This window comes from Haemaphysalis longicornis, unplaced genomic scaffold (assembly GCF_048455015.1).
Source record: "Haemaphysalis longicornis isolate Haplotype H1 unplaced genomic scaffold, Haemaphysalis longicornis Haplotype H1 scaffold_1, whole genome shotgun sequence".
NCBI classification, from domain to species: domain Eukaryota; kingdom Metazoa; phylum Arthropoda; class Arachnida; order Ixodida; family Ixodidae; genus Haemaphysalis; species Haemaphysalis longicornis.
Genome location: NW_027526203.1, coordinates 268,491,743 through 268,621,489, shown reverse-complemented (window position 1 = coordinate 268,621,489; position 129,747 = coordinate 268,491,743). Strand labels below are relative to the sequence as shown.

At 48.9% G+C, this 129,747-nt stretch overlaps 1 protein-coding gene, 1 long non-coding RNA gene, 1 other non-coding gene and 1 pseudogene across 4 annotated transcripts; 3 read left to right on the top strand and 1 right to left on the bottom strand.

Moving 5' to 3' along the window:
• The first annotated feature begins 55,800 nt into the window (after positions 1-55,800).
• Positions 55,801-65,120, top strand: LOC144169617 (uncharacterized). The gene is made up of 3 exons (XR_013322480.1): positions 55,801-56,092; positions 57,702-57,952; positions 64,376-65,120. It is a non-coding gene; the product is annotated as an uncharacterized LOC144169617 (long non-coding RNA).
• Positions 65,121-72,852: 7,732 nt separating this feature from the next.
• Positions 72,853-72,924, top strand: Trnaw-cca (transfer RNA tryptophan (anticodon CCA)). The gene has a single exon. It is a non-coding gene; the product is annotated as a tRNA-Trp (tRNA).
• Positions 72,925-97,955: 25,031 nt separating this feature from the next.
• On the bottom strand, positions 97,956-114,544 carry LOC144169607 (baculoviral IAP repeat-containing protein 5-like). Of its 2 annotated transcripts, XR_013322477.1 has the most exons (4): positions 114,198-114,544; positions 105,271-105,668; positions 102,821-103,066; positions 97,956-98,416 (listed from the first exon to the last, which is right to left on the bottom strand). XR_013322477.1 is itself a non-coding variant. In XM_077698859.1 (2 exons), the coding sequence occupies exon 2, from the start codon at positions 105,640-105,642 to the stop codon at positions 105,193-105,195; it is 450 nt and encodes a 149-aa protein (XP_077554985.1). In that variant the 5' UTR covers positions 105,643-105,668; positions 114,198-114,544; the 3' UTR covers positions 105,004-105,192. The 2 variants fall into 2 exon arrangements, 1 of the variants encoding a protein (XP_077554985.1); XM_077698859.1 differs by lacking the exons at positions 97,956-98,416; positions 102,821-103,066 and having other exon boundaries at positions 105,004-105,668.
• A 1,379-nt stretch (positions 114,545-115,923) lies between these two features.
• Positions 115,924-121,041, top strand: LOC144158877 (uncharacterized; annotated as a pseudogene).
• Positions 121,042-129,747: the final 8,706 nt, after the last annotated feature.

The following is a 129,747-nucleotide window of genomic DNA, read 5'->3' as shown; positions in this document are numbered from 1 at the left end:
ATTGTTTTATGTTAATGTTCCGGAGGCTCGGGCTGAGCCCTCCACACTTCAATAATCAGACGAACAGACTCAGAAAAGTACTCTTTGGGCCGTTTGGAATCGATGTCGCGATGGCGGACGGCCATGCGCGATTTCCAAATGCCGTGCAGGGCCAGAACCATGACGATGTCATATGGTACCCCATCTTCGCTTTGAATGGGTAGAAACCTGATCCCGTAGGCATCCAGGGGGAAGTCCTTCTTTAATGTGCGCTGAAGCACATCCCAAAAGAAGACCCCATCCCAACACTCCAAGAAAACATGTTCACCCGTCTCGGGTTTTTTGCATGGGTAACAGTCAACCCCCCATGGAATGTATAGACCTTTCTCTTTTTGCCAGGTTTTTACTGGTAGGACGCCCACATGAAGTTTAAAAAAGAACGTTTTAACCCATGGCGGCACTGCCATTCTCTTGACTCGTTTAAGTACACCCTGCCCAGGCCCTGCACGGTACATGGATCTGTACATCGGCTCAGGCAAAACAATATCCGCAACGTCATGGTACAGTCTTTTGCGCGTCACGTTTGATAAGTATTCAAGCGTGAAGCGGGCCCGTAAAAACTTTGTTGCCAGTACCACCTCCCGAAAATATCCTCTGGGTGCACCAAAAGTAAAAAACGCAGAAGAAAAAACAAAATCTGGTAGCGCCCTAGCTAGCCTCATCTGACACACAGTGCGCAAGAAAGGATCATTCACGTCACGCAGAAACAAAAACCGATTGACAACTTGTCGCAAAAACAAATGCGAGAGAGAAAGACCCCCGACGCGCACCCGCCGAAACAAGTTCGATCGTCCGGCTCGTTTGTTCCCACGTGGACCCCCATATAAACACTGCAAACACACGATGCAGAGCCTGTACGTTCTTACGCGAACAGTGAAGTACCTGAAGAACGTACCAGAGTTTGCTCATAAAAAACACGTTACACACTGAGGCCTTGGCAAACATTGAAAGGCCAGTGCCTTTCCATTTCTCGGCCTTTTCTCGCAGTTCAGCAGCCTTCCTGTGCCAATAAGGATCACTATCAACATAATTTTCCAACGGCACTCCCAAATACTTCGCTGGCGTCGTCTGCCAGCTAATGCACTCAAACACACTCGGTGTAGTGTCCCAGTAGCCATGCCGAAAAGTAAAACCCAAGCATTTCTGCCAGCTTACGCCACTGCCACTGTACTTACAGAAAGTCTTTAGCGTGTTTACACCAACGCTTATGCTGCTCCTATCGACACAAAAGCGAGCAATATCGTCCGCATACGCCAAAACACGCACCTCGCATGACTCTAGTAGAAAACCATTGAACCTTTGACTCTTAATAATACTCAAACAAAAGGCTTCAATGTAGACACAAAAAAGCAATGGGGACAGCGGACAACCCTGGCGTATACAGACCGTTGAACTGGGATGGGTTTGCCAATTGTTTTGTTGACAACGAGCCTAGCTGTACACCCTGTATACGCCATGCGCACACCATCAAGAATAACAGACCCTACATTTACTTGCTCTAACATGTTTAAAAGAAGTTCGTGCGAAACCTGATCAAAGGTCATTGCCAGATCAATTTGAAGCATTGCTAAAGTTCCCTGGACGCTATCGCAACATTCCAAAACACTCCGGGCCGTGTGAACATTCGTTACAATCGACCTCCCTTTTATTCCGCAAGTTTGGTGCGGTCCAACAATGTCTTTGATCACAGTCTGCATGCGGGAAGCCAATATTTTCATCGAAATCTTGTAGTCGACATTAGTTAGGCTAATGGGGCGATACCCAGAGATTTCTCTGAGTTTAGCGTCATCCTCAGATTTCGGGATGAAAATGGTATGCGACTCTAAAAAAGAAGGCGGAAGCACGCCATTCTGATAAGACTCCAAATACACTCTACACAACACCGGACTAAGGTCTTCTTTAAACTTTTTATAAAAGGCTGCGGATAAACCATCGGGGCCTGGTGTCTTTCCAGTGTTCAGCTCGTCGATGGCTCTCCTCACCTCCTGTACGGTGATATCCCTTGCGAGATACTGTATGGTTTCTTCAGCCAACTTTGGCACTAAACATATAAACTCCTCCTTAAACTTAACCACATCGACAGGGTGACGCGCAAATAGCTTTTCATAATGCTCACAGAAACACCGCTCAATATTGGTCTGGTCATTGTACACTACACCATCGGACACAATTTCGGCTATCACATTCCTACGAGCGTATCTTTTTTCCGAACTAAGTGCTCTTTTTGTTGGCGCTTCGCCAAGCAAGAAACGTTCAGCCCTTGCCCGTACAATTGCACCGTGATAGCGTTCCCTGTCGATGACTTCAAGTTGCGCTTTTAGAGTTAGAATATCGTCTTTAAACATGCCAGGTGATTTACATTCTTCCTTTACAAAAACGTCCAGACTACTCCGCAGCCAGGCCTCTTTCCTTTTATCCTCATATTTCATTGCAGACGATCTTTCAAGGGCTTTCATTTTAACCCTCTGTATAAAATGTTCCCATTTAGAAGCATAGCTAACGTTGTCTTTACTGCAAAAATACTCCCGTCCACATACGACGACGGCCTCAACAAATTCTTCATCCTCAAGCAACTTGTTATTAAATTTCTACAACCCCCAACAGAACGCGTTTCTTCGCTTTCCGATCCTACCAAGTGATACCGACACGAGACAGTGGTCGCTAAACGACACCGGGAACACTTGGTAATCGTCGCACTCAGGCACATGCTCAAGCGACACAGTCTATCCAGACGAGCATGACTATTGCCCTGAAAATGAGTGTATTGTACTGTCCCAGCGCGACCAAGGCTATCGCCTACATCTTCCAGCGCGAAGTCTGTGACAATGTCGTTGAGCACCGCCGTACTTGCATCTCGGAAATTTGACAGGCTGCTTTTATCACGCGCAGAACCAACGCCGCCTGTATAAACAGTGCCTAACGTGTGAGCAAAAAATGGCCAAACAGCCACTCTCCTGTTGCTCTCTCCTACCCTTTCCCGCTCCGTAGCCTTCCTGCGTGCTCTCATGTCTAGAGTTCCTGTATATAGCTCCCGCAGGGAGCTAAGAGTTGCGCGACCCTTTTCCACGCGCCGCCGTGATTGCGACACTCCGGTTATCCATGCCGCGCAGAGAAGCCCCCACTACGGCTGCGCCGCAGCCGCCGACGCGGGCGGCACCGCAGGAATCCAGAGCTAAGAGTTGCGCGACCCTTTTCCACGCGCCGCCGTGATTGCGACACTCCGGTTATCCATGCCCATCCGGTTATCCATAACCGCAGCCGCCGACGCGGGCGGCACCGCAGGAATCCAGCGTAGCCGCCGTAAGGCGCCGCCGACCGAAGCGCCCCCACCACGCGTCGGCCGCCGTCGGAAGCGTGGCGGCGAGGCTCCTTCACTCGCGACGGGCGGCTTTCCCGCAGCAATCCGGATAACAAAGATGGCGGTCGGTCGCGCAACTCTTAGCTCCCTGCGGGAGCTATATACAGGAACTCTATTCATGTCCGCCAGCCAGCGACGCTTCTCGGAAACTATGCAAAATAGTTGAGTTTGTCTAGCATTCCCCAGGCGGCGCTGCGACGCTTTCGAGGCAAGCTGACAGACACACGCTGTAGAAGTGGGTGCAGTGTTCGCGACTCGCGAGCAGTGACGTAAGGCGGGGTGTCCGCCGGCGCGCGCCACATAGCGGTGGAGTGGCTGAACTAAGCGTTCCTACCCACGGCCTCCGCGATCGGCGTCCGGCGGCGCGCCGTTGCTCCGGCCGTCCCAATCGCCCGGAGAGAGCGTAAGTTGAAAAGGGGGCGTGGCGCGTCTTCCGCCGCACCGCGGCGCGCGCAGCCGATGGTTGGAACGAAAGCCGTGTACGCTGGGACGCTCCTCGAAATGGCTTTTCGTCAACTGGACTTGTCATTTGGTGCAAAATCCCGCCTCGATATAGCCTTTAACCACGCCTGCCGCCGGCTCTCATCGGACGGAAACTCATGGAAGCTGACTCCAAGCTTCTTCTTTTTATCCGACTTGCAGTATGGCACGCAGCAATAAGACATTTTGTCTGAAAAAAAAAAGTGTAAAAGGCAAGCGATGGTTTATGCCGAGATTACGGCAAAACAAAATTCCATATTTTGCACCAACGCCACTTGCATTGAATCCTTTACTAAAAGTCGGATGCAGCGCTTCAAGGAATGCTATTCGGGATAGGTGACAAGCGAAGCTTTCTCTCAGCCCATCGCTGTCGTTTTTCTAGATAACATAGACTCGTTGCTCGCAGGCTGGAGCGCCGAAAGCTAGACAATATTGCACGCCATTTCAGCAGTGCAACATTGAGGTCAGCCTTTAGAGCTGCTTACATGCGCGAATTCTTCAAATGAATTACAACACGCCGCAAATAGCTGCATGCCGCAAACAACGAATATCAAAAAATCTTGTCGTAAATTAAAAGGGCATGTGCGAAACCATATCATCAATAAGCTGCATACCACGACTTCCGTGAACGAGGCTTCAAACACGAAATATACAAAGGTTCACTTTCTAAAAATAACTGGCAAAAATCAAACACAGCAGCTGTATAAAAATGTAATCACTGCGCTCGATCACTGTCATAACCCACCCCACGCGGAAATAAAAAATTCCCCCGCATTTCCCCGAGGGGGAGAATGTGAAAGTGCGAATGCACGGTTGTCGGCCCGCTTGCGGCGCTTGCGCTCGGCCCCCGCAGCCCACCGCCTCGCCGCCTTCTCTTCCATCTCTTCCATCGGGTTTGTAGTATCACGTGTACACCACGCAGTTATCAAGCCGCTATAACGCCGCTGAGTCGCCAACGCACGCCGCTGACGACGTAGTTTGAATGCATTAAAGATATAAGGCGCGTTACTGACACCGATATCAGCGTCGCGTCCGTGGCTTATTCGGTAGAGCGTCGGGCTGCGGCCCGCAAAGTCCTCGGATCGAAACCTGGCGCCGGATGCTGTTTCTTTTTTAAATATACACCATTTTCCTTGCTAGAGGTGGGCGCCGCCATTTGCTTTTTCTGACCAGACGCTAGCGCCGTCTATGAAGCGACCGCCGAAACCTCCGCGCTGGGCTGTTAAGTGCTCCGTTCTTTCCGTGTGTCTGCTCGGTATCCGTGCATTACCGTGTGAACCTTAGTGGTTTGGCGTTAAGTTAGCGGTTGCAGTGCTTGTGTGTGTGTGTTCTGTTTTGATTTCATCATCTGTGGACGGATTTTAGGTCCTAATTTGCTGCCAGAGCGGAAAATGCCGACCCCGACTGTTGCGAGCAGCAGTAGCAGTGTGGTGGGGGTGCCGGTGGTGCTCCGCAGTTCCGCGATGCAAACGTACCGGTATGGCACCGACTGCCATTGAAATCGATATCGGGTAGTAAATACGTGTTTTCAATGCCACCGTGCTTGTTATGTTCACCGATTATTCATGTTTACGGAAGCGCGGACGTCGAATGCGGAGCGCGCACAGCATATGTGGGTCACGGTGATCCTTGCTCGCGATGGACTTTCGACGAGGCAATTGCTACGCTGTTGACATTGCAATGCAATATAATCATCTTTATTAACTAGACTTATGACGATTACTGACGAAACGAAATTACCTGGGCGGAAAAATAGCGCGACCGCACAACCAGTCCAATTACCATTCGAAGGTTGAGCAGAAGGGTCGACGTTCGGGCGAGTTAATTGATCATGATTGTGATCATGATTGACCTAACTCTGCGCACCGCATGTGGCCTGTCGCTCGAAGCCCACCTTTGTGAAACCACTGCTTGCACCACAAATGCTTTACGCGACCAGCAGTAACTGTTTTGTAATTGTAATACTTTAGATTCCGTGACAACGCAAAAGGATTAGAAGTTTTTCCTTTGACCGCGTTGTGAACAGGTTGAGCTATTTTCCAAATGCAGCGTTCACGCGTACCTCGAGCTGCGTTTCCAGAATTGGGCTGCCTGCTTATCCTGCTATCGACCAGCAGTGTGCGATGGAGAAAGTTATTCTTTCATATCGTTTAGCAGTGTAATGCGTTGGCCTGAAAAAAAGTAAACAAAACGCCGTGATTTTAAAGGTTAGATTAGATGGAAAGGGGATTGTTTAATGCCAGTCGGCTGTAATGACCAAACAATATATGGTATTTTAAATTGACTACAAGGAACCAGAAGTTATTGTAATGTTGTATTGTATCGGCGCTCGTGGAAGATCCCCAGGTGGTCAAAATTAACCCGGAGCCCTCCACTACGGCGCGCCTCACCACCCATGAAGCGTCGGGGCGTTAAACACCATAATGAATGAATCAATCAACCAACCAATCAATGCTGTATTGTAAAGGATAAAGTTGCTTCTAACATTTCAGGGGGTTCCGTTCCCTGTCGCAGCTTTGCGTGTGATAAATGGATTTTGCACCGTCTGCTTGCCGTCCAAGGGCACCCAACAAACCCTGGAGTTGGTCGTTGGTACAAAGTCGTTGCGATTTATCAACGGCATCCACCGATATCTCAACTCGGTGTGCGTTGGGAAGCGATGCAGCAAAAACACGCCGCAACCGCACTGCATTTTCTCCAGGCAGTGTGGGGCACATGCGTGCTGTCAGCGACTGTTTCTCGCTTTCTCTGGTTGTTCAATAACCCACCAACGCGCAGGGCTGACCAAGCGACGTTTGCGGCTTGAACGGCATCGCAGCATTGGCTAAAACAGTTGAAAGTTCCGCAAAAACTAAGCGCACGGTGCGAAATACTCCTGAACTACGCAGCGGAGCACACCGCGCCGAGCGATGTTAACAGCCCAGCGCGCACAGGCAACACTGGTCGGCCGCCGAGAGAACTGGTTTGAGAGTATTTTCCTCCTTTCCCGGCTGCTTATGGAAAATGGTGTATAGAGGAGCACTGCGGACGCCGCCGCCGCCGACGCCGCCGCCGCCGGCGGTGGATGGTTTGGGGTCGCTTATAAAGTGCATTCGCACTTAAAATATAGCGGCTGTTCCAGCAGGCAAGCGCATCGATGATTCGGTCACCGAAAACTTCTCGTCCCCCAATGTACCCGTACCAAAATGTCCTGCAACGATCACAGCGCAACAATCACAGCGCATACTTTTAATTGTGAGATACCTGGGTTTCAGTGCTGTTCCTCGAAGCTGATGACCTGTTCGTTCGGTTGGTCAGCTCAACAAAAATAAAGCTGCAACACAGTTCTGCGTGATCCCGTCAGCGAAGACACGCAGCAACAAGGCTCCGCAAAGCCGTCCAGGGGAGCCGGTGCAAGCTGCCGAACCATCGGCTAACACCGCCACCTCGCGGCGCGTTGCGGAGTTAGCCCAATTACATGTTTTGGCTGGGGGACGCGCCGAATGGGACGGCCGGAGCAACGGCGCGCCGCCGGCAGCCGATCACGGAGGCCATGTCCTACCCACGGCCGGACTGGAGGAGCGTCAGGCGCTCACTTTCATACATACAGCTAAAGCTCTTGATCATGCAATTGTAGGGCACAACGAGTCTTCTTTTTGGCGAGATATAGCAGTGAAGGTATTCATTTGTACCGGTGATATTCCGCGGCAGATCCAAAATACGCGCGGCAAGCGTCGTCGGCTCACTCGGCCAGAGGCGATGCTTCGACTAATAGAACACTCTTAAAAAAAAAGGTCGTAAAAAGGTAGTAACGGCCGTATTTACTAACTCCTTACGAACCTTACTACCCCGCGGTTTTGTACGTAGGCTATGGCACTAACAACTGCATGGTTAGTAAATTAACTGAGTGTAGGAAGTGGTAGCACTAGATTTAGGTCGTGCTTATGACTAGGTTGTGCATGGCCAGTTAGTAAACGCGTGTAGCTCAGAAAAGTGCTATCGCTGGGACCTTACTAGTTGGGGTAGTGGTGCTTACTGCCTGCTTCGGTTAGTAATTCTGACAAGTGCTACATTTACTACCTCCAGTTACTAAGTACCTAGTGTATACTGGGACAAGTAACTTGTTAGTATTCCATTAGTGAATGCTCCGACCTTTTTTTTAAGAGTGAAAGGAGCGTTGGAAGGATAGAGGGTTGGTTCGAAGCGCCCTCACTCTGTCAAGAATCTGCTGAATGGGTTCCTTCTTGGGTGCGCAGGCCGTATGAAAGTGCGCGCTCGCCGCTCCTCCAGTCCGGCCGTGTCCTACCCTTCCCATTGGAAAGCGGGCGACGCGTCAGGCAATGGTTATACAGGCGGCGTTGGCAGAACACGCGCAGTTAAAATCCTCCAACAAAATCAACAGCCGCTCAGTGTTACACCATGTTCGTAAATCCTCGGAAAAAGCCTTTCTTTCGGCGCCGTTGTTGGGCCCGTACACACAAATAACACGCCATTCTTTTAAACCCAAATCGAAGTCGCACACAACAAACCGGCCGCTTCCGACGCAGTGAGAGTCTTCAGAGTCGCACTTAAACTACGCCTTATTAAAAGCACGCAGACCGCAGACAATCCGACGGCATGATAAACACAGACATCGTAGCGAGTCATGAAGGGCCGTACCATACGGTCAGTCTGGTCCTCACTCTCAACCTTGGTCTCTTGCAAGGCCACAATGTCCAGGTCGCCGTCAGTCACGAGTCGATACAACTGGTTTTGACGCCTACGGTCAGCAAGTCCCCTGACATTTAGCGTGGCAATGCGCATAGGCTTGTTTAAAAAAAAAAACATGTTGAGAGGAGAGACAAACCTGTCGCTCAGCGGTTGCACTACGTTGCCTTCAACTTACATCAACCCTAAACACAAAACCAGTCTAAGAACTGGAACGCCACCCGCGTTCGCTTCTACCAAGCAATGCGACACGGCGGGCCAACACAAGAGCATAGTCCTCACCGACGCCAGCGTCCCTACGGGCTTCAGCACACATTCCTTTCGAAGCCCCGAAGTGGTGCTATGAGGGTAAACCCGGTGGCGCCCGTCGGTCAGGGGGCTCGTTAGGCTTCGACTTGAAGCCCGAACGACGCCCGGATACCGCTTTCGTTGGCGGCTCCTCAACGCTAGTAACCTCGGTGCCTTGGCTGGTGTCGTTGCCTTCGCGTTGCCGCTTTGCGACAGCACCACCGAGCTCCATGTCCATGACGTCCGCTACAGGAGCTGGCGGACGTCATGGACATGGAAGGCTAAGACAGGACACAGAGAAGGCGAGACGAGACTAGGCGCTGTTCCAGCTGCCGTCTCCTCTGCGTCCTCTTCGTCCATAAGGTTTTCACGGAGCTCTTCGTCCCTTACAGGCCCGGTGACAGTCGCGTAGGACTTCACGCACGCACTCGCCTCGTGTCCGAAACGACGGCACGACGAACACCGCTGCACCTTGCACTCACGCCTGATGTGCCCCTGAGAGCCCTGTCTCCCGCAAGACGAAGTTCGTGTGGCAGGTCGTCTACCGTCCCACCCGCCTTCAACTTCAGGGTCACCGAACGCAGCGTTGAACCTTTGTCTTGGATACCGTCGACGCGCCATCGCTACCTGCGCACCTCGCCGACGCGCCCGTAAGGTGCTAGCGCAACGCGGACGGCGTCATCAGGCACGTTATAGAGCAACCAACACAGAAGTTTTAGGCGAACCTCCTGGTTTCCCGGATCAACGACGATGCAGCGCCGGTCCTTTACCTTTACATCGTTCGCGGCCAAAATCTTCTTCACTCCTTCGGCCGACTTGAAAGTCACTGCCCATACGTGACTCAGCTGGTATGCCCCCAATGCGACAACATCGGGGAGCAATGACAGACGAGCCAAAGTGTCACGGAAGTCCTTGACGCGATAGGGGCGGGCACGCATATCAGCATGAAGAAACACCGTATTTAACACTGACTGACCTGTTGGTTGGATGGATGGATGGATGGATGGAAAGGACTTTATTGAGTAAATCCTGCAGTAGGTAAAGCCCGGTTGACGGGCCGACCTCAACGTGGCCGTGCGTTGCATCCTCTTGGGCAACCCTACTCGACAGGGACCCCTTTGCGGAGTCCGTGCCTTTCGAGCGCCTTGAGAACCTGCTGGATGGCCCACTCTTGATCCGACTTGTTGGTTGAGGCGATGGCGATTTGGAGATCTGCGGGGTATTCTGTGAAGCTGACGCCGTCTTCTATGGCTGCACAGTCCCATAGGATGTGCCAGCGATTCGCCGTACCTTGTTTGCAGATGTCGCACTGTGCGCTGGGATAATCGTCGGGGTACATGTGATGGAGGAGCGCCGGTGTGAGCACTGACGCAGTTTGGAGGCGTCGTAGATGTACCGCTTCTTCCCTGCTTAGAGATTTGTGGGGTGAGGGGTATAGCTGGCGAGCAGCCCTCATGTTCCTGAGGATTTCTCCGTATCCACTCGGTGAGTCTTCAGTCGCCTGCCACCATTCCCACTCCGGACGGGCACTTGCGGTGGGGGCGCGGTGTGTGAGAGCGCACGCTTCCCTGTGGGCCGTCTCATTGTGGTTCGGTGCATACGGTGAACAATCTCCCGCATGGGCGGGGATCCATCTTAATTCCTTGCGTGGGCCTGGCGAGATTGCTGTTCGCTCTATAATGCGGGCGGCTTGGGGGTTGATGCGTCCTCTTGCGAAGTTGCGGAGGGCTTGTTGAGAATCACTGGGGATAGTGTCGCAGTCCGGTTCGGTCATGGCGAGGGCGATAGCCAACTCTTCGGCCGCAGTGGCGTTGTTGCAGCATGCGCTGGCGGCTTGGGTAGCTTGGCCCGTGCAGGTGTTGATCGCAACCATCACGTATCGGCCGTTGCCGTACTCGGCCGCATCGACGTAGCGGGCGCGGACCTGTTGGGAACTGGGGCAAAAAAACTTGATAGTCATCGGTATCCTGGGCAGAAATCCTGTTACCGCGGGCCGAAACGCCCGCCGAAGCCGCTCCTTGGACGGAGCTCGCCATCCTGCGTCCGCTCGCTAGCGCTACCGGAAGCAGAATGACCACACCAAATCCCTGAACGAGAAACGGCGGCTAATCGGCTGGTTTTGATTTTGTTATATTGAGGGGGCCCCGTCACTGTAGTGCAGATTTTAAAGTGACGGGGCCCCGTCACTGTAGTGCAGATTTTAAAGCGACGGGCCCCGTCACTGTAGTCTGCACCTTCTTTTTTTCATGAGCGGGCTGCGGCAGGTAGCCGCTGATACTTCCATCCAGGGGTTTATCCAGAATTTCGATTTGAAGGGGGGGTGGGGGGGTTAAATCCTCTTGGAGGCTGTTGAGGGGTTGTGTAGAAATCCCTGGCCAGCAGGGACGTACCCAGAGGGGGGGCCCGGGCCCGCAATTTTTTGGGCCATACCCCCCTTCCCCGCGCCGCCTCTTTTCTCCCCTCGCACACATTCTAAAGCGCCGCCATATGAATCCTGGGTTGGATAGCTATTCGAGGCATTTTTTTTTCGAAGTGAACCGAATCCATTTCAGGAGAATTTGAGGGAAAAAACGAAAGTTTGGAACCGGGCCTAATTGCAATGCTGTCAAAAATATTAAATGACATGCTTCACATGTCACCTAGGGGAAATCTATAGCGACAAGTAATTAAGAATTACACGGACAATTTGACCAATATTAGGATAAGCCCTGATTTGGCTCGTACTCAGTTGAAACAGACAAGTTGGTGCGGCATTCTTATGAAAACTTTATTGTAATTGACTTTCAAGAATGGTACGATAGATTTTTAAGTAAAAAAGGCAATAAACATGCAACAGAGCTTCAAGAACAGTAAAACTATACATGAAGAGCCGGTGAGTCATCTTGGCAGCATTAGCAGCTATTTTCGAATGGTTCCATAGAGTACCTTTTTGGGCCCGCCTGAAGAACCTCATAAAGCTATTCATTGCCTTGCCATAAATTTCCAAAATGCTTCACAAGAAGCCTGCTCAAATAATTGATTGATTGATTGTGGGGTTTAACGCGCCGACGCAACGCAGGCGATGAGGCGCGCCGTAGTGGAGGGCTCCGGATTAATTTTGACCACCTGGGTATCTTTAACGTGCGCCGAAATCTCGTACACACGGGCGTTTTCGCTTTTCGCTTCCATCAGAAAAGCGGCCGCCGCGGCCGGGAATCGAACCCGCGACCTCGTGCTCAGCAGCGCAACGCCTTAGCCACTGAGGCCTGCTCAAATCATCTTCCATGGCTTGCCATGGCTTGTAAGCGGCAGCTAATTTGTTAGGTACGTAAATGGGAAATATGGGAATAATAACAACAATAATATTCAAATGTTCTTCGTAAGGACGACGGAGACGAGATAAAAAGATAGTATCACATCTCTCAATTTCATTTCATTCACTTCCGCTCGCGTTATGGTAGACGTGTGCCGGCAGATCATTGGCCGATCTCCTCATTGCTCTCTGAACTCATGATAAGCCAGCTCTCAAAAGCAAAAAAAAAAAAAAAAAATAAAGACGCAAAAGCGCACAAAACCGCCAGAACAGTCACACCAAAAGCTGAATGCCGTTGGGCAAATGAATTTGGCGCATTTTGATCCATGCCACATTAGGGTCTGGCTCATTTTCCAAACGAAGTAAGATCTGCGTACTCGTTTGCAGCGAATTGCCTAAACTATTTCCTTGCTACATTTATTCTAGGGGGAAGTTGCCGGGTTTTCTTGGCAGTGCAGTTTTATCTTACTCAGTTTTTGGTTTGTGGATAAGGTTCAATTCGAAAAAAGACGCCCCATGCCCCATTTGGTGGTCAACGTGGGATTAAAAAAAAAATAAACAGGCGAGGTTTGTTTGCTCCGTTTACACGGAAGCCAGTACCGCTGTACACTGACATTGTGCTCTGCTGCCGGCCTGCCACTTGCGATTCGCTGCAACCCCTTTACCCTGTTCGTCGGCAATTGGCGCTTCGGTTCTCTCGGACAGCAGTAACTTATCGCTTGTTTCGCCAGGGTGGCGGTTTCAGCGGGTCGGGTCGCAGATGCTTTGGTGGGGAAGAAACTTTTTGTGTTTAAACATTCAACAAATCCCTCCATCCTAGCGCGTCGTGGTCTCGGCGGATACTGTCGCCCATGCTTGGTGTTTGTGGCTCAATCGTTTCCTTCCCTGAGCCGAACTCACAGCGCGTTTTTCATTAGTTTTCGTGGAACTGGTGCTTTTGCGTTTGTCGGTGAGAAGTCTGCTTGCCGCAGAGAAACACGCTGTAGGGTTTCTCTACGGAATGCCTTCCAACGTCCGGCTCGCGCACGTGTGCAGCGTCCGCAGAACAAGCCAAGGCGACACAAAGGCTTTTAGCCGGATGGCGACGAGCGAAGTGGCGCGAGGGGAGGCTTGACCCCATCGCCCGGCGCCTCTGAAGACTGTTACGCCGTCTTAGGGAAAGCTACTGTGGGAGTACAAAAGCCCTGTTCCACAGTCGGCGCGTCCGTCCGGACAAGAAGGATCGTTTAAAAAGGTAGCGCAAGAACGTTACCAAACCCGACGACAGCAGGGTGTCAAAGTGAAGGCGTGCATCGCAGTTGTATGGCGGTAAGAGACGCCGGCGGCATTTCTTTGGACAACTAAAGCCAGTGACAGCGGCACTGTTGATTGACAGCCATTGTTGTTAATGGCTCTTATGCACAACGGCGGGTTTATGGATCCCGAGCTGCATTCCCACGAACAGACCTCGAGAAAACCGGACTTGAGCGGGGAAGGGTACGGAGTCAAGGTGGCCAATGGTCAACATGAGGAAGAGAGACGGGTGTGCAGCGGGTGCTGGGTGAAAATGAACCCGGGCAGGACATCTCGACGGGCACCAAGCAGACTTTAAGCCGAGAGAAATTTCGGCTTCAAAATTGGACTGCGAACAGTTTCTTTGTATTAGGGAGGTTATAACACCCCGGGTACATACGATGAAAATATGAGACGCATTAAACAGCGTATTCTCGTGATGTCGGAGTATTGTCAAGGTGTCGGCCGATAGCAACGAGTTTACTGAGAGGACGGAGGAGAAGCTCACTCCCGCATTGCATCCTGAGCCGTTGCTATCAGCAAAAACAGCAGAACAAGCCACGCTGCAAAACCGAGGAAGCGACAAGGCGCATCCCTGGAAATAACAAGGTTCTTTATAAAACTTCTATAGGTAAGCGCTGACGCGCTGCCGCTTGCCACCGTTTTTTTATCTACAAATACTGCATGCAGTCCAGTGCGTCTCGATACTGCAATTTCCGAGGCCTGAATCATTCGCGCTTTGAATGGCAGATCGTTAAACGTCGAACTCTGAGGGTGTTTTAGGGTAATAATATACGTAATTAGGCGTATGACATATCCGATTTACCTAGCATTTTGTTTCCTTCCTTCATAACTAGTAGCCACAGGTTTTTTTCGGAGAAAAAATATGGAAGGGCAAGAGGTTTGCCACGGAGATCTGAACTCTCGAGCGCCTACATGCACCTCCGTTTCTGCCGACTTCGGTTGCGTATAACGTGTGGGATGCTCCGGAAATATGCCTTAACATTAGCGGAGGGAATGTACAGTTACTGTGCAGTACGCGTATTTATTCTTGTAAATATTTGAATTACTGCTGTTTTTTTTTTAATTTTGCAAACTTCGTGTGGGGATCTTTAAACATCTAGAACATACGAGTGGTTTCGCTTTCTCCTCCAATTCCAAAAGTGGATACACTTAATTTCATTTCTCTATGCAGGTTTACGCGCCTTCATAGTAAATGATGGTAAATGCTGGGCGTTCATCGTGTTTGTACTAGTAACGGCGGGTACCAGCGCCCTCTCCCTTAATTTGCATAGATGCCCCCCCCCCAAAAAAAAAAAAAAAAAAAAATCCTGGGTACGTGCCTGCTGGGTAGGGTGCTCGGGGTTGTAGGAGCTTTTTTGTTGGGGGGGATGTTGGGGGGGGGGGGTGTTGGGGGGGGTGTAGAAATCCTTTCTTGCATACTTCCAGATGAACGTAAATAAATAAGTTTATTGCCCTAATTAATCCACTCCAATTGCTGAAGAGTCCGTGAACCCATTAGCGCACCCAAGACTTTTGTCTTGGGGGAAGGGGGAATTTTGGGACAAATTGCGGTGGTGTTTTTAATAAATTGAAAAAAAAAAGGTAGCATGCATTGATTTGATTACTAGAATATAAAAGGCATGTGTTACATACATTTCTGAATACAAAACCAATAAGCCAGGGTGGAGATGCTTCAAACGTAATTCGGAATACAAATATTGTGAGAACTGCTACGTTCGCTCCCCAGATTGTCTGCTTCACTTCTTGTGCACACTCATCATCATTATAGCAATTGGGAGATTCTTCTACTTTATCATCACCCTGTCATCGTCATCAGAGATTCGGACTGGGAGCTCGGTTGCGGTTGCTCTAATAAACCGTTCTCTGCCTCACTGTGCCTTCGCCTCACAAGTGATTGAGGTGCTGTTCGGCCCTGTACTCTGCCGCTTCGCCCTAAGACCAACGCCGCCTTGCAGATTTCGTAAAGAAATTTGTTAGAGGTGCTCTGAACTGAGGGTACCTAACCCGGCTCGTAGTTTCATAATAAAGCTTTATTCATTCATTCCCTGCAGCTGCTCTCTTCCACTTCCTCTGCTGCTTCGCGAACCCCTGCGATCGACCGAGAGAATGCTGACAAAGCCCGCAACGCGACCCTCCATTCTTCGCTGGCTTTCGTGGGGACGACGTGGAAGACTGGCTCGATCAGTTCACCCGGGTGAGCCCGTTTAAAGGGGCCCTAAATAGGGTTCCAAAGGTTGCGATTTTACGTGCGCAATCGTTGTAGTACTATCCAAAGACCGTCCTGTCGCAAAAATGGTTTAAAAGCGTTCAGTGTTAGCCGAGTTATCGTTCATTAAAAAGGGTCCGCAACAAGGCCCGGCGCATTTCCTCTTTCACCGCGCCTCCAAAGCACTGTGGAAGCGGAGCAGGCGTAAGACCACCTGACCAGGCGCAAGACCACCTAGAGCAGGGGTCTCAAACTCACATGAGTTAGCGGGCCGCAGTCACGAATTTTAGTCCCGCAAGGGCTGGGATAGTCAAGAAGGTTGACACGAAGGGGGGGGGGGGGTTAATAAAATGTGAGATAACGCTGCCATTTGAAAGAAACAAGTAGGTCTTTCCGTCTTCCCCATATGTTGTACATATACTTGGTTATTCCTGAATAGAATTGGCGTCAGAATTTGAGACACATATCGATACCGATCTACAGGATGACTAAAATGGGGACGCCGATTCTGAACTATACAATATTTGTTCCACAATTATGCTTTAACACATGGTGACCGCATTGGGTGCCTTAAAAAAAGGCTTGAAGGCAGTTGCGTCTGTGTATCTTACTAGAATAAAGCGTTATTGATAGTAATAGGCGAGAATATATTGCGAGTATCATTTAGGAAAGTCACAAAACTTTATTCCTTCAGAAGAACAATATAGCTGCTATTGTTCTAAACTTGCTGTCTTGATGCCTGGGAACGTTTAGCTGCGACTAGAGAAGAAATGTCCGCAAGAACTCCTTGCACGGACGATCCTCATGGTCGATCGCAGGTGCTCATCAGTCATCCTCGACCGTAGAGCTGACTTGTTCACCTTCAACAAGGAAAACAGGTGTTCGCACAAGTAGGTGCTTCCGAACATGGCAATGATCCTGGCAGCCTCTTTACGTAGCGCCGGGAAACTTGCGTCGTCAAGAAACCTGTAGAAATATGGTACAACCACGTCCTGAAATGTCTGCTTCAACGGGGTGTTAGCCTGCAGCTCAAGAAGTTCCATCTGTTGCTCCGGCGCGGCGTCATCCACCGGCACCGAAAACGGTAACGAAGAAATTCGGAATTCATCGGCGAGGCTGGTGATGTCTTGGAAGCGTCCCTCAAATTCTCTTTGGAAATCATGGAGGAGGTCAGCGAAGTTATCACAGGATTGTTTACCCACGTTTTCCAGCAACTACAGGGTTAGAAAATGATCAAACTTCTGAATTCTCAACTGTATCTAAGGCCTGAATGTCGTCATGCTTTTTTGTGATTAGTTTGGTTTTTCCCTGACGTTTAACGTTGAGGCAGTTCAAATGATCAGTGATATCAGTGAGGAACGCGAGGGAGAGAAGCCACGTTTCGTCTGACAGCTCAACAATGGCCCTGTTCTTGCTCTTCACGAAGGCGTCAATTTCGTCTCGGAGATCAAAAAATCGCTTCAGCACTCTTCCACGACTCAGCTATCGCACCTCTGTATGGTACAAAATTTCACCATATTCGCTGCCAACCGCTTCTAAAAGAGATACAAATTGGCGGTGGTTAACATCTCTTCAACGCATGAAGTTCACTGCGCTGAGCACGATTTCCATGACGCTCTTCATTTGCCGAGACTTGCCGCACAGCGCTTCTTGGTGAAAATGCAGTGAACCACGGCAAATTGATTGGTGATTCCGAGTGCATCGAGTTTCGTCCGCAATCGACCAACAAACCCGCTCTTGCAGCCCACCATAAAGGCGAACCGTCTGTAGCCAAACAAACCAACTTTTCCCACGGTAGTCCAGCGTGTTCGACCACTCTTTCGAGAACAGAAAGAATATCCCCCCCCTGTGGTCGTGCCTTTCATTGGTTTTAACGTCCAGGAGTTCCTCAGTGACGTTCAGGTTTTTGTCGACACCCCTTACAAAAATAGCACATTGTGCGTTGTCTGTAATGTCAGTGCTTTCATCAACTTCAATAGAGAATACTTCAAACTCGTGGCATCGGTTGATTAATCCTTTTACAATGTCTCCACTGATCTCGTTATTCCCTGGGCGATTGTATTTGGAGAGAGGCTTATTTTCTCGAATGTCTTTTTTATGCTGGGGAAGGTAGCATCAGCGACCCCGAGCAGGCACTGCTTCACGAACAGACCTTCAGTGAAGGGCTTAGATGATTCGGCGATAAGCTCAGAAATGACCACGCTTGCCCTTACCATTTCATCGCTTGCTTTGGCCGCCTTTTTGAGCAGGTTTTGCTGCTTTCCCAACGCCGCCTTCAGTTGAGTCACGGTGTGCTCGCGAACATTGCCATAAGAGCACGATACTTCTCGTGAGGGCAAGACATGAAGTGGCGTCGAACATTGTACTCCTTCGGCCCAGCCACAGTCTGATGGCAGACTAAGCATGACACCTTGTCTCTTGATTCCGTGAAGAAATTAGAAAGTTCCCATCGCTCCTGAAAGCACATCTTCTCGTCTTCCACTTTACGTTTTGCAGACTGCTTGGACAGCGACATTGTGGCCCGTTAGACTTCCACAGCAAAAACCTTCGTCGTTTGGAGATCTTCCAAAAAACAACACGTCAAAAAGACACCTGCCACATTTATGTAGTGCGCTCTATTATGTATTGCGCGCTATCATGATATACTTGTGGCGCCGCTACCTTTCACAGTGATGTCAACAGGTTGCGAGTCGGAGGATAGGCGCTTAGTTTTGTGTCTCGATGTGGGGCATTTGATGCCTGGAAGTACACAGTTTTGACGTGCAATGTGCAGTATTTTCCTCAGCAGCGCGATGTCGCTCTCACCCAGGCCATAAATAACGCTACGACCCGACCCTAAACGCACACGGACGCATTTTGGAGCCCGAACGCAGAATCCGATGTGTGGCTGCGCCCTTTTCGCCACATCTACAGCGAATTAAAAGTGTTTGACAAGAAGACAAACAGGAAAGCAAATATCCGCAAACACCACACAACGCCCTGAAACCTTTGCACTTTCTCGGAAGCCTGGAAAACTCTGGTCAAGGCGCGTCGTTCGCGGGGTCATAAAACGCCGCGGGGAGTTTCTCCGCGGAGTGTGCTCGCCCAGCCCTGTGCGCACTGTAGAGTGCTCGAATCACAAGTCGCAGTTCCTTGCGACCATTGTGCACCCGACTTAACGGCGCCCGAATTGAGGGTCCTCCGGAAAAGAGGGGTGTCCACTCAGATAACGCAAAGCAGTGAAAGACGATATCCACGCGTTTTCGAGCAGTCTCTGGCCATCTGCGTCTTTGGCTACACAAGCAGGGCGCGCAGTGACACATTTGCTTAAAAAACAAAAATAAATGAACCAAGACACTCATGAGAGGGCCGCGGGCCGCAATAAAAGGGTCCGCGGGCCGCATGCGGCCCGCGGGTCGCTTGTTTGAGACCCCTGACCTAGAGAAACAGGGTTGTTTCGAGAAGCGCGCAGCCATTGGCTCCGCTCGGCGGTACTTCACGCTTTTTTACGGCAGCTAGAGCCTAAGTGGAAACAGCTTCTGCATCTTGTAAGACGCATAGCCCACAAATCCGGAGGAGCCAGCACACGCACAGCTCGTACCCTCACAATGGCAGTACTAACGTCAAAAGCTTGCTACGGAGCTGTGTGTTTTGACCTGACAAAATCGCAATACGACAAGCTGGAAAGACTACACCGGGAATGTCTTCGGGTAATAACGGGCCTGCCCCGCCATGCCCTGGTCGAGGAGCTGCACCGCTACTCTCGCATCCCGCCGCTCAGAGACATCATCGCAGAACGCAAGGCAAGACATGATCGCCGCCGTCTCTACACGCGAGCGGGCCAGTCGCTCCTAGAGCTGGACGGGGAACAGCTGGGTGAACAGATAGAAGTTCTCCGCGCGATCGCTCCCTGGGACGACGTTCAGGTTCGTGTCACGAAGCCAGTCGCCTTTTTCTGCGACCTGAGTGGTCATCTTCTTGGAGGTTTAAATTCAAAAATTAAGGGAGGGGTCAGGACATCCGGACCCCCCCTCTGGATCCGCCAATGCGCCAGAGGAACTTGTCGCCCCACGGCACCCAGACATTTTCATGAAGTCCCGAATCTGACAAGGGATCGTGAGCAACGTTGGCGGGCGGCGCAGAGGCTTCACTGTTAAGTCTGACCTTCTCAGTGAGTTTTTCCACCACCTGTTGTGAAGGAAGCAAGCAAAGAAAGAAAAGAAAGCACAGGTTTGCGGTTTGCATGTCTCAGTAGTGGCCTGTCAAGTGTATCATTTGAATGCATATCATCCCATCACCAAGCAGTGTCCCGTGCACAGCCATTGGTTTAAAGGCACTCGCGCTTGTCCTCCACGATAGGAACCTTATGTGAGGCAAGGTGCTTTTCTGCGACCACTCTCCGTTCACAAGAATTGCTCCGTACTGGCCTTCGACATGTTTCTCGATGCTTTGCTCATCCACTGGCTGCCGCTTCTGCATCTCGCGTGGTGCACGTCCTGCCATCTAATTACCTCCGACCCAAGCTGCCTGCTACTCCACCGTGGTTGTACGCGGCATGGGCTGTGTGCACCACTGTACCTGGATACCAGGTCATTCTGGTATAACGGGCAACAAGATCTCCGATGCGGTCGCCAGAGAAGCCCACGACCTCAACTTCACCGTTGGAATCCCGTTTTCCAACGAGAATAGCAATGCAGCTACAATCGACCTAGGATGGCAACTCCAGCTGCCGGCTTGGCAGGATCCTCTGAGCAGCTATGCGCCTCTTCATGCTATAGACCCTCAGTGCGATTTCCCCTATCCACGGGGTCTGCCAAAGCGCACTGAAGGCGTGTTACACCGGCTGCGACTTAATGTTGCATACACCCGGAGCTTCTTGTTTAAGCTGGGCTGGGTAGAGTCGCCATTGTGTACAGTGCGCTCTACTACCGACAACATCAGGCACATTTTAAGCCACTGCTCGCGATATGCCAGTCAGCGGGCAACAGCGTCGAAGGCACTTGTGCGACTACGACGCGGAGGTACTCTAGAGCTTACACACTTCCTTGGACCCTGGCAAAATCGCGAGGAGGCAGTGCTCGGTACAAAAACACTGCTTACTTTTCTTGCGGAAACAGGGCTAGAAGAGGTTCTGTGAACTCTCTGAGCTTGTACAATTTGTATATGTGTGCATTTCCCCACTTACTCCCCTTTCTTACTTTCCTTTTCTTTTTCTGTCTATTTTTCGCTGTCACCTCACTGTATTCACCCCATCTGGAGTAGCAAGCCCTACCGTTAGTGGGGCTGACCTCTTCAGCTTTCATTAAAGGCGTTCTCTCTCTCTCTCGCGCGCGCGCTTGTAGAAGCTCATTGAAAGTTAATAGAGGCGCCGGGCGAGCCACACATTTTTGTAACTGGGGTGCGTATCTTCTCTCCGGCATTGAATTGGTCTTTTTCATTGCGTTTACCAGACTATATTCCCATCTCTTACGCAGAATTGCTTATTCTTCTTGCCGTCCTGAAACGTAATTCGGAGCAATCTTCGGTGATGTTACTCACTGAATCCCTTTCTCTGTGCGTGGCTTTTTCCTTGGAAGCTGTCAGTCCTATGCTTAAGACGTTTTATTCCTGCGTCCCCACTCAAGTTCGGGCAATTAGGCTTCTTTGGCTTCTGTATGGACACTGTGGATTAGCCCTTAGTGAAGCATCTCATATGTTAGCATAAGTGTCATCGGCTTTAACGATTGTAAAGGTGCTTTCCCCGTTCGCTTGCGGGTTTCTAACCCGATATCGCCAATACCTGTTGGCCCAAGACGTGTCTGATCATGGACTGCGCACTTCTCCTGAACTCGAACACCTCAGGCTCCGCTGGAAAAGAAGTCTCTGTCGAACTCGCTCGTGCGAAGTATCGCTAACCTCTTTTCGCTGCAGTGTCCCTCCACTTAATCGATACCTTAATCGGTCGGATCTGACAGCCTCCCCCATGTGCCACTTTTACCACGAATTTGATTCTGAATAACATTTTCTTTTTTGCCGGCCGATTTTCTAATCATCGGAGAAGGCTGCTGGAGACTCTTCTGCGACGCCTTGGACTCCCATTGACTCTCCTAGCGCTCTTATCTTTTTGGGGCACAAAGCTGGAACTCTGCCATGATTATGTTTGTCACGCCATCTATTCATTCATTTCGGAGACGGCTCGTCTGCCATGCTAAACTATTTAGATTAGGCTGACTTTTATTCTGCTTTCTAGTTCCTCTTTCTTTCTTTTTTTCCCTGTCTCTCAAGAATATACGCGCTAAACCCTTTCTCCTGCTCCACTACTTTGCCTTCTCTGATTCATTTTCATGCAAAAAAAAACTCTTATTCGTCAATCCCCCTCAGTGGGTATGCGCCAGTTCTCTGGGCAACCACCACCCCTCCCCCCACTGGCAAATGTGGACACCTTGTTAGTCTCTGCACAGCCTCTATTCGGACCCACCTGGAGAATCCGCCTTGGAACGTCGTCGAGTGATCCGCGGCCAGCTGTTGCAGCTCAGAAAGACCTTCACGAGCCGTCTGCCTTCGCAGTACGCATGCAACCGCTTTCCTAACGCAGAAATAGTGATTCTGGATAGTATATGCTCGTGCGCGCCCTTCCAATTTGGGGATCGTACCTGCCTCTCGTTTCTAGTCATTACGAACCGGAAGACAGGAGCGTACAAGGAAAAGTAAAACACCCTCGCGGAGGGTTATATATGTCTCTCTTATCTTTCCTCCATTACAGAGAGAGTGGGGCAGGGCGCCTGGGGATAGTTTTACCTCATCTTCTTTTTCTTCTTTTTCACAGCCACGAAAGCGCATCCCCAGAGCAAGGATGCCCCTAACCAGACACGAATGGGGCGCTACCAGACGGTATGCTCCAGCGAGACAAGGAGGCCACCCACCAGCTGCGCTATTTGGCTTTCTCGCCATCGCGTGTGAGTACGCACAGATTACGCGCAACTACCTGTCTTCACGCGAAATAATGCACTCAGAAAGAACAGCCCGCTGCCTTTCATAGGCTATGAAACTAAGAACGAGGTTTCTGGCTTCACCAATGCCCACCCACCATGGATGGCGCATTCTGGAAGCCACGAGTGGAGCCTCATAAGCGGATTATCAGCGCCCCTTAAAGGGGCCATGAAGGCAAAATGAAAGCTTGGTTCATTCGAAATGTCGCCTCGTTAGAATAGCACGGACATCACTTTTAACGCAAACTTATCTCAAATAAGCTATACGTATAATAACGAAGAAAGACAATGGACATGCGACCCACTAGCCCATTTTCCGCACCAGCACCTATGACGTATTATGGGCTGAGGCCGGCAAAAGCAAACGCAAGTTAGGCATGACTTATAAGCTTGCAGATGGCGTTATTTGCACTTCAATTTAATGCAAAATTTTTTTATATATGTAAGAATGGTGGGGTGAACAATTAAAGTTACGAACGCTGACGTAAACATAGAATAACCAATGCGTACTGCGCGCACTATGCTGGTTAAAGCTGCTCAGCCGTCCGGCGCGTCGAGCTCTTACCCTGGCCTACTGGCATAAGCGACATTGTCCTCGGGGACATTGTTCGTCGGGCACACCCAGTGGTTCACAAAACGATAACTATCAACCATAACAAAAATCAGCCAGGTACAAATCCGATCAAAACAAGCGAGTGCGGACAGCGGTCATGAGCAGTATAGTAGCGCCATCTAGGAGTACTAAAGGCAAACAAGGCGTTTCGCCGTTCGCTGCTGCCCAAGACAGCATACTGACGGTCACGTAAGTACCTGCCCTGGATGCGTCATTGCAGACGTTAAGAAGCACACGATTTAGCGGGAGTATCGAAATTTTGGACTATATAACACCAAAATGAAACAAACCTTTATTTTGTCGTCATGGCGCCTTTAGCGAGACCAAATCCCAAGACATGAATTCGCATGTAGTCTACTACACTGTTCGGGCACACTCTTAAAAGTCGCCGCAGGTGGGCTTCACCAAAACACTCCAGAACGACCAATCACCGTGACCAAATGGGCAAATTTGGCGAATGACGTAGCCCAGCATGCGATTGGATCATAAAATAGTATATGCGCTGTGACAAGAGCGCAGATGCGCGCCTTACGCTGTTGTAGCAGCTCAGATACCATTTTTTGCTCTAATCGCATGGTGGGCTTCGTCATTCGCGAAATTTGCCTATTTGGTCACGGTGATTGATTGTTATGGAGTGTCGTGGTGAAGCCCACCAGCGGTGATTATTAAATGTGCATTTAAAGGGGTCGTAAAGCCGACGGCTTGCGACACCAATGGCCACTCGAAGAGCACCCCGCTGCCTTTGTACGTAAAATTATAATGTGGCATTTATAGACCTTTTACTGCCAAGCTGTCTTGCGCAAGGTTCTGACCGAAATTGTGTGCATTTTTATCGGGTCGCGTCGACAAAGAATCGCACGGGCTAGCTCCAGAGCTAGTGTAAATTTCTCTGCAGCTCTCACACTAATCTAAGTATCTTGGGAAGAAGTCTACAGAAATGGGCCGCTAAGATGACTCTATGATTACGGCAAATTTCCTTTACTTGTCGTAATTAGTTAGTTGACAGTGAAGTTGTAAACGTTACGGACTTCCGTCCACGGAGGTAGTATGGTTACAGAAAACGCTCTAAGTTTTGCTTTAACTATCCCAGAAATAATGACATTTGTTCATTATACGAGTAATGACGCCGAATTTCATTTACTGTTAACATTAGCTAGTTCACAGTCCAGTTGTAAGCGCTTCAAAATTCCCGTCTGCTACCACTCTGCATGACTGTGCACCAATCGCATTGCTACAGAAAACGGTTGTAATTCTTGTTTTATCGAAAGTATTCCGAAATAGATCATATAAGAAATAATTTAAAGTAAATTTTAAGAATTTCTGAGCATGTGTCTTTATTCGATCAACATGGAAAGTCACCCGTGCACATACCTCAATAATGTTATCCACCAAGACAGTATTGTATATATAGGCCTTCTACCTTCACGGTAGTAAAAGAACCTAAAATTTCGTTCCAGTCGCTTCAAAACTGCCGCAACACATGTGGTTTGAGCTCGCGCCGGGTAAGCTTACACATAAAGGGTTTAACTTTTCAACTACGCATTACGTGTCATTATCCCTCGCATCTTATATCTCCATCGACCCGACTGGTACACAACCATGTGCACGGTTCCTTAGGCGGGGCTGCGGAGGATGCTAATTTATACGCTGCTATTATGGCATTCTCGTGCATACAGCGAATTGTGTTGTATGGGTCAACGCCGTACGTAATGCTCGATTAATTTTGAACGCAAGTACAAATATTTTCAAAGCCCTTTATGCCTTTCAGTGTCGAATCATAAGTTTGTGCGTCGCCTGGAGGGCAGCAATGGCACAAGCCATCACCTAATAGGGTAATGGGCATATTCGCAACTGATGTACAACAGAACGGCTTTGCAATTGCATAAAGATCACGGGTAGGTTCTGGTAACTGAACAGCCTGGGATGGCTGCTTGTTCTTAAGTGCAAAGTACCCTTACAGTGTACATCAAACTGGTGTTCATATTAATGAGAATAGAATGAAGGAGCAGCGGGTGGAGGTCTGGCTAGCCTTAGGCGTCACAGTGATCTGCTATTATGCCGAGCACTGACGAACGGAATCCGGACCTCTTCACTCAAGACGTAAGGAGTATGTCGCTTCAAGGGAGTTGGTTGCGCCCTTCTATCCATACGTCCCTGCCTCTTACAAGTGAGATTGTGCTTAGGTCTACATATAGTCCCTTTATACCCCCATCGAGGATCAAGAGGACGGAGCCTCGAGTCTCATGCACTGAATCCCGATAATGATCATATTTCCGCACCCACAGCTTAGTGACAAGCGGGTTATTCCTCATCTTACGGGGAGGAGCTCATCCTAATTACCGTGACGCATGCCGCACGTGTCAAAACAATTGTCATCATACCCGGGAAAGACTATAATGGCGGATTTCCCAGGTCGTTTTGGAACGGCTTTTCTTGCTGCGTGGAGGAAAATCCACGTATCGCTGGTGGACCTATAGCATATCCACTTTCATCTGGTAGACTCAGTCCAAATGGCCTATTCACGAAGCGCCTTTACTTGACTTCTTGACCCAGCCCGAAGAGCCGAATTCGAGCCAAACACCACGCGAGCGTCATCCTTAGTTCCGATACTGAACAGGCGAATCGCCAGGCTAAACGAAGGAAACACATTTCTTGTTTTAGTATGTGGGCCGCATAAAGAGTTAGTATGCTGCTAGGGGTCATATAGTCATTTAAAGCTGAGAAAGCGCTAATCTTGAGGGACGCTTTTTCCTGGTTTCACTTTTTCAAAGGTACATCGTAAGGGCTGACTCGCAGGCTGCGTGCAGTATTCACTCTTCTTTAAGGCACGATATGCTCCACGCGGGCACAACACATTGAAGAGTTAATGATTTTCTGCCTTCTGAGTTCATTTCTACCCACACCCGCAGTAATGGATCAGTGGCTAAGTTGTGCTGCTGAGCCTAAGGACGTAGGTTAGAACCCGACAGCTGTAACCATTTTTCTGAACTTAAGAAAAACTAAGGGTTCCCAAAGTTGCAATCACGTTAGCGGTTACAATATTTCCCCACTCCAGGCTTGCTTAGTGCTTAATGGGCAAAGTTCGTTAAAAGTTAAACCCAGTTACCCCTAGTGTCAAAATCTGCTGAATCAGCGGAGCGGTTCTCTTGTGTCGGCTTGAACGTAAAGGGGCGCTCACCGGAGAACTGCAGCGCCATCGCCGCGCAAATTCTACAGTTCGCGCAAAGAAATCGGCAGCTAAACGTCAGTGGCGGGCGGCTCCTCCCCCTTGAGGGAGGCAGAAGAACCCGACCCTGCGAAACAATTGAGCCCTGCAGCGGTGTGCCCGGGAACCTCTCCTTCCTCTGCGTGACGCACGACCTACAGCAGACGGAAGAAAAGGCTCGACATACAACAGCTCCAGTGTTATTATTGACCCTGTTTTTCAACAGCCACGGTGCCGTCTGCCGCGATGGTGAAGACCACCAAGTGGAAGGTGTGTGGCCCGTGCACGCTTGTGGTGTTCCTGATGGCGACGCCGACCAGCTCTTCCTGGTCGCTGCTGCTGTACGGCCTGGTGGCAGGCCAGCTTGACCAAGGGCCAAGGGCCATGCCTCCAATCGACGCCTTCATGCTGAACCCTTTCGTGCACGGCTCGCAGGGCACCAACACCTCGACCCGCGGCGTACCGGAGGCCTGCGGAGAGGAACCATCGGTACGCTGTTGCGATTAATCAGAACACGCAAACAACATGCATTAACGCTGACGCTGTTACGAAAGAAACATGCTCGCTAAACGAATGGGGATATGCAGTGGTAAAGGAAAAACTGTACTTATGAGAAGGAAAACTGTATGAACTGTTTTTATTAACTGTACTTATGAGGAGGAAAATGGTTTAAAAAAACTACAAACGCGTTGTTCTTTATTCCGAGGAACTTAAAATCGGGGCTGAGGGGCTTTGAAGGCACGTAAGGAAATGCATTGGGTGATATGTTTGTTTATAGCGACGGATTCCCTCTTGTGCTATTTCGGTAGAGCCTAGTAGATTAATCACTTCTCTTCGCTCTTCCCCGAGTGCCCACAGTGTACAACGCATACGCCATGCAGTTAACAAAAAACGAAGCCACTGATATACAAAAGGCCGCCAATGATTGGCGGTGAACCACCGAGCACACTGGTTCACCAGGGAAATTAACTGCCACCCTAGAGAACTTGAAAGAGGAGGATTAAATGCTAGATATTGGGGATTTTACGGGCACTTAAATGCTTACCTCCAGAAACCTAAGTGGTAATTCCACACAACTAAGTGCATAAATGTTCCCGGCGAACCGGAATATTGTGGCCCCTGGCGTCTGATGCTTGGGCACTTGACACGGACAGGGAACAATGGGCCGTAGCCCAGCCTGTTCTTGGCCGTACAAGTGTGTCATGATCGTGTCAAGATGCCTGTTAAGCTACCCTGACATGAGATACTTAGAAACACAAAACGAAATTCTCAGAAACGATGGTATGCCAGCAAATGAAGATGGCATGCTAAAAAGTGTATGCAAATACTACGTTAATAAAGATTCTGCCCTCCCTCCCCGCCGATTCCATTAACGTTCTATGGAAACTGTACCAGTCAAGACAATGCGGGATAGACGTGATAAAAAAACTCATACTTTGGCGCTTTAAATTCCGTAAGGTACACGTGTTCTATAAGGCGCACCGTAGTGGAGAGGGTTAATTTGGACCACTGGGTATCTGTAACGTGCGCCGAACTCTCCACTACTGGCGTTTTCGTTTTTCGCTTAGGTCCGAAAAATGGTCGCCCCTCCATAGAGCCCGGGTTCTTAGGCTCAGCAGCTCAACTCTCATCCACTGATCCCCGGAAGGTAGTTCAATTCAATTCAATTTAATTCATTTATTCAGCCTTCTTAACAAAGAACAACACGAATGCTAGGGCAAGAACAAAAAGCCGCCATGCAGCAGCTTGACAAAGGTCCTTGCCCCTGAGTTTGGCAACGGGCACATTGGCAACGAGCACTGAACACACACAAGAAATGAAACCAAAAATTTCTAATTACACAACTAGCAACTAAATACACAGGAATACATAGTTCTACGTAAGCAAAGGTACCAGTATATACAAGCACAAACGGAATTTCACATCAAATTCCTCAAACAGAAATTGCACAAACTCTAAAGATTGGCAGCAAACAAAATTAACGCTTTAACATCACGCCGAACGCAATGTGCAATATAATAGAGTATCGTTAGCCAAATACTGTAGAAAAATGGTTATAGATTACAAAAATATTTCCTCAGTTCTTTAAGTTTTTAATTTGTTATATGTTTATATTCATTGAGAATGTATGGCAATTTTTGCTGCAGTGACTGCAATTTATAGTTATTACGAAATTTAGGTATGGGCCAGATATCACTATTCGTTCTATGCTTAAGGGAGGCCATGGTCGTCAAAAAATGTTTAAAACAATCGGAACTAAAATAAAATGCACGTAAAATTCAAAACCGGTACATGTGTTCTACTTTGACTAAACTGAGGTCTTTGAAGGCTGTGTCCGTTGAAGCGAGATATTCCAGGTTAGCAATGTGGCGGACAATTTTCTTTTGAAACATAAAAATTTTGTTAATATTCGCTTTGCTTGTAGTTGCCCATTCCAAACTGCAATAGTTAATATGCGACATAAACAAAGCATGGTAAATTTAAGACATAGTAAATGGCATGGTAAATGTAAAAGGCATGGTAAATGTAAGACATAAAAATAGGACAGTGGTCACTGACGTCCGCTCAAATTCTGCCGGCATCAAGAACGAGAGTATCGATATTTGTGATTAAAAGATCAAGTGGTTTGTGTTACGCGGGTAGGCGTATTAATTACGTGAACAAAACCGGCAGAGCATAACCTGTTTGTGAAGTCATGTACATTAGGGTTACTGTCAAGAATATTTATATTAAAAATTACGCCCACCTCCGCTCGCGGGAACCCTGGTGTGATGCAACGCATCTCATGGGGGTTCCATTGGCGTTTTCCATCGTATTGATTACGCTTATAGCAGGGATTCTCACGCGAAGTGGAGGTGGGGGTAATTTTCCATTTTCACCACGCAATGCACATGCAGTACACGTATGCTCAGGTACGGTCTTTATTGCAGACGAGAATGAGTGCCTTGTGGTCCGTAAAGTGCACAGTTAGGGGCTCGACGATTGCATCAAGCAATCGAGTACTGCGAGAGAGTGCAAGCGTAATGCGGACGACCGTCGACTGAGACCGTCGGAGCGCGGCATGCCGCTTTATATTCACAGCGCCCGAAGGAGAGGAGAGCGCGGAGAGAGAGAGAGTACTGCACATGCGCAGCGCGCGCAGCGCCGCCCACCGGCGCCCAGCAACGGAGTGAGAGCGCGCTGCGCCAAACCGTAGCTGTTTGAGAGAGAGTGTTCGCTATCGGAGAGAGGAGAGGAGGAGAGGCGCAGCTGTGCGGACAACGCCGGACAGACGCAGGAAGAAGAGGGGCGAGAATGAGATGCGTTGCATCTAAAATCACCTCCGCAAACTAACCGATATTTATTTAAGGAAACGTATTCCAGAAAACGTTCGAAGAAATCGAGAAACCGCGAAACATTTCCATTTGGAGGCCGGTATACGACCGAAAGAACGTCTACATTGTCCCGTATGGTTAATATTTCATAATAATCTTCGATTATGCAAAACTCTGATACTAATTCATAATTACTACTCTGTTCTACAAGCACAGACACACCACCACCACGCCGATACGGCCTATGAAGAAAGAAATGTCTGTAGCCATCAAGGCACGTAATATTACTGTCTTTACTGTACCAAGTTTCAGTAATAAGTATTACATTAAAATGGAATGAAAATTGCTTCAGAAAATAGCTGATGTCATCGTCTTTGCTTTCTGCAGAACGTGCATTAAAGTGTAAAACAGTGCTTTGCGATTTGTTAGGAAGTTTAATATTATGGGGTAAAGCAAAATCGTGGTATTTCATTTCAAGCGGATAGCTGTAAAGCGCGACGCGCGCTAGATTGCAGGCGTTTAGGAGCTTATCACTCCCTGTTCCACTGCGGAAGTACTGGGCGGAGCAGCCGAGTTATCGCTTTGTGTGCTGGGAATTTTTCCGAGGTCTCTTTCGCAAGAAATGTGCACAGCATTAGAGCTGTCGTTTTTCCTTGCAAAGATTTTACCGTTGAAGGTCCAGACCGACTTCCAATTACACTCGTACTTCCGCTTCACGGCCATTCCTAGAAGTTTTTTTTTGCGCAGGGCAAAGATGCTCATTCACGTACACTGGGCTCGCGTTGTCTATTCCTATGCCCTTGTCAGTGAGCCCCAATTTCCTTGCTTTCTTCAAAGCACTGTCGCGCTTCGTTCGGGACCTAAACTGAACAACTATGCTAGATTTCTCAGGGTTGCGGGTAGGAACGCGGTGCCAGGCACGATGTCAGCTTCTGTGATGGTTTCACTGATTGCCGTTCCGAGGGTTGACACAATTTCAGTGACGTTTTTGTTCTCTGCTTCGGGGACGCCCTGAATTTCAAGGTTTGCGTTACGGGAGTACTGCTCCATTTGAATGAGCCGTTTTCTAAGTCAGTGGTTGTTGCCTCCAGTGTCATGTTCCTTGCCTGAAGTTCTCGGTTAACACTTTCCAGTTTTGTATTCTTCGCTTGCTCTACACTCAATTTCGCCTTTAAATCTTCAATTTCTTTGTGAGCATACTCTAGACTTTGAGCCTGGGTACGCTGCTCAGTGCGGAGTTCGCGAATCTCCACGCGTAGTTCACGTTCTTGTGTCTCTTTGAATGTCTTAAGTTCCTGCTTCATATCTTCCTTCAGTTTCAAAAACTCAGCTTTCATGTCATCTCTTAGTTTAGCAAGATCCTTTGCCATGCTTTTTCAGGAAAAACCAAACTCGCAACCGTGACCAATACAATAGGGCAGACAAAAAACATGCAAGCACGTCCGACAACTTGGCAGTAGCGACCATCCGCAATTTAACTAATTGTGACGCAATAGTTACGCAGACAGAGCACTAACCTGCGGCAAAAACAGCAGTGGTTAGGCCTTCTTCCAAGCGTCGTCGCCACTGCCAAGTGAGGCGCACAGTCGAGGTAGGCTTCCTTTTGTAGCAGCGCCGGGGCCGCGATGCTGAAGATAGCGCTGCGACTGACGATAACGGCACCGAAAGGCAGCTCATTTCTTGGCTGTCTTCTGTGACGAGCGCGTGCACGGGCTCCAGAGAATGTCGGGCGTCGCGTACAGTGCGGCGGAGCAGCAATCTCCGGCAAAAAAAGCAGTGGTTAGGCCTTCTTCCAAGCGTCGTCGCCACTGCCAAGTGAGGCGCACAGTCGAGGTAGGCTTCCTTTTGTAGCAGCGCCGGGGCCGCGATGCTGAAGATAGCGCTGCGACTGACGATAACGGCACCGAAAGGCAGCTGATTTCTTGGCTGTCTTCTGTGACGAGCGCGTGCACGGGCTCCAGAGAATGTCGGGCGTCGCGTACAGTGCGGCGGAGCAGCAATCTCCGGCAAAAAAAGCAGTGGTTAGGCCTTCTTCCAAGCGTCGTCACCACTGCCACTGCCACCGTTGTCAAGCAATTCCGAAATTCGGCGAGCCTTGTTGAAACAAACTTGAATGGAAGCGTCGTCCAGACTCACCATCCTAAGCCAATGAGGAGTATGGCTGTTTCTTAATTCGATTAGCATGCCTTGTCTAGTTCACCCACCGAAGGCGATGCTCCTGCGATCGCTTGAAACAAAAAGTGCGTTACCTAGACGACCAACGGGCTGTAGAAACGCCAAAACTCGAGAACCACTCATTTGCAACTAAAATGGGCACCTTCCTCCTCCTCATTACATAGAAGCATAACGCATTAATTTCCCACCGTAAAAAATTCGGGATGGGAATCTCATGCGCATTAAGTGGGCAATGGTCCCCAAAGGGCGGATTATGTCTTAATTTTTGATGAATGCTGATTCGATCATGTAAAGGTGTGCCTGAGTAGACGGTTGCAGCATTGCTTAATTGTTGGAATTACTTTCGTAAATTTGCGTTTACGCAATAAAGGAATTTTCGATATTGCCTCCTCCATCCTGTCCTACCAGTTGTAGATTTAATTTGTTTTTTCCAATTATGCGACCTCCATTTATAAACACAGCCTTCGGGTCCTCACCAACCTTGAGCACTGCTCTTGACCATACGTATAACCTCAAAAAATTTTCGAAATGCTGGAATATGAATCAGATTTATTTTTAAGTGCGAATGCACTTTATAAGCGACCCCAAACCATCCACCGCCGGCGTCGGCGGCGGCGTCCGCAGTGCTCCTCTATATTTAAAAATGAAACAGCATCCGGCGCCAGGTTTCGATCCGAGGACTTTGCGGGCCGCAGCCCGACGCTCTACCGAATAAGCCATGGACGCTTTTTTTTTTTTTTCTTTAATGCCGGTCTTCGACACAACACAGAAACACAAAACAAACTTATTCACATGAGCAATTCGAGCGACAAGCCACCAACCTATATGAAGGCTGATGTCTCTCTAAAATTCCCTAAGCATAGTCAATGGTTCTATCCTTGACAGCCACTCAGGAGTGTATGCCTTGCGCTTCTGGACTTCTACGTACTGGGATATAGACTCACGAAAACATTGCCGCGTAGGGCGGGCGTCCACATCACCGTGGAGCCAGGCCATGCGCGAGCGCCATATGCTATGCAAGGCCACCAACATAACGAGGTCCAAGGGCGCCCCCTCCTCGTTTTCGACCGCTAGATAGCGTATGCCATGGGGGCTCAGCGGGAAATCTTTATGAAGGGTCCTCTGGAGGACATCCCACAAAAATACCGCAGCCCAACAATGCAGAAAAACGTGCTCTATCGTTTCTGGTTGTTTACAAATTGAACACTGAGTTCCCCATGGCACAGACATCCCTCTATCCTGCATCCAGGTTCCAACAGACAAGGTGCCTGTGTGTAATTTGAAGAAAAAGGTTTTCACACCAGAGTGAACCTCCATTCTTTTGACGCGCTTTAGCACATTTTGGCCTGGCCCAGCACGGTAATTATATCTGTGCGCGTCCCCCTGCCCCTTCGCTCGCTCTTCCGCTCTCCTCGCTGGCTGCAGCTGCGGGCGCACCCCTCTCTCTCGCGCGCCCGCCTTCTCTCTCAGTCTCCCGTCGAGAGCAGGTCGTGCGATGGATAAATACCCCTCATAGCATCACCCCGTGCATTCGCACTTAACCATGTTCACCCTCGGGGAAATGCTTGGGAGTTTTTTGTTTCCGTGTTTAGGCACCTCCGCGCGCATTTCCTTTTCTTCATTTTGCCAATAAGGCATTCATTATTCCCAGGCGATATCTTATCACAGCTTAACGAGTGCATCACCATGGCTATTCTGAACCCGACTTCTTCGCGTTCTACTGCTTCGTTTTTTCTTTGTTCCGATATTTCATTTCCACTGAATAATCCCACCCCATTCTTTGCTGATTGTGAAACTTGTTGATTGCACATTGGATCTCCTTCTAAAAACTAAGAAGGCGTGTACTATTCACCAATGCTGTACAATTTGTCCGCATTAGCAAAACACACTTAGCTGCCATCCCTCCTAGAGTTCTCCCGTTCATACTTTCCGGATTCAAGGGTTGACTCGTCCAGACATAGTGAATTCCAGACACCTCAGCTGTAGTGGACCTTGTGGCCGTTGTGGCGCGGTGTGTAACTGCGGCTGGAAATTCAGGGCGTTCGCTTTGTTGTCATTCCGTAGGAGCTCTTGGACACATACTAAAGTACCGGTACTGAAGAGGAAGCGTTTGTAGGCCAGGGATTCCTGTGTAAGCATGGTTGCCCCTTATATAGTTAAGCGTTTCGGTGGTCAGAATGTTTTTCTTGGCCATGTATACCTAGAATAAAGTCCAAGTATTGGCCATCACAGGAGATTTCCGAAACAGTCTCTATATGCAATGAACTGGTCAGAATTCCCTGTAACTTCAATGGTCATATAAACACGAACGCACTCCCACTACTAAGGCCGAAGACTCATTGCAACGATGCTTTTTGCAGGGTCGTTCGCCTGCGCAAGTGAGGCGAAAGCGCGGCCCTGGACACGCAAGGCTGGTGATGGACCTACCGTTTGGGGGTGCAAAGATGGCGCTGCCGCTCGACGTGAGCACGCGATGCCCGCCCAGCCCCCGCGTCACGACACGGCTCCAGCCTTTGGCCGCCATTACGGCGTATCTGGACAACCGTCTCTCCCTCGCCAACACAACTGAGATGGGAGCGATCTTCGGCCAGCTGCTTGCGTGACATGACAGCAGAAACTGCACGGGGATGTCTAGGGGCCTCACAGTTATCTCTCATCCAGTAGAAAGGGTTAAGGAGTACATTCTCCTTCCACACGCGCAGTACTGTCGGCCCCTGTAGACATGATGGGTCACGTAAGCCCTGACAATGATCATATTCTCACGGAATGCGTAAGAATTTCTTATTAAACCGTGATTGAGTGAAGCTTCTTTGTCATCACTTCGACCCTGACCTGGACGCACGTTTGAAAGAGGTGTCCGCCTTGACGCATGCCCACTAACGTCATCCACTGATTCGCTTGGAACACTCGTTCTTTTCTCTTGAGAAACTGCCAGTGCTCCTGTCATTCGGCGTCAGTGGCCCAGGGGTATAGTCGTTGGCTATAACGCAAACGGGCTAGGTTCGATCCCCAGTTTATCTTTTTTTTTCACAAAAGCAAGCATTTTTTTCTCTGCAAAATGTTTTCTTGTGTAAATTCTACTCATTTTCCAAATTAAGGATAGTTTTCTATCATTGAAGTCGGTTTAGCCTGCCGGCACGTTTATTAGTTCTGCTATTCTAGTGCGACGCGAAAAAGCGGCGGTCGTGGGATGCGTCTAGGAAGACAGGTTTATGAAATACTCGACCTGCACACTGAAGCAGACCAGAACGAATGGGCCCATATCTCGCCATTACACCGTAATTATCACATACGGCTAATCTATGCCCATCGTCTATGCTATCTAGTCACTTTCGACCTCTGCCAACGCCAGAACCGACCCAATGCGTGCTGCCCATATTTTCTGCAGCCGTTAGACATCCATTTTCAGCCGTCCTTTCATTCAATAAACCACATCGGAATAATCATTCCTTAGATGGGCCAGACTGCCTCAGCAAATCCTTCTTGGCGATATGTAATTAGTCAAAACAGTGGAAGAAATACAAACATCGGGTAGTATGATGTTAAATAGAAATTCAAGAAAACCTTGTGCGGAAAAAGGCAAACAAACAGCAGTGACGCAGTGTTCATGCAGCAGTGTTCATGTATGAGTGCGTACCTGTGTTTGTGTGCGTGCGTGCGAGTGTGTTTACATGCGTGCATGGGTGTGCGCGTGCATGCGTGTGCGTGCGTGCGTGTTTGTGCGTGCGTGCGTACTTCTGTGTACATGCATGCGAGTGTGTACGTGCGTGAGTGTACACGGGACGCGTAGTAAATTTTTATGACGTGGAACACTGAGCGCACGACGTGAAAGGGTACAAGGAACACGACCATGTTCCAAACAGCAATAGAGTAGAAGTGCAACAAGCCAATCAGAATCCAGCCGGAGTCATCAAGTGTTCCAGGTGAGACTTGTTATTCTAATACCAGCAGCATGTATTGCGCGGTTTGTTTCGTCAATGGCCATCATGGCTTGATTGTTTTATTTTCGGTGCCGCAAATATTTCTCTCACTGTCATCGGAAAAACAACTGGCCTCAGTGACGCGCTGCGCAAGGTGAGTAGGCGAACTTGGGCATCATTTTTCGGCCAGAGCCGACAGTTTTGAGCCGTTTAGTTGCTCAGTGATTCAAAACGGCCGGAGACAGGATGTACTTTCGCGTGGTACGCCCCTGAAACAAGGGATGGACACAACCGGTAGCCGACGAATATGTCGAAACATAGTTGAATATGAAATGACGCGAAATTCCGTTCCGGGATTTTGATGATGATGATGATGATTATGATTAGTGCCTCTCCCTTTAAATGTGGGCGTCGGTTGTCAGCAACCGACTTGCCTGTTTTATTACGCTTACTTGCCCTACTCCCAGCTAACCTAGTAGATTTGCTTCCTCCCTCCCATCTCCCCCTCTTCCCTGTTGTAAACTTATCGCTCCCACCCCCCTTTTTTCTCCCCTCGCTGTTCTAAATTCTCATGCGTATGGTTACTCTGCCTGCGTACCCATCCATTTCCTACTTTTCTTCCACCACCACTCCAGTCGCCAATTCGTCACCTCTATGGCCTTGAAGTTGAGGTTCCCCCTCACCCCAAATCCCAAAACCTCCGCCAGCGTAGTTTCCCCCTCACCCCGCGGTGGTCGTATCCCTGTGCAGCCCCTGACAATATGGTCTATGGTTTCCCGATCACTGCAGCAGCATGCACATGTTTCATCCTGCTGCCTTATCTACCCGTGTATGCCCGGGTTCTCAGGCACCCCCCCCCCCCCCCTTCGCGCCTCGAAGAGCAATGCACTGCCTCTCGTATTGCCATAGAATCCCTCTTTCTTAATTTCCAGGTTCTCTGCCCTATAAGTCTCCAGGGTTTTTTTCGCTTCCATTCTCTGCGCCCACTTCGTAGTCTCTGCTACCTTTACCTGCTTTTTACTGTTGTGTAAACCCCACTTTCCCCTACCGACTTTCCGTACCGCTTGGTCAGCTGTCTAGTCCCCCGTCTCCACCGCGTGTACACGCTCCTCATATATAGGTACTTAAACCCCCTCGCGGCCCATTTTTCGTCCTCCATGTCACGAAGTCACTCCTTAAACTTCATCTTGCTCTGCGCCTCCCTCGCCTCGAAAGAAGACCAGCCCATAGTCCAGCTGTACCGCTTCATTTGTAGTTTTGCTGTGGGCCCCTAGGGCAATCTGCCTGCAGCCCTCTGATTTACCTCCAGGCCCGCTTGGGTCTCTGGTTTCATGCACAGAACCGAATTTGCGGAAGTTAATCCTGGCTCCATGACTTCTTTCCAGACTCCCCTTACCACCTCGTGTTTGCTGTATCCCCAGAGAGCTCTATGCTTCATTACAGCCGCGTTCCCTCTTCCTTTCGTCTTAAGGTGAGCCTCATGCGCGTGCGTGTAATCTTCGCTGTCGTTCAGCCATACTCCTAAATATTTATACTCTTTCACCAATGGTATTTCTACTTGTTGCACTGATACTGTTTTGTGCTCCGCGCCGTCGTTAAAGACCACGATCTCCGATTTTTCTCTGCTAAAGGATAGCCCTAGGTGCGTCGCTTCTTCACTGCATATATATATCAAGCCCTGCATACTTATCCGGTTGTCCGCCACCAACAATATGTCGTCTGCATACATTAGTCCCGGAACCCGCTGTTCCACCACCTGCCCGTTTTTCATTAATGATAAGTCGAACCTCAGCGTGCTGACTTCTAGCTTCCTTTCTAACCCTGCCATGTAGATCATGAACAGCAGCGGAGAGAGGACATCCTTGTTTAAAACCCTTGTAGGTGTATACAGGCCTATTGTATGTTATCCCCTCCCACACTATTTGCACTTGGTTCTCCCGGTATAGCTCCCTGAGTAAGCTAATGAATTCTGCCCCCACTCCCTCGTCCTCCAGGATACCCCATAACCGCTCCCTGTCTACATTATCATACGCCACTTTAATGTCCAGAAAGGCTAACCACAATGGTCGGTTTTGCATCTTCACCACCTCTATGCATTGGCTTACCACAAATAAGTTGTCGTCGAGTCTTCTGTCCTTTCGAAACCCATTTTGAAGTTCCCCTAATATCCTATTTTCTTCTACCCACTGCTCTAGTTTGAACTTCACTGCCTGCATTGCTAACCTGTACAGCACTGACGTGATGGTTACTGCGCGCACCTAGCGCGCACCTAGCGCCACCTACTGCTTAGATAGGAACACGATTACTATTCTTTTGCGCAACTGCATAAAGCGCTTCGCTGTTCTGCCTCCGTAGCCTAGGCGTAGAATGGTGGGTTCTGGAACGAACGGCCCGGGTTCGCGCGCCAGCAATGACAGTATTATTTTCGAAGACCCCTGAATTCTTTTTAATTGTGAGATGTTTTCTTAGCTAAATTTTAGTATTCTTTTCAGAAATAAGAGTGGCTAGGCAGCTTTGAGGTCGGTTTAGTAGTGCGCGGCGACTTATCGACACGTTTAATAAACGTTTTATACAAAGCACCGTAAGTGGCGAGCTTGTACCTATCTGCGAACGTAATACCGCTGAAATGATCTATTTACATGGGTTGTCGGCCGTGAGGAGGACCCGTGCAGGCTACGCTTCGCACATATATCTTCGTCTTCCTCAAACGAAGGGGCAAAGGGGAGTTAGGAACCACTGCCCACTTCGTCGTCATCTCGTGACAGTACCCTGCGAAGCCTTATACGTATATCAGTCCGTAGCAAACAAATGCCGCTGAAAATTTTTCAAAGAGAGATAGCGTACAATTTCAAGGATTCATAGCAACCTCACCTGCTCTAAGCGGAGCATCGTATCGCTAGGCGGAAAGAAAATCCGGTGGTCCCGCGAACGCAGAAAACTCCTCCCGCACAACCCCGCGCATGCGCAAAAAGAACATGCTAAAAAGTAAGTTAAAAAGTAAGGGGAGAGAGATGGCTGGGTTTATAGGTGACGTAGCTATACTCCCGCATCTAGTGACACTGGTTAGCTTGAACGGCTCACCGCAGGGAGCGAAAAAGAGTCTCTGTAGCAGCACAGCGCGCGAGCAGGAAGCTACTGCCTGAAGCAAATCTGAGGCGGAAACGGTGCGGGGGTAGCAGCGTCAATGTGTGATGGCGAGCACAGCCGCACGTTATTTCCAAATGGGTAGGACACGCGTCCTGGTAAACCACCGGCCGCACGTTACAGCCTCGCTGATTAACAATGTCTGCGGAAAGCTTGGGCGCGTTTCTTTTTATCTGTCCGACATCTCTTCCCTACCGGGGGAAGCTTTAGAGCACGCATATTATTTATGAACAAAAGCGACTTGTGGTAATTTTGTAATCGCCGTTGATTTGCTACTTCACACCTTGTTTGCATGGCGCCGCACAAGATCATCATTAAAGTATTATTACCGAAACGTTTTCACCTTTCGTAGTTGGAGCGGGGGGCGGGTGAATGCAAAAAAGGCATTTGCTATCATTATTCAAAATTTAGTTGACCCAATTGCACTGCGCAAGCGACACGCATGGTCTGAATGTAACAAGATGGTCAAAATTCTTGAAAATCTCAATGCACCGATGCAAATGTCAAATTCTGGATAAAATTAGCGCCACTAATTCGACGAAATGGTGGCCGACGTTACAGCTTCGATGAAACGAACATTCCTTCGACGAACAACGAACAGTGATCGATGAATCGGCGTTCGATGAACTGACCCGGACACTCTTGAAAGTTCATTTCGAGTACCACGCAAAAGGTATGATTTCCCTTCTGAGTACAAGCAAATATAGCCTTAATTATTACATTACGTGGGTTATTTTAAAAGGATATAAAGCTGTAGCAGAGTCCTTCAATGCTTCAAACCGGCGCGTGGCCGATTCCGGTTTCTTATCTGGCGTTTCAACCGGAGCGCCCATTTGCTCTTTTTGTCGTACGTCCCGTCGGGCAATATTGTTTGATATGGAAAGGGTGCCACCTTGCCGCTAACTTGATTTTTTGTTTCTTCGACAATGTTCTCGATCCTATTTCCATGAATCTGAAATTAATAACGTTTCAAGAGTAATGCATGCATAGCAAACGCCGCGCAACTCACTTTATCGACATTCATCTGTTCACGTCACACTGCGGACTGCTTCTTAGACGTTTGTGTTTCCTTCTAGTCTTTTGTAGTGCAGGAGATCGCTAGCTCGCTGCGTTCAGAAAAGTTTTGCGTCGTTCTTGGCTACGTGGCAATATTCTGTTTCCTTCGTGTGCTGCACATCGCAGTGCGAAAAAATAAATTTTTGTACGCTGGACCACGCTCTTTTGTCTCCCTTCGTAACATTGAAATTTTTTGTTGCGTGTGATAAAATCAGTTTCATTGTTCTTTTTTCGCGTCATGTTTTTGCAAGGATTGCAAAGCGTGGAAGCAGAAATTCGCATGGAGTAACATATATCTCTTCGTGTTTTGATCCTTCGCATTTCTGCAGCGTTTTTAGATGTTCTCAAGTATGTACCCACTCATCGAAACGACAATACTATTGGGGTGTCTCTTTTAGCGTTATGTGCATTCCAGAGCAATTACGGATTTATTAAGCGTAGTCTGAACGACGCGTACTTGGTTTCTTTCAGTTTTTTATTGCATTATAGATAGTACCGCAGCAGTCCGTGACTACACAGCTACCGTATGTGTGGTATTTACAAGTTTGCTTCAAGAAAAGAAGCAATATAGTATTAAAAATCCGTAAACACGACGGCGCAGCACTTGTGCCAGAGCACACAGAAGCCGTTGCCTTTCGCGGCCGAAGTCTACGGTAATTTACTTCGAAAAATAAAACCCCACTGAAGGCAGGTGATATACACAATAACTGGACTATTCATCGCTAACTACTACGAAAAAAACACACTTAATCAGCGCGCAGACACCAAAAGCAGCGAGCGTTTGCACGCCAAGAGCTGGCCAATACGCCGCACGAGCGGCGGCTGGATGACCTTCGTGCGGCGGTGGCGCCTGTAGCGGCGCGCGCGGTCCCTATACACCATTTTCCTTGCTAGAGATGGGCGCCGCCATTTGCTTTTTCTAACCGGACGCTAGCGCCGTCTATGAAGCGACCGCCGAAACTTCCGCGCTGGGCTGTTAAGTGCTCCGTTCTTTCCGTACGTCTGCTCGGTACCCGAGCATTACCACGTGAACCGTAGTGGTGTGGCGTTAAGTTAGCGGTTGTAGTGCTTGTGTGTGTGTGTTCTGTTTTGTTTTCATCATCTGCGGACGGATTTTAGGTCTTCGTTTGCTGCCAGAGGGGAAAATGCCGATCCCGGCTGTTGCGAGCAGCAGTAGCTGTGTGGTGGTGGTGCCGGTGGTGCTCCGCAGTTCCGCGATGCAAACGTACCGGTATGGGACCGACTGACATAGAAATCGTTATCGGGGAGTAAATACGTGTTTGCAATGCCACCGTGCTCGTTATGTTCACCGATTAGTCATGTTTACGGAAGCGCGGACGTCGAATGCGAAGCGCGCACAGCATATGTGGGTCATGGTGATCCGTGCTCGCGATGGACTTTCGACGAGGCGATTGCTACGCTGTTGACATTGCAATGTAATATAATCTTTCTTAACTAGACTTAGAACGGTTACTGACGAAACGAAATTACCTGGGCGGAAAAACAACGCGACCGCACGATCAGTCAAATTACTATTCGAAGGTTGAGCAGAAGGGTCGACGTTCGGGCGAGTTAATTCTGGTTGATCCTGATCGTGATTATGAAGACCTAACTCTGCGCAGCGCATGTGGCCTGTCGCTCGGAGTCCACTTTTGTGAAACCGCTGCTTGCACCACAAATGCTTTACGCGACCAGCAGTAACTGTTTTGTAATTGTAATTAGATTCCGTGACAACGCAAAAGGATTAGAAGCTTTTCCTTTGACCGCGTTGTGAACAGGTTGAGCTATTTTCCAAATGCAGCGTTCACGCGTATCTCGAGCTTCGTTTCCACATTGGGCTGCCTGCTTATCCTGCTATCGACCAGCAGTGTGCGAAGGAGAAAGTTATCCTTTCATATCGTTTGGCAGTGTAATGCGTTGGCCTGAAAAAAAGTAAACAAAACGCCGTGATTTTAAAGGTTATATTAGATGAAAAGGGTATTGTTTAATGCCAATCGGCTGTAATGACCAAACAATATATGGTATTTTAAATTGACAAGGAACCAGAAGTTATTGTAATGTTGTATTGTATCGGCGCTCGTGAAAGATCCCCAGGTGGTAAAAATTAACCCGGAGCCCTCCACTACGGCGCGCCTCATCACCCAGAAGCGTCGGGGCGTTAAACACCATAATGAATCAATTAATCAATCAACCAATCAATCAATCAATGCTGTATGGTAAAGGATAAAGTTGCTTCTAACATTTCAGGGGGTTCCGTTCCCTGTCGCAGCTTTGCGTGTGATAAATGGATTTTCTCTGCTTGCCGTCCAAGTGCACCCAACAAACCCTTGAGTTGGTCGTTGGTACAAAGTCGTTGCGATTTATCAGCGGCATCCACCAATATCTCAACTCGGTGTGTGTTGGGAAGCGATGCAGCAAAAACACGCCGCAACCGCACAGCATTTTCTCCAGGCAGTGTCGTGCACATGCGTGCTGTCAGCTACTGTTTCTCGCTTTCTCTGGTTGTTCAATAACCCACCACCGCGCATTGCTGACCAAGTGACGTTTGCGCCTTGAACGGCATCGCAGCATTGGCTAAAACAGTTGAAAGTTCCGCAAAAACTAAGCACGCGGTGCGAAATGCCCCCTGTATACGCAGCGGAGCATACCGCGCCGAGCGATGTTAACAGCCCAGCGCGCACAGGCAACACTGGTCGGCCGCCGAGAGAACTGGTTTGAGAGTATTTTCCTCCTTTCCCGGCTGCTTATGGAAAATGGTGTATATGAAGCGAGCGCCGAAGTTTCGTGACCAGTAAAGCATTGAAGGACTCTGGCTGTAGCTAAAAAAATGGTATTTCACAGAATCAATACGGAAAGCCAAAACCAAAATGTTGTCACGATTTGGCCCGCATTCGTGAACGTGGGAGGGTCGGGGTGCCCTCCAGCCGAGTGACGATACGCAACGTGCTGGTGGTGACGGTGACTGACCGAGATCGGCTCTGCTCGTCGGTAGGGTCCCTAGAAATTGTGCTAGTCTGCTGTCCGCGCGCTTTCTCTATGGGAAGGCGTGTCCGCGCCGCTGATGCACGCACAGCGCTGCGCAGAGGGCGCTGCGAGCAATCGGAGCGCAAGAGCGGCCGCAGGCCGGCCTGTGCCGCGCGCTATACTGCCGCGGAACGCGAGCGCGCATCGGGGTTTGTCGGCCACTTAGAGCGGTGAAATGGAATGGTACGAGGTACATCAGCTCACAATTGAAGGTACGATAGTACTATAAGACCTTTTAGTTTCACGCCCCGAGTTTTTCGCGAATTGGGCTACGGAGCCTCTTTGCGGCCGTTGAATTTCGCGAGTGAGACCGAAGGATGAAACCGCAGCAACCAGCGTAGCCGTTTCACTACCACCGCTTGGACCATTATTAAAGTAAAGCTTTCTATGTCTCACTGATGGCCTATGTCGCCTCGAAAAAGCACTGCGGGAAAGCCAACTGTCTCTGATGACGGTGATGTTTGTGAGTAAAGTGAGAGGGGGAAAAAAAAACGCTTCCCGTGATCAGAATCGAAGCTGGCTCCATCGCGTTTTGAAGCCGACGTCTATCTCAATGCGCAATTCCAACATGGTCAAAGCAATTTAGATTTGGAGAGGAGTGCATGGACGTGCACATGTAATTAGTCAGAAAACTTATCCACTCCTCCACTCCGCAACGATGGTTGAACACGAAGCTTTCTTCGCGTGAAATCAAACGGCAAAGGGTCGATTTCAAATCCGGCGCGATCATAAGTCCAAAATGCGTGCGAGTAAAAGTGAAAGTTCAATGAGTCAAAGTCAAAACTCAGACGACAAGGAAGCGCTCACAAGAAAGCTTCGCGTTCAACCACCAATGTTCAGACAGTGAGATCCCGTTCAAAAAGAACTCCCTGCGGCACCAGAAGCTGTGTTTGTTCCACATCGAAACTACCGGGTCATTCCCGAACGTCATTGACGGTGACAAGCACGCAGCCGGCTGGTAGGCTGACAAGAAGAAAAGCGAAAGCTTGAGTAAAATGTTGTGCCAGCAAAAACTTGTTCCTATATACTTTGGGCAGAGTGCGGGGGGAGGGGGGATAAAGCAAGGTATATATGGTCATGACAGTATAAATAAACCTCTATATTTTTACTCCTTGGTTTCAAACAGCCACGATTATATGATTGGCCATAACACAAATATTCTCCCGTTTTGCGCTTTCCCCGCGTGCGTCTCGCAATTCTCTCCGAGTGTGTGGGTGATCAAAAAGAACCTGTGTAATGACTTGCAAGCGAAGTTACTGATTTGCAGCCGGGTTTTATTAAAAATCAGTTTCACGTACCCAATGCTGGCGAATGTTTCAAATCGTGGTATTCACGAAAATTACAGGCACGCAGAAGAGGTTTGATAGTACCCAAATTTTTCAAAATTTCGAGGTAAGCGGAGTGTTGGGTTAAGCGAAATGCGAAAAATGTATGGCCAGATCACTGGACTAAATATGAGCTAGTGCTGGTAACAAACGCTCCCATGCACAGGGACGCTTCTGGAATACAGGCAAAAATAATTTGCAGAAAAAACAATTTTTTTAGGTATTGCGGAAAAGGAACTGCGTGATGCTCGCCTGTTTCGCGTTCGCATCTGGTCCCAAAAAAGTGTTCTCGAGGTTCTCAATGCAACTGCTGGTCGCCAACGCTGTATTCTATCTTTGCTGTGAAGCAGGCAAAGCATATGTTTTTCTTGTTCCTGCCATTTTTGGGACTTTTTGAGACACGTCGTCGTCCACATGATCAGAAGCGTCTTCCCCAGCTATATCAACGATGTAGGCGCCGGACAGCACTCCGCTAACGGGACATCGGCCGCGCACAGTGCGTACCCCGTGCAAATTTGCCGTTCGCGACGGTGTTCGGCGTGTAATTGGAGCTAAGCTTTAACCGAGAGCTTATCAGCTGCCTGCAGCGGATGTTGCATTGCGTCCTATTGTCAACATTTCGAGATATCCGTGATCCCCGAAAAGACGTTTCGAGACAAAGGGTGGAAAATGTCGCCTATGGCAGGTATATGCACGGCAAAAAAAGGTTTCGACTTAACCGATATTTCGAGATATCCGAGTTCGAGTTATGGAGAAATCACTGTATCTGATGACTGAAGGTGATAAGACTTCGTATGCATGTGCACACGTCTTGTTTTTTTATTCGGCATTTATATTTAACAGATTCCCAGCTGACTCGACGTAACTGAGGGGGCCGCGGAGACGTGCGCTTAAGGGCCTCCAGATCAACGATGCGAAAGGTCAGGAGGCACCGGTTCGAGCTGCTTTATTTACATACACGTGCAGGGGACAACATCTTGGGAAACTTGCAAAGAAAGACGGTTCCAAAGAGCCATAGAAAAAAGCGGAGCGCCGCCACACACCACACACATTTTCACGCGCTGACTAATCCAGGCGGGGGTATTCACAAAGAACGGTTGTTTGCTAGCTGAAGTCCCGCATGATATTTCCAAGCTGGAAAACGATGCCTTGCCGGCAGTGTTCCCGAAGCCCCCGAGTATGTGTCGAAATCGGTTCGACACATACTCGGGGGCTAGCATAGCGACACGATTCCGCGGTTTTTACAAGGCTCGATCCTTCATAATACGCGAAAACGTACTCCTGTCACTTCACGCTCCGGTTAAAACACTTCGTACTGGTAAGAACCAACTTATTTGGCTAATCTGGTTTGTCGACAGAAACGGATAGGGTTCGAAAAGGGGCAGTTAAAATGGGCTGAACCCGCCCAGAAATAGGGCAGAACTACGAAGGCAGCAGCGGCACGGCAGAGCGCCGTCCGCCGCTGCCCATCGCGCCGGCCGGCCACCGCGCTCCGATTGACTGCAGCGCCGCCGCTGCATGCATCACGGAGGAGCCCCCTTCGCGGCCGGCGGACGGCAGACTAGCACATATTTCTAGGGACCATATCGTCGGTGTTTATTCGCCCGCCATGCACAATGTTTCCCACCGAGCCTGGTGGGGCCGCCGAACTTAGCGGCCAACGAATATTAGGGTCGTAGGGCGCCACACACTTATCACACCCCTCACCCCAAGTTTGTTTGTCCAACACAAACACAAAACAACGCCTGTCATCCCGGCGAGTAACGGTTCGGCGGTCTCCGCAGTCTAATTCTGCCTGACCACAGGTGTCGATCTGGGTGTGGCAGCATCGGGTGCTGCCTGTGCCACTCTCGCGCCGTTTGGAGGGACTGCAGTGGCCGGCCTTGAAGTGGGCACCTGACTTGCGAGTGGCGCCACAGTTGCGCGAGTAGCACCAGCCCCTGGTGCTTTTCTGGCAGCGGCCGGTGTAGTTGGCTCCCCTGCCTGCTGGCTTTCTGAAGGGGCGGCTGAGGTCGCCAGTCGAGGCCTCATGGTCAGCATGCCGGTGCCACGTGGTCCCGTCCGGCATGCGGACGAGCAGCGATGACGCACTGGCTGGAGAGACCACATGCCCGGCAGACCAGGGTGGACCAGGCCGGAAGTTCCTGGCGAAGACCGGAGCCCCAGACTCCGACAAAGGCCCAGGATGGCAACCTCTGTCAGCAGCCAGCTTCTGCTTCAGCTGCTTCAGGAGCGCTGTGGACCGGAGGTCTGGATGCAACACGTCCAACGGTGTCTTCACCATCCGGCCCAACAGGAGCTCGCAGGGGGCCCGGCCCGTAACGTCCTGGGGTGTGGTCCGGTACTGGAACAGGACCCGGGCGACTTGTGTCCGGAAATCCCCAGCCTTGCTCTTCTTGAGCTTGTCCTTCACAGTTTGTACCACCCACTCGGCAGGACCATTTGACCCAGGGTGGTACGGTGGAACCATCATCCGGCGGATCCCGTTCTTCGTCAGCCAGGCCAGATACTCCTCGCTGGCGAAAGCGGGACCGTTGTCGGACAAGATGACGTCCGGCAATCCCTGGGCTGCGAAGACTTGCCGCAGCGCTGCAATGGCTGCTCCTGCCGATGGAGTGGTGACTGGTAGGGCATCCACCCACTTGGAGAAGGCGTCCACCCCCATCAGGAAGTAGTGGCCCTTGAACGGCCCCCCAAAATCCACGTGCAGGCGGGACCAAGGTCTCTACGGGAACGGCCAGGGGGTGATCTCCACATGACGCTATGCTCGCTAGTTCTCCTGGCAGACTTGGCGGCTCTGAACCATGCGAGCAATGTCCTGGCCCAGGCCAGGCCACCAAACGTGGGACCGGGTCACCATCTTGGTCTTCTCCACGACTGGATGACTCGCGTGCAGCAACTGCAGGACCCTCGACAGCAGGCTCTGTGGAATCACCACCCTGGAACCCCACAGCAGGCAGCCCTGCTGCAGGCTCAGCTCGGTGGCCTTGTGGCTGTACACCCACTCCGCCAACTCCTCTCCTCGGGACACCGCCTTGACCACCTGTGACAGGACTGGGTTCCGGCTGGTCGCCTGCGACACTGCCGATCTGGACAGCACCTCCGAGTAAGCGTGCTCCAGCATGAACACTTCGACAGGTTCAGGAACAACAGCAGGCACCTCCGGCAGGGGCAGTCGGCTCAGGGCATCAGCAGGTGCCAGGTTCCTTCCCGGACGGTAGACCAGCCGGTAGCTGTATGCCGCGAGCCTCAAGGCCCAGAGCACCACTCGAGGTGATGCCTGCGCTGGAACCGCCTTGTCAGGCCCCAGCAGTCCCAGCAGCGGCTTGCGGTCCGTGACTGCCTCGAACTTCCGGCCCCACAGGTACTGGTGAAAGCGCTCGACCCCGAGCATGAGGGCCAGGCCTTCCTTGTCCAGCTGGCCGCACCGCTGTTCTTCAGCTTGAAGCCGACGGGACGCAAACGATACAGGGCGTTCCTGGCCATTCTTCTCCCGGTGGGCCAGGACGGCTGCCACGCCGTACGGCGACGCATCTACAGTCAGGATGACAGGTTTCGCCGGAACGAAGTGCACCAGCACCGGAGCCATGGTGATGAGCTCCTTGCTGCGCTGGAAGGCCACGTCCTGTTCCTTTTTCCAGACCCACTGCTGTACATCTCGAAGCAGAAGATGGAGCGGCTGTAGATGCGATGTCAGGTCCGGTAGGAAGCTCCTGTAGAAGTTGATGAGGCTGAGGTAGCTATGCAGCTCTTTCTTGTTCTGGGGCTTGGGCGCCTTGAGCACAGCCTCTACTTTGCGGGGTGCCGGTGCCAGGCCGGACTGGGAAATGACGTGTCCCAGGTACTCAACACTGGGGGCCAAGAAAATGCATTTCTCCAGCTTGAGCTTCAGCCCGGCCTCCTGCAATCGTGCCAGGACGCTGTGCAGGTTCTGCAGGTGGTCCTCGTCGTCTGTACCGGCCACCAGGATGTCGTCCAAGTACACCGCCACGTGCCTCATGCCCCTGAACAGGTTGCCCATCTCCATCTGAAAAATGGCAGGTGCTGAGGCCACGCCAAACAGTAAGCGCGCGTACTGGAAGAGTCCCAGCGTTGTCGATATGGTGACATACTTCCGGGATGACTCCTGGAGCACCAGCTGCTGTTACGCATCTCTGAGGTCGAGCTTGGTGAACTTCTGTCTTCCGGACAAAGCTGACCAGAGATCTTCAATTCGGGGCAGCGAGTACTTTTCCACGGTAGCAACGGGGTTGATGGTGACCTTGAAGTCCCCGCAGATCCTAGCACTGCCGTCTTACTTGAGGACTGGCACGATGGGAGCGGCCCACTCCGACGACTTGACGGGCACCAAGATGTCGTCTCGCTGCAACCGTTGCAGCTCCTGGGTGATCCCGTCCTTCAGGGCAAACGGCAGCGGGCGCGGCTTGAAAACCGGGGCCGGGCTCCCTCTGGGACACGGATGCTCGCCGCCGTGCCGGTGAATGTGCGCACCCCGGGCTGGAACAGGGCCTTGAGCTTGGTCAGGAGGCTCGGGATGTCTGCCACCACATGTACTACTTCCTGGTACTCTGGCAAGTGCACGCCCAACGCCTGGATCCAGTTCCGGCCCAGCAGCGTCGGTGACGACCCCTTGGTCAAGTACAGGGGCAGGGTGACCTCCCTTTCGCCAAGGCGAACGCTGACCTGGGCTTGACCCTCGACCTGGGCGAGCTGTCCGGAGTAGCTGCGCAGCATGACGCCCGACGCCTCCACGGACACGCCAGGGAAGGTGCGTTTGAAGATTTTCCCGGCCATGACCGACACCCTGGCCCCTGTGTCCAGCTCCATGGAGATGGGTTGCACGCAGATTTCGATGGTCAGCATGCACGGTGGCACAGACGACTGAAGTATGTCCATGGGTCACATGTCGAAAATCTGCGGGTCTTCGGCCATGACGTGAAGCCTAGCCGTTGCACCCGAAGCTGCTGCCGCACGCCCCCGCTGCCTACCCTTGCGCCGGCTCCCTTGGCCGTGGGCATGCGCGGAACATGTGCTTGCCCCTGGATGCTGCTTCTGTCCGTTCGCCGTCCCCCCTCGGCACGCCCGAGCAATGTGCCCAGCTCTCACGCACGGAAAGCACTCTGCTTGCGCGAACTGGCACTGTGAAGAGGGGTGGTCACCACCGCAACGACTGCACCTGCCATGCCGTGTCGCCATCTTGTTCACTGCCGCTTCCGTCGACGGAGTGCCGGCCGCACGTGCTATCTCGACCGCATCTTTGGCCGCAGCATCTATTGCCAGCGCTGCCTTCACGGCGTCGTCCAGCGAAGGGTGAGGAAGCTCCAGGAGTCACGTCTGCATGGCGGGGTCGTTGATGCCACAGACGAAACGGTCCCGGAGCAGCGAGTCGAGCTGGTCCTCGAAGGCGCAGCTGCTCGCTAACCCTCCCAGCGCTGCGACGAACTGCCCGACAGTCTCTCCGTCTCGGTGGCTCCGGTTGTTGAAGCGGAAGCGCTCCATTAACGTGGACGGGGCCGGGCTGAAGTGCGAGCGTAGCGTCGCGAGCAGCTCACCCAGCGACTTGACATGCGGCGTGGCCGGCTTGACGAGGTCGAGCAGGAGAGTGAAGACGCGGATACCGCAGCTGGCCAGGAAAATGTCGCGCTGTCTTGCCTCGGGTGTGTCGTTCGACCGGAAAAACACGCCGACTTGTTCCTCTTTGATTGGCCTGGCGGTCCCTTCACCCTCGAACGGCTCGAGCCTCCCGTACAGCGGCACGGCGTAATGGCGGCCGGCGGGGGGGGGGGTCTCGGCGCTCTCGGTGGCTTCGGTCGCTCCGCGGTCTTTTTCCCTCGTCGCCAGTGTCACGATTTAGCCCCGCATTCGTGAACGTGGGAGGGTCGGGGTACCTCCAGCCGAGTGACGACCCGCACGTGCTGGTTGTGACGGTAACTGACCGAGAGCGGCTGTGCTCGTCGGTGTTTATTTCGAGTACCACGCAAAAGGTATTATTTCCCTTCTGAGTACAAGCAAATATATCCTTAATTATTAGATTACGTGGGTTATTTTAAAAGGATATAAAGCTGCAGCTAAAAAAATGGTGTTTCACGAAGAATCAATAGGGAAAGCCAGAGCCGACCTTTGGGAAAAAAACTATTCCTCTCAAACACCGAAAGAAACGCCCTCTAGTTTTCAGAACCACAAAATCATCATCATCATAACATCATCATCATAAGCAGCAGCGGCAGCAGAAGCAGCGATTGTCGTGAACCTCCTCCCCTTCCCTTTCAATATATCTCCGAAGCCGCTTAAAAGCAATCAATTAATAACACAAAAATTTGTTGAACCGCTTTGCCACAATCCACCTGAATGACCGACCGCGGCGTTATAGGGAGCAAATCTGACTAATAAAAGGGACCGGCATGTGATTTCACCGTGGAATGTGATCTGCGCGGTTAAACTGGGCAGTGCAAATCGTCGTTCTTGCATTGCGCGATGTCCCAGCGCGGACCACATTTTTCGAGTCCTATCTCATGCTGGGTGTAGTCATTAGCCTATTTTACCTTTGATGGCAGTGATTGATCTCATCTGTGCATTGTGGAGAAGCAGACTCGGAGAAATTTCTTTATAGTCTAGTATAGATAAGTAATTAATCGATGTGTGCCCCATAACACGGATGGCGATCACCTTACTATTTGTCATAGTCATTAAAGTATTCGTTATACGTTTGCCATAACAAAACGTCATCTGTGAGGCTGATCAAGTGAGGAAGAAGAGGCAAAGGTCCTTGTGGTCACCCGCCATTATTTTAACCGTCCTCTGTTGATTGGCCGATCCCCATATCTAAAGGCGCGACAACAACAACAACAACGACAACAACAACACCCGCCACGCGCGTTCCGCTGGCAGATGTGCAGACCCCGTGGCTCCTGCAGATTCAACCCCGCGTTCGGACCTGCTTCGAGAAACCATCCTCGAATGTCGTCGAGCAGCGCCCTAGCAGTCATCGCAGCGCACAAACCACTTCACCCGCCGTGCTCCCTCTCAGTACGTATGCGACCCCCTTCCTAACGCAAAAATAGTGATTCTGGCTTGAATCTGCGCATGCACTCGCTCCCTGCTTTCCCATGCAGGGCTTCCACGTGGAGAACATTCCTCTAGTTTCTAGTGCTTATGACCCAGTAGGCAGGGGTTATAGAAGGATATGAGGACCACCATCACCAAGGGTTTGGGGCTGCGTGGTGGACAAAGATGCCTTTGTGGTTATTTCGCGTGATGTAGAGAAAGGGGGCTACGGCGTCACGAGATCCACACAGAAGCCACGTAGAAGATATACAGTGGTTTTTAACGAGTGCACCTCATTTTCTTTTTCTTTTTCTTTTTTTATACACACGCCAGCCCATAGCCAGAGCGCGGATGCCGTCACCCAGACACAAGCCGGACGCCGCCAGACAGCACGCCCCAGCGGTACAAGCAGGCCATCGGCCACCTGGAGCTGGTCGGCCGTCTCGCCATGAGATGTGAGTGTGCGAAGAGTAATCGCAACTGCTTGGCTCCATACTTAGTAATACACACTGTAATGATGACAGCGCCGATGAACCCCGTCAGGACGATGACCCCCCTCCCTTCTTGTGGCCTTGTGGTGTCCCCCTCCTTGGGCGGAAGCGATGGGCGGCCTCCGCAGGCGCCAGCGAGTCGCAACCCTTTGTATGGGCCTCGCCTGCGGCTTTTTACTCGGCGTCGGGGAAGGCTTTTCTGTCCTCCTGACTTTCGGGGATGGCCAGGGGGGGGGGGGGGGGGGGTAGCGGAGGTCAAAACCCGTATTGGCATGTGCGCTGCTGGGGGGAGGCGGCTTTGCTTGCGCCCTGCTCGCGCATGCTTCAACGAGTTTGTCGAGAGCTGCGACTGGGAGCGGTCGCACGAAGGCTCGCTCCCGTGACGGTCTCTGGGCGCCAGGACCCCACGCACCTTTAAGCCAACCGTGCGGCGGTTTGGCACCTTTTTGGCCTCCGGGCCCCCACCAGGGATCGTGCCGCGATACCCCCCTTTGTGCGCTGCGGCGCCTTTTAATTGTAATTCAGTTTCCGTTTTGTCTTGTGCTATGTTTCGTCATCTCCGTGTAAATAAGTGTAAATAGACTTCTTTTTCTTCATCACCTACTTGCCTCGTCTCGTCATCGGGTCCTTCACCACCCTCTACGACGACACCATTCACCTCAACAACGAACCAAACTTTACTCACACCAAAAAACAACCCATCTGCATCGCGGGCACTATACAACTATGCACGAGGTTTATGGCTCCACCAAAGACCGCTATAGTGCCGAGTTTCGGGAGGACGAAAACTGAGCCAGTTTCGTAAACAGGCAGCCCCCGTTAATGAGGCACAAATGTACGTCAAGAATTAGCAAGTGTGCACTACCCTGCTCCTTGTAGGCCTTAAAGAGTCGTGCGGCCGTGTTCTTGCAAAAACCAATGGCCATGCGGACGGCACTCCATTGACATACATCCGATGTTTCGGCTTGTCTGAACTTGCGCTATAGTAGTACTAGTGGCAGTATTAGCGTGTACTAGTCGGCTCGAAGTTGGTACAACTGTGGCCCCTGAAAGTCGCGAAAAGAGGAAAAGATGCAGGTGACGAAGGCATAACCGTAGATATTTTGAAGGAGGGAGGAGATATTGTTCTGGAGAAACTCTCTGTGCTATTTTCGCAATGCTTGTAGGCTCAAAATGTGCCCATAGACTGGAAAAACGCCAACATTATTCTCATTCATAAGAAGGGAGATCCCAAGGACATCAAGAATTATAGTTTCATCAGCCTAATCTCTGTTGTGTACAAGTTACCAAAGTTATAGTTGGCAGAATAGGTGGCAGTCTGTATTTCCAACAACCCAGAGAGAAGGCTGCGTTTCGGAAAGGGTACGCAACCATGGATCCAATTCATGTTGTCAATCAAGTGATAGAAAAATCCGCAGAATACATTAAACCCCTTTACATGACATTTATAGACTATGAGAAAGCGTTTGATTCCGTACTAACCGTAGCCGTGCTAGAAGCACTAAAAACCCAGGGAATAGAGGGCACCTGCATAAGACTTCTAGAAGACATATATAAAGAATGCACTCGCACGATAATCCTCCACAATAAAGCGATAAATTCCCGATCCGAAATGGAATAAAACCGGGGTATACCATCTCGCCAAAACTATTCACAGCATGTCTGGAGGGTATGTTTAGAAAGTGCTACTGGGACAACATAGAATTAAGGATAAACGGGGAATACTTGAGCCATTTGAGGTTTGCGACGACATAGTCTTGCTGAGTGAGAGTGTAGAACACAGTCAAACAATGCTTGAGGAACTGCAATCAGAGAGCGCGGCCGTGGGGCTAAAAATAAATATGGATAAATCAAAGCAATGAGAAATAAGCTCTCAAAAAACGTCCTCTTCCGCTTAGGAAACGAAACCCTTGAAGAAGTAAAAGAAAGTAAAGTAAAAGAACCTCGGACAGATGGTTAGTTCTGCCTTCAACCACGAGAGAGAAATCCGGTGCCGAATAGGTATGGGTTGGGGAGCACTCGGCAAGCTGGAACGCCCAAAAATAAAAAGTAAGCTACCTCTGTCACTCAAAAGAAAAATCTACAACCAGTGCATACTGCCGGTTATGACGTACAGAGCTGAAACTTGGCGCACTTACTACACAACTAGAAAGCAAATTTAGCTTGGCTCAACGGGCCATGGAACGAATAATGTTAGGAGTAACACTCGGGGACAGGAAACGAGCTACCTGGATCAGAGAGCAAACTGGAGTAGAAGATATCATACCTGAAATAAAGAAAAAGAAATGGACTTAGGCTGACCATACCGGCAATCGGTGGACAATTAGGGTAACAGTGGATACCGAGAGATAGGGTCTAGAAGAAGGGGCAGGCCAGTAATCCGTTGGAGGGATGAAATAAGGAAATTCGGGGGTAAACTGTGGACTAGAGAAGCGCAGGACGGGAGCGGTTGGAGGTCCATGGAAGAGGCCTTCGTCCTGCAGTGGGCCTGAGTGGGCTGGTGATGATGTTGCCCCAGCTCGCATCGCGTAGAAGTATTCTTGAAGGGTTGGACTTTTTAACCACGTATTGCATGCCATTGCGTCCCGCTTCCGATGTTTCTAGCGACCTACAAAACCCGGTTAGCTGTGCTATGTGGGAACGAGGCTACTTTATAGGCCAATTGTTCCCTGTAATGTGACTGGGGAACAACGCCATTGTTAAAAACTTTGCCCCCTTTAGACCATTTTGTGTTGTTAGACACGTAAAGTTCATGTGGTATTGAGTTCACGCACCGATAATTTCAATGTCGTTTATGAATTATTATTACGCGAAATTGATAGTTCGTCTGCAGAACCGACATGGTACAACGCCTCAGCTACATCATTTGAATAGTCGCAGCTTTTGTATGGCTCACCGACGTTGTGTTTTTCTGAACAATCACAGCTAGGTATTGTTTTCGGGTTTCTTTTTCGTTAAGTTATAAGAGTGTTTTTCAGGGTTATTTTTTTAATCATAAATTCGAGGTTTATAGGAGTTTATTCTTCGCAAATCCCCAATGTTCCGATTTCTGGAGCTTAGTTTTACGGTGTTCCTGTATACTCCGAAATCTTGCACGCAATAAACTGTAGCCGCATCCGCCTGCGTTGTTGCTTGCGCGGAGGCAGCGGCGATGTGCTTGCACCAACCGCTTCGCGCGCCGTCCGGGCCGATGTGCGGGTGTGCGCACGGCTGCGTCAAAACGGCCGTGCTGCGCACGCTGATAGCTCTCGGGCACAGAAAACACTTCATTCTTTTCAGCTTTATCTATTTTGTAAGCACGATGCGCGAAATCTGTAAACTCAAGTAAGCTATTGTCGTAGTCTGCGATGTTGGTCGCGAAAAAGCGCAATTACCCCCGTATTTACAAACCTAAGAATCACTTTTGCCTTCCGACACTTTCCTTAACGCATTTAAGAACTGAACTTAAGCTGGAAGGGCATTTTTTTTCGCGGACTTACCCGCCCGAAAAGTAAGATCTACTTACGGTAGCTCCAGATCTACCTACCTTTCCCCGAACAACATCGCAGACTACGACAATACCTTACTTGAGTTTGCAGATTTCGAACGTCGTACTCACAAAATAGATGAAGCTGAAAATAATGAAGCGTTTTCTACACGGCCAAGTGATCAGCGTGCGCAGGCTGGCCGTTCTGACGCGGCTGGGCACACACCCGTACCTCGGCCCAGATGGTGCGCAGGGCGGCCGGCGCATGGCCGTTCCCTCCGCGCAAGCAACGACGCAGGCGGGTTCGGCTACAGTTTCGTGCCGCTTGCCAGAATGCCACTCATTGCTAAAACGAGGTTACACGTGGGGAAAACGGGATCATAGCGTGGGTAAAATTGCGCAAGGGATCGCCGTCCGCGCAAGTTCTGCAAGGGGCGATCTGCCGTCTCTCTGCGGGGATTTGCCGCCGACGGAGTTGGGTTATCTCAATGCTTCGAAATTGTCACCACAGCGGCGCCCTTCCCTATAGGTGCAAGAGTGCATTCGCGGCCACGCACCGTACACGAATTGGCCCTTCGCGCGCTAGCTTCGCTTGCAGAAGCCTAACTTGCTCCGAAGAGGGTGCCTTTGATAAGTGCGCCTTGAGGAAGGTTTGTGAAACGCCCGGCGGCTTTTCCTCCTCCTGGTCCTTTTTCGGACGCGTGTGCAAGGCTCCCTTGTGGCGTAAGTTAAGTTAGCTTTCTCAGTAAGGTGTAGGTCTAGAGGTACCTTATGTAGGGCATACTTTTCGGGCCGATAAGATCCCGAAAGGACGCTCTTTCAGCATAAGTTTCAGTTTTGATTGGCATTAAGGCGCCGAAAAGTGCCTGAGGGCAAAAGTTTTAAATTTTAGGTGTGTGTATACGGGGTTATCGTTTGAAGATAGTGGTTCAACGAGGGGCGGGCGCAGGCCCGGCTTACTTTGAGCGTCACATTGATGTGTTATCCAGAGCAGTGCTGAGCAGAGTGGGGACCCCTTAACTCAAGAGGTGGACGGGAGTATGTCGCTTCAGGGTCGTTTCCTTCAATCTACACGGCCCAAACACGCTGGCTAGTGGGAGTGCATTTCCGTTTTTATTGGCTTTACTATGTTTGAGGATAGTGGGATAAGGCAATGTCTCTTTCTGTATTCTGATCCGTATTCTGATCCCGCACATATTTCCACAGCCACGCCTCCGTGAGGAGCGGGTTATTCCGCAGCATGTGAGCAGGAGATCAGTTCACTAAAACGAGGGGGCGTTGTTTTGAAACGGCGTGGTGCGCCATGCAAATGCATGTTGTCGGTTTGGGGCGTCGCTTTGAGGTGTTGGGGGTCGAGAATGGCCCTGCAGAAAGGCACTGTGGCTAGGGCGCAAAGCGACAAGCGAAACGACGGGGGGCAGGGCATGCCAAAATCTGTTTCTGCAGGGCCATTCTCGCCCCCAACACCTCAAAGCGTCGCCCCAACCCGAGAACACATGCATTTTTATGCCGCTACTGCGTCGTTTCAAAACGACGACCATTTTTTTAGAGAATTGGGCCCCAGGAGCTGACAATGACGACGCGTCATGATGCACGCATCGAAGGTGTTTTGTTTATAGCCGGGAATACACGTTAAAAGGTTCGAATTCACGGGTCGTTTTGGAGGGGGTTTCATTGCTACGCGGAGGAAAGCGCGCGTTTCGCCAGTTGATCCAAAGGTTACCTCTATGCTTGGCTGGTAGGTTTAGTTCAGTTTGTTCGTTCACGGAGCGACTTCCTTGACCCACCCCGGTGATTCGGATTCAAGCCAAACTCGAAGCGAGCGTCATTATTACTTGCTGTACTTGACAGGCAAATCTTGAGTTTAAACAATATTAGCAGGTTTTTTCCAATATCTCACACACATAGACTGTTAAATAGAATTGTGCTAAACGTCATGAAGTCGTTTATAGATTGAGCGATGAGCGATGCTTCTCCCTGGTTTCCCTATTTTAAATCATCATCGTAAGGGCTGTGAAATACGCAGGCTATGTGGAGTACTCGCGATACACATGACTACGTAAGGTATCGAAAGGGTTAAATGATTTCCTTCCTTTTCCGTGTATTTCTACTAACAGCCTCCGATATCACTCACAGGCTAAGCTGATGCGCTGCTCAGCCCACCGACGTAAGATTGACCCCAACAGCGGTGATCGTTTTTCAGACCAAAAGAAAACCTTTGGGTCCCCAGCATGTCAGTCCCATTAGCGCCTTCCACTGTTTCCCACAACTACAATCTCTTTAGCGGCGAATGGTTCAAGTTCTATCAAATGTTCGCTCTCTTTCTCTACAGAGATGCCGCCATAGGCCACTCTGGGGAAGGCCAGCCAGCGGCAAGTGTGCGCCCCGAGCACGCTCCTGGTGTTCCTGAAGACGATGCCGATAAGATCTTCCTGGTCACTGCTGCTGCACAGCCGGGTGGCGGCCCTCTACACGACCATGCCCACCATGCCCACCGCCCTGCTGGCCCCGGTCGTGCACGCCGCGCAAGGCATCAAGCTCCTTGGCCGCGGCATCCCCGAGGTCGTCCCACAGGAACATCAGGTACGATGTTGTCCCTAATCAAAAGACGCAGCAACGCATGCAATCAAGGGGACGCTAAAATGAAAGAAGCTTGCTTGCTAAACGGAGGACAGTACTGAATGAAGAGACTCTAAGGACACCTAAACAGCTATGCTTGTGCTGAATAAAGCTAGAATTTCCAAGTCATCGTCGTTCGCAAATCCCCATTCAGTGTGCAGACGAGAATGGTGTTTAGGTGTGTTGCCGTCGCAACAAAATGTGAACTGGTAGGACGGTTCTTAGCTTGCGAAGGTATGTGTCATTTTCACTCGTCAATCTTCAGGAAAGGGTCGTTGTAAGCCTTTTATACTGCAAAGGAAGGCGCTAGGCCTCCGAGGGGTGGAGGGTAGGTAGGGGTATGTTGGTATGTTTGAATTATGCCTTAACGTGATGAAATGCATGGCGTAAAATTTTGGTGTAAGGTTACGGATGCCCTGAGGTGTTTTAAGGTCGTTGCTACAATTTGTGTAGAACCCGTCACGGTAGTATACTAAGCAGATCTCTTAATTCGCTTTTCTCCGTGCGGCCGCAGCGTTCGATGCAGTCAACAAAAAGAGAAGCCCACCCCGTACAAGCGCACATCACCTAGGTACCAGGCTGCCAATGAAGGGCCGGTGACGACAGGGCACACAGCTTAACAGTAACCCTAGAGATGTCGAATGAGAATTAAAAAAAAAAAAAGCTGCATACCTGGCATTTAAAGGAACACTGAAGTGAATTTTTCGAACGGCGGTTTTTTCTGCATTGCATAGACGAGCTCTAGTAAACGTACTTCTCATCGTTTATGCAGTCGCTGAATCAGTATTTAATTTATAGAGCCTGAAAGAAGGAAAAAATACCATACTAGGCTGTAGCTCAACGCCTTCCGCGTCATCAGATATGCTCAACAGGGAGGCGTTTCTCCCACGCCTTCACAACACGCTGTCGTAGCGACCAGGTCGACACAAGGCCGACGGTTCGCCAATTCGATGATAAAAAATTGGCTCTAATCCACCTGCGAAGGTGGTTGGAAAGCAAAGCTGTAAACGACACCCGCAACAATTGCCCATGAATTGTCACTTGAATTCACACACGTGGCTCTACAAAGAGTGAAACCAAAAATTCAGCCTTCCGTTACCTAGAATTCACAGGGGCGGCGTCCCGAACGCAGAAGCGTCGGCCACGGATGGGCTAGAGCGGCGTACGCCGCCGCTGTAGCCCGGACGTGCGTCGGCAGAAAGAAAATGGTGAGGAGCGTCATTCGAATGGTGAGACAGCGGAAGCCAGTTATCCCGATGTGCTAGCTCGGGGCTAAATCACCGCGGGACACAAGCGCGGACACCGCAACAATTCGGCATGTAAGCTTGTGATCCCCTTTTATACCGATTTAAACTGGTTAGTTCGAGAATTGTTTGAGAATTGTTTGAGAATTGTGAGAAAGCTGAGGGAACTCTTATAATCGCTATTTATCAGAACCAGTTGTTCCTTATTTCGCCTTTTGTATTACCTGCTAAAACACAACCGAATTGGTATTCACCAATTTAGAAAACGGAGTCCCATTCGTAGCAAGAAGTGCGCAAAAGGTAGTGTTTGTTTAGCGGCCAGGTGTCTGTACGCGGTCTCTGCATTTTGTTTTCGTGCCCTGCAAACCCATCTCTAACGTATTTTTGCCGTACGGCCACTTGATTCCGTCGTGTCGGGGTTTGCCAGGAGGTGCTGTCGAACAATTTAGTCAAGCCGTGCGAAGGAAGCGCCCAGTGGACGCGAAGCTGCGCTTAAACAGGCCCAAAACGACCGTCGCTAAAGCAGACGACAAAGCCGGGTCGCGCCGATGCGCCCGCCGGCTTAAACTAGGTAAATTCGACGCACTATCTGCACTGTGCTCCATGAGTGAAAACCGCCCTTTCCTGCGCAGCCGCGTTGGGAGATTCTTGTTCTGCACGCCACGAAAGAACCGTTGGCTGGTAGAGGCAGAAATTTTTGCTTAAAAAAAAAAAAAAAACTTCGCCCGGGACTCGCGTAGTGCTCCATACCACAGCACTAGACTGCTAAAAAATAACAGGTATTCTTCCCTGAAGCCTACCATTCACCCACCCCCCTCATACACATTGCTGTTTTCTTGTTGTAGTGCAGCACTCCGAGCTTCTAAACTGAGCATTTCTTGAATAAAGCTTGTGCAGTAAGCTCCCCATAGCCCGCACAAATGTCTGATCGCCAGAGAAGGAGATTCTTCAGTCTGGTAAACAGGTTGCAAATGGCCGATCGTGCTGCAGACCGATCCGCGAGCTCACCCGGCGAGAACGTGCTTCTCGTACCTTGATTTTACGCTTTCCGATAAAAGTTTACGCTTATTTTATTTTTTTTTATTACCTAGATTAAGTCTGTATCCCTCTAATCGACGTTAGATTTTCTACAAGCGTACCCGTAGCATATGTGCAGATTAGAACTCCAGTGAAGAAAGTCAACGAATCTTTATAAGCCATACGTATTGCATATGCGTTAGTGTGGAATTTTATTTCACTGCGTAGCGTTCTTTGCCGAGCACCCCCACAGCCAGGAGCGTGTAACGCCCTGCATTTTCACAATAATGCAGATTTCGCGAAAGTTCCAAATGTAATAGTCAGAATAACGTAAATGGAGATAATTGGACACGAAATTTTGAAAAACTAAAAAATAACAAATATATAAAAAAAATCACAGAAAATGTCAAAACGTATACCGCAAAGAATTTCCACAATAATGTAGATTTCACGCAAGTTTCACCTGTAACCGTTATAATTGCGTAAATGGAGATAATTGGTCAAATGAAATTCTGAAAAACAAAAAAATAAGAAAAATATGCTTGCATTTCCACCATATTGCAGATTTCGCCAAAGTTCCAAATGTAATCGTTAGAATAACGTAAATGGAGATAATTGGTCGAGCGAAATTTTGAAAAAACTAAAAAAATGCCCAAATATAAAGAATTATGGAAAATCTCAAAACGCATACCGCATGGCATTTTCACAACAATAGACTTTGCGAAAGTTTCACCTGTAATCGTTATAATTGCGTAAATGGAGATAATTGGTCAAACGAAATTTTGAAAAACTAAGAAAGTAAGAAAAATATAAAATAATTACGGAAAATGGCGAACCGTGTAACGCCCTGCATTTCCACAATAATGCAGATTCTGCAAAAGTTCTAAATGTAATCCTTATAGTAACATAAATTGAGATAATTGGTCGGGCAAAATTTAGAAAAATCAAAAAGCAAGACAAATATTAAAAAATGACGGAAAATGGCAAAACGTATAACGCATGGCATTTCCACAATATTGAAGATTTCGCGAAAGTTTCACCTGTAATCGTTATAATAGCGTAATTGGAGATTATTTGTCGGACAGGATTTAGAAAAACAATAAAATTGACTGGAAAAAACTCACACTCCAGACAGGCGGCATAATAATGCTACGCATTAGTAGAAAATTCTCTGAATTTCTGCTGAATTTTTACTTTATCCACTTCCCTCAACTTAATACAACCAACAAGCTAACAAAATCAAGCCACATTCTTGCTGTTAGAAAATCTAGGCGAGCTAAGTTTTCACTGTGTGATCTAATTTCGAGAGCCGGTCGGCGAGAACCGACTGATTTTGTCGGCGCTAGGGTAACGAGGTCGGCGAGCCGCGCATTCGGCGAGTTCAAGCCAATCGGAAAGAGAACAGTCATGGGAAACGTCATTGAAAATCGTCAAGATGAATTCAGAAAGGAGAACAGCAATTTAGAATAGATTCGTCTACTAAATACATTCACGTTAACAAAGCCAGAGGGGTCGAAATACAGCCCAGGGGCTCTAGAATTTAATCTGCACAGGTAACCCCACAATGTTTCTAAAACACATCAGCGTCCCTTTAACAGCCACTGATGAAATTCCGTTATTCCTATACCAACACGACTGGTCCTTCCCACGGCCGTAATGTTCTATTAAAAATTACCCCCTCCCCACTGACGACATTGTTCTTTGGCAATAATACCGGTTAAGACAAATTGTTATAGACGTATATAAAATAAATCTGGTTCTTTTAGACGACTTAAGCTAGAGCTGGACTATTAGGGGCGCTGTATAGTGGAGGGCTTCGTATTAATTTTGAGCCACTCGCTCGAAAATTAACGCGATCATTTCCATCGAACGCTGCTACCTTCCTTCTCTTCATTATATCCATATCCATCACGAATTACCTTCCCACAGTGCAAATTCGGGGTGTTAGTCTGGGTGTTGACGTGGTCGTTAATCTGAGCGTTAACGTGGCTAATAATCCCCGGTGGGTTAACGAGGGTAAACATCCCCAGAAGGGCGGGTTGTGTCTCAATTTTACAGCGAAGCTGTTAGCCTCTCGTTGGCGAGAAAATTTCGTGTCAGAAACGAAAACCCCAGAAAGGACCCGGCATCTCGCCCAAGAAACCGAGCGCATGCGTCAGGCTAATCAGGCCTGTAGCATATCGCTCAGTATTCGTGTAAAGAAAAACGACAAAACAAGCATCGAAACCGCATACTGGATGATAAGGTGCCGGTGAATAGAAACCCCCTCCTCCATCTGTTCTGGTTAACATTAGGTTAGCAGCTGCTCTCGAAAGGTGAGATGGGGTTGACGTCATTCGAGGGCTAGTGCATGCGTCAGGCTAGGGAGGAACCAGCAGTTCGCGCCCAAGACGCCGAGCGCATGCGTCAGGAGCCAGCATTTGCCGCCAGAGAAGCCGAGTGCAGGCTACAAGCGCGCCGAGACAACGAGGACCATTTCATACCCTCCCCCATCAGCATGTGTAGTGGTTTATAAGAGCTGCGCTCGACATCCACTTTTACAGGGCGCGACGGCGTCCATTTTTTAACGAACGCATCTGTTGAATGTTTTAAATTGTGACTCACACATTTTTCTGGCAGTGCTCATGTAATGGATCTACTTTCGTAAACTGGAGATCTGAAAGCGCAGTGAACAATTACACCCTTCCACTTCTAAATCCAGCCATCGTCTCCTTACCATCTTCGAGCGCTGCTCTTTTCGTTGGCTATAGCACCTCAACATACTGCTCAACGACCTACAGTATGAATCAGCTTTATTTTTTGTTTACGTGTTCGGTATCTCACTGCTTATTTCCTCTTCGTTTTTTCCGCGAGGTATTCCCAGTTCACGCGTGATTCTCTCCGCAACTCAACGAATGCCTCACTACACCTATTCGGAACCTGTCATCATCCCGTTCATTGTTTCGCTCCTGCTTTGCTCCTGTACTTTAATTCCTTTGAAGTTTCCCACTAACATCATCCCACTGCCATGATATCCCCCTAAAAAACTTACCTAGCAGCCCCATCCTCCCAATCAAACGTCCGCGCATGAATGTGCACTAGATTTATATTGCATCTCCTTTTTCACTTGGTTACGGCGCAGGCTATCATCCCTCCACTGTTGCAAAAATTTTCGCGCCATCACGGCGCTATTCAACTCTCACTCCGCATAGTTTTAGCGTTTAAAGTTCCTGGCTCCAATTCGAGGGTTGCCTTGTTCGGCAATAGTGGAAGTCATGCACTCCTCCGGCTAACGACGACGATGGTTGCACGCGAAACGTTCTCGTGAAGGATTCCTTCATTGTCGTCTGAGTTTGGACTTCGACTCGCAAACGGTTTGACTTTTATTCGTTGAGCTTTGACTTAGACCCACACGTAGTATGGATTCTTGATCGCAGCGGCTCTGTCTTTGACCCTTCTCCATTTCATTTCGCAATGAGAAAGTTTCGCGCTCGACCGTCGTCGGTAAACGGAGGGATGCATAATTTTCCTGTCTGATTTCGCACGCTCATGCAATTCTCCCCAAATACAAACGCCTTCGACCGCGTCTAAATGGCGCAATCGGTTAGACGTCGGCTTCATAGCGCAAGGAACCCAGATTCGATTCCGGCCACGGGAGGCGATTTTATCTCACTTCACCCCTGATCTTCATCACCGTCAGAGAAAGTTGGCTTTCCAGAAGTGTGTTGTCCACGCGACATACGCCATCAGTGAGACATAGAAAGCTTTGCTGTAATACTAGACACTTCAGCCGAAGTGGATCTTGCCGCCGTTATTGTTTTGTGCCATATTTCTGCTGGGAAGTGAGGACGTGCTCTTCGTCGTCATTCCGTAGGTGGCCAGTTACTGTACAGAAGGGTTTGTGAGCCAGAGATTCCTCTAAGAGTGCGGTTGCAGCTATCAAGTTTAACCTTGCGGAATACGGGAATGTTCTCCTTCGGCATGTGTATGCTGGTAATAAAGCTGTCCACTGGCTATCGCAAGGGTTTCCGCTGGAAGATCTCTTCGCAATTAACAGGTGCAGTGCCCTCTCGCTTCAATGGTCGCACGAACACTAACGCTGGAATGCTACTCACGTCGAGGTTTTATCTCAACGGTGGTTTTGCAGGGTGCTGCGCTCACAGAAGTGGACCAAAGGGGCAGCAACACTGGACAAGCAGGTCTGGTGGTGCCCTCCATCTGGGGTGTTCAGGAATAGCTCTGTTTCTGACCATGATCACGCCGGCCCCGTCCAGCACTCCACCGCGAAACGGCGGCAGCCCGGGGCCACCATTCTCGCCCACAGCGACGACCTGCTCTGCCTCGTGAAAGAAACTGAGATGGGCGTCGTCCTGGACTGACCGTTCTCGTGGCTTCGCAGCGCAAACCTAAGGGGGCGCATTCTGGACTCGGAGTTCCTTCGCATCCAGTAAAAGGGAGGAAGGACGTCTGCCATGGGAATCGACACATTCATGAACATGCCCGTGCTAGTCAACATTTGCTAGTGGCTTGTATCTAATATGGAGACACCTTCACCTGTGATGTCTGTGTGCGATGGGGGACTCGAAGCAGTGGCCCGGGTCCATCGCCGCAAGTGGGCCGGCATGCTATGTCTGCAGGAATTTTATCAGCCGTGCGGTAATTTCGACCCCCGTGGACAGAATGGTTGTGTTTACCACGTTTTAAAAGTATGCGCAATAATTTACTATTAAAGGACGATTGAGTGAAGCGCATATGACATCATTTCTACCTTGACCCTGAACAATGAATCAGATCAGAATAAGTCAGCCCATAGCTACCACTTCATCTTAACTTGCGCATGCGGCTAATCCAGGATCGTTGAGATAGTCACAACGGCACGTCGTGTCTTGATACTTGTGCCAACGTTGAAACACACCTTATGCGTCCTGGCCGCACCCCGTCAGCCGCTCGACATCGCTTCTCAACCGTTACTAAATTTGACCATTTATATTCGACTGACCTTCCAGCAGTTCTGAACGGTAGGAAACCATTCGATTATCGGAGAAGTACGATTTTTACATGACATTTATGGAAACTTTGAGAGAAGAACAACAAAAGCTGCAGTGATGCTTCCCTTTGTGAACATGGGCTACCAGTCACGTATGTAATGTGATATGCTTCTGGGAGACTGTCTAGTTGTGCAAACTACAAAACAATAAGACAGCAGCACATATTCCTACTAACAATCGTTATCCGATGATCCTTTTGGGTATGGGCTTCTCTGTACTGTGTGAGACGTGCCTAGAAAGAGAGATCGATAGATAGATAGATAGGTATATATATATATATATATATATATATATATATATTCTAAGGGGATGTATTGCTCAACGCAAGGTAGCTGACGAAAGGCCTTTAATGACCGTTATCCAAGATGGAGCGGGTTCACAGACGCGCGCCTGTCGTCTTCGTCGTCGGTGGTTTTCGTTTTGTTGTCACTGTCGATGCTGCTTTCGCGGCTGCGGAGTCTGGCGCACTATCGTGTTTCGTTCACTAGCGCCTGCACCATTCATCTCCTTTACAATATATATATATATATATATATATATATATATATATATATATATATATATATATATATATATATATATATATATATATATATATATATATATATATATATATATATATAGGGAGTAGTAGAACTTTGAAGATGGTAGAGAACACAAGAGAAGAAAAACTTCGAACAAGGTAAAAGCACGATTGAAACGTAGGCGACAATCGTGCTTTTACCTTGTTCAAAGTTTTTCTTCTCTTATATATATATATATATGCCGGCAGTCTACAACGCCAAAGAAGGCACAGGGGAATGGTTAGACTATTTTTTTACCGTTAGTGACGTTACATTATTTTTTAATTATTACGTGAGAAAGAAAGAAAAAAATTCCCCGCATTTCCCCGAGGGGAAGAATGTGAAAGTGCGAATGCACGAGTTGAATTTGCGCGGTTCGGTAATGTTCGCGAAAGAGAGATCACACACACACACACACAACTACAAAGAAAGGAAGATGCATTTATTCACAAACACCTATTTGTGTTGTCGTTGTACTTGATTGCTAGAGCGGATCTCAGCTTTGAAATTTCGTGTCAGTACTCCTTTAAGCGGGTGCATTAGCCCTTCTCACGCCCGATTCCTGGCCAATCCCCCACGTGGGTATGTGCCATGTCAGCGGCCAGGCAGCGCGCGCCCATCTCCCCCCGTTGCCAAGGAAGACGAGGACATTCCTGGCCAATCCCCCACGTGGCTATGTGCCATGTCAGCGGCCACGCAGCGCGCGCCCATCTCCCCCCGTTGCCAAGGAAGACGAGGAGCGCGCGCACCCGCAGCTGTTGCTATGCGGACGGCGGCGGACGCTTCAGGCTCGCTTAAGAAGTGCATTCGCACTTAAAACACGCACCCAGAGTGGGGACCGAAACCACGCCTTTCGAAAGGCGTGGGTTCGATTGCTCCATTTCGATTGCTCCATCCGGGTTCGATTGCTCCATCCGATTGCTCCATTTCGACATGGTCGAAGCAAATGCCAAGCAGCACGTATCGATTTGCGCCTCATACTCCAAACCGAAACTTCAGGCTGCGGAGCGCACACCCGAGAGTTGCTGTAGGTATTCAAGAAAAGACGTGCGTACCACCATACTAGCACATACTCAGAGTGTGGGATTTCCCAACCACAGAATCCACCACGAGAAATCTTCACGTTCAACCATAGTCGTCGTTAGACGGAGGTGTGCAAGTTGTTTTTGGGATCTGAATCGTTGAGCTTTTACTTTGACTCTCACGCAGTTTGGACTTTTGCTTGCACCGGCGTAGACTTTGACCCTTCGCCATTTAAATTTCGCCCGAAGAAAGCTACGAGTTCAACCATACGGCAAGGAACCCAGCTTCGATTCCGACCACGAGGAAGCGTTTTTTTCTTGAGGCGCATCCACGATCATCGTAGAGAAAGTTAGCTTTCCTGCAGTGGGTTGTCGTCTGTCTTTGGACTTTGGCTGCCGGTTCTGCATGGTGCGAATTCCCTGCGAATTCTCGCATGCGGCGCCGCTCGTGCGGTAAAACGACCTTTTTTCGTTGCTGCGGCAAAGTGCCAAATGTTTGGAACGGTCGAGCAAGGAGGCGATGCCCCGGCAAACGCCGCTCGTGCAGTGTACAGGGGCTGAACCGGCGGCTAATAGGAACCACGGTGTAAACTATTCTTACACCGTGATAGGAACACAGCTAAATGAACGTCATGGCATCACCACCTGCACCCTTAGCAACCAGATGGCGTTGCTTGTATACGCACGGCGTAAGCTCGGGTGCACCGATACAAACGCTCGCGCGTTCACAACACAATGTCGCGCGCCGTTTTCATCGAATGCTTAATCGGTATCCGCGCAGGTGGCGGACATCACAGCAGGAAACAACTTCAGAAGAACCTTAGAAGAACCGGCCGAGGTAAACCGAGGTGTGCTAGGCGCATGGAGGAAGGCTAGGCGCGCACAACAAGCAACGCAGGGCGCGCAGGGTTGCTTGCAGTGTTGCCAGATGCAGTAGCGGTCCCAGAGATTGGTTTTGGGGGGGGCGATTTTTTTTTTTTTTGGGGGGGGGGCGAGGCGAATAAAGAATCGCTCCCCTCCTTGCACCAATTCATGCTTTAAAAAACTAAAACTAAGAAACTGAGGACCTCTTTGGGGGGGGGGGGGGGGGGGGGGGGGGCGACCGCCCCCTTCGCCCCCCCCTTGGGACCGCCACTGGCCAGATGGCATAGTAAGGCGCAGCCAAAATTTTAAAAAACATGTAGCCCAAAAATAGCCACCATTGCAATCGGGCGCACATTGTAAGTAGCCCAATGTAGCCAATATTGATGTACAAAAACCATGCACTGCATAGTGGTACAAACAGTTTTTATTTGCAAGAATTACTGTGACAGAAAAACAAGGCTTTTAATAAAAGCCTATACACTTAAAGTGAGAAACAGCAAATACTCTTAATCTATCAATGACAAAAGAGACACTCAGTGAATTTCTTCTAAATACGCATCCATGGAGATACAGCAAGAATGAAAACACACACCTCGCAGCACAAGACTTGCTGCCAAATTCATAACAATGAGAGAAGAAAATACTAGCTAACTTCCGTGTAAATACAACTGACATGTGACATGCACGAAAGCACAGCAAACCTCGCCGTACATACAACTTGCTGCCAGATTGATAACAGTGAGACCGAAAAAAAAAACTGGCCGACTTCCTTGTGATTACAAGTAAACCGATGTAAAGCAAGACTAGGAGAATATTGCACATCGTCGCACACCACTCGATGCTCTAGGAACATATTACTCCTCATACATGGCAGCACTGTTAAATTTCTCCAAAAAGCGCTCACTTGGCTTAAAATTGTTACAGCAGCCGATATACTCTTTCAAGCCACACCGAACGTGCAGAATCATTTCCAGATTCCGCACAGTGAGTTTGTTTCTGTGGTCCGTCTTTGTTACAGTCACGAGACTGAACACTCTCTACAGCGGCGTTCGACGCAGGTAAACAAAGAAGTGCAAGCACCATCGCTGACAAGTTAGGAAAAAGAGCTTCCTCCACACTGTTAGTAGCTTTCGCGACAGCCCGCCAGAATTCGCTAACATTGTCGCTCAATGCAAGGGGAGAATGCATTGCCTGCAACGCCACTTACTCACACTCAAGGATTGATGTGCCGCATGGTGCTGTGCCCATAGAAATGACCCTGTGAAATGTGGTAAAAGGTGCGTCGCGAACATAGCAAGGCCTTAAAACACGCTTTTTAGAACGGGATGTCATTTGTACAGATGTAGCCCAATACAGCCACATAGCCACGTCATCTAAAACAACGCCAGAAACACAAATATGTCGCCCAATTTGGCTATAAATAGCCAAATCTGGCAACACTGGTTGTTGCTGTGTTTGTCTTCTCTGCTATGTGTGCGTATATTGATAAATAATTGGCGATTGTTGTATGAAACCGCAGATAGACTCATATTTATTGCAAAACAGTCTGAAACAACTTGCCCAGAAAGTAAAATAAAACCGTTTTTTAATCAAAACAAGCTTTGCTCTCGGTAGATTTAATTCAGTCTGCAAACAATGTGCCCCTGAAATGCGAAGATTGGGACGTTCGCAGGCAATGTAGACGACATTTCTAAGCATTGCGAACTTCGTAAGGGCGAATGTTCGTTCCACCGAATTCGCAGACGAAAAACGCACCATCTAAAATGGGCTTTACTTGTGGACTCTTCGCCATTTGATTTCGCACGAATAAAGCTTCGCGTTCAACCATTGTCGTCGTTAGACGGATAAATGCATAATTTATCGTCAGAGAAAGTTGGCTTTCCTGCAGTAAGTTGTAGTCTGAGTTGGCGATTTCTGATCGGAGCTTTGGCTTTGCCTTTCGCCATTTGCTTTCACGTAAAGAAAACTTCGCGTTCAGCCATCGTCGTCGTTAGACCGAAGGGTGGATGATTTGATTTCCGTGTCAATTTTTTTACGTCCATGCAGCCCTCCCAAAATCCCTTTGACCATGTCGGAATGAAGCAGTCGGATGGAAGACGGCTTCATAACGCGAGGTACCCAAGTTCGATTCCTATCACGGGAAGCGTTTTCTTCTTGAGGCGCTTCCACGATCATCATCTTCTTCGGAGAAAGTTGGAATATGTGCTGCTTCGCACGATGTCTCTCCGAGCCGCCGAACTATTCTTTTTATTGGATCCAATTTTGGTGAACTGGAACTCACTGCAAATAATTGGCACTTGGGACTGTCCCTGAAATTATCTGCGAATGAGCTGCAAATAAATATAAATAGAACGCAATTACATTTTTCGAACTGGAAACACATTTGTAAGTAACAAAATGACCCTCACTTTCCATAATGAAATGCCGTGGTGTATTTCAAATAATGGTTATCTTGGGATCAGCACGTAAATTTAAAAAAAATGAGGTTGTTGAACGGAAATGGTGCAATGTGGATTCTGTGAAACCAGATTCGGAGCAGGTTTAGGTTAAAGATGTACTACTACGCAGTGCTACAAGCACATCTCAATTATTGCCTACGGGGAAGTCCACGTGTACTAATGTGGAAATACTTTTCGTTACACAACAGAAACGAACTGGAGCAATGGAAAACGCGTATAATATAATGGCAGGGCAGAAGCGCCTGTTCTGTATTTCGCTTGTCCGTTGTCCATGTTTCTTGCTCTGTGCACTTTAGTCGAATATGAATCAGCAACAAGTGCAACAATCCACACTAATACAGTAAGAGCCTATTTGTAAAAGAATATTGACTCATCAGCTTAATTTGTACAAACGTTCTTTGTACAGGCTTATTCTAAAGAAAAAAAATATTAACCAATTTGATCCCACGTATCTTGAGGTATAAAAGTTTTTCTTAAAAAAATACCATACGCTGCCGCGCATTAGGACCAAGCATGGAAAACAATGCCTTAAAATACCTTATCCATGGCCTTTCACTGAGACGGGGCTCTCACAAAGTGTACCAATTCTTTGTCTACTAAATATCTTAAAGAAGCTTTGCGCGAACAATCTTTTCTAAAAAAAAACTTTTTTTTTTCACAGTACATTTCTTTCTGCACAGCATTTTAAGCTTATTTGATTTGTTCATCTAGACGCATTAATTATATTTTCCGTACGATAGCTCAAGAATGGTTTCTCTTGAATCATGCTGCCGATGAGGATTCTTCTCCACATTGCATCGCTGTTGCTGTGATTTAAAGTTTTTCGTGCTGACAGTTTTCTGTTTTGCAGAGCGAGAGAGAGAGAGACAACCTTTAAATGTTACGTTTATATTGTGCATCTTGCAGCGATATTCCCAGGCACTAGTATATACAAATGCGCACAGCCTGCATAAAGCACTCCTACGAACCATCGGTTAACGTTTTCGGGCCTAGCCAGATTATGTACATTTCGTAAATGACGGTTAGTTGCTCTAAGAACGAAACAATATATAATTATGCTAAAAAAGAGGTCGATGCTATTTCGATCACCGGTGTTCAATGGGGAGGTGAAACGCTCGTCTTGAAACGCGGCTTTAATCCCGGCCCCGGTGGTTGTTTTACAGCAAAGCTGTAAATGGCTAGGATCCAGCAGATCGTCTCCGGCCCCAGAGCGATGTAGACAGGAATCGCTAGCGAGCGTAGCGCCACATTGCGGAGCCCACTCAAATCCCCGGAATCGTAAAACTGCGCGCCACACCCCCGGGGCATGGAAAAAAATCATACAAAATTAAAAAGGTCCTAAAGCCTTCATAGAGCATGCGCCGTGATTACCATACTCGCGCTATAATAATTTTCTACCCACGATTCCTGTGTGTTTTGTAGCGTAAGCTACACTGGCCGAGGTTGAGCAGTTTCCCGTGTGCCGTGAAGGGCCGTTCTGCGCAAGCGCGAGGGGCATTGGATTGGATTCCATTCGATTGGCTTGGCTTGGCTTGGCTTGGCTCGGATTGGATTGGATTTGGATTGGATTGGATTGAAGTGGATTGTGTTGGATTGTGTTGCATCATAGCCGCGGCAGACACACTGGCGCCGGCGCGTGCCCAGGTGTGCGCCTCAATTGCGCAGTAGCCAAGTCGGACGCTGCGTCGGAGCCGCTTGATAGCCGTTTCACGTGGCTCGTGAAGAGCCGTGCTGAGCATGCGCGAGGAGCAGTGACTGGACAGGACTGGTCTTTCAGTTAATAACAAGGAACAATGCTCAATCGCAAATTACCAACAAACGTGTTTTGCTTCGTGCAACCCTTGAACTACGACCCAGTCAAACCTCACGTTGAGGCTCGGCACCGCAGCTTTGCTGGCCATCCCTCTTCACGGGGTGGAAGGGCTCTGATTTTTTAGACAGGCGAAAAGCGAAAATGCCCATGCATGTGTTGATATTCGCTGCACGATAAAGATCCCCAAGTTGTCAAAATTAATCCGGAGCCCTCACCTACGGCGTGCCTCATAGCCCAGGTAAAGCTTCGGAACTTTCCAATAATGCGATCTGACTTTCGTCTGAAAGCAACTAGCTAGTTGTCTTCAGTGACCATTTAATCGGCGGCGATTTTTTAAGCGGAAGTTGCATCGCACTAACCCCGCAATGAGTGCCGTCATATGACAGTGAATTTGTTTAACCTTCAGCCTTCCTCTACTCAGATATATTTATCAAAATAACTACATATTATCTGTTGTTTGTTATTGTATTGCGCACAGGCGTCAGCATTATAGTCAATATCCGGGGTGGAGGTCATTTCGTATGGGCAGCGCTTCCTTCTTTGTCGTTGGTACAGGGAAAGGCTGTGGCCTAATTCATGCCTTGCGTTCCCTCCAAAGGCGTCAGTGTTTGGGTAAGCCGCTTTACAAGCCAACTTCAGGCTGCTTACGTGCTGCTTTAGGAGCGGACCCTGGAGGCTAAGCGCAGTGCACGTTCAATACGCGTCGTGCATCTACGCCATCACTTATAACAGACGCTTTGAAACGGACGCGATCATGCAGGCAGAATTCCATGCGTCAGCAGTCTGTGAGCATGCCCATTCGTTGCCGCGAAACACGACGCTCATCTTGGCAATTTAAAACGGCGGGATCGTGTAGACCCGGTGGCGCAATGGTAGCGCGTCTGACTCCAGATCAGAAGGTTGCGTGTTCGAATCACGTCCGGGTCATTACGTTCTTCTTTTTTTTCAAACCCGGTGTTAATGATTTAACTGGGTTTACACGGGCCATGTTTTATCAAACACATTTTATTGAAACCGATGTACTGAACAGACTTGAGGTGTCTCGAAAGTACTTTCACCCCGTTTTACCGAAAACTTCAGTCTACCATCGCGTCAAATCCAATTTAAAGAGGAGTTTGTGCACGCTTTCCTGTGATTTCTCTTTGAAATGCATGCTCTTGTTGTGAACGAGTATTGTCCCAAAAGAACAGCTCTAACTCACGAGCTTACTCTCTGCACAAAACGACGAAGTTGTATCACTTTTGACCGCTGGGGAGACTCGATAAGCATAATTCAGAAGGCGAGAAGTGTACTTATTTTAAGGCGGAAGGGTTCAATCTCTTCGTTTCATGGAGGACTCGAGGCACAAAAAATCGTGGTGAGGTGTGCAGAACCACCCCCCCCCCCCCCAAAAAAAAAAAATTGCCTGATGATTACCATACTCCCTAATGCGAAATTTGAGCGCACGGCAAGTTGCAGTCTTCTGGATGACGACGAATACCTGCTGCGTTTCACAAAGTAATCACCGCACTAGCAAACACCCGAATACGCGCGATATGCTCTGGCGTTGTTTCTCTGCGCGTCGCCGCGGGGGACCATCTATCGTGCATTTTGCCATACCTTCATCCTGCTCTTTCCTGCTCGCTGTATCTTCGGTGGCGTCTTCGTTCTCTCGGTTATAACGTAGCGCGTCGCCACCGGAGGGAATGTGGATTGATTGATTGTAGGGTTTAACATACCGACGCAACGCAGACGTTGAGGTGCGGCGTAGTGGAGGGCTCCGCATTAATTTTGACAACCTGGAGATCTTTTACGTGCGCCGAAATCTCGTGCACACGGGCGTTTTTGCTTTGTGCCCCCATCGAAAAAGCAGCCGCCGTGGTCGGAAATCGATCCCGCGACCTCGAGCTCAGCAGCCCGACGCCTTAGCCACAGAGCCACCGCGGCAGGTCCGGAGAGAATGTCTCGCGCCTTTTCGGCATACAGCCCTTCCCTCACACTCTCGCGATACTTTCTCCTCCGGGATACTTTCCCGCTCGTTCTATCTCGTTTGTCTTTGCTCTCCCATTCGTTCGCTGGGATACAAGGAGGGCCGACGGAGCCTTGAAACCACAGGAGCGGGCGCTCAAGTGCTGCGCTCTAAAAAAGTTTTTGACAACGCCACTATATATATAATGCGGAGGAGGAAGATGCCCGCTCTTGTTGCAAAAACGAACGGCTCTCGCGTCTATCGGATTTACATTGTTTGTAGATGGCTAGGTGGCGGGCTGTTTTTGCCAAGCGAGTGGTGCGGGCATCGCCTTCGCCCCTCCTGCCCAACGCCCGCTCCATTTCACGACCGCTTCACTCCGGCCATACTGCTCGGCACTCTTTCCCTCCTATCCCCCTCACCCTGCTACCTCACCCAGCTACCACCAACGCCCAGGACATATACAGCACACGCGGCAGCAGCTTCGTCGCTTGGATGCGTGAACTGTTTGTTTTTTTCTACGGGAGGGTGCCGAAGAATGGAAAACAACGTGCGCAAACTAATTCTGTGACGATCTTCAATACGTATCCTATACTCAGCGCGAACAAGTCTTCTTCGGCCCGCTAAAGATAAAGCCTGACATTTTGAGACAGCGATGACGTCAACAATATATGCTGCACTTTTCGGTAATAGAGAGTTTTACTGACCCTTTTCGACAGTCCGCTCCGGTACCGGCGGCCCGCTAAGCGCAACCGGAGCCAATGCCGTTCGCTGCCAAGGGCGCCACGCAGGCGCAATGGCGCTCCCGCTTGCTATCGGAGCAGAGATGACCGTAAAAAACGGCCAGCTAAAACTCGATACGCCGCCGAGGGTAAACCAAAAAGAAGAAAGTTCCGGCCTAATTAAGTACGCATCGACAAGCGTTCAACCTCACCCAGGCGTACATCACTCTGAAAAAATTAACGTAGAGATTCAAAAATTGAACAAACCCTGGCTTTTGTCAAACAACCATGCCAGACTTCTCCACGCATGGCAAAAGCAGGCATTGAGGGAAGGACTCAGTTTTACTATTTATCGGGCTTCAACTTCCGACGTATGATGTGACTGAAGTTCAATTATGCGCCCTCAGAGGGAACTTCGAAGTGTCGCTTGATCACAATTCCACAGAGATAAGAAGCATATATTCTACTATTCGATCTAGAATGATTCCATGAAAAAGTTCGGAACAGAAGCTGGGCGTAGTTATTTCATGCGGTACTGCATATTGTCCTTGGTTTATCGAGTATATTTCTATCACAGTCGTATTTGGCGATTACATTCCGTCCTCCGTGTTTTTATTAAGCCCAATAGAGTAGCCGTTTCTTCGCGGCGATGCCGCGGGCCACGGTGTTGATGTCCTGCGTGGTGTGCACGACAGGGCCCATCAGCAAGACGGTGGCGATGAGGGGCACGGCAGCTCGACCTGCGTCCACATCTGCCAAACTGCCAGGCACCAGCGGCGACCAGGATGGGGCTGCCTGGCGGCGCCGTCAGGAACAGCATGAGCTGGTGAGGGTATTCCTCACCATTGCGGCGGGGGGCGCCGCAGCTGCAAGGAGAGGCAGCCAATATTGCGGTTAAACTGTCTAGGGCTAGGATCCAGCAGATTATCTCCGACAAGACTCTCACGCGAGCGTAGCGCCACAATCGCGGCGCCCACTGAAATCACCGGAGCCGTAAAACTGTGCGCTACAGCTTCGGCGTAAACAAAAAATCATAAAGAGGTATAAAATGGTTCTGGGGCCTTCATATTTTTATACAAAACGGATTATGTTGCCCTCTAAAGCGATTCCTTCCCCGATATGCAGACATGTTTAGAGGTGAACCCGACTTCAGGAGAATAAATAGAAGCTTGGGGTTTAACTCGTGATATTGAAAGTATCCCTAAAACATTCCATGACAATTGACCGCTAAGACGATGGCACCACTGCACCGGGTTTCATTTACTTGCCATAGTAAGTTCACAGTTAAGTTCTAAACATCACAAAATCACTGCCTGCAGAGAATACATGACCATATACCAAGGGAGTATAGTTACACAAAACGCCTGCAACTGTTGTTTTACCGGAACTACCCGGAAACAATTTGTATGAAAATTATCAGATAACACGACTTTAACATTACGCACCAAAGCTTCGTTTGACATCCTTCTTCCCACATTGGATGGACACTGAATTTTTTTGGAGAACTTGACTCATTCCGCACAAACAAAACGCAGCAGTGCTACTGGTAGGCGCCGAATCGACTAATTCTGGGCACCTTTTGATACTTTCGATTGCAATCTCACAGATAGAAAAAAGGCAGCGATAACTCGTTGCAGCAGAATGCAGGCATCACGCGGATTTCCGGCAATTAATACACTGCAGGCCAAAGCAAGTCAATCCTTTTCCGTGTCAAGCATGCATTATTAAGCTGTTTCATACATGGTACAGAAGTGGCACCGTGTAATGCACAATGCGAAATATGCGGGTGCGTAGCACCGGCGGTGCCAAATGGGTTTGAGCTCACGTGCTCAAGGATTCCCTTCATTATTCACTATACCCGCTAATATAACCTAAAAGCACTACAAAGCCTCATTTATTGGACGTTTTCATCACCTTTATAGAAACTAAACGACCACTAAAGGTGTGGGATCCGCTGTGGCGATAGCAGGCGAAATCGCCTCCAATATCATTACGTGCGCGCGCGCCGACTTCCCGCTGGTGACAAAACGACGGCGCTGGAAAACTCAAGGACGGAATTTCAGACTTCGCGCACTCCGCCTACCCTGCAGGGTGATGCGACAAGCACATTTGTATCGTTTAAAACGAGAGCTGTGCTGCGTCTTGTATCGCAAGGCAATTCAACGTACCGTAATGACCCTGAGCCTCCAGAGAGCAGGTGTCCCAAGTGTGAGGTATACAGCGGAGAGGCGTCGCAGCTGCTCTCGCTCAGAGCCTCGCCGCTGCGCTACCACGTGACTAGGCGAAGGCGTGCGAAGGTTTAACGGATGCTCCACCGCCGCTCGAGACCATGGAAGGCGCGCCCAGTGGGTCGTCGGTTCGTGAGCTTGAGCGCAAGCTTCTTTGGTCCGTGATAACTAGGTTTACATTAAGTGCCAAAACTTGCCTTTTTTTTTCTTTTCTGGTAAGCTAGTGTAACCTGTTGTAGCCGTGCCTGATACGAAATACAAATACCAGGACTCCTCTCGCAGGGTAGTCTACGCTCTCTTCTGCCAACCGACCGGTGGTCCCGGCGATGTACCCGCAACAACATATGTGGGACGTCACCTTTTGACGTTTCTGTGTACTTAAACATTATTCAACAGCGGGGCACAACGAGACGCTAAAAGTTGATGTGGCATGAACGCATGGGGATCAAACGCTTAACGAAATTTCGACATGCGTTAGCTGGAACGCCTTTCCTCTGTGAATAATAGCAGTAGTTTTAATGCCTTCTTAAATGCATTTTTGAGCACAAGATTCTATTTTGTTTAATCAACACAACGCAGGTGAGCCATTTGTTTCCAGTGATCAACTCAGAAATGGGCTCTTAGCCTTTAAAAAATTGTAAGGGCGGGGTCCGTCAGACAGTTCCCGCAACTGTCCTAATAACTAATAACTTTAAAAAATGACGTCATTTTACGTCTCAACCAACCGAACTGCGTGACACGCCATTTTTTACGTCCATAGGACACGATATGTCTTTTGCGTCGGTAGTCGGGACATATAGCCAAACACTTGTGCAAGCCAGACGAATTCCATGTTTAAGATTAATAGTGTAAAACGTGGCCAACGTTTTACTACGCCACCGATATGAAGCTCAGGGTGCATGCAAAGCGAACAAATGAGTAATGGTGAATTACGTGGTAATGTCTTATTTTGTGAAAAACATGACCAAATTTCTCCTCAAAGCATGAAGGGGGACGGCCGCTTTTCTGACGGAGGCGAAAAGTGAAATCACCCGTGTGCTCGAGATTTCAGCGGACGTTAAAGATCTCCAGGCGGTCAAAATTAATCCGGAGCACTCCACTACAGCGCGCCTGATCACCTGTGTAGCGTCGGTGCGTTAAACCTAACAATCAATCAAAGCATGAAGGGTCCTGTGAAGTAGAGAATCCGACGTGGGAGTCAGACGACGTCGCGAAAATTTCCGTCAGCGAAAAACCGCCGGCGAAAAAACCACCAGGATCTTAAGGCGCTACCCAAACAGATGGCGTGCAAGCAGAAACGCTATTTGCTGGCGCCGATAGGGGGTACGATGACGTCAGTGCTAGAGCGCTATAGGGCGCAATACGCCATTCCGCGCACGCTCGCTATCGATACACCTGTGCTTGATGAGCTCCCGTATACCTGTGGCGAGCCCACACCAGAGTCATCTTTAGCGCCGAGTACGATAATGCTAGCGCGTTACAGTCCTAGAGGCTAAAGTGAAGCGTCTTCTGTGAGACGAATTCTCTGAATCGATGGCATGCATTCGTTGCGTGCATTCTTTGGTTCGGAGTTGGCGCGGAGGGTCTGGGAAATAAAAATCATACGTGGCGTCCCCTTGGCGCCACCTGGTACAAGCCCCAAAACTGCGAGAAAAACGATGGACACGGTGGGCCTAATTTACGGCAATGGACAAATTCAACGAAGGACTAAACCCAGCAGGCGATTGAACTGAACTAATAGCGCCCGTGGTAGCGCATTGCGGAATGTAAGCAATACTTTATTTGCATTGTGCCATAGCAGGCGTCACATGCGAGGGGGAGCTTCAACCAAGAATGAGGTGACGGGTTAGTTTAGAAACTATGCATTGGGAACCCCACTTCGAGAGTCCGCCGGTAATCATGTACACGGCGATGTAACCTCACGCAACGAATGCGGTAAAAGCTGTTTGTCACGCTTTTTTTAGCTCGTGACCAGTCATTTTCGTTTCCGAAACGGAGTATATACGCGGGGTAACGCCTAATAAATGCTGCGAACAAAGGTACCTATTATGTACAATACCAGCTCAAAATCAATAAGAGTGAGTAGGAGAGCTATATGAGTACAATTCTTAAACAACAAAATTATCCAAGGAAACTGGACCACGAATTGCCGGCGTTCGTGCGAAGGTAAATCATTATCCCGATGTCGTATAGCGTATACCCCTCCAAACGTCGTCGCATTTATCCGTGCCACAAGATGATATGGTAATGTTTAAATCGGAGCACTAGGAAAGCGCACGGGGTAATCATGAAGTGCACTGTGCTGTTTAAGAAACCAATTAAACCAAGACACCGCGAGCTGATACATGGGCGTGCACGCGACCATATGGGGCCGTGACTCAGTGCGTTGTGTGCGCATTATTTTTTCCCTGATCGTCCATACTGGATACTGAGGTGTTTTGTTTTTAATTTTGTTAGATGAGAATGGGTGGCGGCGGTAATTAGAAGCGCGACCTCACGCTCAGCCCCACTTCGCCGTAGCCACTTAGCATACGGCGCGCTATGAATCCCCACTATCTTTTATGCCTTTGAGAAAGGAATAGTTGGAGGCCTTACGCGGCGGCATAGCTGGAGCGGTGGGCCAAAGTGTACATGCCCCCGGCCCGTCGAGAAGACGGGGGCGGAGGTAGCTGTTAGCGTGGCAGAAGGCGGAACGAAGGCGACGCTGGCCGCGAACCCGTGACAGGCAACCTCCTCATCATGCTTGCACCGTTGGGGTAGCAGCAACAATTAGGGACGAAGGAGGGACGAAAGCCTGGCTCGACGGGGACCTCCGGAAAGCCGTGTGGCGAACGTCTTCGTCGGCGAAAGAACTGACCGAGGGGTGTGCGGCTCGCGCTCAGTCACGCGCTTGTGCGGATACGTTGGCGGGCCGGAAACTGGCATGCGCTGCTTTCAACCAAAAGGAAAAAAAAGGACAGAGGCTGCACTGTACCCTCCTTTTCATGCAGTTGCCCTTGGCGTACATACCACGTACGCATACTGTGTATATTAAAAGCCTATTCCTGCAAACTGCTTAATTACTTTCTTTTCACGTGCCACCTTGCACAATTATTTAATTGTGCTTCTGCTATACATTTACGGCTGACATTCACCGCCACCTTCCAGCGCAAACGGAATGAATAATTGGTAACTGCTTTCCGTCGACGGCTGGCAAGCAATGGACAGACAAGGAAGTATATCCATTCATATACCCAGCCTTCCCCTGAAAGGGTCTCAATTGGGTAAATACCCGTGGCGGAACAACAGTGCATGATTGGGCTCACCAATGGCACCAGCATAAAAATAAGGCATATGTGAGAAACATCAATCACCGGCAACAGATTCGTCATAATTGTCGAAGCTTTTTTTGTTGCCCTAAAGGAGGCATTTTCCCGGGTGCATCATCACCATCATCACCATAATGATCATGATTGCATTCATCATCGTCGTCGCAGTCGCCCTCATAGTCACCACCGATATCGATGTCATCAGCATTATGCCAATGCGAAAAAAATTTCCCCGCATTTCCCCGAGGGGTAGAATGTGAAAGTGCGAATGCCGGAGTTGAATTTGCGCGGTTCGGTAATGTGTCAGTACTCCTTTAAGCGGGTGCATAAGCCCTTCTCACGCCCGATTCCTTGCCAATCCCCCACGTGGGTATGTGCCATGCACAGATACCTATTTGTGTTGTCGTTGTACTTGATTGCTAGAGCGGATCTCAGCTTTGAAATTTCGTGTCAGTACTCCTTTAAGCGGGTGCATTAGCCCTTCTCACGCCCGATTCCTGGCCAATCCCCCACGTGGGTATGTGCCATGTCAGCGGCCAGGCAGCGGGCGCCCATCTCCCCCCGTTGCCTAGGAAGACGAGGAGATTCCTGGCCAATCCCCCACGTGAGTATGTGCCATGTCAGCGGCCAGGCAGCGCGCGCCCATCTCCCCCCGTTGCCAAGGAAGACGAGGAGCGCGCGCACCCGCAGCTGTTGCTATGTGGACGGACGGCGGTCAACGGAATTCAGGGTCGCTTATAAAGTGTATTCGCACTTAAAAAGGCAGCTTCGCTCTTGGGCAGCTCAGTACTGCTCTCGTACTGCACTGACCAGCTGGTGGTATGAAGACCAGGAGTACCTGTCCAATCGGCCGCGACGAGCCCCGGTAGCCCGCGACCTGTGCAATGAGAATAACCCCCCACATATATCGCGCATTTTTTAAACTTCAGTTGCAATAAACGTTTTTGACTGCCACGTTTTCCGGTACATTCCGTTACCAGGTCACTGCAGGCCGGGCACTTCCGGGGCGACACAGAACTTTAATTAAACGTGGTGATGGCACCCTCTCGGCACCTAAACCGGTCTGAAGATACAAAACCGTCCTTATTTACAAAAATGATACGTATAACTTGTAGCGGAGCATTTTTCACTTAAAAAATCCCGGAAATATTAAAAAACCGGGCCGACCGATTGCGGTATATGCGTTTGCTGCGGAGCTTCCCCCGGCGGGGATGAAGGTCCAGAAGAACACTCTTCAGGATGGGTCGGATTAAAATATGCTGACCCCACTCTTCTCAATATGCAAGCGTACTTACGCCACTCCTTGAATAAAAAAAATTGTCTTCCGAGACCTTCACCCTCGTCGATGCTAATTGTCTGCACACAATTGCTGCAACAGTGGATACGAAGAGCCGCCGATAGACCGTAAACACCGCACAAAGAGCAGTGGCGAATTCTTTGGCGTCCCGAGGGGAGGACGCGAACATGATATTTTGCTTGTGGAGGAGGAGGAGGACAAACATTTTATTGAGCCTTTAAAGGCCCCTTAGGGGGGCGTGGTGACCGGCGTACCGGTGACCGCAGCAGCCCTCGCCGTGACCACCCGTTGGGTAGACAGGTCGGAGCTGCCCAGCGCCTCAGCCCAGTGCCTACAGTCTGGTAAGGGGGGAAAGGGGTTGTGGGGACAGTTTCCACTGCTCCGCAGGCCGGGCAGTTGGGGGAGGGGTAGAACGGAATGATAAATACGGTGCAGGTGGTAGCGACAGGGGAGGGTATGGGTTTGCACCAGTCGCCATAGCCGTTCTTCCCTGTTGGATAAATCCGGGTGTGCGGGAGGGAGCTGGCGGCGTGAGAGGCGGAAATGTGCCGTAATGTCTTGGAAGGTTAAGAGAGAGGTTGCCGCTCCAGACCGCTGCTTCGTGGTCAGCGTTGCAGGTAGAAAATGAGCGCAGTAGCTTTTTTTTTTTTTTTTCCACATCAAGTGTGTATAGCTTCAGAAAGCTGGGAACCTAAGTTCGTGAAGAAGAAAGAACGCTCTCTTTTTCTCATGAAGGTTTTTTTCTTATTACTAGCCAGGCAAGGCTCAACGGTGTAGCTCGTGGAGTGCCACCGGACTAAATGACTTCTTCCACGAAGTCATTGGCCGGTGTCGCGTCGGAGCTTCCGGGTCTCTTAAGGCGGGCTTGGCGTTCTTCTCGTCAGTCATATCGGCGGCCACGCACTCGTCACTTGTAAAAAAAGGGGGAGAAAGGGGAGAGAGAAATCGTGATAAAGGAAGTGGTATGCATATGCGTTTGATATTGCGTTCAGAGTGCATGCCCACACAAGGTGTACCTGAGGCAGTTTCGGTGCAGTAGAATTGTAACATAGCTAATAACAAGGGTGCACCTCATCAAATAATCGAATTTATATTTGAACAAAAATATGGACAGCAGTAGTACGCTTGGCATTTTCCGTACTGGCCCGGTGGCTGTGGCATTCACGTATTCGATGCCATACCACGGCGGGGCTAAAATACGAAAACGCCTGTGTGACAGCTCACAGTGTACGCGGTAAGTGACATCAGAGGCGTTAAATTGCTTGGTACTATTCGGTTTGTATGGTGTGCTTCAAAATTTTAGGTTTTGTTTTTTGCCGCGTGAAACCGAGAATGTCAATGCAGCCCGCTTGCATTAACCTAGAAGCAGCAAATGGGAATGAATGGAAGCTAAATCGCCGAATGCGGTCACCAGAGGCTAGGAGTGCTTTTAGGAGGGGGTCTCCAGACAATAACTGATGATGATGACGGGGATGGGGATAGTGATAGTGTTGATGATTCTGGAAACCAGGGTGAGTTCACTTTCGGCTTTGAATATTTTTTACACAGGTGGGCCCTGGCTTTTCTAAATTAACCTTTAATTAGGCATCATTTATTTCAGGCAACACCTTTTTATCCCTTCTAAACATCCTACATAATGTAATAATTAAGGCTAACATTTGTTTATTTAGTGCCCTCTGGGTGTCACTGGAAATGCACTTGAGATCATCTTCACGCGGAATACAACTGAGATCGGGAATAAAATTATAGGAAAATCATTTCCACTCTTTAGAGCAACGGCAAAACGCCACTGATAGGAATGGGTCAATCACAAGTTATAAGAATAAAAAAGCAAGGCGAATGGGAAATTAAACGATTAGCCTTGCAGACTTGACGTGTGACCTAGAGAAATGACCGCCTCACGCTTTGAACCACTCCAGCCAGTTTTTTTTTTTAGTCTAGACTTGTCGAATAGTCCCAAGACCAGATAAGGGGGAGGAGAGGGGTCTGAGGCCATTGTTTTTGAAAACACAGAGGTCTTGTAGAACTAAGTAGAAATTTGGCGTACTCCACCACTTTGCATTAGATCCTAAGATTGTACGCCAACACCGCTTCCCTCCTGTACTGCGACCACCTTCAGTGTATGAACAAGATTACGCTCTCCCAAAATTGAAGTTCATCTGCACCGCGGTAATTTTGCCGGGCTACTGTGCGACACAACGAAATCAAAGAAAACGTACGAAGGAGTACTTTTTGCCAAAGACGAAACAAGCCACATTTGGCAGCAAGGGAATTCCTTAGATGTTGCGTCATTTTGGCGTTACCAGCGCAGGCATCATATTTGGCGATTGTCCAAACTCTTTGCTGAAGGAAATGGCAATCCAGCGAAACTCTAATAATGACAATCATTGCAATTCTGAATTTGTGTCAAAAAATTCCTTGAGACACGTAAATCAGCCTACACAACACAAGGCGCAGGCATTATGACTTCTGCTAACCTTGTACGCCTCCTGCGGATTGGCGTTTTCGGCGTGTGATTGACCGCGCCAACAGACTGGCGGTACACCCGACGTCGAAGTACGTTCGATTCCGAGACACGGGGCGAGAAAATTTGACGGCCCTCACGAACACCAGGCAGACTGAGGGCTATGGAGCAAAGAGTCGCGCGTGCTCGTGGGGCCACGATATGCTGGCTTCGTGCATTTGTGTTTATTCTCTTGGCACTATTCGTGCCAATGTGCCACTCCGCATGCGCACGTGAAATTTTGGTGCCATCCACTGCTCACAGCGCCGGGTTTCTCGCCGCAGAATGGGCCGGTACCCACACTAATTCAACGTTCTGCGGTGGAGGGTAACGAGTTTGCCCACCAGCAGGCCCGAGCACTGACTTACCGGGCCACGTCCGCAGTAGAGGCAAAAAACCAACCATTGCTTACCTACAGGGAAATAACCACTTATTACAGGCACGACAGGAGGATGCTACAAGCACCACACGCAGCACTCACGAAGGAACAGCAAACTATATACCGGCAAATCCAGACAGAGTCCTTTCCGCACCCCCGTCTACTCAACCGCATGTTCCCAGACCAATTCGAAGAAGCTTGCCCAATCTGTAAAAAACTAGGCACTCTCCAGCACATGATAGGAGAGTGTAGGTTTAGCCCGAAGCATCCACCCCCCTTACCCGAGTCTGGCCCCACCAACCCCACTCTACCCTTTAACGAAAGATGGAGGATCTTGCTGACCAGCCCCGCCTTGGAGGATCAGCTACTACTGGTCACCAGGGGCCAGGCGGCGAGAGCAGCATATGGATTCCCGTGAACAGGGAACCACCTCCGTCCAGTGTGGAATTCGCAACGAACGACTCCTAAATAAAGTTTCTTCTCTCTCTCTTTCTCGCCGCATGGGGCACATAAGGGTTGCGACTTTAAACTCCTTGAGAACTTCGGTCTTCTTAATCACGTGCTTCGAATGCAAAATCCTAGCTATTATCAGACTTTTTACACTGTTACACCATGTTTTCATATCTTTCTTAGCTTTGGTTTTATCGTCTTTTGACTCGAATTACACCGACAGGTGCGTTGGCCGCAACCGCCGCAACCGGCGCGGAAGCTTAATTCCCCACAGTGACAGCTCTCCTCCGCGTGCACCGGTTTTCTGACGGGCCGTCACGTTCACCAGTCGCGTGGCATGCACCAGGTTGATTCTTTTCCCCTCCGACAGGCTGTCGAGTTATCGCAAAGCACTTGGCTTTTGCTTTGGGGACCTGGGTTCAAATGACCCACTACCCCAGATGTGTTTTTTTTTTTCTCATTAGAGCGGCAGCACTTATAGTACTATTCTTGTTGACGCCGACCATGACGACGATCACATTTCGTGTTTGATAAAACGTCTGAGGCTTCCGCCGTAATAAATATCATCAACTTCTTTGAAAACAGTATTCGCTGCACAAGTAATAAAATTTCACCATTAGGCTTCCGCCACCATAGTAACCGACTGCCGCATTTAATCAGTTATTATTGTCAGTGAAAGCCATCGCACGAACTCTGCCGAAAGATAACGAAATTGAAGCTAGGGTTGTCCATTTCTTTTAAGTGCTTTGAGTTATTCTTCAGCATCAGTAATAACTGACGGGGCTTCTGACAAAAATGGTAACAGAGGCGGAACATAAATTACAACCTTGGAGACAAAAACAAAGCATTTCGAGCCCAAGTATTGTCAGCTCAGATTATATAATGTCATTAATGTTTAAGAGTCATTGCCGGTGACTCCAAATGCATCAACATATATAATGCGAGCATGGATCTGCACAAATATGCGTAATTGGTGAAGTTAGCAAATATTAATTTACATAATGACCGAAATGTAGATCAATATTTTCAAGAAAGTTTTGAAGATAAAAGGAAAAAAATAATAACAAAAACTTCAGAATGTGCCAGTGAAACCGCAATTGTCTATCTTATATTAGACAAAAATGCACCAAAAGGCATAAATGGCGTTGTTAGCGCATTGTGGTAGAGTAAAAGTGTGATGTATCACTGAAAAAAAAGAAAACGAATTTTTTTAAATATATATAAAAAAAACATAGAACCAAACGGAACCGTCACCCTTTATCGCCAAGCGCTGACTAGAACGACGAAAAGTAGCCCACTTTAGCTACGCACAGCCAAATTTTGGTGTAAAAAACCCAAAATCAATATAACCGAACAGTATATGGCGTTGTTATCAGTAAGAAATGACGTAACACCAAATAGTGAGCAAAGCTGAGCGATCGGTGGTGAACGACGAAACAACAGCCCGCACACACGTAAAATGAGTAAAATATAACCCGGCGCCGGCCGCCACAGACAACTGCGTAGGGCCTAGCGCCCGAACATCTGGCACAGCATACGTTCACAGCAACAAAAGAAATGTAAAGCGCATGCAACTGGATACCCCTGCTGTCCTTAAAGAAGTGCCGCTAATAATATTCCGCCATAATAAAGTGCCAAAGGTTACCCATTCACACCACGGGCTATGGTTGCCACCGCAGTGTTTCTACCTCGAGATAAACAACCTGCCAGTATTAAAACCGAGCCTCAGCAAGACACACGAGACAAAAGACAATAAACAGACCTCTCGATTTTTTAGATGCGGCGCATCTCTTTCACCCGCCTTGTCCCTCCGGCGTAGTCCGGCGGCGGCGTAGTCCGGCGGCGGCGTAGTCAGGGTATGGTTACATGAAACGGATATAAACCTTCTTTTACTCAAACTACTCCTCAACAGAGTATTTAATAATTATCCGGTAAGACTACTCTATCGATACGACGATTTTTATTATCTTGCCACCATTTGTTTGATCACAGGGAAGTTGTTATATACAGACGACGGCGTAACAAAGAACGAAATTTACTGCATTCTAAGTGACAACCCAGGTATTATTGTACAGGACGTGGAGGGGCTAAACAAGATTCGGAGCAGTGGTCGTAGAAAGGTTACGTGCAAAATAAAGCTAGATCGCTTAAGAGAAAGACGAAAACTAGCAAAAAGTAGAAAACCCAGCATGGAGACAGCCAAAGCCAGGACGCAGGAATTTAAAATAACCCTTCAGAGCAAATTCCCCCTCTTCACCGGTGAGGACGAGAACAGCGCGGACAGGCTAAACCACAGGAACGGTAAACACAGAGTCAGCAGCAGCTGTAGGACAAGCAGCATGCAGGAAAGAAATTGACAAACGAACCCAGCAAACGAAGGAACTTATTGTGCAACCCAAAAACCTGGAACTGTCGAGCACGGTGGACCAAAGTGAATCGACGGAGCTGTCGATATTCAATACACATGTAAAACGAACGACATCCGTTGTACAGCATGGCAATGATCGAGGAAGCCCTGAAGGGTGGAGGAAGCTTAAAACCGACAAAACAGATGCTAGCTATTGGTAAATACAAAATGTACGCACTCAGAGATGAACAGGGTAACATTCCGAACAATATGCACGCGATAAAAAAAGTAGCGGAACGATGCTACACCAGCCAATATACGCCAGCGCGTTGGACCAGGGGAAACTATACTGCCTACAATTTTAAAGCGAAGCTTTTTATCTCTACCCCCCCAAGGGTTCTGTCGTGACAGTTGGTGTCAACAGAAAACTCCCACGAACAAATAAAAGAAGTTACTGGCACAGCCAAGAATCGAACCTGGAACTAATAGAGAAGCGCAGCAAGACACCGTTGTCTTACCAATCCAGCTACTAGTCCACGCGGAGACGGGGGAGGCAGACGGTGCACTCACCGAGCACATCTGCGGGTTTTCCCCCTACATTTTCGCGGAAAGCCGTGTGGTAGGGTCATGGGGTCTCTCGCGCCACTGCGTGCTCCGCCCACGCCACGTGTAGCGGTCGTGTGCGCGCCTTGTGCATGCGCTAGGAGTTAGTAAGAATTAAAGGAAGTTCACACCAACGCATGGCATCTCACTTCTCCTCCATCTCTGCCGCCGATCTCGTTGCCTCCGTCGGCGGCGGCAGAGAAGGAGGAGAAGTGAGATCGCCTAACACCGCTTTAATTTTATAAAAAAATAGTTTCCGCTCATGTGCTTTACCAATACAACTAAGAAAACCACCATTCATGGATCATGCATTGATTTAACCCTAGCAAAAAATATCCCTTTGAAGTAATAAAGGGTGTAGTTAAGTGCACGTCGCTTGTATCTCGTTTCACTCTTGGTAGAGCCACGTGTGTGAATTCAAGTGACGTCGCATGGGTAATCATTGTGCGTGTCGTTTAAAGCTTCGCTTTCCAACCACGTTCACAGTGTAGATTGGTGCGCATTTTTTTAGCTTGTTATGTCCCGCTAATAGAGGAAGTAAAAAAAGGCGCTCAAGGGAATGGAAAGAGGAAAGCTGCAGGCGACGACGGCATAACCATTGACCTTTTGAAGGAGGGAGGAGATATTGTACTGGAAAAGCTTGCTAAGTTATTCTGAACGTGACCTAGTCTATGTGTACTGCCTCGCTGGATTTAATGACTAGTTAGATGTGGGGCCCATAAGCGCTTTGGTTTGGCTTGGGGGAACGGAGCTTGGCGACGCAAATTTTGTTTCTTACAGGTCATACTTCTTTATTCTCCTTTTTTGTTCATAATTCGGCAAGCTTCTGCGAAGCAAAACGGGAGCGGCTAAGCAGGTTCTTCTCTCCACCTCCCGCGACGGGAAAAACTGGAAAAGGAGGGGAAGGGCAACGTGAACTTTGGGAGCGCCATGTAGTGTCAGTTTTTCGAAGCTTGTGGTGATGAGCCTCACCCTGGCCATGAAAATTGTTGCTGGGAACTTACACAGACTACGTTGTAAGAAATCTACAATGAGTTTTAAAGCCCTCACCCCGAAGTATACGGGAGCGAATTTTCCTATCAGTTCTCTTAGCGCCACAATTTATTAGCGCCACAACCACGGAGGCCCAATCTGAAATTTGGAAAGTTCTTATTTGCAGCAGCAGAAAACGTTTAAACGTCCAGAGAACCTCGTAGGCTTGTTGCGCAAGCCTAAAATTTTGCCGCAGCCTGCAACTGGAGCCATGCTACGAGTATCCTGGATTGAATTTTCTGGCTGTCTCCGTTATCAAATTTCGACGGCCGTTTGTTTTTCTGCCTCATTCAGCTATGCCACGGGCGAGCGAAGCTACCTGCATTTTAGGTGTGTGAACCCTGCCTCCCACAAACGGTCTGTAATCACCTCGCTTGTAAGCCGTGCGAAGAAGGTTTGCAAGAAACCGAAAGATGTCGCCGTCGACATACAGCACGTGCATCGGGACCTCTTTGCAAGTGGCTACCCTGAGTCATTTGTGCGCTCCGTGGAACGTCAGCTAGAACGTCCTGCGCTGTCCGGCAACATGCGTCCCAATCGTCGTGCTCCGATACCGTATGTTCCTGGAATTAGCTAGCACTTGGCGCGTGTTCTGCGCTCCTACAGTGTACAGGTAGCGCATGTACCAACTCAAAAGTTACGGCACTCCCTAGGGAACGTGAAGGACAAGCTCACAGAGGAAAAGTTCCCAGGCGTTGTCTACAGCATTCCCTGCGCAGATTGCGACCGAAACTATGTCGGCGAGACAGGAAATTTTCAACAAAGGCTCAAGCAGCACATGTACGACGTAAGAAAGAAGAACGTGTCTTCTAACGCTCTCGCTGAGCACGCAGAAGCAACTCACCATGAAATAGATTGGGCCAATGCAAAAATAATCGGAAAAGAGAAGAATTGCACCTCTCGGCTTTATCTTGGATCCCTGACAATCCAGACCACGGAGCACACACTTAATCGCAATGACGGCAACTTCTCCCACGTGTACGCACGTTGCCTACGTCACATCTTGAAGCAAACATAACCGGATCACTTTCGCCCCCACTTTTCATTGTGAACAAGGCACCCGGACGGGAGCCGAAACGTCTTTTTTGGATTTTAAACATTCTTGGTCGGTGCCAGTTTTTATTGTCACACAGTGGTTATAATCATGTGGAATCTTTATAATCATAGACTTAGAAAACTCAAAATACATCCCTATTCGTATTCAATTTACACAGGCTTTTTGTCCGAAATAACAATTTAAAGCACCCCTCCGACAAAAAAAACAGGCGACGGAAACATACGAGTTGCAATTCACACATTTAACAATTGAATCTCAGCGCAACCGAGAATCAAAATAGAGAAGGTGGTATACTATATCACATCACGCAGCTGAGCATCGTACGCATTCATTGTCAAAAAAGCGCGAAAATTCAGCTTCTTCTATTTGGGGACTTGATCCCAATTTGGGCGAATACGCTTGCGCCCGGCACGGACTTGGGACACATGGTTCGACATATGCTTTAAGGGAATGCTGTGCGCGACGTCGTACTGTTTGCGTTAAACTCTCTATGGCGTTAACGTCGTGCGCTACGCAAAACAGTACTATTTGCAACTTATTGGCGTAATTGACGCGAAATAAACAAGGAGTTAGTAAATTTCAAGACTTCTTCTTATCCAAGAATGCGCCGCAATGTCTCGCGTCGCCGTGAGGGACGAGGCAGACTCCGATATCCAAACTATGTACAGTTTAGGTACAGGAATATTTACAGGGCAGCTGGACGGGTGGCGCCACCACTCGGCGCTCCCCTCGTCAGTGGAATGAGCCGGTGCATTGGACAGCCTCCCGTTGTTTTTGTCGTGTTTGCTTCGGTGCTTTGTATGTTTTGGTGGTGTTGTGAGCAGACATGTGAGATTAAACGAAGTCTAAACAGATGTGTTGGGTTCTTAGATGCAGTAATGACTACGTAAACTTGTCTGACGCGTCTAAAGTTGGGTATCGGCTGCAATGGCATACGCGCTTTTTGCAGAGATCTGCGCTTGGCTCCACCCGTTCTGAGTACGAATAAAACTAGTATTATTAGTATTATTTTCTTCGTAAATCCACTTACGGCTACGCAAACTTATTGGATGCTTGTAAGGTTGGGGAAGGGCTACATTGACACGAGCGCTTTTGCAGCGCTCTGCGCCTGGCTCCGCGCGATCTGAGTAGGAATCAAACTATTAGCAATATTAGAATTCATTTCTACCACTTTCTTCACTGGTTTCAATGACTACGATTTCCACGCCAGCCTTAGCGCTGGGATACCTCGATACGTGTGCTTTCAATAGAAAGGCACCTGCATACGAGATGGATTACCGTGTAGCCGTAGAAATGTTGCGGTAGTTTACACTTTCTGTAACCGTGAGCTTTGTACCTACGGTTTTGGTGAGCGACACTGTGACAGCATGGGAGCCTGAAAGCCGAAGTGGAAAACCCACGTTTCTGGTGGTCATTTTATCAAGAGCCAAAGTTATTCACCAACTCAACAGCCCAAGCTACAAACCATCCCTCCTCCCCTTCCAGTTTTACCCACTGCGTAGAATAAAGGCTGGCACCGATAGTTAAAAAATGTGGCAGTGTTAACGTCAGCCGGTGTTTTTTAATGCTTAAGTATTCTTTACAGAGTACCCTCAAAAATCGTGTAATGCCTTGTGAAGACACCAAAAACGCGCGATTAGTTGCCTCAAAAATGGGTGCATGAGCCCGAGTCCTCCACCACAGACACATTTCCGACACACTGGAAAAAGTTTAGATTTGGAGAGGGGGCATGGAAGTTAAAAATTAAACAGCAAAATCATGTAATGATTATGATGGTTGAACACAAAGCTTTCTTCGTGCGAAATCGAATGGGAAGTAGTCAAAGTCAAAGACGCTGTGACCAAAAGAACAAACTGCGTGCTGGTGAAATTCGACGCTTAACTAGTCAAAGTTTAAATCCAGAAGGCAACCAAGGAAACCCATACGATAGAGCTTTGCGATAAACCATCATCGTCGTTAGACGGAGGTGTGCATGATTTTTCAAGCGTAGGTGGCAGCTTGTAAACCGACCGCAGCATTCAGTTGTGAAGCTGAGTACAGGTTTCGGGCACCCTCCTGTCTTGCGTCCTTCAGTCACGCAGGAATTGGTTTTTGAAAAACCATTTACCAACTAGCCAGAAACCATTGCAATTCTTGTAAAACAATGCTTCTCCACGGCAAGCAATAACATTCTACTATCATGCGGTATTTATTCTATCAACGATTCCCGATGACTGTAGTAAGAGTATTTCTGTGAAATTAAGCACGTTTCAGCCGTAGGTAATGAAGATACGGAAGCGTCATCCGTCACAATTTCTGTTTTGAGGTAAATCTTCGAAGACACCGTCCAACTTTGTCTTTCGCTTGTGCACGACGTCGGCGCCGTTTCGTCATCAACTGCCAAAGGCCTGCGCCGCAGCATTCCTAGATCGGTTGCGCACACCGGCTTTGTGGGAGCATTTAGCAGGAATATACTCCTCGATTCGCAAAACTGCATGCAGGCATGAAAAAATTGCATGAAGCAACGAACTTTCACTTCCAGCTTGACTTCCAGCTTGGTGCATTGAGCGTCGTCTGCTATTTGTAAATACTGAGTATGGGCGTAAATAACACACATGGCATACCTTAAACGTCACATCCACACTGAAGATTTACCGACCTGAAAAATGCACGTGTGGTTACTTTCGCTTTGCAAGCCGCACCGCAGAAAAACGACAGAAAGCTATGCACAACTTCGCTGCTCTGACCGCCACCGGCATTCCACTGACGAGCGGTTCGCCACGGGCGGCGCTGTTCGCTGAAACGACGGTAGCGCCATACAACGGCCGCCCGGTCCCTATACAACGGAGCAGAACTATATAGCCCGCGGTAAGAAGCTTGCCGGGGTCTAGCCGGCGCAGTGTCTCTGCGCCTACGTCGTGGGGTGGGGGTGGGGCACCCGTGGGGCGGCGACCTTCATGGGCAAACCTTAGTTATTGCCACCGCTCGCAGTCACTGCCCTGATAACGTGGGTAGCAACGTGCGGCACAGACGCAGAAGGGATATGAAGCGGTAGAACAAGCAGCACTTCACGCTCAAAACCAAACGCCACGCCAGGATGATGACAACCGCTATGTATCCCACAGCGTTTTGAAACGCCGATTAACGGCGCAAATATTCCCTATTTCACTACCTCCAGCGGCGGCTGTTTCCCGGCCACGCCGAGCGCTCACGGAGCAGACGAAAGAACACCGCGATCGTCGTTACTGAGCATGTTAAAAACACTGTGCACAACACTCGAACAAGGATTTTCAAGGAACACTTTGGGATATGACTGAACGGCACTAAAGCCACTCTCAGAGAGCACGACAACGCCGATGGGTAGACGCGAACAGCGGCGGCAGCCATTTTGGTAGAACCCGCCACGGTGGCTCAGTGGCTAAGGCGTTGTGCTGCTGAGCACGAGGACGCAGATTCGATTCCCGGCCGCGGGGGCGGCTCTTCTGATGGAGGTGAAAAAGAAAAACGCCCGTGTGTACGAGATTTCGGCACCCGTCAAAGATCCCCAAAAATTAATCCTGAGCCCTCCACTACGGCGCGCCTCATCGCCTGCGTTGCGTCGGTGCGTCAAACCCTACAATCAATCAATCAATCAATCAATCAATCAATCAATCAATCAATCAATCAATCAATCAATCAATCAATCAATCAATCAATCAATCAATCAACCATTTTGGTAGAAGTCGGTAATTGCGGAGAAACACGCTCTTTGGTTTCTTTCGTGAGCGTGGTGTGAAGGAGGTAGGCTGCGACGTCAGGTTGACACGGCGTCACCATTGCTGGAAGGGGGTCCTTTGACGACGAAAATCCCCATTTTTCTTGAGTTGTATCCGAGTATAGTGTCAGTGACTTTATCGGAGGTGCGTGTCCGTCAATGCTGGGAAAGATGGCTCTTTCGACGTCGATTCTGATTGTAAGGTCCACTTATGAGATTAGCGGCCAGGCGCCCGGGCTGCGCGTGAGAACCCACCACTCTGTCTGACGACGTAGCACTGCCAACACTGCAGAGCAGCCGACGCCAATTCGTCATGGCGCGCAAGGGAGACGGATTGTCTGGCCCACCACATACCACAAGGGTAATCCCCCATTGAGAAAACAGACAGCGCCACCGGATTCCGGGAACGTCTGCTAGACGCGCGTTGGTGGAGGGATTACCGGCGTCGGGACGAGCGCCGCACGAGTCTCCATTGTTACCACGTCCCGGTCAGCATGACGCACAGTCGCGTCTTTCGCTCTCATCCCTCGGGGTCGTACGCGCCTGCTGACCCGTGAGCGGTCCGTTGACCCGGAGATAGCGGCGCCTCATTGAATATTCCGTGGCGTGCTGAGTGACAGCTGTCTACGTGAATTTGGGCACTCCCTTGCGCGTGTACGAACGCTACAGGGGCGTTCCCGAGAGAGGCCGAACTTGGCCGTTGGAAATCGTTCTCGTCTGAGCGCCGAGCTGGGCAGTTCCCGGCGGGACAAGGAGTCTCGACCGTTAAAGCTAGGTTGGGATTTGTGAGCCCCCTAGGCAAGAGGTTAAGATCGCGTCGGAGGTTAAGGGTACAGCGCCGTACCGGGCAACTACACGGATCTTGCGGCGAGACAGAGTCTCGGCCGTCGTTTCTCGAGCGGTTTGTGTACGCTCCGAGAATAGGAGAGTTAGACGAAGTTGAGGAGCTCGAGTGATTTGTGCGCACTCGGAGCTAGCGTCTAGCCGAAGTTTGAAGTTTTTCTTTTTATTTCTTATGTACCCAGTTTTCGTACTGTAAATAGCTGTATACTTCGTTTCACTTAATCAACCCCAACGCCTCGAGTTCGTCAATTCAACCGCCACCTCCAAGAACTTCAACACCATCGCCCTGCCAGCCTCCTGCCAAATCAACCGGAGCCCGGGCGATTGGGTTCCTGATCGACACCGGACTTCGGGGAACGATCTTTACTCTGATTATAGAGAGTTTTCTGAATGTAGTGACTTCCACACCAGGCACATGCTTCCGCTTTTTCGTCATACGGTATCGAGAGAACTGCACCCGAGCTACAAACATCATTTCACACCTGAAGCTTCTGTCGACCAAAACACATCGTCTACCCTATCGAGCAGCCTATCGAGCAGCAATGTGAGCTTGTTATATGACACTCTGCCTCCTCAAACCATTCACACAAAGTTTCTCCTGAAAGCGATGCTACAACCAGCAGCTGAACTGTGTTGTGATGGCTGTAGTTACAGTGCGTTTGGCTTCTGGCAGTCATGTGGCAGACATTCTCAGATAATGAATAGCAGCCTACCATTGTCGCTGAAGAAGAAAGTGTATGACAGCTGCATCTTACCAGTACTCACCAACGGGGCAGAAACTTGGAGGCTCACTAAGAGGGTTCAACTTAAATTGAGAACGACTCAACGGGCAATGGAGCGGAAAATGATAGGTGTAACATTAAGGGACAAGAAGAGAGCGGAGTGGGTCAGGGAGCAAACTGGTGTTAAAGACATATTAGTAGAAATTAAGAAGAAGAAATGGACGTGGGCAGGGCATGTAATGCGAAGGCAAGATAACCGCCGGTCATTAAGGGTAACAGAGTGGATCCCTAGAGAAGGCAAGCGCTGCAGGGGGTGGCAGAAAGTTAGATGAGCAGATGAGATCAAGAAGTTTGCGGGGATAAATTGGTCACAGTTGGCACAGGACCGAGGTAATTGGATAATAATGGGAGAGGCCTTTGCCCTGCAGTGGGCGTAGATAGGCTGGTGATGATGATGATGATGATGATGATGAGACAGCACTACCGGATGCAATGCAGCGAACATTGCGTCAGAGAACGGTGCACAGAGTTCCTCAGAGCCAGGACTGTTGTTTCCTTCGCTCCACTCTAAGAGTGGAGCGAAAGCAAACCCGTGGATTGCCTGAAAATGCCGACATTGTACATCTGCCCTTCGCAAGGCCGGACACGACAACTCTTCTCTCCAGGATTCTCCGCTCCGCCTGTACGAGTCACTGGTCCCACTGTGACAACCGTCATAGAAGACTATACCGTCTGGACCCGGACTAAGTTTCGGTTACGTAATGGTATTCAGCGAAACTACGCCCCGGTGTTTCTTCGAATAGAGTGTGGCGTAGCCTTTATCCGTCGCTACAAGCACCTTATTGGCGTTACGAGTCACCCTAATTGTGAAACATTCCGTGTACCAGAGACTATTTCGCATGTTCTATGAAACTCTCCATGACACGCGCATCCTCGACGACAATTAGCCAGATCATTGGACCGTTTGGACTGTTCTATTGTGTCTGAAGTGCTGCTGGGCCCTTGGCCATACGCGCAGAGTTCCAACAAGGCATTCAAAGCAGTGCTGATATTTCTGCGCAGCAGTGGCCTTGCCGCGATATTGTAGTTGAGACGCGTTTGATGAACTATAATACCTGCACTTCAAGTATAGGCGTGTTTTGTATGAGGCCATTCTTTAATTTCTCCGCCATCTTCACCTCTCTCATTCTCTATCCACGCTGTTTCTTCCCTTTCCCACACCCAGGATAGCGGGCCAGATCTACTCCCATCAGGCCTACGTTTCTGTGTTTCTTCATTTCAATGAAATTTTCTCTTGCTCACCCCAACTAATAGGCGCATAAATAAAAATTTTTGGGACGGAGGTGATTCAACAACAGGCCTTGTAGATGACCGGCGCACTCTGTCAGGTGAGCTGGAGTTCATCGTATACGCTTCGACAGCCTCCCTTCTCTCACAGTGAGACTCGTGACTGCAGCCATTCCATTCAACACTTACTGCGCCGATCAGCCCCTGTGATGCCGATCAGTGTCTAGGGCGTACTGGTGAGTCCAGATCCGGCTCGTAGCTATGAAAACCTCAACGTGGGCAAGTGAACCACACTGGTACCATATCTCTGCTTCTTCCGCAGCATCTTCTACGATTAACAGGTAGCACGAGTTGCACAGAAACCATGAAATTAGTAAGGAACATATAATACACAGAAGCAGCTGCGAAAATTTGAGATAGATTACAAGAGAAATGTAAACAAGCTGGAAACACTGAAAAGGACGCGCCGACAAGACGCAGGCAGCACACACAACACCCCTGGACAATTGTTTGGTTTATTCAGGGGAAACGTCTCATATTCGCTTTTCGTGCGCACGCGCTAACTTTGAACAAATAGAAGAATCGGAACTAAGAAAGATAAAACGTTTTTCCTGTGGTGACAACCGAACTATCACTCACAAATCTGTTTATTTCTGATTAAAAACGCTCCGACAGCTCCCGAAAATATCGTGACCTCTCACCGTCAATAGTGCTACAGGAAGAAATCAAGATAGACAATTCTCGCAATCCTTTGCACGTAGAGCTAAATTGATGCCCGTGCCAAACGGTGTTGTTTGTCTCCTCTGTCTTGTCCTGGGTTCTTCTCGCTAGTTTCATTTCACAGGGACCATTCACACGACCTGTTCTTCGATTCGGGACAGTTACTCCCAGTTTAAAAGTGCCGCGCAAAATTTGTGTCCATAAGCCCCCCTAGTTTCCACCTTCATTGTCCCGAGCGATGGTCAACGCAGCAGAAATTTTCCCAGACAGATTACGCAGGGAAACCTATCATCCACAGTCTTCTGATCGGTTAAATAAAGACAAAACGCTCTTTGATGGCATTTAAACCGAAGTTCTAATAGAGACCTCACATTTTTAAGCTTGACTTTTTCTCCCGACGTTTCCTTGAAGACAGAATAAAAATTGTACAACTCTGTCTATGCATTTTTTCGAAAATTCAAAACTGTTGCACTTGAATTTGATTTGAATTAAAACTTCACCCATCCCACAACCTCAAAAATTCGTGTTTCCGTTAATGCAAAGTCTACGCAGTAGGAGTTCGCTTATTTTCATAAATGTTTATACAGATAAGAAATTTTTATTCTCATTCTATTTGAATTTACCAACGCAGACGGGGCAGAACGCTTCAGAAATAATTTCAAGCCCATGCAGTGAACATTCCGGGTGCGCAGGGCGTATGTAGACTTTCGCACAGGTCACAATGGGCGACGTAATGTTTAACCGATCGCAAGACAAGGGGTAAAGAAACATGACTGGCATGACAGTATGGGCCATTTCCGAACAATTAAAGCGCTATGGGCCCGTTTATTCTGGCCATGTTCGTTCCTTAGGCCAATGCCCTAGGAATGAGAACAAATTCACAAATTGCTGTTTAATAAAAGATAAGTATCAGTTATTTTAAAATACGTTCAATGCCTCCATTAATGTTAAACATTCTGTCCGCAGGTGCGGAAGTTTACTCCAAATACATAGCCGTGAAGGGATTCCTTCACACTTCCTTCAAGATGGCGGAGCCATTCTCCACCACCTTGGAATTGCTGCTGTTGAGCCAGGAGGTAGGCCAGCATGGTGGCGCCAGGCTGCAGTCGCTCCTTGGTCACTGGGAAGGACCGGGGTGGACTGCTCCTGGCCACCATCTCTGCACCGCAAGGTGGGAGGGCGTCACCACTCCTTGATGCCCAGGACAGCACCTTAGGTCCACTTTTGCAAGTGCACCACCCTGCAGAAAAAGCTTACATGAGGCCTCAGGCGAAGCAGTGGGGTTGCGTCAGTGTCCACGAAATCACTAGGGCGTAAGAACACTGACCCGCGCGTTACTCTAGGCAGGACACCCCTGAAACCATGCTCCTCAGAGGACACTTCCCAAGGCTTCGAGTCCTGCGTGGTGTGGTTTAAACACAAAAATAGCGGCGGTCCTTCTACACTGTGAAGAAGAATGACCAGCGAAGTTTTTATGTGTTGTATGGGCCACTATGGCCGATCCTGGGTCCTTCGATTAGCCTGGCCAGTAGCAGCATCTACGGCATCTAAAATTGCGCCACGAGTAATACACAGACGCTGCTCGGAGCGCATAGCACGGAGTGAAGCTGAAGTATGTCGAGCGATCTGGTTTTCGGCGCCCAGAGCGCGCATCGGACGCGCGCATTTTCTGTGGCGCACTCTGGTACTTATAGGATTAAGGGCGCCACCACCTCCGGAAGCGAACAAACTTTTTCTGTACTGAAATAAAAGTTATTCGTTCTCCTCATCCTCTCATGGCACGCGCTCTTCGTCTTTCTGCCTATAACCCTATCCGCAACCCCCCCCCCCCCCCCCCCCCGTTTCCCCAAGAATGCTCGAGCGATTACACTTCGTCGACAGGTCCGTGCACCGTGGTTGTAATTTTGGAAGACCCCAAAAATTTACAAATAAGAGACGAACAATAGTCAGGACGAGCGCTTTCAAGAGCTCGGCCTGATGTTTTTTTTTTTGTGTGTGTGGAGCCCTGCGTCGACCTTTGCGCGCTTCTAAAAAATACAAAAAGGACACTAGCAGTAGCACAGGGACGGAACACTGGTTTTTGGTGCGGAGTACCTTAGGACCTTGCGATGTCCGTCCGCGTCCGTGCGCATAGCATTTACAATCGCAAAAAATCACACAGGCACCGGCAGGACTCGAGCCTGTGTCTGGTACACCAGACAGAGTTAGTGTTAGTCATCTTACCCTTTGGGCTATGACTTTTTTTACACCCCATTGGGCTACGATCGTGAGTTAGTACCCGAGAGTCAAACGGCTTACTCCCTCGCCTGTAACGGTGCGGAGCAGCTTAGGACCTCCCAATAGAGTTATAGCAGATCGGAAAAAGGGTTCCGGCACGGTACGTGGTACCTGTTACTGGACCGTACCGGGAAGGCACGTTTTCAGAGTTATAGCAGACCGTAACTACCGGCCATGCTACAGGACCGTATACCTAACCGTGACTGCGAGCGCCGTCTGGCGCCGAATTGGGTTACCGATGATGGCGTTCAGTAAACCGACCCAGTGAAGAGCTTCCCACTTGGATTGTACGTCGTATGGCAATTCTTCCTGAGTCGGAGGCGTTTCTTCTACTGAAATATTGGCTTTCAGTTCTCGAAAGCAATAAAGGCAATAAGAAAAAAAAACGCCCCCGGGGAGATTCAAACTAGCAACTGCGAGAACATGAAGCAGACATTTTACCTCTCGTCCACATCAACAGATGGCGCTAGTGTAACGATGCCATACTATTTTGGGATGTCCTCCAAAGAACTCTTGAGAAGGACCATGAATTGACTCCGCATGGTATACGGTATCTAGTATCACCCGCAGACGGCGATGTGCGAAGTGATTGTTTTTTTTCTAATCGCTCTGCGAAGTGATTGTTTTTTTTCTAATCGCTCTGCATAGTTTATAGAAAACGCGCATGCTGGATTGGTACGCTGAGCCTATGGTTTCTTCCAGAGCCCACTTCTGCCATATGATCATTACTCTTAAACACTTCTATGACCAAAATGATTCTCGCCCTGATTGGTATCCCCTCCTTATTAGTTGTTCAATGTGGCCCCCGTTTTAATCTAAGTGTGCATAGTTGTTCACTGTGTTTTGTTTTGTTTTTTAGCATGTAATAAACTCATTTGTATGTGTACATAATCAACTCATTTGTATGTGTACATAGCTGTAAATATAGTTTCCTACATTGACATGCAGTGCAATAAATACCATGTGGACAAGAAAAAGATACCCAGTGGTGCAATGGTAGCGCGTCTGACTCCAGATCAGAAGGTTGCTTGCTCGAATCGCGTCCGGGTCACTGCTTTCTTTTTTTTCTAAACCGGATATTCATGATTCACCTGGGTTTTCATGGGCCATGTTTTTTCAAGCCCATTTTATTGAAGCCGTTGTAATGAACACAACTGAGGTGTCTTAAAACTAATTTCTCCCCGTGTTACCAAAAGGTTCAGTCGTACCAAGGTCAATTTAGAGAGAAATTTGTACGCGCTTTCGCGTGATTTCTCTTTGAAATGGATGCTCTGTTTGTGAAAGAGTATTGTCCCAAAAGAACAGCTCTAACTCACGAACTTACTCTCTGCACAAAACGACAAAGTTATATCATGTTTGGCCACTGGGATGACTCTATAAGCATGACCGTGATGACGAGCAGTGTAATTATTTTAAGTTGAAAGTGTTGAATCTCTTCGTTTCATGGAATCCACGAGCTACAAAAAATCGTCGTGAGGTGCGGAGACCCATCAAAAAATAAAAAAAAACACTTTTGGCTAGCGCTTATGATATTTCCTAATACGAAACTTGTGTCCAGGGCGAACTGCAGTCTTCTGGGTGACGGCGCATTCCTGCTGCATCTCACGAAGGGTTCGCTGCATCAGCGAGCGCACGAAGGCACTAGATTTACTCTGGCGTTGTATTGTGCCTCGTCGTCGCGGGCTGCCCCGACTCGCACCTTTCGCCATGCTTTCATACGCTGCTTTCCCGCTTGCTATATATTCGGTGGCCTCTACCTTCTTGCGGTTATCTCGTAGCGCGTCGCCACCGGAGAGATTATCTCGCGCTTTCTCGGCATACCGCCCTTCCCTCACACTTTCGCGATACTTTCCTCCTACGCTTTCCTGCTCGTTCTATCCCGTGCGTATTCGGTGTCAGGCTTATTTCGCTCGCTTAGGACGACGATGGACGGCGGCGCGAAACCACAGGAGCGGGCGCCCAAGTGCTGCGCACTAAAATAGTTTTGTGAAAACGCCACTATAATGTGGAGGAGGAAGAGGCCCGCTCTTGTTGCAAAAACGAACGGCTCTCGCGTCGACCGGTTTTGCAGCACAATTTGGTAGATGGCTAGGTGGCGGGCTTTTGTATCAAGCGAGTGGTGCGAGCAACGCCTTCGCCCCTCCTGCCCAACTCACACGCCATCCCACGACCGCTGCACTCCCGCCGTCCTGCTCGCCACTCTGTCCCTCCTACCCCCCTCACCCTGCAACCTCATCCGGCTACCACCAACGCCCTGGACGTATACAGCACACGCGGCAGCAGCTTCCTCACTTGGCTGCGTGAACTGTTCTTTTTCCTTTGGTGGGTGCGAGATAAGGGAAAACAACGTGCGCAAACTCTTACAATGGCGATCTCCAATGCGTAGCCAGATACCCAGCGCGAAGAAGTTTTCTTTGGCCCGCTAAACAATAAAAAAAAACCTGACATCTCTTGAGACTACGATGACGTCAACAGTCTGCTGCACTTTTCGCTAATGCTGCGACTACACCGCGGAAGGTAAACAGAAAGAAGAAAGCTCCGGGGGACGCAAGTACGTATGGACAAGCTTTCCACAGCACCGAGCAGTACATCACCTTCTGAAGAAATTCAGATAGAGGTTAAAAATTTGAACGAATCTGGGCTTTTGTGAAACAACCATGCCAGACTTCTCCACGCATGGGAAAACCTGGCGTTGAGGAAGTACTCCGATTTTCTGACCCTTTACTACTTTACGTTTCCGATTTTACGGGGCAGAAACTTGGAGGCTCGCTATAAGAGAGTTCAACTTAAATTGAGAATGACTCAGCGAGAAATGGAACGGAAGATGATAGGTGTAGCATTAAGGGGAAAGAGGAGAGCGGAGTGGGTCAGGGAAGAAATGCGTGTTAAGGACATATTAGTATAAATTAAGAAGATCCCTAGCGAAGGCAAGCGTGGCAGGGGGGCAGAAAGTTAGATGGGCAGATGCGATCAAGAAGTTTACGGGGATAAATTGGTCGCAGTTAGCAGAGGACCAGGATAATAGTAGAATATTGGGAGAGGCCTTTTGCCCTGCAGTGGGCGTAGATAGGCTGGTGGGGGTGATGATGATGATGATGATGATGATGACGGCTCCGATTTTTTTTTTCTTGTATCAAATTTTCGAATGTAAACAAAGTTCAATAATGCGTCCCAGTTCCACAGAGATAAGAAGTATATTCTACTATTCGATCTAGAATGATTTTCAGAAACACTTCGGAACCCGAGCTGGGCGTCTATTTCATGCGGTACTGCATATTGTCCTTGGTTTATGGAGGATGTTTCTATCACAGTCGTATTTGGCGATTACATTCCGCCCTCCGTGTTTTTATTCAGCACAACAGCGTACCCTTTTCATCTCCTTGCAGGCCTCGGCGATGCCGCGGGCCACGGTGTTGATGCCTTGCGTGGTGTGCACGACAGGACCCATCAGCATGACGATGGCGATGAGGGGCACGGCCGCTGTATTTGCGCCCAGACCAGCCACATTGCCAGGCACCAGCGGCGACCAGGGTGGGGCGGCCTGGCGGCGCCGTCAGGAATAGAATTGAGCTGGTGAGGGTATTCCTCACCTTTGGGGCGGGGGGCGCCGGGGCTGCAAGAAGAGGCAGCCAATATTGCAGTGAAGCTGTCTATGGATAAAATCCCGCAGATTATCTCCGGCAACAGAGTGATTAGAGACAAGAATCTCACGCGAGCGTAGCGCCACAATCGCGGCGCCCACTGAAATCACCGGAGTCGCAAAACTGTGGGCCACATATCGAAAAGAAATTCATAAAGAGCTTACAAAACAATGTCCTCTGCGCAATGAATTCGCAATTATAGGTGAAGCCGGCTTGAAGGGGATCGCTCTGAAGGGACAGACAACCGATTTTGTGGACTGCATGCGTTTTCGCTCATATAAAAGCCAGCGTTTTATATAGTGGAGTAACCACAAGGAATTTATAAACAAATTGGCGAAAACAATTTCAATTTGGCAATAAACTTCCTCAAGTCTGAAAGGCGCCGTCGTGTAGTGTCGAAACGTGACACTATAGTAGGTGCCTCGGTCACGTGACGTCCAAACCTTGCAGCTGTTTTAAATTTTATCCACTTATTGAAAACCTTTTAGCCCAGGTATTTGCAAAAGTTTAGCTGGTATCTTCTGTTTGCAATTTCGAAGAGCGCCGCAAAACTTCAATCGCGTGCAACGAACAGCTCACTTTCGGTATGGGAAACCTGGATTGACTGTTTGCGTCGCGGCTGTTTATAACGCCAAAAAGAACCTGCAATGCGTGATTGAAAAATAAATGCATAAACGAATATGAAAGACCGCAACCCATGATTTTTTAGCCTGAGAAAAGTTTTTAAATACCGCTTTTTACCTTTTTTCGGGTTTCAGGTTAATGAGTTGTCGATGAAAACCTTCCATTTGGGATAGAGAACATATACCATATTTTCTCGCGTAATGATAGCACTTCTTTTTTCAAAAAATATGATGCAAATTTAGGGGTGCGTTCATTACGCGAGGTAAATTTTTCGCGAAAAAAGTTTCAGTGCAGAAAACACAAGCAAGTTGCAGGTCAGTCAGAGTTTTTACAATAGGTCTCATGAAAAAAATAAATATAGTAAATCAAAACATAATAAAAACTCCACGGACCCCCGCCAGCCGCGTTGCAAAGTAACGCAAAATGCGCTGTTTTCCTGAATTACGGAACTCGCCGGAAGGAGTTTGCTGCGAGGTGAGAACAGGTAGACCAATAAGTGGCTGCGGCTGTCACAGTGCGGGACATCCAAACAGACACGGCTGCCGACGCAGTAATCTGAGCACGTTCTTTTTTTCTCTTGCGAGTACATTATGTGCACTTAGGGAGAGTTTCGTCCGCACCAATAATGAACTCATGCTAGCGATATAGCTAATATCGTAAAGTGTGCAGCAATAACGTAGCCATGTCCGCTTTGAAAGAGGAGGAAACATAGGTAAGCACGACCATCATCAGCTAGACTTGGAACACATACGACATATTGCTGCGGCAAGTTCAGGGTGCGAAAATTTCGCGGGGGAAATAAAAAAAGTCGTATTTGACGACTAACTTCAGGGGTGGATCATACGCGACTGCGATCATTATGCGAGTATATACGGTACTAGCCAAAAATCGGTTTTCTCTCCCCTTCAAGCTTAAGGTCTAACTTTTGTGTTATCGAACGTATCCCGAAAGAATTGTGACAATGAGACGCAAAATCGACGTTCTACCATTACGACGAGATGCATTTACTTGTCATAATTAGTAGTTCAGAGTTCAGTTGTAAACGTTACGAAATTTCGCTCTGCTGACCACCATGACCATCTACCACGGGAGTAAACGTACAGTTTTCTGTAACTATACTCCGGCCGTAACTTGTTTTACCGAAACTATTTATCCGGAAACAAATTATGGGACAATTAGCCGCTAACACGATTTTAACACTATGCACTCCAGCTTAGTCCTTTTTCACAGGGTGGAAGGGCACCGATTTTTTTTGAAGTTGGCTCACTCCGGACTAAACAAAAAGCGGCAGTGCTATTGGTATACCCGCTAAAGCGACTGTAATTCTGAGCACCGCAAGTGTCACGCGGTCGCAAGCAAGAAGATTCAGTGACCATATTCCTCTTTTCGATTGCAATCTCTAAGATAGAAAAAAACTAAAAGACCCTCAAGCCACTAAATAGGCGTAGCTTAGGGTCCGTCGTATACGCGGCACTCAACGCACGTGCCTCCGCACCTTGTTGAGTTCGTGCTTAACCTCGCGCTGCGCTCTGTCGATTTGAGCCACACGCACCTCGTACAGCTTGCGGGCTCGGTTCTTGGCGCGCTCGCACTGCAGCTTGATGTAGTCGAGGCGCGTCATTTCGCGCTCCTTCTTGCCCAGTTGGACAAAGGCACAGTCGGTGGCACGCGAGTGTTCCTTGAAGGGGTCGTCGTCGGGATCCCATCCGTCCAGCTCCTTGAAGCACACGTAGCAGCGTACGAGGTCCGGCTCGTTCTCGGTCGGGCAGTAATAGAAGCCGGCTTCCGCCATTCTTTGCGGCGTGCACTTGCAGTTGCCCGTCAGCGGCCACTGCGCGAAAGACGCCAGTCGGTTTTCCTGTAGGTCCATGTCGAGGTCTGTTCGGTGCAGCAGCACGGTGTTCAGGGTCAGGTCGACGGCCATGGCGCAGGATGTGCAGGGTAGACGAACTGCGAGCGCCAAGCCGCAGAGCAAAAACAAAAGATAAATTCGGACGGCACCAGAATCCCGGGACGCTCGCCGCCGAGTCTGTACACAAAGCAGCCGCGTCGGCGGATTGCTTCGAAAGCGCGTCATCCCTATTTCATATTTGCCGCGCTTTCGAGGCGCTTATTCAAAGAAAGTGCTACGAGTTGTGCCGCGCCTCCGCCAGATGGCGCCACGGCTCCCGCGACCGAGAGGAGACGCAGTGAAACATCCCCCTCGCGAGGGGCACGATCAAATGCAGAGCATTTCCGGGGGCGCACGACGTTAAGTAGTTTGCGTTACGTTAATGTTGTTGCACTTGTGGCAACTGCTGACGAGAGAGCGCTCGTCAGCAGTAATTTGAATGAGTCAACGATATAAGGCGCGTTAGTAGCGTCCCATTCTGTGCCGGCTTTGTGGCGCAGTGGGTGGAGCACCATGTACATTGCGTTCCGCCCGCAAGGTCGAGGGATCGAAACCTGGCGCCGGATAGTATTTTTTTTTATTATATAGTAGGGAGGGGTGCGGTGCGGACTACGGACGTCAACGCGGGTGACATCGTGAGTTACTGAAATGCTCTGCATTTAAAACGCACCGCTAACACGTTGCAGAAGATTGCAGGTATCACGCTGATTTCCGGCAATTAATACACTGCCGGCCAAAGCAAGTTTACTTTTCCGTGTTGAGCGTGCATTTTTAATCTGCTTTATTAATACTACAGAAGTGGCAACGGGAAAGGCACCATGACAAATATACGGGTGCGTAGCAACGGCGGTGAAAAATGGATTTGAGTTCACGTGCTCAAGGATTGCCTTCATTGTTCAGTATACCCGCTAATATAACCTCAACGCAATACAACCCCACATTTTTTTGACGTTTTCATCACCTTTATTGAAAACCCGCCGCGGTGGCTCAGTGGCTAAGGCGTTGAGCACGAGGTCGCGGGTTCGATTCCCGGCCGCGGCGGCCGCTTTTCTGATGGAGGCAAAAAGCAAAAACACCCGTATGTACGAGATTTCGGCGCATTTTAAAAATCCCCAGGTTGTGAAAATTAATCCGGAGCCCTCCACTACGGCGCGCCTCATCGCCTGCGTTGCGTCGGCGCGTTAAACCCTACAATCATTTATTCAACCTTTATTGAAAGCAAACGACGACTAAAAGGGTGGGATCCGCTGCGGTGATAGCAGGCGAAATCGCCTCCAACGCTATGCTGTTTACGCGCGCCGACATACATTTAGCGACAAAACGATGGCTCTGCAAACTTGAGGGGCAGAATTTCAGACTTGGCACACTCCGTCAGGCCTGCAGGATGACGCCACAAGCGAGTTGGTATTGTTTGGAGCGACAGCTGTGCTGCGTCATGTATCGCAAGGTAATTCAACATACCGCAATGACCCTGAGCCTCCAGACACCAGGTGTCTCAGGTGTGACGCCACGCCACGCGATCGGTTGCGGACAGACATGGCAGCTGCCTTCGCACAGAGCCTCGCCGCTGCGGTACCACGTGACTAGGCGGAGGTATAACAGTTGTTTCGCCGGCGCTTGGTCGTTCAGTCTCACCATGGAGGGAGCACGAAGTGGGACGTCTGCTTACACTAGCTTACCGAAAAAAAAAACTGAGTCAGTTTTGACACTTGTAAACGTAATTAATTATCACGAGCAAAAGTCACTTGCGCTGAATATGCTTCAGCGCAAGCGACTTTCGCTCGTGATAGCTACGTTTAAAAGTGCCAAAACTGACCCCGTTTTTTAAAGCAAAGCTTTTCAACTTTCGTCCAACAGTTTCGGCGCGGATGCGCAAATTCACCTTTTGACCTCAGATACACCCCCTGTGACGCACCCCTTGAAGCACATCGCGTGATTCGCCGGGACCGCTTTCGGCACTCCGCACAAGGCCTCGTTATTTAGTCGTTCTCCTTAACTGATCAGCTGAGCGGCGCGCAGTTGTGGGCGCTCAACTGATCGGCAGCCGACCAATCCCGCCTCCTCCAACGCATGCGCCTCTGGGTCGTCTCGGGCTGCGTGACTTATCTTGCGCTCGGCGAAGAGGAACACCGCGTTCGCCGCAAATGAAAGCGAGGCGGGCCTCCTCCTGCGGGCGTTGCACGGGACCGAACGGCGTTGAGCCGTGGTCGTAATTACAGCTACATTAAAGGTTAAGCAAGCGAAACCAAGACTCAGACTAAGCTAAGGTTTTGCTTTGCATATCCAAGGCTAGCTGAGCTCAGCCGCAGCCATTATTTTTTGTGGTTAGCTAGTGTGACGTGTTATAACCGCGCCTGACACGGAAAACAAATACCCGGACTCCTCTCGCAGGGCAGTCTACGCTCTCTTGTGCCAACACACCGGTGGTCCCTGCCGATGTGGTCGCCACAACATATGTGGGACGTCACCTTTTGCCGTTCCTGTTTTAAAACATTAATCAACAGCGGGGCGTAACGAGCCGCTAAAGGTTGATGTGGCATGTACGCATGGTGATCAAACGCTTAACGAAATTTCGGCATGCGTTACTCGAGCGCCTTTTCTCTGTGAATATTAGAGTTTCTTTTAAGCCTCATTAAATGTGTTTTCGGGCCCAAGATTGTATATTTTAATCAACATAGCGCAGGTAGACCCATTCTTTCCTGTGATTACTCAGAAAAGGTTCTCAGCATTTAAAAAAATGCGAACAACTGCGCAAGCCAGAAGAATGCCATGTTGAAGATTCGTATAATAAAACGCGTTCCACAATTTACTTGGCTACCGCAATGAAACACAGAGTGCATGCCAAAGCGCGTCAATGAGTAGTGGGTGAATGGCCATGGTTAATGTCTCATTGTGGGAAAAACTTAGCTAGCTTGAACCTACAGTCCCTTTACGTGAACGTATTTCTCTTCAAAGCATGAAGGCTTGCGTGTAGCAGAGATTCCGACGTCGTCTGCGGCGTGTAGCGGCAGCGTAAATTTCCGTCAGCGAAAAACCGTAAGTGAAAAAACAACCAGGATCTTAAGGCGCTACCCAAACAGATGGCGTGCAAGCAGAAACGGAACGTTCGAGCGTTTGCGGGCGCCAATAGGAGTGCTAGGACGCAATACGCCATTGCGCGCACGCTCACAATCGATACACCGGTGCTGCGCTGCCTGTAGGGGCGCCACTGAAATCCCCCTAGCGGCCCGTTTCGAAAGCAGCCGCGGGAGTTCCCGGCCAGCTCACCACTGTCGCCGTTGCTTTTGCGGCACGTTCGCGACTGATATTTTTCGTTTTTATGCGTTGGAAATACTTATTTATGTGAAGCAGTCACTCGTTCGGTAATGTGGTGTATTTACGAGAGTGTAAATGCTTCTGACGCGATCTTAGTGTGGTACATTCGGTCCGCATAAGCGCCAGGTGTGTGTCGTCACCGGCCGGCGTCGCGAAAGCGGCATAAGCGTGGAGCTGACTGTAATTCCACTGCCCTGAAATTTACTAACAGTACCTACGCAAGCAGCGTTCGTTCAGATGTTCATGCTACGGCTATACACTACTATGTAAATCGGTTTCATGTGCTTATATAATCTAGCGGAGCACTCATACCTGACAGCACGCCAGTTACGCTTCATATCTAAGAAATTGATCGCTTCCCTGAACAAGCCAATGTGGCATAAATTTCACGGATATTCTACGCAATAATTACGATGGGTAATGCAAAATTACATGCGAGAGTCAGCACACGACAAAGAATTGACTGCTGGGTCGTCTTGTTTCGAGGTGAGCCCTCGTAAACATCCATCATTTGCTACATGTATCATCCGCTTATATCCGCGTCCGCGAGTAAACGCTGCTTCGAAACATCGTCGTATGACATAGGGAGCCTGTTGAATTTAGCACAGAAGTGAAATCAGGGGGCCTTATCAGATACCACACTCTTATAACGACACCTTTAATCGCTCGTGAACTTACTGTATACTATAAAAAAATTTGCGCCAATCCACCCTGCGAATGTGGTTGGAAAGCAAAGCTGTGTACGGCACCCACAACGATTACGGCACCAATGCGACACCACTAAAATTCAGTCATGTCGCTCAACAAATAGTGAAACCAGAGAGAAGTAAAATACACTTAACCGCACCCTTTATTACTTCAGACGTATATTTTGTGTGGCAATCAATGTTGGTAATATATGCATAATGCATGAATGGTGGTTGGTTGAGTTGTATAGGTGTAGCACATGAATCGAAACTCAATTTTTCTAAAATAAAATGAAGCTCAAACCCGGTGTTAGACGACCTCACTTCTCCGTCTCTGCCGCCGCGGACGGAGGCGACGAGATTGGCGGCAGAGACAGGGGGGGGGGGGGGTAGAAGGAGGAGAAGGAGTAGCAGGAGAGTCGATCCCGGATGTATCGAACCCAGATATATCGAATTATTGCATATATTGAACAGTCCAAAATCCCCTTGGAAATACTATGCGAAAGCAAATATTTTATATATCGAATTATCGATATATAGAACGTATTTGCGATCCCCTTGGAGTTCGATATATCCGGCATCAACTGTACTTCCATTCAGAATTCTGAACGGACCAGAGTGCGGCCCAAGGAAGTGGTTCCTTCTTCACTGGAGCCCATATGCAGTCCGCCTGTGCTCTGTCCACCAGCTGAAGCTGGGTAGGCAGAGAGGGGCTGGACAACAGCATCTCCCATTGATCTTGTTGGGTAGTTGACTGAAACAGCGGAGGGTGCTCAAGACTAAAATCGCACACCCCGATTATGTGGTGGAGTGTTTCTACTGCTGAGCAAAATTTACATTCAGCGTCATGGCGATTCGGCTGCATTAAGTGAAGACACGTCGGGTGTGGGAAGCAGCCGGATTGTATGAGCCCTAGAGTAGTTTGTTGTTCTCTGGAAAGGTCAGGGCAGGACGAAGGTAGGGCCTGTCTCTGAAGGCGACAACGCTTGGTTATCTCCCTTAACGTGACATGCGGGTGACTTCCTCGTGCAGCTCCATAGCACGGGGGGTAAAAGCGCAAGCTTGTTGGTGGGCCTATTTGTTGCCCTCCACGGAAGCGTGAGTGGGTGTACAGATGAGCTGAATGGAACTGTTTGGGGAGTGGTTTTTTTAGCACACGCAGTGCAGGTCGGGACATCCAACTCGACTGGTAAATCCGGTAGGCTTGTTGGGAATCATTGACTTCCTTCCCATACCCTGGTTGAGTGAGAGCCAATGCGATGGCTGCCTCTTCTGCTGCCGTCATGTCTTGGATCTTGAGGTAGGATCAGGCAAGGAGGTTCGTCCTCGAAGTAGCCACGATGATGGCGTATTGGTGCCCTCGATGTTGCGAGGCATCTGTGTAGATAACGGCATGATCCCCACTGAGGGTGGTGTTGAGCGCTTGAGCCCGTGCTTGTCGGTGACCCTCGTCGTGGGAGGGGTTTCTATTTTTAAGCAAAGGGAGCACCGTTAGTTCTTGTCGCCAAAAGTCCGGGAGTACAACAAGCGGAGTAACATTGTGTGCTGCCCAGCCAATCTGGTGAAGGATGGAGCGAACCGCCGGAGTTCTGCTCAATAGGAGCTCCTGGTTAGAAAGATGGCCCTCTATCAGCTCTTACACCGTGTTGTGGAGCTCAGTGCTAAGCAGCCTCTCTGTAGACGCACTTATGGGAAGAGAAATGGCCTGCTTAACCGCCTTTCTAATTATTATATAAAGCATCTTTATGTCCTCCTTGCCGAGAAGACAGGTGTTTGACGTAAGTGATTCTCGAGAGGACAAAAGCTTGAATTAATCTTAAAAAGGTATCGGATTCCTTGAGGCCTCGCTTCTTGGTGGCAACTCGCCTGATCATGTTATTATTTGATTGATGCTGTGTTTGATGCGCTGCAAGGATACGCCACTCTTGATGTTGGCCTGGAGATGTAGGCCCAGGATCTTGCTGCTGGGGCTTGGAGGATGGCCTGGCCATCAAGGAGTATTTGAATGTGTCCCTTGATGTGTCGTTTGAAGTGAGGGCAGTCGATAAGGAGCTGTGATTTTCTACGTGAACACTGGAGGCCCCAGGCTTTAGCACATTGGCGTACTGGAAGTGAGACGCCATGCGTTGGTGTGGGCTTCCTTTAATTTTTGTAACTCCTAGCACACGCGGAAGGCGCGCACAGGGCCGCTAGACGTGCCGTGGGCGTAGCGCACAGTGGCGCGAGAGGTCGTGTGACGCTATCACGTTGCATTCAACGACAATGCAGAGGGTAAAACCCTAGATGTGCTTGGTGAGTGCACCACCGGTCTTCCCCGTCTCCGTGTGGGCTCGTAGCTACATCGGTAAGACCACGGGCTCTCGCTTTGTTACGCTATTAGTTCCAGGTTTGATTCCTGGCGGTGCCAGGAAATTCTTTTATTTGTTCGCGTGAGTTTTCTGTTGACACCAACGGTCGCGAAAGAACCCTTGGGGCGTAGCGGTAGAAAGCTTTGCTTTAAAAATGTGTCCGCCGAGCGATCAGCTGTTCGTTAAATTCGAAAAACAAAATAAAAGTGAACGCGCAGCTTGCGTGCGTGATTACTAAAACGGTCATTCCTTGATTTTGCTCCGCATTTGTACACAGCGATAGTTAATCTCCCCCCTCCCTCCCTCTGTCTTGAAAAATATCCCTGTATTTCCCGTCTAGTTGGTCTAGTTAGTCCTAACTTTCTTAAGTTAAAACGAACGTCTCTAGCACATCCGGAGCTACACTGGATTTTTTTCATTCCCGTACGAGCTATTATGTTGCTTCCAGACTGGCAGATCATTTATTTTTCTGTGGTTTCATTACCTCCCCTTGGTCATTGCTCTCAGGCGGGAGTGGGCAGATATTTAACGATCCACAGGCTTGTAATATACTTAACATCTTCGCGTGGCCTCTATTCCTATGAATGGCGCAAGTTATTGTCAGTTAATAGGCAATCACATCCTGGAATCACAATTTGCTAGCACGTACATATTCGAAACAAAGCCGGCATTCGTTGTCCGCGCTTACCAATTTAAACGAGGCGACAATAGAATTCACTTGGACTGACTTTTTCAGACGTAACAGTGGTGATATGCTGCTGCCGTCGCCAATGCCCCTAAGAGCGGTGAAGAAGCGCCCAGTACCGCGTTCCCGGGTAGCTCTTGTTGGCGTTCCAGCATTCTATCAAGACGCAGCTGTTTTTTGAAGTGCCCTAAACGTACTACTGCTTACAGACATCACCATAACAAGTTGTTTAGGGTGCGAAAAGGCAAAAACAAGCAAAAGAGAACCAAAATATTGCATGATCCGCTATCAGTTGCGCAGCGGCCATCCCGTAAGCGCCGAGGAGAATCGGCGGCAGGCGGCGCAGCGATCGCGAAGCTCGAGGCGTATACCTGTGGCGGGCGCACATCAGAGTCATCTTAAACGCCGAGTACGATAAAAGCTATCGAGTTGCAGCGCTATGGGGCAAGTGAAGCGTCCTCTGTGATAAGAATTCTCTAAAACGATGGCCTGCATTCGTTGCGTGCACTCTTTGGTTCGGGAGTCGCGTGGAGGGACTGGAAAATAAAAATCACAAGGGGCGTCCCGGGCCACCTGGTGCAAGGCCCAAAACTACGGGAAAAACGACGGGAACGGTGCGCGTAGTTTTGCGACAATGGACAAATTCAACGAAGGACGAAGCCCAGCAGACAGACGATTGAACTGAACTAATAGCGCCCGTGGTGGCGCTTTGCGTAATGTAAGCAATACGTTATTTGCATTGTGCCATAGCAGGTGTCACATGCGAGGGGGAGCTTCAATCAAGAATGAGGTGACGGATTAGTTTAGAAACGATGCATTGGGAACCACACTTCGAGCGTCCGCCGGTGATCATGTACACGGCGATGTAACCTCACGCAACGAATGCGGTAAAAGCTGTTTGTCACGCTTTTTTTAGCTCGTGACCAGTCATTTTCGTTTCCGAAACGGCGTAGAACTATACGCGGGGTAACGCCTAATAGATGCAGTGAACAAAGGTATCTATTATGCACAGTACTTGCCCAATATCAATAAAAGTGAGTAGGAGAGCTATATGAGTACAATTCTTAAACAACAAAATTATCCAAGGAAACGGTCCGGACCACGAATTGCCGGCGTTCGTGCCAAGGTAAAGCATTATCCCGATGTCGTATAGCGTATACCCCGCCGAACGACGTCGCATTTATCCGTGCCACAAGACGATATTGTAATGTTTAAGTAGGAGCACTAGGAAAGCGCACGGGGTAATCATGAAGTTCACTGTGCCGTTTAATAAACCAATTGTCCCTTGTTACCGCGTTCTGATACATCGGCATGCACACGGCCATTTGGGGCCGTGACTCAATGCGTTGTGTACGCATCATTTTTCTCTAATTGTCGATACTTGGTACTGAGGTGTTTTGTTTTTAATTTGGTTAGATAAGCATTGGTGGTGGCGGTAATTAGAAGCACGGCTCAGCTCAGAAGCTCAGCCCCACTTCACCACTTAGCATACGGCGCGCAATTAATCGCCACTATCTTCTATGCCATTGAGAAAGGAATAGGTGGACGACTTACGCCGAGGCAGAGCTGGAGAGGTGGGCCACAGTGTCAATGCCCCCGGCCCGTCGAGAAGACGGGGGCGGAGGTAGCTGTTGGCGTGGCAGAAGGCGGAACGAAGGTGACGCCCGCCGCGAACCCGTGACAGGCAACCTCCTCATCATGCTTGCACCGTTGGGGCAGCAGCAACACCTCCTCATCATGCTTGCACCGTTGGGGCAGCAGCAACAATTACGGACGAAGGAGGGACGAAAGCCTGGCTCGACGGGGACCTCGGGAAAGCCGTGTGGCGAACGTCTTCGTCGGCGAAAGAACTGACCAAGGGGCGTGTGGCTCGCGCTCAGTCACGCGCTGGTGCGGATACGTTGGCGTGCCGGAAACTGGCATGCGCTGCTTTCAAAGAAAGAAGAAAAAAAGGACAGAGGCTGTACTGTACCCTCCATTTCATGCAGTTGCTCTTGGCATACATACCACGTACGCGTACTGTGGAAATTAAAGCCTATTCCCGCAAACTGCTTAATTACTTTCTCTTCACGTGCAGCCTTGCACAATTATTTAACGGTGTTTCCGCTATACATTTACGGCTGACATTCACCGCCACCTTCCAGCGCAGACGGAATGAATAACTGGTAACCGCTTTCCGTCGACAGCTTGCAAGCAATCGACAGACAAGGAAGTATATCCATTCATATATACTCAGCCTTCCCCTCAAGGGGCTCAATTGTTCTCAAGGGGCTCAACTGGCGAAACAACAGTGGATGACTGGGCTCACCCATGACACCAGCATAAGAATAAGGCAAATGTGAGGAACATCGATCACCGGCAACAGATTCGTCATAATCGTCTAACCTGTTTCTGTTGATCTAAAGGAGGTATTTACCCAGGTGCATCCCTAAAATCATCATCCCCATAATTATCATCTTTGTATTCATCATCGTCGTCGTGGTCGTCCTCATAGTCACCACCGATATCAATGCCATCAGCATATATTCAACAAGGTAAATATAAATGGTAGCGAAGCTTCGGGCGAAAAGCGGTTCAGAACCTAGTGCCAGCGACATCAACATGGGGGTGTTCTGGGAGTGGCGATTGAAGCGCGACTAGGTGAGGAGGGAACAAACACTAATAACAAAAAATCAGGATTTTATGCAACAATAAAACAATATTTATATTTTACGAAAGATATTTATTTTTTAGTCACGTTTATTTAGGCACAGTGTGCGAAGAATTTAGGAAAATGTTGTTCATTCTCAAAAACCTTTTTTGTAGCACCCTCTGAAGAATGGCACATGTCATTGCTCTGTGATGCAGTCCTTGTAGTGTTCGGAAAGGTGCACCTAAAGTTCGCCTGCTAGGAAACGCCCCTCACATGTTTTGGTGGTGTGCATTTGCATTCGTTTTTTCTTGTTAATTTGGTGCGCAATTAATTCTTGCTGTGCGTGGAGCTGCGAGGTGTGTTGTATCGTGGGTGAACACGTTTAGTACCGTGCCCGGTGGGCACGGTGTCTTACGGGACGATGCTGCCAACGGTTGGAGCGGAGCGCTTTCCTCGATGAGCAATGCTATATGCCCTCCGGAGTGAACCTAAACCGGAAATGGCTATATGGACTCCGCTGTCCAGCGCCATCTAGGAGGCGCCTTAAACACCATTTTGTCACGTGAAAGGAGCTTTCTGTTTTTTTTTTTACACATCGGTTTTTGGCGTGCACGCGGTCTCCGACAGTCCGCGCGCCTTCGACTCGACATGGAGGTTAGAGTCGGTGAAAGATTTAATTCTTATGACGAGTTTGAGACAGCATTGCATCGATTCGGGGTGCAAACAAACACACTGTTTGTCAAAGAAAGGACCAAATCGGTGGCAGTGGTAAATGCCTCCTTGACAGCAAACTCGGTGAAGCTAGATAGTAAACTCCAGTTTGCCAATGCAACATTCACCTGCAAGCACGGCGGACGTAGCCGGACAACTGGCACTGGGATTCGCCCTAACCAAAGGTGAGTAATATGACCCTAGGTCTCTCGATCGTGAATTAATTTGGTTGATGGTGGGGTTTTACGAAGCGACGCTACACAGGCGATGAGGCGCGCTGTAGGAGGGCTCCAGATAATTTGTGACCACGTGGGGCTCTTTAACGTGGGCCGAAATCTCGGAGCACTCGAGCCTTTTCGCCTCCATCAGCAAAACGGCTGCCGCAGCCGGGAATCGAACCCGTGTCCTTCAGCAGCACAACGTACGCCATAGCCACTGCGCAACCGCAGTGTGTCTCGTGGAACAGTGTATTTGACGTACTAATATGTTTTTCGAACGGCGAGAAGCGAAGATTCATGGGTTGAGGCAGGATTTCAGGTAAATGCGCCTATATGTTCCTGTAGCTCCTATCGCTCTGCTTTGTTTAACGAACATTGATTAGGGGCTATTGCATAGCCAGATATAGTTGGCCAAGTGCCCACAGAAGGCTATTTTCACACTTCGCGCCTATATGAACACTACTAGGCTACCGGCAAGACTGACTGCTCTGAACTCTGTGGGATTGAACCTTTAGTTTAACCAACTCCCCAAAAAACAACAGCTAGCAGCAGTGGATGGGACACTCATTCTAAATGACGAGAGGCCCAATTTTAAATTTTAAAAAAATCTGGAGAAGGTGGTAGTATGCAACTGTTTCCAGAATTTTCACAGTGACTTTTAGACTATGTTCCATGTGCCCTCTAAACAGATTTTTTCTAACCTGGGCAGTCGCATCTTTGTTGTTTCCAAACATATATCCAAATGCAAGTTTATTTTCAACGCAACGGTTCAGCATCAAAAAGGCCTTTGTTAGCAGATCCCCCGTATATTGAAGAGGCAATGGCGATCCATCACTGCAAAGCTGCATTTCCTTACGTCCTAAAATTTACACTCCCAACGGTGTCTAAAATGTGCTGTTATTCAAAAATCCGTTTGGCTGTGAAAACACCTTTTGAAAAATGCTCTTCAAATGTGCAGAACTATTGGGACACGTTACCTGGACAATTCGGACAATGTCATTCAATATGAGGAAGTTGCCAGAGTTGCCTGCCAGAATTTGCCAGAAATTGACTAAGAGCTAGATCTCATATAAGAACATCTTAATTTCTTAATAAATCGTCATATCTCCTGTGTTTAGTATTTGTGCCTGTTTTTGTTGTGTCCCATTAATTGCAACAGGCAGACATGAAGTAGCGCTTTTCTTAATCAGTATTCCCAGCTTTCAGGTATTCCTTTTCATGGTACGACAGCGGCTATGAAACGTAAATGTGAGAAGTGTACTTGTTGAATCAAGCTAATGAATCGTCATTAGTCCAGAAGTTTAATGGTACTATTGAACCGCTGTATTCAACCGTTGGTGCCATTGTACCATCACAAACAATAACTTTTTTTGGTTTTTGCATACATCTTTGGTTGAAATTATTTTCACTTATGTAAAAATTGATGGTGCTGATATATCCATCCATTAGAGGCTTAAAATGTTAAAATGCACTTTTTTAATGCCTAGAAATCCGACCTCTATGTTTGAAGCCTCCTCGATTATAGGTCCTGCACAGCCTGAAATGAGACCTGATGCTCAATTTTCTTAGGTGTTTCTACGGGGCTGTCCTCAGGGTGTTTGTAAGCTGTCAAGGGCAGGTAAACTGAGGAAGCGCATTGTCTTTAGGCTGCAAGTAGCTTCCTGTACATGCATGGAGATACTCTGGTTAACTTTCAATTTCTCACACAAAAGTATGCATAAAAAGTTTATGCATAAAGAAACAAACATTGTATTTCAGTGCTGTCTGCTGATCTGCCCATGTTGCCTTTTGCACTGCTTACTTTTGCATGTTTCACTGTAGCTGACTTGCGGTAACTATTGTTACTCCTTCCATTATCTTGGATAGGACGATGAAGAGAGACTGCCCAGTGCAAGTGGTCATTGCTGCTAAAAGAGCTAGCCAGCAGCTAGAAATCACCAGTGCTGTGCTTGAACACAACCATGCCACAACAAAGGAGATGCTTGACTCCTATCCAGAGTGTCGTCGGTTCGATGACGAAGAAAAAGAGTTTGTGGAACCTCTTCTGGAAATGAAAGTGCGGCCAAGCATGATTTTGCAGCGACTGAACGAGAAAACAGGTAATTTGTTTTTTCGGCGAAGCAGTAGTAAAGAACTTCATTTTTTATCCATTTAATTCTTGTAACTGCTTGCAGGCAAGGCTCACATCACCAAGGACCTGCACAACTTGAAACAGCAGAAGAACAGAGATGACGCAGCCCAGCTCATGGCAGCAATTGCCGAGTGTCGAAGAAAGGACAATGCCAAAATCATTCCTGTCACTGATGAGAGCCAGGAATTGCAAATTCTGTTTATCCAGACACCACATATGCGAAAAGCTTTTGACGCATTTCCAGAAGTTTTGTTGCTTGATGCAACCTACCGCACGAATAAACTGCGAATGCCATTGTTTGTGTTCGTTGTGGAGGATGGCGCTGGCCGCAGCCATGTGGTTGCCTTTGCCTTTGTTGCCAGTGAGCAGCAACATGTTGTGACGCAACTCCTCGACATCTTCGTAAAAGAAAACACAGCTGCCTCAAAAACAAGTGTAGTTGTGGTCGACAAAGACTTTACGGAAATATCTGCAGTGCGGGAAACTTTCCCCTCAAAACCTGCAGTGCAGTTGTGCCAGTTTCACGTGACAAAGGCGTTCAAGATAGCTGCAGGACAGCATGCGAAGTCTGCACAGGAGAGAGACAGGCTGGTGAGCAGCTTTAATGACATGCTCTGTGCACCAACCTCACAACTGTTTGAAGAAGCTCATGCTGAGTTTCTGAGGTATGCCAGCGAGGACGCGCGCATTTACTTCGAAAAAAAACTGGGCAAGGATCCCTGAAATGTGGGCCCGTCACCTGTGCGATACATCATTCACAGCAGGAAATAACACCACAAACCGCGTAGAGTCGCACAACGGCAAACTGAAAAACATTTTGTCGTCGCACGAGAAGCTGCACGATGCCCTGCGCTCTTTACTCAACATTTCAGATTCAATGCTGCAGGAGGCAAGACACCAGGCAGCCCTCTTGCAGACATGTGAATTTTATTCTTACAACGCATCTGGAGATGTTGAAAAAATGTGCTTCAAGGAGCTCACCCCATATGCTTGTGCGCTCGTAAGCAGTGAGCTGACAAAGGTGAGGGAAAACCCCCCAGAGATACGACAGCTGGCGGCCAACCTCTACAGCGTGTCCTCTGCTTGTGGCAACACCTGGCACGAAGTTTCCACTGAGAAGCAGACGTGCAGCTGTACTACCTTTTCACGAATGGGACTTCTGTGCCGCCATTTCCTTGCAACTTGTGAAAAGTACGGCATAATGCCAGATTTGAAAACAGCCATAAAAGCGCGCTGGTTCAAGTCCTACCAGCTGGATTATATGGCAAAAAACACTGAGTCAGGTTCAAGCCAGCAGCCCTCAGAAATATGCCCAAATGAGGAAATAGCAACAATGCCCGGGCCATCATACGAAAAAATGAACAGGAGTCAGCGTTTTAATTTTGCAATGCGCACATTTAAGACAATGGCTGACCACTTGGCGGACTGTCCCACGGACATCTTTACTGCCCGGCTTGGTCTTCTAGAAGAGATCCACACAGGTTGGCTGAAAGGGCAAGACATCATAATGGCTACTGACAACAGTGATGTCGGTCCTGATCTTGGCAGTACTGGTCAAGCCCCGTGTCACCAAGTGGCCACAGCAGACGCACTGGGACAAGAGGCACAGCAGGAGCACCGTACCAAGACTTCCTCGCCTGAATATGGAAACGCCAACTCCATGCAACCATGCCAGGAAGCTTCTTCCTCCTCTGCAGCAGCCCATGAAACTCACAGCACTCTACATCACCAGGTATGCCAAGATTTCGGGTTGCCTACCTTACTGACCCTTTCAAGATTGACATGCTTGGTTACAATTACGCAGATAAAGCTTCCTGTGGTCAAGAGCCGCGGCCGCCCGAGGAACAGACCTGTTCAGAGGAAGTGCAAAAGGCCCAGGGATGCATCCAGCACTCATCCAGTGGCTTTTGAACATCTTTCTGAAGTTGCTCAACATAAATGTAAGCAGCATTACTGAGTTATTTGTGTATCCTCATTCGATGCTTTCCTTTTCAGTGCTGTTCACTGGAATTGTTGGAGAGGCAGTCAGCAACCGTGTTTTAAGCCAAAAATACACGGTGGAAGAAACTGATGTTGAGGTGCGGCCAGAATTACTCCCTAGTGCACTGTTGGACTGCAGGGTCAAGTTTCTGAAGTTAAAAAAGTACTTCTCAAAAGATGCTTGGGCTCTCCTAACATCATCAGGTCAGTGGTATTTCTTCTAATTGAAGGTTTCCCTGGCCTTGCAAAGCATTACAAAATGCAAGTTTGTTAGATTTTAAAAAACTGCCACTGTGCAATGGTATTGATACCTCTGGTTCTGTCTTCTGCAGCAATCCATGTCGCTCCAGCATTCGCAAGGAGTTAATGCACCGATTACTCATTTTTCGTACCTTTGCTTTGTTGCAGTGCTACATATTGGAAATTTTGTCAATATTATTGCTTTTTTTGTGTGTATGAAACCTGTAATACAAGTTCCTTCTTTCGAACAAAGCAGTGATGCTTGTAGTTACGGTTGCTTTAAAAGTGTTTAGTTTGCAGAAAATATATTCACCATGAAATTAAACATCACGGGTGTTTTAATTGTAATGCTCGCATTAATTTCATTTTGCAGTGGCTATGAAAAAAGCTAATGAAGCATGGCTATGCCGCATTTGCAGTGAAAAAGATTATGGTCAAACCAAGATGGTCTGCTGCGACCACTGCCTTGAGCGGTTCCACTGGTAAGAATTAGAGAAGTCTGTTTAAAAACTGAATTGAAAATGTTAATTTTGCTTTATCTTTTACACAGGCCTTGTGGTAAAGTCACGAAAGCAGACGTCAAGCAGTCATTGTGGTTCTGCTGTCACTGCAAAGAGATCTGAAGACACGTGGGACCTTTCACGGACGTCAAGTGCATAGCCCTTCTGCGTTCACCTTACATTTCAGTTTCACATTCGCAATAAATATGCATTCCTGTTCAAATTTCTTGTTTGGATGTTTATACTTGCGCAAACATGGAGCATATATGCTATGCCAAATAACGCTATGGAGCCCTTATGTGCATGCAATAAACAAAGAAGGCTTTGAAGGCCTGAGCGCAGAGAGTGTTTTGCAGTTGAGCCTTTTAACAAGAAAGCCCCGCCTCCTCCTTCTCAAAGAAAATCATTACATCCACTACTGTTGAGTGATATCATGTGGAGACCAGCATCAAGATCAGGTAATAGTTTCGTTTGAAAGGTTATCAGCAGTCAGAATGATCGGTACCAGTCGAGTAGAATCTTACGGGGGTATCAAGTGGCTTAAAGACAAAGAAGCCGGGTCAAAAAGTTGACACGAACAACCGAATTCCACTTTTTTTTTTTCAAGGCACCCTAAACACCAAAAAAGCCTGGCACCTTCTTCGCCATCTCCTGGACAGCTCCAGCTCTCGGACTCAAGTCAACCACAAGATACAGCAACTAATAAGAAACTGTGACCTCCACCCCAGAGAGCTACTTCGAACTATCCGCAACAACCTGTTTGGAACTCCCACAACCCAGCCAGCTCCCCCAACACTGTGTTACACAGGCCGACCAAATCAAGAACTTGATGCTCCTTTCACATTTGAAGAACTGCAATCAATCCTTGCTAATCTCACTCGGAACACCACACCCGGCAGGGATCGAATCACTAACCGCATTCTTCGCAACCTGGATCACGAAACACTGGAATCGATACTTGAGCTCTTCAATTGCCATTGGGACGAGGGCACGCTACCGGCACAGTGGAGGCACTCTGATATAACGCTTATACCGAAACCGAACAAACCCATCTCGCCTACGTCACTACGGCCAATATCTCTGACCTCATGCGTAGGCAAGCTTTTCGAGCACCTAGTGCATCAACGATTGGTCAACTTTCTTGAAGAACAAAACTTATATCCTCTAACAATGTTCGGATTTCGGCAGAAACTATCCGCTCAAGATGTACTCCTGCAACTGAAGGAACAGGTCATTGATCATCTTAGCCGCACCACCCCAAAAGCAATACTGGCACTCGACGTCAAGGGTGCATTCGATAACGTCACCCATCAAGCTATCCTCGAAAATCTTAACCAGACTCACTGCGGATCCAAGGCTTTCAACTATGTGAAAGCCTTCCTTGGCAACCGTACAGCCACCATCAAACTTGGGCAGCTTGTGTCACCTACATTTAATACGCCTGCCAAAGGCACGCCCCAGGGCTCTGTAATTTCCCCTCTACTTTTTAATATTGCGCTACTGGCACTTCCCGAAAAACTTAATGCAATAGCAAATCTCAAGCATGCATTCTATGCCGACGATTTAACCCTCTGGACAGTCGAAGGTTCCAGCGGGGAGCAGCAGGACGCCCTCCAACAGGCAGTGGATGAAACTATTTCATACCTTCAACCAAGGGGACTGACATGTGAGCCTTCTAAATCAGCACTCCTCATCCTCAGGGCAAGAACGCGAGGACGCCCACCCCCTCGCACTCCGGACCCAGACGTCACAATTTTCGGGCAGCCCGTTCCCAAAGTGCGAACACTTAGAATTCTTGGCGTGCCTTTCCACCATGATGGTTCGGGTTCGGCCCTGTTACCGCAACTTCACAGAACCGTGACCCAACTTACTCACCTCATACGCCGAACAAGAGGCCAAAAGCATGGTCTCACCGAAACTGACACATGCCGATTGGTACAAGCCCTTCTACTTAGCCGGATAACATATGCGACTCCCTTTATTGAACTCAAACCTCAAGAGATCAGCAAGCTGGACGTCCTCATACGGAAAACATACAAAACGGCCTTAGGCCTCCCCACTTACACCTCCAATGAAAAACTACTCCGGTTGGGGCTACACAACACTCTTCAAGAGCTAATTGAAGCCCAGCGAAATTCACAACTTCATCGCCTAACACTTACTCCTACAGGGAGGAAGGTGCTTCATGACATCGGAAGACCAAGCCCAACCACCAACGACTTACCTCAACGAATCCCGCTACACATACGCAAGAAACTCAAGGTTGCTCCCATTCCCAAGCATATGCACCCAGCCTTTAATCGAGGCCGCCGTGAGGCAAGGGTCCGCCAGCTTACGAAGAAATATGCAGACGACTGTCATACCCGATACACGGATATCGCTCAGAATCCCAAGATACCCGGCACCACCCTGGTCACGGTCGTTTCCAAAGGAGAAATTGCCACTGCAGCAACGTACTTTGATTTATCCACAAGATCGGCAGAAGCTCTAGCTATAGCCCATGCAACCACCACTCACCACAATCAACCCTATCTTACCATCATCTCGGACTGTCAGGAAGCCTGCCGAATGTACCAAGCTGGGCTGGCACCACCTCAGGCCATCCCGATCCTACAGCGATTGCCTGAAGACATAGAAGTATCCATTGTCTGGACTCCTGGTCACTCGGGTCTTGCTGGGAACGAAGCGGCACACGCTTCCGCCCGAGAACTCCACTCCCGGGCATTCCCATCCTCAATGCAAGCTACCCTGAGGGGCACGGAGAGTGGAGCTACCCACCTGGCACCCCTCGACAACAGCTACAGCTCACTCTTGTCACATTACACCCACACGAGAAGAACATATCCTCCCCCCCACCACACGTTATCTAACTACGAGGCATATATCTACCGCCGACTACAAACTGACACCTTTTACAATCACACCATCCTCGCACACATATCTCCATCCACATACCCCTACAACTGCCCGCATTGCGACACTCCTCTCACAACCTATCACCTCGTCTACTCCTGCCCACGCCACCCTGACTCCGTCCCCTCCCCTTCCCCTGAGCAGTGGGAGTCTGCGCTGACCAGCTCGGCACCGGAGCGCCAAAAAGCGCTTGTGCAACGGGCCCTGGAATCAGCAAAGGCTCGCGGCCTCCTGGACGTAGGAAGCTGACCACCACCCCTCACTCCCGCCCTTTTGCTCAATAAATGTTTACTCCTCCTCCTCAATTGGCAGCGACTGTACTAACTGAAAATTAGACAGGTGTAGGCGAGCTGCCGCGGCCCAGACCGCACAGTAGTGGAAGGCCCCGGATTAATTTTGACTGCCCGGAGATTTTCAACGTGCACCGAAATGCCGACACACGGGCGTTCGTTCTTCGCCTCCGTCACGGTGTGCAAGTTGATCTCGCATTATTGCTTGCGTAAGTCCACGTGCTTAATATTTTGACGGACGTTCAGGCAAACGGTTTTGATATTGTCTGGCAAATGATACGTTGGTAGCATATAATCCACTACTGCCGCTCGTCGCTTACTCGGTTTTGCTTGGCCAAAAACGACTTCGCTTGTCGCCGGTAATGACGCATCAGAAGCGTAGCACTCTCGACACGTTACATGCCGCTGTTGCTCTATGCGCGTGAGGCGCACGTAGGCAGACGACGCGCCTTCGCGGCGCGCCTTTTCAAGAGCATTCCTCGACGTGTGGTGGCTTGTGTGTCTGCCAAGGGGGACTTCACCAAGTATTAAAGTGTCTCAAAAAGGCTCCCACCACTGCCTTTGTTGTCCAAGGGCTGCTGTCTATCCCGGCGACTGTTTGCCATGACACTTGCATTTTTACCATTTTTTTTTAATAATGCCATGGCTAATTGGCAGTTTTCAGGTTGTCCCTCATCGTCATCTCAATTCTTTTTGTTGTTGCTGGCACAAAGCACTTGCTTCGATCAGTATGCCTCGGCACTGTGCGGCTGCTACCTGGCCTAAATAAACCGAGTTACGACGTCGTTGCCAATGGGCTAATTTATTTTCTTTTGGTCTTGTGGCATGCATGCGACGCCTCAGGATCAACTCCTGACTGCACTAAACATGGCTTTGGGCCAGTCCCAATGGTCGTCGTTTGTTCGAGTCACTGCTCCACGCACGCGCAGCTATGTGACGCTGGCAAAGGCGGGGAGCGGCCGATCGTGGGCGCCGAGCGCTGAGTAACCGCAGTTGCCTACTATCTTGTGCCGCCTCGCTAACAGCTCAGCTTTCAGCGCTCTTGCGGCGCGGCGACAAAGCAAGCATGCGAGCGAGCGAGCAGAAGGCAACATATCGGACTGGGACACGCAGCCTCGCTCCCTTCATCTCAACTGCGCATGTCCGTGAGTTTTCCACGGCCGCTGCCAGGTGACGGCACCGGTATCTTCGGCCGTGCGCTCCGCGGTTTACATTTGAATTGTCCATGACTGTACAAGGTTGCAACAGCAACTCCCGTACGCCTGTCGTTTCACTGCACCATTTTCCTCTCATTTCCACAGGTAATGCGAAAATATAGCACTGTTAATACGTGCACGGGGGGTTGTGTAAGGGGACGGGGTGGTGCTTCGAAAAAAAAAATGGGTCTAAATCTTTGTTATACCACAGTTTTCTCTTGATTTCACCTCAAATTGGCTCGGAGTAAGTGGTGTCAATTACTCTAGGACTTCTCAGCGTATTCAAATAGCGCAAATATTGTCCACCACTCGAATTCAAACGATTCGCTTTAATTGTCTATCTGAGTGCCTTCTCTATTGCATTACAACGCTTGCAGTGATCGCTGCTTCCCGCGCTTGTATGCGCAAGCAATATTTCCATCGCAATACTGTGTTATGCTGCTCTGTGCTTCGCTGCTGCCAGATCTTTCCTGCTATGTGTTTTTACTTACTGCCGACGCGTTCATTTGCATTGATCCATTTTTTCTCTTTTTACTTATCTGTTGCGACACTTGCCTAAACAATGCAACCAGGAAATTGCAGGCATGAATCCTGGATGAAGTTCTGTACAAACCCATGTCTACTTGATAAGACGATGGGACAGCTGCGGTGTGCTCGCTGTACTTTCGTGAATCGGCATTCGTGCGGCCCGCTTGTCGGCGGCAAGATGCAGTGCCTAGTTCTTTTCTCTTGTTTGGAAGTAGTTCTGCTGGTTCTGCTGTTGAGGCTTTCATTGCTCATAATGCTATGTGTTACGGGTAAAGTCAATTTTTCGGCGCGTAAAGAAAATCATAATGCATGTAATGCCCACGAACATTTTGTACTTATTTGTATACGTGCTGATTTTGTACAGTGCGGTAAAGTCGTTTTATGTTTATCCTGGAATAAAATTCAAATGTCTTGATTATAGCATGACTATGCGTAATTTCTTCTCTTAGAACTGAAGCACACAAACCGAGCAAGCATTATATAACCTTGATCTATTCTTAAGGCGCGCATGCAACCTGCGTATGTGCGACGCAGTGAAACAACCCAGCAGTATCGTTGGTAGAACTTTGTATCGCGGTGAGGAGGGGGCACGTTTTTGATATGAAGGGGGGGCCGTGCAGAGTGGTCGAGTGCCATTTTGTGCTCTGTATCCCATTGCATAAAAAAATTCCGGGAGGAGGGGGGAAGAGGGGGGGGAGGGGTGGTCCCGGTTTGCCACCCACTGCAATCAAGGTAAACAACTGATTGCTTTTATACAGCAGTGGAAGTAATGAATGCAGAATAAAGTTTCAGAGAAAATGCAAGACGTCAAGGGCTCACCAACTTGCGCCAGAGGGCAATGACATGAGCCCTGAGCGATCACAGGCCTGCTAAAGCTATTTTGAAGTCAAATTTTCGCGCTAATGCCACCAAAATGACGTCACTTTTTGACCGGATCTTAGAGTCACGTCCGGTTTATTTTTTGTTCCTCCGGAAGTGTTCCCTCCTCACACAGATGGCGCTAAGCCCCATGAGCAGCTTAAGGGGGGACGCGGCTTTCAACTTCGGAAAAATGACCAAAACATCGTTTTTTTGAAACCCACATATTCGGCTTCTATGTTTCCTATTCTGTGCGTCTGCAAAGTTTTTACGCTGAAAAGCGTCGCAAAGTGGCATAAAAAAATACTTTTGTCAGGCGCGGTGACAAACTATCAGCGCAAAAGGGCGAAAAAACGGCAATTTTCGGAGCGCTCTATCTCCGCAACGGTGCCACCGGGCGCGGCCATTTTGATATGGTTAGATCGGCCGAGCGATCGTCTTTCCCGTTCCGCTCGTCTCTTTTATCTTCGTTCATTCACAAACGCACGAACAGCCCAAAAGAAATGACGCACAAACGAAGCTAGAAATAGATGCTGAAGCGCTATTCGTCCTCCGGTCGGGCCGCGCCAAGCCGGCCCTCCTGATTGGGTGTCGCGGCGCAATGCAAGATGGCGGCCGCCAGAACTGCGCAGCGTGCGGTTTGAGTTCATTTTCGGTGCTTCGCTCGGCCAAGTTTCTATTCAATCGGTGGTATTCAACACGGACGTTATCGCGATGGGAATGCCAGAGATAACGAGCCAGATTACGGGAAGTTGTGTGGCTCGAAAGGCGGAGGTCATCGAACGCTTCGTGGTGCGCGTGACTCTACCGTCGCCAGACCCCGGAGGGTGACGCGGTGTGCGCGCTTGCGATAGCGGTTCGTGAAGTGAACTTTTAGTCGGATTTGCGATGTTTACACGCTTAGTTATTGCTGTGTTTTGACTGTGGGCTCGCTAGCCTTGAGAAAGAAACGGTCGACGCGTCAAACGCTGCGGCGCGCACGGCATAGCCGACGCGCATTGGAGCATCACATGACTGGGCAACCGGTTACGATTGAACGCCAGTAGTTGTAATTAATGCCTGCGACGTTAGTTTTAATCTTAAAAGCGACCTGACCAGCCATATCAGGTATAATCAAAGCTCGATATGTCGCGGTAAGCGTGCGCTGCGATGCGCGCGAGCCATATCGTCTTTCTTGCGCAACGTTTCCCGTGCACTTGTAATTTTCATGCAAGCAGGTTTGAGTTAGTAATATAGGAATAAAAATATGCTCTCTGCGTTAAAAATGTACGTTACTGTGGCAGCATTTAACAGTGATTTTTTTAGGGAAATTATTGATACCATTGCTCAGGGCATACTAGCTGTGCTGCGAGAAATATTGGATGCCTTGAATGTCAAAAGTAGTAAAAAAAAAATATGCTCTTGCATTGAAGTTGGGAGTTATGCAGAATACTCTACCAAGCTTCAAAGTAGCTCATTTTCAACCTTGTGGTATGCAAACTTTTGGCAATGAACACCTGCACTATGAGTACTAAGTTGCTGTGCCAGGCAAGATAAAACATGAAAAAAAAGCCAAAAATGTTCAAATTTAAGTTTAAAAAAATGCTTAACTTGTTGCCATGGTGACAACACTGCAAAAGGAGGTTGTCCAGTGCGATACAGCCAACCAACTAACCTACTTTGCATTGAAAGCCCATTGAAACCCATCTCCCCTCCGTTTGGTTTGCAAAGGGGGGTATGTACTCTTCACGGAGGAGCTGAAAATGATGTTTTCTGGAAAGAGAAAGGCTGAAAAGGCACTCCAATTTCAAGGCAAGGCCTTCCAGAAGCCCCATGTTCAAAAGGACATGAAAGGCTACAACCGTGACGACTTTTGATATGTGAAACCTATGTTGCAACTTCGGAAGCCGTTTTCTCAAAACAGTTTTTTTTGCCACCTGTGTCGCTTGTCCCAGGGATTTCTTCGTGACCGCTGGATCTATTTTGATTCCGTTTCTTGCATTACATTCCTTGATGAACTGTTCAGGTCGTGACACTTTTAGTTTTCCAGATTTGTTTTTTGTGATTTTTTTATTCAAATAATCGTTCACAGTTGACATGCCTGTTGCACATTAACCTCTAAAAAAATGAAAACTAAAAAACATTGTGTTGTAAAAAAAAATTTTAAAACTGTCACGACCTCGTCCATTCATTTGGGAATGCAAAGCACTTCGAACAAGTTTTCTATCGTGTTTTATAAGCCGCTCAAGCTCGGTACAAGCGGAACAGAAAGAAAATTTCATACATAAAAAAGTTATCAAAATATTAACTTCAAATTTTTATGGTGTTATCACAGAAGCATTTCCAGTTGCTGTGCCAATTTTCATCAAAATCCACAAAGAAATAAAAAAGTTGATTTTGAAAGCCACGTCCCCCCTTAAGAGCCGCCATTTTCTGAACTTATGGGCTTCTATGGAAGCTCGCTACCAGTTACATTTACTTTGTATCCAATGCGAAAAAAGGCAGCTCAGTACTGCTCTCGTACTGCATTGACCAGCTGGTGGTATGACGACCAGGAGTACCCGTCCAATGAACCGCGACGAGCTGCGGTAGCCCGCAACCGCTGCAATCACAATACCCCCACACACATATATAGCGCATTTAAAAAAAAAAAAAAACTTAGCTGCAATAAAAGTTTTTGACTACCATCACCACTCAAAGCCAATCCTCACAGAATTGTTCACGGGTGTACTGTTGCGGGCAGGCATTTAGGCAGTGTTCAGGGCACCCTCCATTACGTATTTCCGCGACATTCCGTTACCAGGTCACTGCAGGCCGGGCACTTCCTGTGCGACACAGAACTTTGATTCAACGTGGTGATAGGGCTTTCTGCGAACCTAAACCGGTCCAAAGTTACTAAAGCACCCTTATTTACGAAACGGATACGTA

Coding starts and splice junctions, on each gene's coding strand:
- LOC144169607 (XM_077698859.1), bottom strand. CDS start 105,642: ATGGCCGTCGACCTGACCCTGAACACCGTGCTGCTGCACCGAACAGAC.